The 144,179-nt window shown below is 41.4% G+C and overlaps 3 protein-coding genes across 8 annotated transcripts in view; 1 reads left to right on the plus strand and 2 right to left on the minus strand.

The window, feature by feature from the left end:
- Positions 1-39,375: 39,375 nt before the first annotated feature.
- On the plus strand, positions 39,376-61,295 carry LHCGR (luteinizing hormone/choriogonadotropin receptor). The gene is made up of 11 exons (XM_057432401.1): positions 39,376-39,550; positions 45,561-45,632; positions 47,673-47,747; positions 49,349-49,423; positions 49,974-50,048; positions 50,155-50,232; positions 52,515-52,583; positions 53,329-53,403; positions 54,533-54,718; positions 57,304-57,381; positions 59,939-61,295. Exons 1-11 carry the CDS (start codon positions 39,402-39,404, stop codon positions 61,179-61,181), a joined length of 2,175 nt encoding a protein of 724 aa, XP_057288384.1. The 5' UTR covers positions 39,376-39,401; the 3' UTR covers positions 61,182-61,295.
- A 6,723-nt stretch (positions 61,296-68,018) lies between these two features.
- On the minus strand, positions 68,019-100,793 carry STON1 (stonin 1). The gene is given in 11 exon segments (XM_057432398.1): positions 68,019-68,213; positions 69,738-69,827; positions 70,567-70,851; positions 72,384-72,770; positions 72,772-72,998; positions 73,831-73,924; positions 75,132-75,187; positions 76,832-76,955; positions 77,258-77,359; positions 90,465-90,667; positions 98,806-100,793. Coding segments are annotated over 11 exon segments (3,615 nt in total). The 5' UTR covers positions 100,745-100,793; the 3' UTR covers positions 68,019-68,105.
- A 17,091-nt stretch (positions 100,794-117,884) lies between these two features.
- Positions 117,885-144,179, minus strand: part of PPP1R21 (protein phosphatase 1 regulatory subunit 21) — a 31,841-nt gene continuing 5,546 nt past the window's right edge. For 2 of the 6 annotated variants that reach the window (XM_057432393.1, XM_057432394.1), the window contains exons 4-22: positions 144,147-144,179; positions 143,296-143,460; positions 143,136-143,194; positions 140,387-140,481; positions 138,011-138,063; positions 135,810-135,959; positions 132,709-132,810; positions 132,543-132,631; positions 131,535-131,671; positions 130,496-130,588; positions 129,246-129,373; positions 128,725-128,877; positions 127,896-127,988; positions 126,528-126,761; positions 125,000-125,035; positions 123,690-123,806; positions 122,700-122,798; positions 120,573-120,701; positions 117,885-119,113 (exon numbers count right to left, since the gene is read on the minus strand). The exon at positions 144,147-144,179 is cut by the window's right edge and continues 69 nt beyond it. In XM_057432393.1, coding sequence (XP_057288376.1) covers positions 119,084-119,113; positions 120,573-120,701; positions 122,700-122,798; positions 123,690-123,806; positions 125,000-125,035; positions 126,528-126,761; positions 127,896-127,988; positions 128,725-128,877; positions 129,246-129,373; positions 130,496-130,588; positions 131,535-131,671; positions 132,543-132,631; positions 132,709-132,810; positions 135,810-135,959; positions 138,011-138,063; positions 140,387-140,481; positions 143,136-143,194; positions 143,296-143,460; positions 144,147-144,179 — 1,995 coding nt within the window. In that variant the 3' untranslated portion in view covers positions 117,885-119,083. Of the gene's footprint in view, positions 119,114-119,138; positions 120,702-122,699; positions 122,799-123,689; positions 123,807-124,999; positions 125,036-126,161; positions 126,226-126,527; positions 126,762-127,895; positions 127,989-128,724; positions 128,878-129,245; positions 129,374-130,495; positions 130,589-131,534; positions 131,672-132,542; positions 132,632-132,708; positions 132,811-135,809; positions 135,960-138,010; positions 138,064-140,386; positions 140,482-143,135; positions 143,195-143,295; positions 143,461-144,146 lie in introns of those variants that run through there. The other 4 variants (XM_057432396.1, XM_057432392.1, XM_057432397.1 and 1 more) reach the window with 4 other exon arrangements.

Below are 144,179 nucleotides of genomic sequence, written 5' to 3' on the forward strand. Positions count from 1 at the left end.
CCAGACAAATCCATGGTAGAAAGTTTATCCCAAACTATTAAACCTGAGGATTGCGAGGCAGCTTGTATCTCCAGCTTGCTGGCTGCTGACATTTGGGTAGGTGTACACTTCATTTCTTTCCAAAAATGCTTTCTTAAGTATCTGCAATAGTCACTACCTAGAAAAGGCACTGGACTGAACATGCCCCAAAAGGGATGTATAGGGTGAGAGGCAGCAATAGAATCAGGGTGCACCACCCAGCACAGCAAGGGCTATGTTAACAGAGATGCTATATCTCTGCTAATGCCAAGGGCATACCACAAAGGTTGTGAGCTACAGCATGGTTACAGACTGTCTGAGAGCCCTTTGGCTCCATAAGAAGGCAGCCTGCTTTCACATGCTTATGTCTCCAGCCCACCATACACGTCCCCAGAGCCTGGTAGAGTTCCAGCCTCGAGGAACTCTTATTCCTACAGCAAAGCTCACTCATTTTCCTTGTCACAACAAAGGCAGACCACTTGATTTGCATCCAGGTGTAACAAGCAATATGCCTGTCAGAAAAGCCAGGAAAAGCAGCACCTTAATTCTTCCTGGCACAGGCTGAAAACCCTGGCACCAAGGATGAAAGTTGCAGGAACCACAAAGCATTCTCAGAACTTCATCTGATTAAACAGAGACATACAAGCACGCTGCTCACTGGGACAAGCAACAAAAAATGCTTTGCCTACCAGTTAATAGGAGTGCACAGCTCAGCCATAAGGGAGGCAACAGCAGTTGCTTTGTTTGAACAGATTCCTTACAATCACGGCTGGGCAATTAGACTCCTGTGTTCAGTTGATGGCTAAGTTAGGAAGCTGGGGAAGGAGACAAAAGGATTATTTTGGGGCAGGAGACACATTTATTACAGGGTATTTGGGTTAAGTCAGTGTTTGCTATATTATTTTTAAATCGCATCAAGCCACATTCCTAAACTGCATGCTTAAATAAGTGTTAAAAATTATTTTTAACTCCTTTAACAAATGCTTCCCTGCTATTTCCTTTGCCCAGCAAACTTCACCATAGATGCATTAACAGTTTCAGTCACTCTTAGAACAGTGGGTTTGGATTAACAGATTATCGTTCCTATATTTTTCACCTGAATTTTCTCTAAACCTCTTCATTCTCACTATTCCAGCATAGCTGGGCTGGGAAGAACATGTCCATGCTCTGACTCTTTGGATTAATAAATAAAATTGAAGATAAATTCTTTTTAACCTACTAAAAAAATCATGTCTTTGCACAATGGCTTTGATCCAAAGCTGAGTGAAACAACAGGAATCTTTCCCTGGTCTTTAATGGGTTGAGGACTCGGTCCTTATGCTTTTGCTGAAGGATGAGCAGTGCAAAATAATTGTTTCTTTTCTTCTGGTGCCCCAGCACACCAAACCAAAAAAGCCAAGCACACATCTTGCTCAGCAAAGCTCAAGAGGCATCTTAGGCCATTGCCAGGGCTTTCTCCAATCAAAGCAACACAAATGAGACAAGTGACGTTACTATATTGAGCAATACTGAACTCCAGGTTATCAATATGTATTCATGCCTGAAAAAAATCTGGGGGAGGGTTGCAAGATAGTGCTGGTTTGAACATAGAATGCAGCACAAATCATGAAGCTATCATCAGCCACACAATAGAGGCAGAAACGGGTTTTGGGGCTACTGGGGAGAGAGTAGTGTAAGGGAGCACAGCAGGTTCAGCATGGCTGGGTACTGGGAGGATGATGCCAGAGGAGCATCATGAGTGATGAATGAATCTCTTGGAGACATTCAGGGCCAGGCTGGATGTGGTTCTGAGCAACCTGATCTAGTTGAAGATGTCCCTGCTCATTGCAGGGGGGCTGGACTAGATGAGCTTTGAAGGTCCCTTCCAACCCAAATTATTCCATGATTCTAATCTGTGATCCCAAGCCAAAAGTTCACAACTTGCAGGAACACAAAAACCTGCGTTGGAGCAGACAGCAGATGCTGATACAGCAACTGGCACTCACAAGCCAGACATGGAGTCCATTTTACAACTTTGGTTTGGTTTACTTGCTTACACAGCTCATGGGTTTAAAGAGGCTGAGCAAGGCAGGGAGACTTTGGTCTGTATTGGCAGCAAAGTATTCCCATAGGCAGGATAAGGAAAATAACATGTCAGTGAAACAGTCACTTCCTGGGAGGGGAGGGAAAGAACTAAATCCTCACTTTAGAAAAAAGTAACTACAACAAATGTTTTCTGCAACAAACCCCTCATTATGAATATGAATGTTGTGTATGAGGCAATGTACTGCTGTGCGATTGTGTGTTTCTGCTGCCTGCTGCTCACGTACGGATCTAGGGAAGTTTAATTTCTTCTATTGGAAAACAGGGGTTGTAAATCTGGGGTAAAATGTCAGTGAATCCTAACTCTCCATAAGCGTCCCACTAGCCTGGGGCATAATATTATTTGCCAACAGACATGCTCTAAATCAGTATAAATGTTACCTTTAGAGAAATGAGTTTAAATGAAGCTCATAAATGGGATGGTGGAAAGTAAATATGAAAGGTCTGATCTGGCTCCAGTGATGATTTCACTTCTCCCCAGGAAATTACCAGGAATTGTTACTGTGCGTCAGAGGAAAGGTAGGGGAACTGCACGTCTAGGATGTGGTCTTTAATGAAGAGATCAAACAGAAATGAAATAATGTTTAAGCTTTTCAGCTTTTTACAAGTTCTTTGACTCAAAAATTCTCCACAGGTACGTTTCTTAGTGTTGGTCATAGTACAGCAGGTCAGCTAGGAAACTGAAGAAAGCAGCTCTAAGAAACCAGTGCTTTGGTATGTTAGAGGCCCTTCCTCATAATATTTTATGACAGAAGAGATAAAAATCTGCATTTATGTATACAAAAAGTACATGTAAGCAGATTTTCTTCATTAATAGACATGTCCATGTACTTGATAAGACCTTAAATACTCCGAGATTTGCCATCAGATCGTGTGATATAGAGGATTTGGTGAGATCACAAGCATTGCCTTTCCAGAAGACTTCCACATCTCCTGGGTCCAAGGTAAGCAGGGTATTTTCCAGTTTCAGAAGTTTCTGTGCCCCTTCCCACTTCCTCCTTCAGACAGAGCCTTCCTTAAGGTAAAATAATTGCAACAGCTTGTAGTCATACATTAGGAAGACTATCTAAGGGTGCACTGGTAGATAACTGATAAAAATACAGCTCAATGTTTGTTTGGGGTAGATAAATAACTCTGAATATATAAAGCATTAAGGAAGAATAGAATCAAAACCAGAATTATGCCATTTTAGAAATATTTGGTCACCTTATAGCTTGAATACTATGTGCATTTCCAGGCCACCTGTCAGGAAAAGCCTATGGAAACCCTCAGAGAACAGCACCAAGGCTGACCACAGCCTTGGCTCCCTGGCACAAACCAAAGGCACTACAGTAGTGCCATTAGTCTGGAAAAGAGGAGAGTGAGAAGGGATATGGGAGGAGTTCATTAAATCGTAGATGGCATAGGAGATTGCAGAGGGGAAATGAGGTCCAAACAGACATCAGTCTGACTGATATGGCCTTATGTGCCTTCCTATATGAAAGGGGAAAATGTGGCATTACTGACTCTTGCTCAGCTTAAGAAGAAAGGAGCTGGAGGGAAGAAGGACAGCAAAAAAAGGAAGACTTCTGGCGAGGCTCCTGAAAATGAATACCATGTTAACACCAGGATAACATATTCCAAGCCACATCTCAACCTGCTCAGCCTGAGGTACTTCCATGACAGGTATTGTAGTCACAGCTTCACAGAGGGAAGAACTGATACACAGAGATTTAGTAATTGGCCCAAGGTTACTCAGGAGGTCCGAGGCAGAAACAGGTCTGCACTCAGATCTTAAACTTCTATCTACAAAAGCCAACACAAAATGCTGATGCAAGGAAAACGTTCCTCAAGTGGTACAAATTAGGGGATGGCACGTACAGTGTGCCTCATTGTAAGCCTGTAAATTAATGTTAAACATGGATTTTGAATGCAGTTATTCTGTCCTAGTCACAGAATGTATCTGAAAAGGCTAACTGGCCTATGTCAGCTCTCAGCACTGAGGACCTCTGTCATCAGCTCACAAATTCAGGGCTCCATTTAGGTGCTTAAAATTGACTTGGGGGAGATAAAAAAAGGCAAAAAAAGAAAGAAAGACTTAAAAATTCTACTCTTGGTCTCACATAGGGCTCACAAATAAACAGAGCACTCACACAATTTGAGGAACATGGGCCAGGAAGAATAAGCAGGAAAAGACTGCAGATTGCAGGACAGATCCTGCTCTGTCACACACAAGAGGGCCTGCATTGAAATTGATGGGATGGTACTGGTGAAACCACAGGGAAAAAAACCCAACCTGACAGCTCTACAGGATACTCTCTCTTGCAAAATACTGAGATACCCATGTAGCTTAGGGATGAGGAAGAAACACACAAACATAATATTGCAACCATGGTTTTTTACTGTTAAACTGGAAGCGCTTTATCTATCCCTAGTATTCAATGTTTCCTCATGTAGCAGTTTAAAAGTGTGCACTCAAGTTGGGGAGCCGGGGGGTTGGGGGAGGGGAACGGAGGTATCATCATTGTTCATTTCAATTAGGCTGAAAGATCAACTGTAATGTCTGCAAAAAGGCTGCTGTGGAATACCCTGATCCTTAACTCCACCCAGCAATAGCCCTGCAGAGATTGCTCTGAAGTGCTTCCTATGGAGATCAGGAGGTTTTACAGACGATAAACACAGTTTGGCAAATAGATCTGAAATGACTGATTTACTCAGATTTCCATGTTTACTGGTTTGCCACTGCTATAATTTGTACTTGTTGTCATATCTCATCTGGCCACATTCTGCGCGTTTTGCTGGGAGGATTCATCTTTTGTAACTCTAGCACCACCACATGGTTTGCTGGGTTTAAAACTCCTGCTAAGAAACTGATCTTTTTACCCTCTTTGCTCTCCCCCCCCCACCCCCCCAATCTTTTTTTGTCTTCTCAGTATTTTTCACAGGCCTTAAGTAAACACCCGAAACCATTTCCTACTTGGAGCAGGTGCAAGATGCAAGAGCACAATTCCTCAGCAATCAAAATCTGAATTCTCTCGTAAGTTTCTAGGGTTCCCATTATTCCCTTCAAAGCCCCTAGAAGCAAACGCCGTTCCGTGCTTAAATGTACTGGCCAAAACCATTTGTAATCTGACAGCAAGAATGCTCAGTTCCCTACTGCTCTGCATATTTCTCACAGAGCATTTTCCAAAACACCAGGCTAATATTGTAATAAATAACTCTCCACTTCTAAAGAAGAGGGGAAAGAAGGCGTCCACGCTTTTGGCAGCAGGGGATGCCAAAGGGAAAAGATACAGAGCTCATATCTCTAAACACGTTGAAGAATTACTTTCCCTCCCAGGTACGTGTGTGCCTGATGAGACACTAAGCACCCAGATTTTCCTAACATGGACATACATAATGGAGGGGTTTGGGGTTTTTGCAATGTTCATGTTGATGAGGCTATTTAAGTGCTACATTATTTTTCTAGATACATGCCTGCAGCAGTGGAAAGCATCTATGTTCGTCTCCTTGTTTGTTACATGAATAGACTGATCAATCTGCTCCGAGTTAGCTGATAAGAAAACATCTCAATGTAGCTGAATTCTGTTGCATCTCAAACATCAAAAAAAGATTTCAAAGGGAATAAAAAAAAGAAAAATAAAAAGGTGGAAATCAGAGCAGCTGTTCCAGGGAAATATTAGTATAGTGGTCACAGGAAAATTTACACAGCAGATCTGCTTTAGGGCAAGAAACAAAGATAGATGCGACTTACATTCTGCCTCTTCTGAATAATTAAAAGTCATCTCAAACGGCAGAGTAAATGCAGATGGCAAAGTCAATGTGCCATTTATCCCCAGAGTTTATTTTTTACTGGAGTTATCATTCCCAAGGATCTTTTTATCAGTCTTTAAAGGCAGAATGGGCAGTTGTGCTACAGAACCAACCCTACGCTGTAAGGGATATTTACAGGTGCTAAGTGTCAATGTGACTCTCCAAGCGTGCCAAGTTGCCATGCTGTAGAGACATGAAGTGAGGTGCTCTTGTGGGTTAAGTGAAGCTACACCCTCAAAAGAAAAGAGGGCATTTGGAGTCTCCAGTCTGAAATTACCTGTGAAGTTTAATTTACCACCTTGTTTCATTTGTTTCTGTGACATGATCCAAAAATAACACATCAATGTCTGCAATCACCTGAGAAAGAAAAGAAAAACTGGGACCAAAAACTACACAAGAGCGAAATATGAAGAAAAAGGTCAAACCAAATATATCATTTGAGGTGGAGGGGTGGGGAAGAAGGCTATCAAGATACACGAAAAGCTGCTAGGTCAGTGTTTAGCAGGAATATAAACCCCCAGCTGGACTGGTGCCTCCAGAACCACAAAGTGCTATTGAAATCAAAGGTGTTCCAGACTGACAGAAAGGTCTGCCTAGAGGGATTTGAATTAAAGATCAAGACCTTGTATTTTAAGCTGACATCTCTCAGGAGAAAACTCCTTTTACTGAGGACCATAATGACGAACAGTGGTGCATAGGCCACGTTTTAGCGTATCAGGTTAGCACGGGAGGTCATGTCCGCTGTTTCACAACCTGTACTACTTTTATTGGAGTATTTTTCCCTCTATTCCTGCCAAAGCAGACATGAGAGGCAATTTATGTTATATTCCACACTGTAATATGACAAGACTTCACCAAAATCCTGTTGTCTTTACTCTTTCTGCCAGCACAATTTGGACAAGTAAGGCAGCTTTGATTGACACACCCCTTCTTGACATCAACACTCCTTCAGGTTTCATTTTCTTTCTCCTGTGTCTTTAATTTAGCATAGATTCATCCAGCTCCACGAGGGCAGCTGGAAAGAGGCACTGTGGTCCAGCAGACACAGGACCAGCTCCCACAAGAAGCTGTGCCCTCAGCTGAGACAGGAGGTCTGAAGAAGCAGCAGGTCCCACAACACAACAAATTTCCACTAGCTTGGAGCCTGTTTCTAGTCCTTCTGATTTCAGACTGTACGAAACAGCCTGGAGAAGGCTCAGAGGAGACCTTACAACAGTCTTACAATACCTAACAGCTGCCTAAAAGAAATCTGGAGAGGAGCTTTTGGCAAGGGCAGGTGAGGACAGGACAAGGGGGAATGGCTTTAACCTGACAGGGGAGATTGAGATGAGACATTAGGAAGAAATTCTTCCCTGGGAGGGTGCTGAGGCCCTGGCACAGGGTGCCCAGAGAAGCTGTGGCTGCTCCATCCCTGACAGTGTTCAAGGTTAGGTTGGACAGGGCTTAGAGCAACCTGGTCCAGTGAAAGGAGTCCCTGCCCATGGCAGGGGGCTGGAACTGGATGAGCTTTAAGGTCCCTTCCAACCCAAACCAGTCTGGGATTCTATGAAACACTGTAAACCCAGGTTTTTTACCCAGGGTAAGCCACTTTAGTGTTTCCACATCCAGTTCTTGACATGATGTTGCATTAATTTATGAAAAAAAACCAAAGACATCATCCCAAGCATTTATTGTGCTGAAGAATGGGGCATACCCGATATCAGACTTCTAGCAAATACTGAATCAGTGCAGTGCTGGAGTAAACACACCTTTACTTCTCATTTTTTGACTTAATATGCTGAATTTTTATTATTTATGTCTTCAAATGTGCCATAATTTTCTGCTAAAAGCAGAAATTAGGGCTGGAAATTAGAGCACCTGATAACTACATCCAATATTTATTCCAAAGATTTCCCTAATATCTAATGAAGAGTGCAGGACTGAGTGCATGTTTCAAGGAGGAAGGTGTTATCACTATAAAAACGAGCATGCCTACAAGTCTGGCATTTGTTTGGCTTGAATGTTCAGAAGTAAAGAAGAACCTTTCACATCTGATTTCTTGAATGCTCAGATGGAAACAGGTTAAAGAGCTTTGCTCCTTAGAGAGTGGGTGATAAAACACATGTCAAACACATTGCACCTTTTACACATCTCTTCATCTGCGCTCCAAAAATCAGCTCCTGCCCCTTCAAAAGCTTGGGCGCTGTGTCTCAATCACCACAATTCCCAATTATTGCATCTCTGCCTTTAGATCTGAACTGCGGTGTTGATGATAACGCCTACACTGGCTGCTTTAGTGCTCTCAGTAAGGGAGCCCTGCAGTTCCCTGCCTTTCCAGCACACAAAGAGGAGCTGCCATCCCAGCCTGCAGCTATCTAATCCATCCTGGAGGCTGAGAAATATTCTTACTTCCCTGTGATTTTCCACAAAGCCTCCCAAGAAGCTGTTGTTTACTGTATAAACCCGCTATAACAGGAGATCTCTAGCTATATGTAGCAGGTTGAAGCACATAAATACCACCCCTACAACACACATAGTAAATGAGTCCATCAGGAAACAGGCTGTGGAAAGCTGGCAGCTGTCACCCATAGGAATACCAGAGACAACAGCAACAAAGTAATGTCCCAAAGTAATGGGTCTTTCCTCCCTATAAAAAGGAAGGAAAGAATAAATTCCCAGTACTTCAACATGTGCTTTGGTTCACTTCAAGGAGAGAAGAAAATAAAGGAAAACCAACACCCCAAAAAAGCCCTAACTGGTTTACCCTTTCCACTAGACAGCAGTGATTTAAATAAAACTCTGTAACCCATTACTGAAACTATTATATCACTGCAAAGCTGCATCGTGCAATGGGCCTAAGAGCCATCTGCTTGATTTCCCTTTCAGATCATTATCAAAAGACATTTTTAATGTTCTAGTCTAACTAGTAAAGACTTTTGAGTTTCAGCCAGTAATAAGGTGTCAGTGCCATGCATAATCCTTCCTCATGCAAAAACAACCCCGCTTTTAAAGTTAATAGTGGCTGAAAATAGAGTGAGGAAATGAAAGTCTGGAAATTAAACCCTCAGGGCATGCCAGAAGTAGCACAGCTGATCCAGACATACCTCTCTACCTGTATGGTACAAGGTATGGGTTGGATAATGCTCATCTTATTGCCATCAACATCTGTACACTGAGGCCCATCCTCAGCAGGCTATGCAGATGAGGCAAAACTGCTTCTTTCCATTTAAGACTTCCATGGAAGTACACAAGCACACATTACATGCCTTCTGTTCAAATCAGAGAAGAAATAATTAAATTCAAGTAGCATACAGAATATCTTGCAGATATTTTCTTGTTAAGCATTACTTCAGAAAAGCTAATGGAGGGAAAGCTTTGGGGAGCTGAAATACTGCATTTTGCAGCGCACAGACACCAAAGTTGCTGGACATTAGTGTGTGCTGTTTGACCGTTTAACAAGCACCTGCATGGTCTTCCAATTAAATGGAACAGAGTTTGAGTCCTCAGATGATTAATCTAATCATACCAGGCCATGATATTGTGAATCGGCAGGATTAACATGCAGCTCTTCTGAACCACTTTCCATAAGAGCCTTTCAAACCATACACATAAACATTTCATTATATGCCCACACAAAGTAAACAGGTATAATTAAACCAATGCCAAGCTTCATACTTGAACCCAGATGCAAAGGGCACGGCTCAGTGTTTTCTCCTGCAGATCCCACTCGCCCACCAAAGAGCATCTTGCCGTGGCCAAAGCATCCAGCTGGCATTGTGAGCAGGATTGACACCTCTCACTATTCACGCTATATGGAGATCAAGCCTCACCACATCTATGTTGAGTATAAAACACCAACCCCATAGCCAGTAAACAGTGGAAAGAGACTACATTTTATATGGGCAAACTTCCCAGTGGCTGTGTTTCTCTGATCACATGTGAAATGTCCATGACCAGGTTAACACTGCACATCCATCAGTTGATTCCATTTAGTTAAATGGAAAGAAAGGTGCACCAGCCAGATCAGCTTTATTCACTGTAACTAATCTCATTTTACACTCAAATAGGGCCTTAAATCCCAAGCAGTTCCAAAGAATTTAGCAAACTTCACAAATTGTGCAGCAGGCCAAAGTGCCAGCTTCCATAACCTGGCAAATCCAGAGTGACACTGGCAGACCCAGAACAGCTTATGCCAAATATATGTACACTTTATACATCTATAGGTGTATGCGTATGTATGGGCTTCATTCAGCTGCTGCTTAGCAAGACACTGGAACACGCAGTCACAGTTTAAAACAAGAAGAACTGAAAAACCCCCATCCCCACCCAGTGATTTCAGGACACAACTCAAGAAGGGATCTGGCTGCCACGCCTGGATTTCTTCTGCTCCTCAGAGCAGACACACTCAAAACCTCGGCTTTATCTATCACCAGCACTTTTGAAGGACTCATCAAGTGCAACTGTTCAGTTCCCACCTTGAAAATAAAGCTTTTGAGATTAAATATTTTCTTTAAAAATGACACATCTTCCTCAGTGCCAGGGAATGACAAGTGCCAAAACACCCTGTGATGTTTTTTGTTTAGCATGTGATTACCAAGGCTTCTCACTGAGCAGAAGCTCGCTAAATTCTCAAACCTCTGGGACAGTTCAGCCATCCAAGGAGTTTGGCACTGTGATTTCATTTTATTTTGCAGTCTGGTTGATTACCACTTAAAATAAATGCTGGAGACTGCATCATGTTTAGTCAAAAACAACCAACCATATAGGTGGTCGTTTGAAGCTGTGATTTCAGCCTTCAAAGATGCCCTGGTGTACCCTTGCAGTATTGCAGGGACCCTACTGTCCAAGGAAGATAACTCTGCTTTCTCTGACCTGACAATTACCTTTGAAGAAAGCTACCCCCCTTCACAAACTAAGGAAGGGCCAAAAGATGATGAGAGGGAACCTTTGAACCCAAGGGCCTCCTGGTGAGTGAGGAAATGCATATTATTCCTAGATGATGGATATAAGGCGGCACAGTTTTTCTATGCTGCTTGAGTCAAGGTAATGCATTTTGTGATTGGACAAAATGCAAACCATTTCTCTCATTCATCATTTACCTTTAGAGAGGGGAACACTTGTGCCTGCTCAATTAAAAAGAAATAAAAAACCATAGTTTGATTAGAGTATATGCAGCCCTGCCACAGCGAGTCTTGCAGTCATTTTGTACATCGAATAACATATCAGCCTTTTATTAAGTCCATTACATTTCTTAATTTGGTTTAGGCTGTGTTTTCTTCATTGTTATTGTTTTAAATTCACAAGGGATAATTTCAAACCAATCTTCTCATCTTTTTCAGCAAACCCTCATCAATAAGCACTGAAAGGATGATTAAAATATCACTCCATGTAGAACAAACTAAGTCAAAATTACTGTGGGGAGTAAATTACCCTAACAGATGTAAAGTCAATGCCTTAATTTTATGAAAGATTTATTATTAAAAGAAAGTACTCCTAGCCCTGTAAGCAGGTCTTTGCCCAAACAGCTTTTTAAACAGACAAATGACATGCTTTGGTCTAATATTTCTTCATCCACAGTGAAGGAATAACTCAGTAGAGAAAAATGGTAATAGCCTTATATATGTATAGTAGGTATATAGGTCCAAGGGTCCTTAACACTTGTATTTGTCTCTTCTGGCCAGCCATGCCCTCCTGGCATCCACAGGGGATAGATAACCTTCTGCTTGCTGCTCACCTTTGACTACCACCTTAAGACATGAAGCTGCCTGTCTCTGAAGGACACAGCTCTGGTGACAGAGATATGGGTGGGTTTCCTCTACCACCAGAGCTGCAGTGGGGTGCAGACATGTACAAGGCACCCTGAGCACTCACTGAGGCTGAAATCTCAGTGCAATGAACCAGAGGAGCACTACCAGGACTAGTTGCAGCTGGTTTTCATGGCCCTGCAGCCAGACCTGCTGCCCATTTGGCTGCAGAAGTGAACTGCAGGTGCAAAGCTTCACATGGAGCTTGGCTCCACTTGACTTTGGAAGGCAGATTTCAAGCATAGAAATGGACAGAGCTTATCACCTGACTGAACTGGAGCCCCAGGTCACAAACTCTCCCCTAAACCAACAAGCACTTTAGTTACTACATAGAGTTTTGCTTTGAGCAACCTGCTCAAGAAAGGTGTCCCTGCCCATGGCAGGGGGGTGGGACTAGATGAGCTTTAGGGCCCCTTCCAACTCTAAACATTCTATTCACTAGCTCATGTTTTCTGGGGGGTTGGATGAATTATAAGAACTGGGATGTCAGCAGCTGAACTAAATACAAAGCAACTAATAAACTGCAAGAGGAGACTGCTTTTTTTCTTGGGTTCATTCCTACCCAAAGTTGGGCTACAGTGCCTTTAGACACTATACAAGTTAAAACTGCAAAAATTAGTCTAAAATCAGCACTAGCATTTAGTATTGCCTCTCTGAGAAAAGCGCAAAGCTTTTAACATGGCAGTAAAAGGTGATCACACCAGGCTTCTGGTTAGGTACTCAAATCCAGCCTGCAGTGATGTGGCTGTACTGGCTCCCTTCATCCTTTCATGTGTCATCAAGTGCTTTGCCACCTGCGGAGTTGATGTCTCTGCCTGGGAGCATCCCCAGAGTTAGCCAAGCTCCCAGGCTGGCTTGCAAGTCAAACTGCTCACGTTATTTTAACACAGGTTAAAGAAAAGAAAGGGTAATGTGGTCCTAAAATATTCTGGCAACAAGGTTTTAAAGCTAAAAGGTTCCTGGGCTCATCTCCCATTGACATTCTTGCAGTGTGTTTTCCCTCCAGTTACAAGCAGGAGCCTGCAAGACTTGGATGTTTTCTTTTCTGTTTGCTGGTTTGGAGGGTTTTTTCCTCTTTTTTTGTCTTCTTCATTCCCTCCCAACATTTATTCTCTTGAAACACTTCCAGAATTGCCTGCCTAGTTATTTACATTTGATTTATATGGAATCAGAGATACTCAATTTGTAAGCTTGTCAAATTAATTGTTTGGAATTTGCTGTGTTAACCTATGAGCTTTAGGGATATTTTTAGTTCTTTAATTTAGATACGAGTACTTGGATTCTGCAGCTATTCCAGCATAATGCCCTTAGCTGAAGTCTTTAAAGATGCCTCATGTTTTCACATTTCTTCCTGGTTCTAAATAGGTGGTAAAAAAGGATCAGTTTTAGCAGTCCTTGTCTGACACAAAATGACACACCTTGAAGTTTAGTATTACAGCCTCTTGGCACTACATTGCTTTACTCATTTAGCTCTAATGCACCCTTCTTTATTCTGCCACACTTAGCATGTATTCATAACAAGAGAAATCCAAATAACCAATATAGTACCAAATCCTGCCAGCCACTGTGTTCATAAACTGACCAGGTGCTAATTTAGCCCATTAAAGCAATTCCCAGCAGACCTTTCTTTTGCTATTATACATTCAAACAGGTCCCAGAACTGTGATGGACAGCTGACAGACACCTACGGATGGACCGACTCAAACACTGTCAAATACCTATTGTGACAAATCGTTCTACAGGATAAAGGCAAAAAGTATGGCTACCAAAACCCAATTTGTTGTTAAATTCCTTGCCCTTTCAGGTAATCTAGCAGTTTCTTGGTGGTGATTAGGGACTTTAATCCTGCAGAAGCAGAACAGTTCCTCAGGCTGCCTCCTACCAAACCACTGGACAAAAAGGACAAACCTTGTCCCAGGAGACCACTACCACCCTGGCTAAAGTACAGAAGAGAAGCAGACCAGTTACATATTGCAGAGCATATCCCCAGGAGAACCAGAAAGAGAGCCACAGTGTCCAGCGCTTGTGCCACAGTGGTGGGTTTACTCCTGTTTTCCCCTTTTTGCTTCACACGTGTCCCTTCCTCTGCCCTGAGAACACTGTCTCCAATATATTGAATTTCTCCCACTCTCCTCTGTGGAAACAGTCGCAATTCATTTATTTATTCAACAAAGTCTGCTGCTTCTGTTATAAAATTACCCTTTCCATCTTGCAGACTCCCCATTGCCTCATTCGCGTCTTATTCTTTATCCACTTGAAGTCTCTTATTTTTACCTCTTGTCCAATTTTCATTTTACCCTCTATCACTGCCACTCTTACGCCTCCTTTAATATATTTGTTTATTCCGTAATCTTTTCAGATCCCCTTTGAGTTTGATCTTTCATAACTCACATATCCTTTGCTGCCCCTCTTCCCACTTGAAAGTCCCTGTTAGTTATTTTTACAGTAAAGCCCTGCTCTCATCCCAGTACAATGGCAAAACTCCTATTGATTTCAGTGCAAATGGGGCTCTTGAAGTATTTATGGCTTTGCACAATACATAAGCCCTGGGTGGGGGGAGACAACGTAATTAAGCAATACAGCACGACAGACTGTGTCACACTGCTGATTAATGGGTGCACAGTGTGTGTAATAAACGTGAGCCTCCAGCACACCCGAGGTGCACATTAATCAACCCTACTGTACAACCTGAAAACTCTGATGATTATGAAACAGGTATTTAAAACATTAAAAAGCCTTTCTTTTAAGAGGTAGAAATCATTAATCAGAGTGGAGATCTAGTCTCATGTCCACAACTATCAGGCTGCAGTGACTTTCCATCACTCCATGTTGCAGAAATAAACTAAATGCAGTATCCTGTCTTTAAGTGGACAATCTATTTACCTTATGCCTTTGTCATCATGTGGGAGGCCAATATGGTGCGGATATGGTCATAGTAGGGATTGGGTAACATCTCTAGATGATTCTATGATCCTATGTACACCAATGGGGCACATCCTTGTGCCACCATTTTCTTTGGTGGCAAATACCACAAGTGAGGGAGTAGATGCACCATCCCTGGAGACATCCAAGGCCAAGCTGGATGTGGTTCTGAGTAACCTGATCTGGTTGAAGATGTCCCTGCTCACTGCAGGTGGTTGGACTAGATGAGCTTTGCAGGTCCCTTCCAACCCAAACTATTCTGTGATTCAAAGGAGCCTCCACAGCCAGCATGCTGTAAGTTCTGGGAAACACCACAGAGCAATAGATCCCACAACACCTGCCTGTAGGCCACCCTCCATCTACCTGGAAATAGAACAGGACCTTGCTCTTATGGCAGTGCAGTCAAGGGGGTCTCTATGTGTGACATCCTGGGTGGCTCCTATCAGAAGACAGCAACCTTCCCACTGGTTGCAATACCAAGCAGATAAGGCCCATCTGCTCTCCTATTTTGCTTCTCCTGATAACCTTAGTCATAGCTCCTCCACAAAAAACAGATAATGGACGAACTGCTCACCCACCTCACCTGAGAAGAGACCTGTCTGAAGCCACGGTGGACTTATTCATTCAAGTAGCACCCACTGAGAGCTACAATAGCTCCTGCCCTCATGCCACCAGTCTAAACAAACATGTCACATCATACTTATAAAATGCTCTGGTCATGGTGGGGTGCACTCAGGAAGGTACACTGAGTATGACCACACTCCAAAAGCAGGCAGTGCCTGCACTGGTTTTTTGCACAGGACAGAATTGATAGCTACTTTCAGAGGCAATCACCGTGGGTCTTAAATTTATTAAGCTGGAAATGACAACCCTGCTGAAACAGTATCAAGCATATTTTGCACTAAGGATTATGTGGGGAACCTCATCCCATTTGCAAACCCCAGCATTGTGTGCTCCTGCTGACTCCCTGCTCTTTACACACACAGCCTTTGGTGCATTTCTGAGCAGATGTCTTCGGATTCCCAATTTAATACCATTTTCCTGTAGCCTTAGCCTCCCAGATGCCTGCGGATGGCCAGACCTCCTACCACCTGCATGCTCCCCTGCAGCGACCTGCGGAGGAGGGAATCCAATAACAGGTAACGGTGAGACTGCAGGCACAGCATCTGCCATAGCAGCTCCCCAGTCCTGGCTGCACTCCAGGATATTTCACAATAAACCCCTTTCTCCCACCTTCCTCCCACCAGACAGGCTGCGCTCAGATGGGAAGAGAAGCTGAGACCCACACCCCATCCCCGAGGGCTGCATTGCACTCACTGATGTCCCAGATTGTTCTGCACCAAGTTGTCAGACCTCCTGCTGCGAATCAGCTTTTTGAGTACTGAACAAGATAAATAAGAAACAAGTGATAACTGTAACATCAGAAACAAGTCAAGGAGCAGATCCCACTCAACAGACACTGAACTTATCTGTCGTCCAGTACTTTTTCCCCAACACAGAGCGAAGCAGAAGACCCAGTCCTCCAAATTCCCCACTTTACGGAACAGCTTCTTTCTCTCCATTTGCATTGAGAGGGGCAGCTCAGTGCTATGTTTGTTTTCAATTTAGGTCCCACGCCAACATGTTCCAAAAGTGTTGGCATTTTCATTTTGTTCCACTTAATGGAGGGTGACTCAAACCTTAAGCTGTTTGATTTTGGAAAGCATATCAGATCTGCGGTGCAGCAGAGGGTGAGGCATGCTGCAGCTCTCTACCAGATATCTATTTAAAAGCAAATTTCTGTTTCCTTTCCAGAACAATCCAGTCTCTGTTCAACTGTGTTTTATCTGCCCGTTTCCTTTCTGAAGAGACCTACCACAAACTCCAGACATGCAATAGCTTCATACGCCTGCCCCTCTTTTTTTAATCACAACTAGGTTCTTCAAACTCCTGCAAAGCCAAACTGGCCCAAGCCTCTAAATACTTTCTAGGACTGCCACATAAGCATAGTCAGAACAGCAAGAGGTCCAAGGCTCTCATCCGGAGGAGCACGAAACCTCACTTGGGCCCCAAGACCTTTTGCATACACAGTGGGTTGTGTGCAAGTTAGGTGCTGGTGGACCCCACTCCATCAGTCCCTTCACTGTCACATTATTGGGCTGCAGGTGGTGGCAATGTGTCATTTTGGTATTAATTGGCTGTGGAAATCTATAGCACATTTCACTATGCTGGATCCCAAAGATTTTTGGCTTTATCTCCCCCCACCATGTGCAAACTGCAATATTCTGCAGAAGCAGTGGAACATCAGAGACAGGTACCAGACATTTTGTATCTAAACCAAAGCTCAGCCCTTTCATCAGGAGTAGGAATACTCTAGAAGAAGAGTCTGTACTGCAAGCAGAAGCAATAATCTAAGTATTTGGTTGTTAGAGCTGAATTTAGCAATATAGGAGAAAACAAAATAGAATATTTCATACAAAACACAAACTGAAACAGAGGGTTTCTAGGACCCAGTAGAACTGTACAAATCCTAAATCATGTAACCAGCTGGTAGCTCTGCAGTTGTTCAATACCAGGAGTAGTAAAATTTGCCTATGGGCAGCACAATATTGAAACCTTTGGAGACCCTGCTCTCAGCAGAAAGGGAGCTGCACACCCTGGGCACAACCATGGGTGCTGGGAAAATCAGTGATAACATCAGAGATAACTAACAAAGCCACTGTGACAGAATGAATGTAAATCATCAGAGGTCTGTAATTTAAGTGGCAGCACAGGCTGAGGCAAGCGACTTCAGCTAGAATTAGAACTGGGGGGATTAAATGAGAAGCTCCACTGCGTAAGACAAATTCTGAGTGGTCCCTTTGTTCAGCTTTTACCTATCTAATCTGAAATTCTCAAACCTTTTCAAAGCATTCAATTTTGATTTGGGGTTTTGAGGGTTTTTTAAACGTGAGTGAATCATTCTTTTGGCTGTGGCTCTCTGATCTCCAGCTAGTAAGAAAACTTCTGAAGTTTCTGTAGTAAATAGCTTCCAGCAGAGAATGATTAGCATGAAAATTGATTGTGTGATTTGCTATAGTATATGGTAAATGTTTTCCAAAACTAAGTAAGAAGAGCATGATCCTGCTCTGTGGGAGGGTTGGTTAATGGCTCAGAGCACATCAGGGAGGGGAAAAAAATACCCTGATGCTGTTAAGAAATTGTAAAGTACTAAATAGCTTTTTCTCTTTGCACTGCAGAAGGTCAGAATGACCTAACACTGCTGCGGTACGTCTTTAACCTGGAGAGTGATAATTACAGGTACAATAGGGAGAAGTTCTTCCCTGTGAAGATGATGAGACACTGGCACAGGGTGCCCAGAGAAGCTGTGGCTGCCCCATCCCTGGCAGTGTTCAAGGCCAGGTTGGATGGGTCTTGGAGCAACCTGCTCTACTGGAAGGTGTTCCTGCCTGTGACATGGGGTTGGAACTAAATCCCCAAGGTCCCTTCCAACCTAAACTCTTCTATGAGGCTATGAATACATTTCCACCTTTAATAGTGACAGAGAATACCACACTTGATATTAATTACACCTTCGGTACCTCACAGTCACTCATAGCCATTGGTGACCTTCAGCCATCCATGGGACCAGCGGATGGGGCACAGTGTCTCCATCTGACCTGCTTCAGCTCTTTTTCCGAGCTCTCACCCCCTTACAGTGGGGTTGTGTTTCCATGTTCACAGAGGCTTATCTTGCAAAAATGTAGATATCCTCAAACGCACAATAAACTGTTAATTACCTCCCAGACCATATTCCTCACTCCCACATCCTTTCACCAAACTGATAACAAGCCTGCCTTCTGCTTACCAAATACACAATTAGAAACCCACATCGTACATCTGCTCAGCCTGTTTGCTTTAATAAAGACGACATTTTAGAGGAACGGCTCCCATATTGTCATTCAGAACAAATATGCAAAATTAACAGCATATTCCGAGATCTTTGCAGACATGATTCCATTTTCTGTGATGGAAAGAGCCAGTTTCAGAGGAAAGCAAGCAGGGCACTTGCCTGGGACCCCAGGGAAATGTGCAAACTCTCCAGAGTGCCTCTGATAGAAGAAAACCCATCTGTCACAGGTCTCCAGTTCTCACAGTGCACAAATAACATGATTTCAGGGGAGGGGAGAGGGGTTACCCTTATTTCCTTACACATGATGCAGGCACTGAGGAGAGGGAGAGAAGGGTCAGAGTACAGACTAACTCAACACATTTTCTTTTCAGGGTGGGATGGATGATCTCAACAGTACATCTTTTGGGTTGGCCAATCTCAACACCACATCTTTTGGGTTGGCCATGCAGAACTTCAATATTCTGTAACATGTGCAGTAGGGGCAAGATTTCTGGCAAGCAGATGAGAAGAAATAGTGCTTGCTGACAAAACTTCAGCACACACAAATCATTGCATACAGCTATATATACCCTTAAACACATGACTAAACTGCACTTACAGAGGGATAACTTTAAGTTTTAACTAGTAAGCTGTAGCAATGCAATGCAAAGCTTACTGTGATGCAGTAAGCTTTAAATATTTTGCTGTAGAGGTGTGTTTGCTCAGAATGGGGTTATCTGAGCAAAAGTCCTCATCTCAGGGTCCATACGCAAAAAAAGAGAGTACCATTTACTTACTGCATAGGCAGTCATTTACCTGGAAAGGTCACAAAAGCTCCAATTTAATCAGCAAAAGCCAAACTGGAAGGATTAGACACCAGAGCACTTTGATCATGACTTTGGTCCCACTGATTTTCAGACAGATTTTCCACACATGCTCAAAAAAAAACCCAGTGAAAAAGAAAAAACATAACCAGTGCTTCAGAGACCCAATGGGAAATCCTGGGTATGATTTCCCTACCTGTTTTTTCATTTCATTTACCCTTCTATAGCTGGTGGTATCTGTTCACTAACATTATTCTCCTTTCTGCTTTAATTTGGGCTTAGAGCCTTCTTAAACTGATTTTATGCTTACTTCAGAAACTCTGTTCCTTCCAGCAACAGGTAGCTTTTAGTGGGAGCATTTCCCCCAATGACTTTTTAATCTTCCTACCCTTGACCTTTCAGTTCAAAATATTAAACAAATCACAAGCTATAACTCATATTTATTAGACTATTAAAAGCCAAATGCACCTTGTCCCAGAAGTTAGGTAGGAAAAGGAGAGCCCAAAGCAAGAAGGACTAGGTAATTACAATGCAAAACACCAAACCCAAGTGAATCATTCTTGTGACATTTTCCATTCTTGTTACAATCTTTGTAATTAAAATGAGGTGTGGGAAACTTCATTCCTCATACCCAAACTTTGTGACTTCAGTTACATGCTACATTACTTCAAGGTTTTTCAATATTTGGAAGTTAAGGCAGCCAGCCATTTGCCTAAATTTCTGATTGCAGACTCAACAACCCATGGGAAAAAAACAGAAAGCCCAACTAATGGATACATATTTCTTAAGAAGAGCTGATGTGATACCTGGCTGCTGAGGAAAGCATTTTAAGACCGAAGTCTGAGCCCCCAGCCTTTATAAATGCAAAGATATGGAAAAACTGACACCATAGCCCTTCTGTGCACCATGCCCATTAAAAGGCAGCACACAGAAACCCAACAGGTCAAATGTCTAGGAAAAAACCCACACCTCTTGCTCTTGGAAGTTTGTAAGAACTGCACCACAACTGCAAGACTTGGCAGTGTTGATGGTATTTTACATGAAGAAGCTATCAGAAGAACAGGACAGTTTTTGGTGATAGATATCACAGTGGTTTCCTTCCATTTCTTCCAGTGACTATGTTTCAGACAAGAAAACCCACACATTAATTTACCTTTCCATCATCTATTTTTAAGTTCAAGTGGGCAGTGGAGAGTTTGAAAGGGCCTCATGTATCAGTGTGCCAGAGATATTTCCATGTTCAACACCGCTGAAGAGCACCATTCATTCACATGCTTCTGCTCAACCTCATTCCTATATGAGGGGCAGCAGCACATTGACAGGAAAAGCTAAATTTTGAGCTGTTGTCCAAAAGGCAAAGAGCATGTATTGGTGAGGAAGTAAATGACAACGTTCAAGTACAAGCCAAATATATTTAAGTGTGACTTATGAGCACAGAATCAGAAGGTGAGAATAAAAAGTGTATTTAAGGAAGGTCTTTACTAGTTATTTTTCTTTGCAGTGGAAGAACCATGAACTTCCTCAGAACTCGTGCAACAGCCCAAGGTGATGAAGAGCAGATGCACAGGCAGTGGCTGGGTATTTCACCCTTGTCTGGCAGGGAAAGGTCAGCTAACATCCTGGTACAGCGTACATTACAGCAGGAAAGTGAAAACTCTTCTTTTGGCATGTTTCTCAGCTGAAGAAAGTTTTACGAGATTTACTGTTATTGCTTGTGTTTTTACTATTGGTACCTTGACAAAGGCATTAAAAGACAATTAAAGGGCTCATAGGCAGGGAGCTTCCATGCAACACTTTCACTTGACCCTTGGCTACATGAAAACCTGGTCTTCTTAGGAGACCTTCTGGCATTTCAAGGTTATCGAGTTTTACAGCCAACCCCCTGTAATAAGGTTAAGACAACAAACATTTTGCTTCTAAAACAGCAAACTCGATATTACTTTCATATCACACCGTTAAACACACATTGTAGCACTGTCTTGGTCTCTGCTAACAATCATAAAGAGATCTCAGACATTTCCTAAGAATCAGGTTACAAAAATGTAGTTGAGGCACATGCAAGGACATAAAAATTCCAGCGAGATAAAAGCATCCCTGTTTACATAGCAATTCTGCTTCATTAGACTCAATGTCGTTTCATTATATTCAATGCCATTTAGTTTTGATGTTCATTTCAAGGCTGCTTATTTAGACCAAATAAACAAGCAAGCTGGGGGAAACAACAAAAACTGTGTTGAATACAATGTTGAAATGGGGTTTAATATGGAATGAAATATATATATATATATATATATATAGTTCTAGTTAAGAGAGTATCACTGTTTGCTTACCTATCTACCATACAAACTCTATCCTAAAAACAAATCTGGCTTCAGATATCTGACACTAAATCCAGCATGCAGAGAGACCCTTGGCTGACACTGTTCAGAGGCTATTCAGAATAGAGTCATTTTTTTCCCTATTTACACACCCTTTCTGCTAGGTGAGATTCACTCTTGTTTGCAGCTTTAAAGAAATTGGGTTGGTTTCCCTCCTCCCCTCCCCAAGATGAATTTCACTTGTTAGAATTAATGAATACAACCATTTGATGGCAAAAAAAGCCAAGGGACATGGGCTGGTACCTTTGAGGCAGAGCAGACTACACACTACACTGTAAAACAGCCTACTTTCTTGAAATGCCTTTTATCAAACTTCTTACACACAGCAGCACAAACCCACTAAGGGTTTAATTTTTCATTTTATTGTAAGCTATTTTGCACATCTTGCTATAGGGTTTCCCTGAAAGTGCATAAACTTATTTTAATTGTTCCCAGTGCTGACACCCATTTAATTAAATGATAGTACTATTGCAAGATTTATTATACAGAACCGGAGACTTTTCCAAAGCAGCAATGGAACATATAATAGATGTGTCACATTTTAAAAGCCTAATTAAATCTATTGTTTCTCTATGTCCTCAGCATGTCTCTCTCAAGTGTAAGATACAATTTTAAATGGCTGAGATGTTTATTTCAATGATCTTATGAGCCACATCCACATTTAGGATGGTTGCTCCTGGCTAAGTGGAAGGAGTATTCAGTGTGTATGTGGTGGTGCACCGAACATAACTCAAATAAAAAGACTGAAAATAAGAAGTTGTGTTTTGTTCTTTGTGGTTCTCATCTGATGTCCTTGGATGGGAAAGGGAGCTGAGCCAGGCTTAGGAAGGCAGGTGGAAATCTAGTCCCTTTCCCTCACAGTGAATACAGCTTTTCATGATTTTTCTCTCCAAAACCTGAGCTTGATCACTGTAAATATGAACAGGAGAAGCTGGAGAACCAGAGAGCCTTCCAAGGCAGCAAATCAGTGAGGCGGACAGCAGTGGGCACAACATCACCGGCATTAGCAAGGGAGCAAGAACAGGCACACTAATGCTTTCCTTCAGGGATGCCTCCTGGGGCAAGATATTCTGCAGTGCCCCTTCCTCCAGGATGTACCTCATAAATAAAAGCCCTTTGTCTGGAGCTGGCTGGGACAACTGGGGGGGTTGGTGGTTTGGATTCGATATTTTTTAACCACCATGTGTCTCAGCTTTCAGATGCTGAGAAGAAAAGTATTTCAGTGATTATTAGGACAGAGCCAGGTAGGATTTTCCAAAGTCCCCAGCATTAAGCAGACTCTGCTCTCAAAGACAGAAGCTCCCAGCACTTGCAGGGGTAATTAGGCTACAATTTGCCATGCCTAGAGAAATTCCCCTTCGTCCTTAATCTCAAAACAGAAGATATGTGAAACATACCAAAAGACAAGCTGAACTCCAACTGAGGGGAAGTATTTCAACCCATGAGACCAAACTCCTTTGCCCCATTTCAGCAGCAGAGCAGACTGCTAGGCTTAGCTCAGAGTTGTTACTACCATGATCAGAGTCGCTGCGTTTCATCCCTTCTGCACATTTACCACAATCACAGCTGATTTTTAAGGGCAATCAAATACTGCAAGTCCCTAAAAATAATAATAAGAGGCACCAAGAGAGGCAAATTCCCTTAGAGATCATTGGAGATTATCTTACAGAAGTAAATTCAGTATAAGCTAGATATCAAATGTAATAACACACAAAATACCCTCTGAGGGAGAATTAGAAGCATAGTGGTTCTTTAGTCTTTGGCATCTATAACCTTTTACAGTAAAGAATATATTGTAATTATTTAGTCTTAAATAAGTAATCACTTATTTCCTGCTTTAATATTCTGAAAATAATTATATTACTTCAGGTTCATTAACTGTTTCCAGCAGAATAACCAGCTTTATTTAATTAGCTAGATGAAGCTTTTTAGTTACTTTCTTTCTTTCCATCACTGATTAAACATTAGTTTCAGAAGATTAGCAGCTATTTTCTTCCAGTCAATATGCTCCCTAGCTTGTAATCTTCTTTTGAGGAAGAAAAAGACCATGGTAAATCAAACTGAAATGCTACAATTACTTAGAGAAAACATCAATGAGGAATGGGGTTTGCTGAACTTTCATTCACTATCCTGCCCTTAGCAGTAGAAATAATGAAATGCTCAAAAGCAAAGTGAATAATACTTGTAATTGAACTGGTTCTTTCGCTATACCCTTTGTTATTGAGCAAGAACTGTGCTCTGGATAGCCTCAGAGGGACACTAGCATGAAATAAGTATAAACCTATTGTAATATATCAACTGTATATTCCACTCACCCAGCTTTGCTGGCAAAGCACATCCATTCACAGGCTGAAATATGAGCTCTCCCCATCAAATTCCAGCATGGGGAAATGATCATCGTATTATGGGTATTGAATATTCAGGATTTATTTCTTTCCTTGAAACTGACTTCAGGCAACTCCTGCAGCAGTGAATGCTACGTTTTCTGTACAGGTGGCAAGGAAACCTTGCCCCTGTATGCTTCAGGCGCTCAAAAAGGACAGAATATTGAAGTCCTGCACATATGAGAAAAACGTTTTGAAAAGCACAGTTCCATCTCAAGCTCTCTTTCAAATTTAAACAGGGGAGATTTAGGTTGGGTATAAGGAAGAAATTCTTTACTGTGAAGGTAATGAGGCCCTGGCCCAGAGAAGCTGTGGCTGCCCCATCCCTGGCAGTGTTCAAGGCCATGTTGGACAGGGCATGGAGCAATCGGGTCTGGTGGAAGGTGTCTCTGCCTGTGGCAGTGGGCTGGAACTAGATGATTTTCAAGATCCCTTCCAACTCAAACCATTCTGTGATCCTATTCTATGTATGCTTCGCTGTAAGGAAAGGGTGGTGAATAGGAAGGAAATGGCAAAAGTAAGAAAGTAAGCACCTTGGAAATTGATGCTCTCTGCATCTTTACCAAAACCACCATCTAGGAATATCAACAGTTTACTGTCCTATTGACCAGTCACTGCAGTTATTTGCCACTTTCCCCTTGCTGAAAACCATCTAACCTCCACAGTGCCAAAGATCTGGACTATGAAAAACCAAACAACCCTGGGATGACAACAAAACTTCTAGTGCATTACGAAAATCAACAGCTTCATAGAAACAAGGTCTGCCCACACCAGCTCTCAACTACTGTCTTATCTTGGATTTTAGCAAGAAAAAAAAAGACCTCCATGTTTACAAAGCATAAAAACACAAGCATGAATTTTTACATGACTTCTTTCCCTACCAAAAGGAGCAGTGACTCAGCTTCCTTTGCCTGTTAAGTTTTGTGCCCTTCACAAACTGCATTTGCCTGCAGCAGCAAACCCAGAACTTTCATCTGTCCTTGCAGCACATTCCCTTGGAAGCAAGCAGAGCCAAGAGAATGCACACACCTACTGCAGACTTCAGAATGCTGCACTATTTTGATGTGCAACAACTTTCAAGTATTGGGTTAACAGGGGATTCACGACTGGTACACAGGTTTCTGGTGAAGGCATAAATCTATTTCATTGTGAGTAATAAACATCTGAAAACCCAATCGATTTTAACTGAAAATTGCACATTCCTATAGATTGCAATTTTTAACTATTATTCATTGTTACCTATTCTGTGCTCAAGGCTTTTTTTTTCTGCTTCTATTGTAGAAACACAGCTCTAAACTCTCAATTACATCAAAGATCTCTTTAGATTTGACAACATGAAACGACTTTACTGCAAGCTACATCTACACTTCTTATGAGGTCTTTTATGACTTGGGTATAAAGAAACAAGTTTTAAGGCAGACCCTCTGCCTGTCCCCATTCTGATAATACACTTGACTTGCAAAAAAGCTGCAGATATGCCAAACAGCCAAAACCAAATCAGAGAGTAAAATTCTAACCACTATTATTATTGCTTACCGGTTGTTACCACGCTATTTTTTGCTTGCTTCCTGAGCTATCAGCTAACGTGAAGGCCACCTCTGACCTGCTCTGGTGCACAGATGAATGAGGGCAAGCCCTGCTCATAGCATCCAAGTCAAACTAACACAGAATCAGTTCTATATGAAGATATCTATAAATAAGGAAGATGAATGTAATATGAATGTCTAGTTCAAATTCCTACATGGCACATGCAATGAGTGTTCACATAATGATCCCTACAGCAGAGGGAACTGTGCACTGTAGGCAGGTTTTGGAAAGAGCCTTGTTTATTTCCACAGTCAATACCCAACCAGCTGACAGCTAGGATTCAGACACCATTTAACACAGCTGTCAGTATAGTTGTTTACATGATCTTTCTGAGCATTATATACATTTTGACAGTGGGTAATACCTGCCTAGAACTCAACAAAACAGGCCCACCTATTGTCTGGGTATTGTAAGAAGGATGAAAGAGACATCATTTTGCTTTTATAGGCAAGTGATGGCGTCACGAAGCAAGAAAAGATTTCGGCCTCTCATTTCCTCCCTGCATAAGCAGTTACAAAGTTAGAGACAAGCCTTTACAAAGGAAGGACTCAATATGGGCCTGTATAAAGAATGAGGGAAAACTGTTAGCAGGTGGCACTTCAGTTCCTGTATTCCAAAAGCAAAATCAAAGCTGGAAGGCAACTTAAATTCTGCCTTTGAAGCAAAGTTTCTCCTTTAACATTACACATCTAGGCAGGCTATTCCAATTCCCTCCAAGAACAATGCTATTGGGGTGGCTTCAGTTTTAATAAGTAGTAGAGCCACAAATCCTTCAAGATAAAAGCAAAGATGTTGGTTGTTTTCTCTTTTCTTTTAACCTGACTGATGGTGTTAAGCAGGTTGTTTCACTTCCCTGTCCCTCAAAACCTGCTTGGCAACAAAACTGGAGGATGAAGCCAACAGCTCCAAGTCAGATACAGCACTGACATCAGACACCAACTTTATTGACTCTGGGGAGTTAGTCCTGCCTGTCACAAGAAACTTGCACCAAGAGCAAGTTCACTGCTGTTTAGCCAGTCTGTATGAAGAGCTCCTCACTAAGCAAAGGAGCCCCTAACTAAGGGGTACAACTAAGACACTGAGTCAGCATTAACTGGCAAATAACAGATTGTTACTGACTCTAACCCTCTCCAGACTTCCAAAAATCTCTTTCAAAACTTGTGGGTTTGACAGCCATTTCACAGATGCTACTTCCTTCCAGCTCCAAGCCTCTCTGCTGGCTCTGTCCGGCTTCTCTGTACTTTGTTGGCATATCAGAGCTCTGAAAATTATCACTTGCTCTAGATTTCCTAATCCATGCTCATTGCCAGTGACATTTTTCGTTCCCTTTTAGTGCCGTCTTCCTGATCAACTAAACAGCAGATCTTTCCACAGCTGATGTGTTTTTCAACTTGCCATTTACAAAATAAGCCTCTAGTCCTCACGGTCACAGAGGGGAGCTGGGAGAGCAGGGACAAAGCAAACCCTGAAAGCTAAAGAGTAGAAAACAAATTAAAGAAATCCTGACATGAAGTGATTTGCATGAAAGCTTCATGTGATTTTTAACTGCTTGGGACTCTCATTCTCCTCAGTCTGCAGACCTGTGTCAGGTTTTGGCAATGCAAATCACCATTACAGTCATCCCCCACCCACCCCATTCACTTTCCAGCCAAGCACAATCACACTGGCTTTCTAAGATGACCCACTGGAGATAGGCAGCCTGGAAGGCTGTCTTAAAATAGCTCATAACCAAGTCCAGTTTTCATCTACTCTTTTAATTAATCAATTAAAATTGCTTTCCAAGTCATTTGTATAGCACCCTCTGACAGGCTTTCATTGCATCCTGATGATTTAGGACTTTCTTTCCCTGATATCTGTAGTTCTGGACTTTTTTTTCTAATCTGTTCCATCTGTAAAGTGCAGTGAATTTCTGTTAGGCTTTATAGTGACTGTCCTCCCAGTTTAAATCTTCCCAGAGAATCCGTTTACCTGTGCTTACTATCCAGGTTGTGGTGTAATAAGTCACTTAAATGGACTTATAATTTGGTTGTAAAACATCAAGAAATGCTGACCAAGATGACTATTATAAGCAGGAAGCGCTCATGTTATAAACATCATTCTCTTGTATTAAACGCATTATAAGGTTGGATGTCTTATGCAGTCAGAAGCAATAAAGGAGGCTCTTCCTAATATTATCAGTATACAGAGTTAACCTGAATATAACAACATTTTGAACCTGGCAGTGGGCCTGATTCTGTCCTGAATTAAAGACTTCATTTTGGTTTCTCTCATTTTTTACTGAAACAAGTAAAAGCTGAATATGCCTTGGGAGCTAAACACATGTGCGTACATGTGGGTTATATATTGCAAAAGCACTAGATAATATTATGAATGATATCTTTCCATGGAGTGGAGTTACCACGTGTGGCACCCCTCTTCCCCCAGCACCTAGAATATCCAAGCAGAGGCCAGGGCATCATCATAGTAGCTACTTCCAAAAACATAACATAAAACTCTTGAAACTGATGGCACAAAGGAAGTAGCATTACCTCTAGTTCATCTACAGGCTGACTGAACCTCCAGACAACAGGATAAGAATAGGTACTTTATTAGGTGCCTCTCTATCCTTTCCATGCCATTTGCTTCCTATGCCAAGGTTATTTATCTGCTCTTTAAGGTTACTGACCAGCAAGCTCTACATCCTTACAGGTCAGCAATACCACTTCTTAGCAGCACAACCACTTCATTTTTAAGCATAAACTTCCATGCTTTCTGCAATAGAGACCTTATCTCAAAGAGGGACTCTCCAAAAGTCACTACATGATTCTCCCTGCAACTCCATCCCAAAACTTTGCTACAAGGCTTGCAGAACTAAGCAAAAGAAGTCCCAGCTACAGTTAGGCTGCTGGAGAACCAAGGTCTCTGTTGTCTGTGCACACAGGCACTGACCCACAAACCATCTCTTCTGCCTGATGCCTCTACCCATTAGGTCCTGTTCACACTCCCATAAGCTCACAGAGATCTGTTTGTACAGCACTTGAGTACGACAGGTTTGTAGCCCATACTGACTGTTCCCAGGCACAAGTGTAACACAGATCATAAAGAAGTCATTAGCAAATCAAAGGGAAATGGAAAAAAGATCCCAGCTTTTCACCCGAAGACAAGAGCTTTCCCCACACTTCTTAACTTCTACTTGTACAATTACCACCCCTTGATTTCACTTTATCATCATGGGGTATTTTCTTATTTGAAATTGTTTATTAACCTGAACCAATTTTTTACCATGTATTTACATTTAATCACCTAGCAAGCCTGATTATCTTGAGTACTAATAATAATCAACACACTACTAACATCACTTTGCTTTTAAGCCGTGTGACTAAACATTGCAAATTAATTCCAAGTTAATCAGTTTCATTAGCTATGCAAATATTTCTTTGGCTTAAAGCATTCAATCAGATTTAATTTGCTAAGAAAATATTCATTGGGTGTTTATGCAACCCATTCTTGCTTTCCATTAATTGAGGCATGTTACTCTGTGGGGTCTTCATGCAAAAAAACCAAAAACCTGAAAAGAAACTGTTAAACTTGTGCCTTCATTTGCAACTTTCATATTATGAGAAGATTTGAAGGCAAAAAAGAATTCCAGTCAAGAAATCACAACTTCCCCCTTAACAGAATTCAGAATGGATTTAGATGTATTTAAATATAGATATATCATAAAAGTTGTCTCACAAGATCACTGTGGGATTTTTTACTGCAAGAGTAGTAACACCACATCATAGCGTGGTGTATAAGCATGATCTCATTCATGCCTTAACTCCAAAGTATTTCAGTTTAAAGTGAAGCAAATTTACTTAAGACAGCTGAGGATGCTAAGGTGCAGAGCTATTCCTTACAGAATATACAGATGTGCAGTCAGAAGAGTTTGCAAGAAATTAGTACCGTAGACTAGTTGACCACTCCTTTAAGTTTATTTGGGCACACATTTCCTTTGTACCAGTGGATGCTTTGCCTATGCAAAAACACAAGTATTAGTGTCATTGAGTAGGGGTTTCAGAATCTGGCCTACTGGGCAAATGGCCTGGGTTATAAAAGTTGGATTTGACTGCTTCATCTGGGGAGATGGAAGATGAGAAATACACCCACCTCATGCGGCAGCTTCAGCAAGTATTTACTTCTTTAGATAGTAGATCCTTGCAAGACAGGAGCTATTACTCCATGGATCCACAAACACACAAGTAGCTGTATTTACACCATTCATCTCCTTAAACTCAGTGGGATGAATACACACAACTAACTTCAGTCCTATGAGCATACTCAACTTGTTTTTCATGAGATTGCTCACATCCATGCAATTCCAATAACTGAAAGATATTTCGGACATCAGGGATGAATTAAAAAGAATAGGCAATCACTTCTTATCACAGTATTCCCCTGAGCAAATACTCAATTTAAATAGTTTAGAAATCAAATAATTCCACTCCTTTAGTTTTTAGCCATCACAAATTGAAGTATTCACATTTCTTTTTATACTGAGCCCTTTACTTCAGCAGAATACAAATCCATACAAAGGGCTCACGGGTCCATAAAGAGTATCAGATTCTTTCTCCTTCTTTTAGGATTTGATCAAACAGATATTTATTTAATAAAGATCAAAGCAACAAAGCTTCTTTTTTTCCTTTTAAGAGACCAGTCACTATTTTTTCCCCGTTTCTCAGTTACTCATCTAAAAACCATGCAACTCAAAAATAATGAGGAAGGGTCTGAAAAGGAAAAGGGACTATCTTGACCTCTGCATTTTTCACAAACAAGAGATGCATTGAATGAATTTCATCTGTGGGGCTGCAGCAATTACATAAGAACTCACAAGCAGTGCACCCTGTTCCTGTTTATTTTAACCCAAAACTGCCAAAGCATAGGCTTAAAGCAACCAGCATCCCACACCTGTCATTATATTCAGCAGCCACACCAAGAAATGACCTCATGAGAGCAAAGAAAGATTAGGATCCTGCAGCCAGCGTGCCTTGGGAAAGGACATAACACACCTGAGAAAGCAAGGAGAAAAAGGAAAGTATGGGAAGCTCATGAAATGTCTGATATTCCTCTCATTGATATTCTTCTGCTTTATTTTTGATCTTGAAAACACTCTCCTCTCTAGCAGCCACATGTACAGTCAAAAACTTACTCTGAGCCAAAGAGAATGAAATGAGGTGGAGACAGGAGAATTGAGCCAAAGGGTGCTTGCTGAGTGATCTGAGCACACAGCAACTGCTGGCTGGCAAAGCCAGAGCTCTTCCCAGTTCCTCTTCATACATGCCTCATCTGTGCAAGGGTGAGCCAGCAAGAGGCACAGCAGGACTGAATCAGACCTACAGCTGAGGCTGCTTTTGGCCTCCTGAGCTTGCATGTGAATGTAGAAGAAGGTAGGGTGAACACAGGCAGAGGAAACTGAAAGGAGTAAGAAAGGAGACTCTGCAGGGGCTGGAAATACTGAGAAAAAAACCTATAGATGCCAGAGATGTGGGGTAGCTGTGTGGGCCAGGCAGCAAGTGCACTGAGAGAGCTCCACTAGCCTTAAAGACCTTCTCTTCTGAGCATCTTAGGCTGGCAGAGCCGGGGAAAGAGCAACAGAACTGGATCAAGCTGAAGCATGCCAAGGCAAGCTTCCCTGACACAAATGCAAGGGTTGCTTTTTTTTTTTTTGGGGGGGAGGGGGGAGGGAGAGGGAAAAGGGTTGAGGGAACAGTAACCTCTTACAACTGAGAGGAGACCAAGGGGCACACCGGAGAGGCTGTACACAGGAAGGGCAACTGGATATCCCAAATTAATGTATAGATGTGGACAGTGAGTCCCAATCCAAGCAAATAAATAATCAGAAATGCTGCACCAAGATGCCATCTGCAACCCTTCCCCACATCAGTGGTCTTTGGTGAGGTGAGCCATTACCCAAGGACTCACTTTAATCCTCTTCTGGCTGGTATTCAAAGACAACTCTGGCCCTGATAAGGCTGAAAAATACCAAACCTTCTTTTCATCCACAATAATCTAAACTTAGTAAAAGAACAAATGAGAGCATAGCCTGATAAGAAAATGAGTAGTCAAGCTCCTTATGATCATGTTGCACCTGCTGGGCCTGGGAGTGGGGTAGTGCCTCCCATGGCCCCTCTGCCAGCACCCACCACCCTCCCAGCCCAGCACTCGCCAACACTCCCTTCAAACACCAACATCAAGCAATTTGCCCAAACTTTCTAAAAGATAAACACAAATGCTTTGTGTACCAATGCCTGTGAAGAGCAAATTAATGGGCTGTTACCCTGTTACTCTACGGCCATAGCAAGCTTGTGCCAGGAAAGTTTTGCCATTGCCTTCCACAAGACAGAGAATCCCTTTGGATGCTCACACAGCACTTACCTCCAACTCTCTGCTAATTATGGGAGACAATTATGCAAGAGTCATTCACAGAACAGCCCTACAGCAAGTGATCAAGCCCTCATTTGGCACTAACCCAAAAGAAGAAAAAATTCCATACAAGAAGTCCTGACTTCCAAGTGTGCAAACTGAGAAACTAAAGGAAACAGTGAAGTAAGCTGGGGAAGAAAGTGCAGGGATTAAAATGGGAACTTCTTTTATCCTTAAATCAACAAATACCTAGAATTCCCCTTTCAACTGAACAGGAAAATTTGCAAAGAAGCGTTCCAGACGTAACTGGCAGAATACACAACTTAGAAGGATATTAGCAACAATAAACAAAGGGAATGGCAGCAACACCACATCAGCAAAAATGCCTCAGCTAATCTGAGCCAGAGATCATAGAGAAAAAGAAAAGCAGGTGAAAGTTACAGCAACCTAAAGCACATAGGAAATATACCTCTTACCTTCCTTCTTGCAAAACAGCAACTTCCAGGAGCTCAAGCCCCAACCAAGAGCTGCACTACTCACCCAGAAGGTGAGAAACACAAATCCAAAACCCTCTTAGAACAGGATAGAGGCCCAACCCCGCCTTCCTTCTCCTTACAGGCAGCAGTAATTATTCCCCATGTGAAAACACTTTACAATCAAGAACAAGTCTGCCAGCGTTTCTTCCTCACAGGTGATAGCTATAAGAATTAGCAACTGTGGATCCTGAGTGGATGAAGCTGTTTGCTCCCAGGAACCCCACTCTAGCATGAGCTGGGCTTTATCTTCATGCCTCTGCCCAGAGATCTCTGGATGGCTCTTCATACAGTCTGCATCATTTGGGATTGTTTTTTTGGAGGTGTTTAATTTCTTCCATGAGCTGTGCAAGAAGCATACAGACCAAACTTTAGAGACAGGTGCTGCTATGCAGAGCAGTTTGGTATTGGCTCCAGCTCTTCAAGCTCAGGTGATACCACTAGCTTTTGCAAAAACACATCACAGCTGAGTGCAGGTAAGACATGGAAGAACTGGGGTCAGTCACCTCCTGGGCCTGTTCCCAAGCATTACGCTAACTCCTTATCCACACCAGTGAAGCACTACTCAAAGAAGAAAAGAGGAGTAAGAGGTTAATCACAAATAAACTGGAAATGCCTGTCATTCAGAACTCGATTCTGATCTCAGTTTTGGTGTAAATCAAAGTGCCTTTCATTTTTCTTGTATTTCTGCCAGCAATCATTAGAAGGTTTTACAGAACAATCTTTCTTTAAAGCTGCTAGGCACTGAATATGCAGGGAGAGAGTCTGGTTGTAAAGATAATTGAAAACATTCATCTTTCTGGATTTTGGCCTCACAATGTAACGTACACACACATCTCCTCTATAAACATAACGTCTGTTCTAGCTCATTGCCTAAACAGCTGACAAACTCCATTAATCTGATGTTGAGTTGGGGTGGGATGGGAGAAAAGAAACTGTGTACTTTGTAAGTTGTATAAGGACAAGCAGAAAAAGTTCCTACATGCTTTATCAGGATTCATGCATTTTTCTGACCGATGGCCAATTACACAACGTACTGCACCCTTGAAGAGAATCACCCTTGGAAATACTGACCTTGAAATAATGTAACCTTAGTGGATGTCAGTGGAAGAGGTAGGAAAGTGAACAAGCTGAGGATGGATAACACTATTTCTTTTTGGAACGAGCACTAAGATTTGGAATTATTTTCCCTTATAAGTCTACACTCTGATTCAAGAGCTTCAACTTTCATGGGCTCCCAAAAAAAAGATATAAACAATCCACTTCATAACGTTTAAGTAGTTCTTAATCAATACAGTATGGGCAGTTCTGATTTTACAACAAGAGATTGTGAGCTATTGTTCTTACATAATGAACTTGTATTAACTATTAAACCAATATTTGATTATTGAAATTACTGCAGTCTTCTTAGACTCTCTCCTATTCATCCCTGCACTGTCAGAACCACACAAGCTGGCCTGCATTATGTAGCAAGTGAAACACGATGTAATTGCAGCCCTTTTGAACCTGAAAGTCCATGAAATACCTGAACCACAATCTCGGGATCTAGGCAGCATGCCATTATTTTTTCATGCAGTATTCAAATATCATGGGAATGGCAAAGTGTACAAATCCCAGTGGAATCTTACCAATCTGGCTATATCTAGCATTAAAATAAAAAATATCCAACCTGACTAGGACCATTAAAAAGAGATCAAACATGCCATAGGTATCTTTTTTCCAGGATGATGTGCCAAAGCAGAGTCAGCAAGAGCATACATACAGATAAAAGGAACAAGGTCGGGTGCAAAACTGCTTCTTACCTTATGAACTTCTGAAGTCACATTTTTATCTCATTTGCAGTGATGTTAATCCAGAGTTCAATCAAATTCAAATTTATGCTGTTATAAATGAGAGCAGAAGTTGGCTCTTAAATTATAGCAGCTAAGCACAACAGATTTTGTTTCCCTTGGAGTGTTTTTAAGCTCCTGATAAAGAGACAGCTTTTATGTCTGTAATAATCCCCTCTTCCTGAATTCAATGAGGTAAGTATCAAACACACACTCGAAAGTGCAGGGCTTCCTTCGTTTCTCAGGGTGGCTTTAATGTATTTTAAAATGGTTTCTAAATCAGTGCATAATACATGCTAAAAGTGACAGAGGAATCTGGCTCAGACCTGATTGTGAACGGCTGTACCACCTCTTTTGACATTTCAAGACAACAGACAAAAGATAAATAAGAATGTGAAAGAAAGTCTTTGGGAGAGGGGCTGAAACCTAAACTGTACTTAATTATTGGATTTGTGATCCAACTGACATAGGGATTACTGGATCAAAGACCATGGGTTTTGCCATTTAGTGAAAAAAGCTTGCAACTCATCCTACTTCAAACGTTATCCAGTCTTAAGGCTTTTGTTGTGCATCGTGTACATATATAAACTCACAGCCTGCCTTTTCAGCTCAGTGACTCTTTCAGGCACTCGGACTTTCTTGCAGACAAGGAGCCTCCCACCACTCTTGTTTAACACCTGCAAGTGTATAATTATGTATGGTTATAAATAAGTAAGACTCAACTGGTGCATCAGAGAACTAAGACTATGGCCCAAGTGAGAAAAATCCTACCTCCTCTAATCCACTTTTACCCTCCACAGTAGCTCTGGTCCCACCACTGGGACCCCGGCGTTAAATCCCCATTGCATTCATGGCCTCCACATAAAAACACATAGCACTCACAAGATGGTCATAGTTCTCTAATTCATAAAGACATATGCACTAACTGTATGGCATCATTATTAATGAAGAACAAACAACCAGCTCCAGCAGTACATTGAAGGCATGCCCAGTAAAGCAGAGTTACACTCACACCCAACCAGAGCCAGACTCTTTTCCAGCTGCTGGTGGAGGAGCCACAGGCCTTTTTCTCTCTCAGCATCCTTCCTCTAGGCTTTACTAGAGGTAAATCACAGGTTTATACTCCCTGGCCAAGGTCCTTCCAAATAATTTAACAATTCTTTTTATTTTGTCAGGAGCTGCCACAAGGCTGACAACAAACTGGGAAGAGAGAATTAATTATTAAGTAACAGGCTAAATAACAGAAACCCGCTTTCTATAGCAAGCTCTCCTATTAATCAGTACTTAGGAGTATGGATGTGGTCCAAAGCTAGTTACTACTTACTGTTTTGTGACTATAGTGACATATTTTTTACTAATGTCTTTACAAACACATTTCTTTTTGGAGTTCTGGGCCTGGTTAAGGCAAAAGACAGCAAAACATCAAATATGTGATAAAAAATAAAGCAATCAAAAGGAACAGAAGGTTTGTGTTCAATCTGAAGCAGTATTTAACTAAGTTGGCTCAATTTTTGTCAGCTCTAATTCAGCTGTAAGTACCATAGTTCAGCATGTTGAGCAGTATATTAGCAGGCCTACAACTATTCTGGGATGTTTTAGGCAAGGCAAAGTTAATCTACAGAATAGAGAATAATAAGGCATTTTGGGTTTAGTTCACTAAGCAGTGCACAGAAGAGCACTGCAGCTTTCCAATACCACAGGGAAAAAAAAAAAACCAAACCAGGCAGAAAGCAGCAGCTCCTCTGTTTTATATGGTAATTCAGTGAACAGTGTGAAGCACCTCAGAGCTGGGCACAAACTCATGTGATGCCATACTGCCTATTACACCGTTCTCGGTACAACACCTACCCTTAGGATGAAGTATGCATTCAGGAACGATGGGACATGAATTACCGTTGCATAGTTATAAGTCTGCCTGCATGAAGGATCTGAAGCCAAGAAAGCATAATTCATCATGACAGATGTGTGCAGCATCAGACGTTTCTAACAGAGTTTGGGTGGAAGAAATAGCGGAGCATCTGCGTGCTGCTCTGCTCTCCTGGCAGAAAGCACAATCCACGGCAGCATATACGCCTGCTGTTATCTTCTGGAAACTAGGAAAGCATATGCTATAGCAGATGCTGCACTGTGATTCCCACCACCTTGGACTCTGTTAAGGGCATTCAGCTAATTGTAACACTGTAATTAGTTGTGTTCTGTATCTCAAAAGCCATTTTTTCTACACGAGCATTCCATTGGCATCGTTTCTCTGAGGAACTGTAAAAGGCCTGTAACAAACGGAGAAGGAGAGGAAAAGGTGGTAAATTAGAATAACTGGCCTAAACTGAGTCTACAATGACTGCAAGCTCTGGGTTGCTCCCCAAGAAAGTGGACTGACAGGTTGCAGCCCTGCTGTCAGATGTCAGGGTGAGAGACCTTGTACCAGCTCCTGCAAGCCATATCTCTCAGTCCTTGCTCCATCAACCCCTGTTTCAGATCAATAGGAGATCTGATGGAGGAAGGACCCGCGGGGTTTTCCTGTTTATATTTTTCGCCTGTGAAGAGCAAACCTACAACCTGCAGCTGCAGCCCTGGCAGCTGTTACCACTCCTGTGATTCCTGAGTGTGGAAGGGCTCACGTACACTTCTGCACAGCAGCCTTGAGGCAAGGATTCAGGAAAGCATTCCAGTATGTGTAAAGCAATTCCTCTGTCTGACAGTGCTCGAGCTGCACTGAGATGCATGTTGTAGTTGGAGCTGGCTAGCTTGTGTATGATCTGCAGTTTCATCTTCAGCAGTAATGCAAACACACTATAGGCTGTTCAGGCATTTCTCTTTCCTTACCTGCCTGCCTTTTGCCTTCAGTATTCTGACCTCTAAGTCAAGCGCCAGTGGCCATGAGGCATTTTGTGACTTAAGGTTCACAGAGGGTTGGTAACAAGAAAGTTGCTGGTAACAAGAAAGATCAGAGAATCACAGAATGGTTTGGGTTGGAAGGGACCTTAAAGCTCATCCAGTTCCAACCCTCTGCCATGGGCAGAGACTCCTTCCACTAGACCACGGTGCTCCAATCCCCGTCCAACTTGGCCTTGAACGCTGCCAGGGATGGGGCAGCCACAGCTTCTCTGAGCAACCTATGCCAGTGCTTCACCACCCTAACAAGGAAGAATTTCTTCCTAATGTCCTATCTAAATCTCCCCTCTGCCAGTTTAAAGCCATTCCACCTTGTCCTGTCCCTACTTGCCCTTGTAAAAAGTCCCTCTCAGATCACCTGTAGGCCCCCCATTAGGTATTGGAAAACTGCTTTGAAGAGTCCCATCACTTAAAGCAGAGTGGATAATGCTGAAAGAAGAAGGTTGAGTCAATGATAGCACTCTTGAGGACAGTGAAGCAGGGCTTTGCCACCATACCTTCCTTGGCAAGATTTGGTTCTACTTCCCGATCTGGGTTGACACAGGTCATGGTGTTGAGGCCACCCCAGGTGAGCTGCTTAGCAACTGCTCACAATCTCCATTCTCCCAGCTGCTGCTGAGAACACAGGGATGGCCCTGAACCCTGCACGTCTCACACTTTAGTCCTAAACACCAAATCCTGTAAAAGGCTTTATTATTTGATTCCATGATTTTAAAGCAACAAGTGGAAAAATCATTTCAGGCAAACCCCACATTGTGCTGTGTCATTTCCTCCTTCACACTTCGGATTTTTTCCTAGATACACTTGAAGGCAGAGGTAGCTTTTGATGACATGTCCATACCCTTCTGCTTAGCTTGCAAAATCTACTTTGGGAAGCAATCATCTTTTTCAGTGGTTTGCTCCATCACTCGTCATAAATAGGGTAACTGATTTCAAACCGCACCTTCTAAAAGCTATTGTTGTAGTAATAAATAATAATAACAGCAGCAGCAATAATGACAGTTAGGTGCAAAACAGTCTCTTAAAAAATGAATGGACCTTTGGGAACATAAGTAGTCCTGAAAACATGATTAGTACTTCCACGCAAAGGGTATAATTGATCATAAAGTAACGAGACCCTGAAATGCCTCTCTTTGATGACTCTGCAGGCAAATTTTAATCCTTCATTAGCGATACAGAAGCTGTGCATAGAGCCATAAGAGAGTGTTTGACAGGGTCATTTGTATCCCAACCATTCCCATGCACTAACGAGGCTGCCATATCTGCGCAATGAGCATTTACTCCATTAAGGCAAAACCAACTTATTTTCCCCAAGGTACAACCACCCAATAACACCAGAGAAATGGGAGTTTCCATGGCCCACACCTCCACCAGCTCAGCTTTCACACAGCACAATCTGATGCTGAGCTGAGCACGGTCTTTTCACCAAAAATACTGGCCATAGAACCCCTCTGGGAACAGAGAGCATCACTCGGAATCATAAAATGAATCAAAGAATCACAGAATTATAGAATGCCTAATCTAAATCTCCCCCCTGTCAGGTTAAAGCCCTGTCACTACAGGCCATTGTAAAAGTCCCTCTCCAGCTTTCTGTTCGGCCCCTCTAGGTATTGGAAGACTGTTTTAAGGTCTCCCCGAGCCTTCTTCAGGCTGACCAAGCCCAGCTTTCTCAGCCTGTGTCAATAGCAGAGGTGCTCCAGCCCTCGCAGCATCTCCTGGCCTCCTCTGGACTTGCTCAAACTGCTCGATGTCCCTCCTGTGTTATTGCCCTCAGAGCTGGACACAGGACTGCGGGGAGGGGGGTTCACCAAAGCAGAATAGAGGGTGAGAATCCCGTCTCTCAACCTGTCTTCATGTATGTGTTCCCAATCCTCCTACCAAGGCACTCCAGCGATGGAGGTGGTTAGGGGACTCATGAAAGAGTCATACAGAGAGAGGGCTTCTGCTTGCCACCTGTAGGCTTCGCACCCAACTTCACCACGAGCAGCACGCTGAGGAAGGACTCTCCTCGGGTAGCCCCGGGGGAGGGTGGGGACCGGGGTGCGGCGGAGGGCTGCGAGCCCGCCCCGGGGCGGGGGCAGGAGGAGCCGGGGGCGACGGCCGTGTCCCGCGGGCGGGCAGAGCCGAGGGTGGATGCGCCCCGGCCATGGTCCCCGCGCTGCTGCCGCTCCTGCTGCTGCAGCCGCTGCTGCCCGCCGGGGCTGGCGGCCGCTGCCCGCCCCGCTGCGCCTGCACCCAGCGCGCCCTGCGCTGCCCACCGCCGAGGCAGGGGGCGCCCCCCGTGCCGGCCCGCGCGTAAGTACCGCGGGGAACGGGGACTGGGACGGACGGGCAGCGGGAGGGGTTTGAGCATCACTGACCCCGGGGAGGCGAGGAGAAGTGGTGGGGCGCTTGGGACTGGGGTTTTCTTGGGCTCGGAATGCTGCCCGGGAGGTAAAAGCCCAGGCGCGGAGTGTTCTACCCGGCAAGAAGATGCGCGTCTTTCGGGACGTTTTCTCGATGGCCAAAATGTGGTGCTCTCAGAACCGCGTGGCACCAGTCCCGGTGGCAGAGGGAAGTTGTCAGAACTTTCAGTCTTCTCCCGCGGAGGCAGGAGGCAGAAGCTTTCCTATTCTAAAACCAGCACCTTGTAGTGGCACGGTCAACTTTAAGCAAACCGGACTGAAAGGTTGATGTCTGGTCTTAAAGCTTCTGCCATTTCTGGGGGTTCTTTGCTTTTTCTTTCACAAATCCATCAGACTTCTTGCAAGTTCTTCTCCAAAAGCTTGTGCCATTTAATGCCCTCGATATTGAAGCATCAGAATCCTCTGAGCAGTGCTTGTTGCCTCTTTTTGAGTTTCAACTCATTGACAAGTGAGTGGCTAATCATTTTCCCCTCTCTAGTAGTAAAATAGCTGCTGTAAGTTTTGACAGGCTGTCTGGATTTCTGTAGGGTGATCCATCATATCTTTCTGCCTAATGCACCTCTGGGAATTAGGGTTAAATTATAACAACAGGGAATCACAGGCATTCCCTTATCCCATTCCAAGCTCAGGGTCTAGTAGACCACACCAAATACTTGATATAGGTAGGTATTCAAGTGTTGTTAGGTTGTTCATGGGTTCAGTTACAGGACTGATCTAAACAATCATGGCATCAAAATACAAGATTTGGCGACCTACAAATACCATACTTACTGTGTCTAGGATCCCTCAGTTACCTGTGCATGACTTGAGAATGACAGGAACATGACTTATGCTCTTGGTAACAAAGCTTGTGTTTTCCAATTTTCATCTGATTTGTTTTAAATTTAACATGCTTTTGAAATTCCCTAGAGATGATACTAACCCTGATCTCCTCTTCGCTTTTTCCTTGGCTTGAGGATTGATAGGACAAAGAAACACTAATTTGTATTGCTCTAGAGCCAATGTGAATCATTCCTCCAAAGTCAGTTCTTAGAAAACTTTCTATCCTGAATTGGTTTCTTCCTCATTTCATAGACTCACAGAATGGTTTGGTTGGAAGGTACCTTAAAATTCATCTAGATCCAACCCCCTGCTATGGGCAGGGACACCTTCCACTAGACTAGATTGCTCCAAGCCCTGTCCAACCCCGCCTTGAACACCGCCAGGGATGGGGCATTCCACAGTTTCCTGCGTTACCTTAGTGCCAGAGAAAGCAGAGTCCATGGATGCTGGAGAGGCTCTCCACAGTTATTACAAGAAGCACGTTTCTTCCCTGGTGTTTGTATCACAGGCAGAGCAGGCAGTGCATCAGTCACATCAAGGATCCCTGCAGCAGCAGAAACAAATGGGGGCTTAGTTTTTGCAGTGATTTAGCATGTTTATTAGGATGATGCACATCACAGCCCAGAGAGGCTGTCAAAAGCTCTAAACTGACTTTTTTCTCTCCTTTTTTGGTTTACTCTTTTATTTTTCCTTTTCTATCACCACAAGAATAAGTGACATCCCATCCTCAGTGGTCAGGTTAAGGCAAGAGAAGACTTTTTCCCTTCAAGCTTTAAGATAATATTTAATCTTTATGATTGTGCACAAAGTCTAGACATTAGGCTGGCTGTAGAAACCAACTTTACAATCAGAAAAGAGTTCAACCAAGATTCTGCTCAATACTCCTACAGAGACAATATTTACACTTAGATGTCAAAAAAATCCCTCTTTCAGTCTGACTTTGCAGACATGTCCAGCTCCTTCATCTTCCCTCTCTCTTACTTCTATGGCTTTTCCAGCTTTGTTAGTACTGATTCCCTCTCCTTCCATACTTTACCAGTATTTTTAGCTCTCTTCTCCCGCTGCCCAGCTCTGTGTATGAGAGGCAAAGCAAGAGAAAGTAACTTTTGTTCCTGCATAGCCATATCTGTACCTGTGGGCACCAGGGGAACTGCAGAATAGTGCTTGCTAAAGTCCTTACTACTATGGTCATTCAAGAGAACAAACACCAATATGTAACTCCAGCTATACCTGAGTAATTCAAGCCCTGATGCTGTAATAAGCCATGCTTCCAGATGTACTTCTGATATATACCCTGTAGGGAAATTTCAGCCATTTTTCTTCACCCAAGTTATTCTTGCCATGTCACATTATTGCTGGAAGACTTTTCAAAATCATTTGAGTTCCGACAGGTTGCAGAATGATGTGTTTTATACAGTCCTGAATGGACCATATTTTTTCACAGGCTCCTGTTTTTAATTTGGACATTACACAAACCCTATAGAAACTCCATTATCCAGACACCTTTTATGCCATTTTGGCTGGAGGGGCTATGCATCTTCTCGTTTCATCAGAAAAATAATCTTTCACACACCATTATATTTTGAAACAAAACACGATTTTCCTTCTTTTGAAGTCTTGTATGTACTTTGGGGGGGTTAGTAAAGTCTAAATGGATAGGCATCCAACTCCAGCTGTACAGTAATGGGCATTGGATACCTAATACCCTTCTGCCCCTTACAAAACCTCGTTTCACAGGGAGGTTCACTTTGCTGTGCCTGAGTGTGACCATGTATGCAGGGCTTCTGTGGTAGGGTGAGTGGCACATCATTAGGCACCAAATTACCAGGTACCAAATTCAAAACTTTGTGGCAAGAGCCTGAAGAAGTAGACAGTTCTACCATATCTTCACTGGGAGCACATTTGGCTCTTTGGAGTTGAGAGAGGAATTCCGTTTCATGGCCAAATTGTCTTTCATAGGAGATAATGAATCACCCATCATCATCTAGGGGAAAGTACTCTCTAGCTGCTTGTGTAATATATCCAGCATCATATTTCACATTTCAGGTAGATAATGCCCGATACACAGGGCTTTAAAAATCAATGTAAAGTGCCAACACTTTGCATTGCCCCCAGAAGCTGATAAAAATCCTAGGCAGATGACAGGGTTTCAGTGTTAATTTTTACCAACATTCCCAATCCTGAGTTAAGTCCAAGGGCACCACAGAATAAAAGTTTGCCACTCCCAGCAGAAGCCTACCTTATGGATTCACTTTTTGGGCATTAGAAAGATGAGTAATCATATAAAATAAAGAAACTAAAATATAAAAGCCTTCTACAGCAGGATGACAGCATTGGTGGATAAGGCTTTAAACTGAAAGAGGGGAGATTTAGATCAGACATTAGGAAGAAGTTCTTCCCTGTGATGGTGCTGAGGCCCTGGCACAGGTTGCCCAGAGAAGCTGTGGCTGCCCCATCCCTGGCAGTGTTCAAGGCCAGGCTGGACAGGGCTTGGAGCAACCTGGTCTAGTGGAAGGAGTCCCTGCCCATGGCAGGGGTTGGAACTGGATGAGGTTAAAGGTCCCTTCCAACCCAAAGCAGCCTATGACTCCTATAATTCCTGATAGCACCTGCTTCATTTTCATTGTGAACTATCAAAGTCATGTTCAATAGCAAAGATATCACATCAGATAAGGCCTCACTTTACTTGGCACTCTGGAAAGAATTAAGCCTGCAACAGGCACTTCTAAACTCTATCAACCTAAATGCCTATACATATACACAAACTGAATTGTGCTTAACAAGCTAGAGGATCTTCTTCAAAATGTGTAAGTATAGAGACATCCAAAATTAAAACATTTCCCTTTAACACAGGCAGGTTTCAAAACCTGCCTCAAGGTAAGTTTTCGCCTCAAGGTAAATTTTCACCTCAAGGTAAAAACTATGAAGGTAAAGCGGACAAGTGTAGGGATGGAAACATTCACATTTTTGGTGAATTTAAGATGTCTTTATCAATGTGAAAGTGTCTGGTTTGCAACACCAGTATTTTGAGGATTAAGAGAAGGCCGATTATGAATTGCCTTTTTCCTTTGTTGTTGCTGTTTTGTGAGATGCTTCATGGGACAATGTAATGTCAATGCAGATGAGTTCACAGTTCCAGCTATCAAGGTGAACTCACAAGAATGAAAACCCAAAACCCAATGAAGTTGAAATACAGAATGGATTGAGTGCCATGATGCAGCTTAGCTACAGTATGTGTTAAATGTTCCAGGTCATCCCACTTAAATTTAATCACATAGCTAAGATGCCTAAGCTCAGAGGACCATTGCCAAAGTCTTTCTGCAAGCAGGGAGTGGGTCACTCCAAGCCACACACTATGGGGATTTTACAGCTGCCACACTGCTCACAGGCACATCACAGGGAGGTAGGAAGCTCTGGGATTAATATTTTGATGTAATCAAAAAGCAAGACCTGGTTTTAATTTTTTCACTTTCAGTTACATTTCTATTTCTTGTGTAAATGATAATACTTTTCTGGCAGACAATTTCACAACAGGCATGTTTTATCTTCCAAGGAGCCCCAGCTGATGGTGCAGATGTGGGAAGTTCCTGCTGCCAGGGTTATGGAGCATTATTTGTGAGGTTATTTCAGGTTCTACTTTTTACCTCTCTTTGAAGTTCTTTTCCTTTTGGCTCAGAACATTGAGTGCTATTGCAGGTTAACTCTACCTGTCTGTCCTCTCAGGGACATATACATTTTTCCAGGCTTTTAGTTTCATTTCTGATTTAACCAAACCTCACACACAACAAAACATGCCACTGTCCATCTAGACACAGTGGCATGAAAAACACACATATCCTTACAGCATTCCTATTGGGTAGGGAAGGGTTGTTATTCCCAGTTTGCTGACATAAAATCAAGGTGCAAGGAAACTAAATGATTTGCTCTAAATCATACAGACTGTTTGGAACATAGCTAGGAATTGGCTGCCAGGTTCCTTAGCACATCTAGATTTGTAACTCCAAGACATACATGTGTTTCGCAGCCTGCCACTATATTGTGTGGGCATGACACATGTATATAAAATACATATATATTAAAAAGTTGATAAACATTTTTAATTGCCTTCATATAAAAGATTATGACAACAAAGGGGAGAAAAAAACATGTTATATGAATAGCATGGAAACATTTCAGTCAAAAACCTTGAGGGGTGGTTTTTAAAGATGGAAATCAAATGTCTCTGACTAATTATAAAGCAAAATGGAGCAATTATCTGTCTGCACAGAGATAATGTCTTGAAATATGTTAAATATTTTCCTCTGGCCATTATCAGGGAGAGTATGGCCATGGGTAGATATATTGGCTGGTAAAAGTACTGTGATTCAGACATGGAGTAGAACAGTAAAATGCAGATCTGTCTCCCACATCATTATTAACTTCTCAGTCTGAGTAACTAAAAGATTAAGAAGGACAATATATGCTTGCTTTTAATCAGCTGCTTAAAAGCACCAGACTGATGCAACTAATTTTAAAACAGAATGATAAAAACCCAACCCAGGCCTGATTTCGGTTTCTTCTACACTTGTACGCAGCCAGACCACTCACAGCGAATGCAGGGTGCCATGGTGCAGCATTACAGGGATGCTGCTGGGATGAAAGCATGGTCCAGCAAATGCAAAGATACTGTTTTATAAAGAAACCTTTACATGGCAGCCACTTTCTCTGAGGAACTAACTTTAAACAAGCCTATAGCTTCCTTTGTGAATGTAGCTGCTCACTTCCATCAGGCTATTAATTTACTTACTGCATTATGATTATTATTGATTTGATGGTGATTAGTCTCAAATTTATGCTGTTGAGGAACTGCCCCAATATCCTTTGAATTCCATTTAGCTGAGATCAATGGTAAATGGATCAGGCCCCAGAAGCACAGAGAACTGCAGGCAAACTGAAGTGGCATTATCATAGAATGGTTTGGGTTGGAAGGGACCTTAAAGAATTGTGCTTTATTCGTTTTCCCCCTGCCATAATGGTAAAATGGCTAAACAAGGAAACCCAATGCCTTACAATCCTTTCCTCCCTCTCTTCTTTTTCAGATCATTTACTCATCTCCCTGTAAAAGTAATCCCATCGCATGCATTTGAAGGACTTAGAGATGCCTTCATCATGTAAGTTGACAACATTTTCCACATGCTATTCCTTAATTTCTCACTAGAAATTCTAGAAATTCCATCATAAATGTCCACCCCAAACAACATCTTTTTCCAGTAATGTGAAAATGTGTTGCTAAAACATACTACAGGTGAACAAAAAACAAAACAAACCACTGGGAAAGGACAAATATAGCATTTCTTTTCTTACAAGAAGTATATAAAAGATCCTTTGAAAAGGTGTGATTTTTATCAGATGTTTAACAGATCACATAATGAAACATTAATCATATCAGAGAGAACTGGGTACAGATTAACAGCTGATGATAGGTGCTTTTGATTGGCAGAGGAGATAGATTTTTATCATCCATCATTACCACTGCAATGATAGCTATGGCATTCTGTGATCATACATTTACATAATACCCAAATGAGGTATTTCTTTGGTGTTTTGCACCAAGAGATAAGCTTGGCAGGGGAATCGGCAGGACTGAACCCGTTTCTCGGATCTTTTGGTTTACATATGTTGTAATTTCGCACACTGGGTCTGTGATGCTTCCCCTCCCTTGGCTTTGTACCTATTTTATATCAAGGACTCAGACCATAAAGCTCACCTGACCACTCTTGCCACTGAAACAGAACACTGTTCGTTGTTATTCCAGCTGAAAGATGGCAGGCTGGAGTCTCCAGTATGTATTATTATTTTATCTGAGTGGTGTCTAAAGGACAAAGCTGGTGACCACCACCACATCAGTGCAGTCCAGAACCTAAGGAGGAGCACCAATGATGCCACTTTCTTTTCAAGGAGCACTTTTTATAACTTCTCTTCACCTGTGAAAAGCACATAATGCATCAGATATTAAAACATGTATTAGATGTTACATAATTTACTTTCAAGTAAACAAAAAAAGAAAGTAGAAAACATTTTTGGGGTGCCTTCTTGAAGGCAAAGACTTGAAGGATGAGGGTAATGCAAATGCCTGAATAGACTTAGGTGGACTAGTTCAGCTTTTAGTGCTCATTGGTTAAACAGTTTCGGTCAAATTAAAAATGTATATGTTACTGTAGCTCTAGAAAGTAGAAAACAAGCTGAACTCTTCTGCATGTATTCCACTGCAATAAAGTATGATTGTAAACCCCAAGCCTACTGTATTCTTGCATTCACTTGCATCTGAATGGTCAATGGGAACATAACCATTTTCAGATAGGAGACCAACTTAAACCCATGAAGTTTTTCCTACCTGAATGACTTGAGGCTAAACTTGCCTAAGCTGTACATGTATCCTGTTCTTCAGAGAATATTTTGTTCACTGACATTTTCCCTTTGATAAAGAGAATTTAATTGATTACTTTGTGTCCTTTTAATGGATCTCTCCAGATTAACAGTATAGAAATCAATGTATTTGTCTGAAGCAAATCTATAGAACACTTCATAATTATATTGAGATTTAGTGTTACTTTGAAGAATGCACATTTTAAAATCTTTTTTAGTTTAATCTCTAAATCATCTATTTGGCAACTGATCACCCTCTGCAAATCAAATGATAAATTATTCTCACTACCATCAGTCATTCCAACATACGTAAATGGTAAACCAGTGGCGGACAGGAGGGATCCCACGGAAGGAGCATGTTTCAGACTCCAGACCTGAAAGACTTCAAGTTTTGCCAGCAGGCACTGACCTCACCAGCCGCTGAGTCTCTAAGGATCAGGTGCCCAGCAGGCCACCTGCCCTACATCTATCTTTCATTTGAGTAACTAGTGCAATACCAAAAATAACAGAGTTTACTGAGAAGATGGAAATTTGCTGTTACAGAGCAACTTACTCCAAAGTGTTGGCATTCCATTTTACCAAGACAGCAACAGGCCTGTCTCCCTCAATCCCAGCTGGCACAGGCTCTCAAGTAGTCTGGGGTGAGGCCTGGACACTTGCTGCCAAACAGAATTGGTGGGGAGGTTGAACAACTCTGCATAAAAGGAGGAAATACAAAGTGGAAGGCTGATTTCTGGTATCTTTTCTGCTAATACATTGCTTTGTGTCTGCCTTTTTCGTTACAGTGAAATCTCTCAGAGTGACTCCCTGGAGAGAATAGAAGCGAGCGCATTTGACAGCCTTCCCACTTTGTCTGAAATGTAAGCACCAGTTAAAAAAAAAAAAAAGGCATCCAGGTCATGATTTAGGATCATCAAGGAATAAGCAGTCTGCAGAGAACTATTCTTGGACCAAATCTTTCTCCATTACTTCGCTTGGCTTTGGATTAGATCTATGATGAGAAACATTTCTCTCCAAAGTACCATATGAAATAGTGAGCACTGTGAAAGGTCTAGCCTTGGAGAGCTAAATCATGCAAAGACATCCATGCGTAGAGAGTACTACTGCTTACAGTGAGCTCAACGGCAGAAGCAGAGCTCTGTCTAATTCTACTGGCACTGTCAAGCTTTCTAAGCAGGGAAATAATTCCAGATGACAATTGATGAGAAAAATCTTCCTTTATGAAGATGCAGTTCTCAAAGCCCTACAGTATTTAAGTACAGCTGCTTAGTATGCGTAGCTCTTCTTTCGAGTGCTAACATATTACTTAAACAGAACATGTACTGATCCTAAACTTGACCCACATAGCATAGGCATCTGAGTGAGTTAAATGCAATGACTAGGAGAATGTTCTGAAATATTTAGTGAAATTGGAAACTGTAAATCTGATTCAGTAACTCATTACTGCCTTTTGCACATAGCATGATCAGTGAGTGCCTTAAAAATGGTGTAACTGAGTGAGAAAAATTCCATCTCTTTTTTTTTTTTCCCTTATATGTGAAATCCATTAAAGTCAGTTACTCACATAAGCAATAGATACAGATTTATCCAACTCTGACTGGGTCCAACTTCCACTAGAATCAATGGTGGGTTTAGGGAAGGAATAAAAGATTTGACCCCATGCATTCACCTACATTTTGTGGATAGCTTGTCATTTACCTTTCCTCCAAAACCAAAAAGGTAAGCAAGACCATTAAAGAGCTACAGGCTAGAAAGTAAACCTTTTTGGACTCTGAATGCTCCACACCTGCCTCACGTTGCAAGGGCCTGATGTTCCAAGCTGCATTCTAGGCCCCTTCTAATGGATGATCAAGGTAAGTGGGTTCAATGGCATTCCTGGATTTCAACTCTTATTGCAATTTCACATGCTAAAACCTCTGAATTTTGTAAATTATGCATAGGGAGGGAGCTGGGCTACAGCTACTGTGCATTTATGCAAACATAGTTTTACCAGACAGTACAGCTGCAAAAAGTGTTACCTGATTAAGAGGTGCTGCCCATTTTTTGCGTGACCAGTAGGAAACACTACTTCTCACACACTTATCTTCATCTCTCAGTTTCTGCAGATCTAAGTAGGCATCTAGTGTTATTAGCCACTGCTCTAAGGGAGTCCATGGTACTCTAGGAGGTTAAACCCTCTCAGGAACTGCCTTTCCTGGCTAGACACGGCATCAGTTATATAATGGAAACAAGGGATGATGCAGCTGTTAGATCTTTTGCCAGCTATCTAACAACTGCAGGCCATTTTTATCACCAATAGTGCTTCAAAATGCACTCATGATGTATTTGTAGAAGGTTGGTTCACAGCAAGAGAACCTTCTGCCATATTCTGCAGTTGGCCGTTTTCTGACAAAGGAAAAAATTCAGGACCCTCCCAAATGTATAACAATTATAATCCTGACACATTTTCCCTTCATTACAGATTAATCCTGAACATGAAAAATCTGTTGCACATTGAGGACGGAGCATTCAGAAACCTTCCAAGACTAAAATACTTGTAAGGAAGAAAGAAAGAGTTCCGTTTCTTTTCTGGTTTTCGTCCCTCTATAGGAATAGACAAATAAAGGGGTATAAGGCAAAAAAGGTTTTCATGCATTACAGTATACCAGGAATACATACATAATTTACTGTGCAGGTAACCAATAGCGAGGTCTGTCAATAGGCAACTAAATAACGTAACCCAGGACAGTAATGGACAGAAAAGTAGTAAAGCCTGAACATTAGTTCTGCTAAGTGCTTATTTCTAGAATAAAGCTTTCAGATTGATAAGGTACTATGCAAAAGGGGTAACTAAAATCTCCTCGTTGTGCTTAATGTAGAGAGAACAGACACTGCTTCCCCAGAACACTGCTTGAAGATGCTACAAAACTTAATATTTACAGGCCTTACAAACACAATCGGAGCATACTTAAAAGTTATTATATTTGTCATTCACTTTTTAATGCCTTGTTTAATGCATGGTAAACTCGTAACTACTGAGTGGGCTTTTTGTTGCATCCACTGTGGTAATCTTTCCTCCTGTAAATAGGAATTATGCCTTTCTCTAGGAGCATCTGTAACACTGGAATAAGACAATTTCCAGACCTGACACAGATCTTCTCATTAGAAGCTTACTTTATTTTGTAAGTAGAGACCCAACCTAACACAGCTGTGAGTCTTTGCTATCTTCTTCCTCCTGGCTCACTGACAAAAATACCTTTGTTTTTTGATTTATTTTTCTTCCCAAAGGGAGCTCTGTGATAACTTGCGTATGACAACTATCCCGCAGAATGCTTTCCGGGGGATGAACAATGAATCACTGACACTGTGAGTAAAATAATCCTAGCTCCAGTTCCTTCTGTAATGATAACACTTCTGCTTGAGGAAAGCTTTATAAAGCTTGAAGTTTGGCTACATAAAAATCTGGAAATTAAGCCCCATGCAATATGTGTCTGCATTGTGAGTTAAACTTGAAATTCTTAGGAAATGGAGGGGTGTTCTTCAAGCTGAAGAGGTGAGTTTTATCCAGAAGCTAACTTCACTTAGGAAAGGAAACAGGAGGAGGAATCCAAATCCTCATCTTCCATGCACTGTTGTTTTTTAAATCTACCATCAACAGGTCATGAAGACCACAAGCCTGATGTCAAAATCTCTCTTCTCCCCACAGGGATATGGTTTCTTGAAATAGTGCTTTCAGGGCCCAACTAAGCTGAAAGTGTTGACCAAACAGTGCTAAGCTTCAGCTGCACAGGGTCCCTCCAAAGGAGAGGAAAGGAAAGAAGAAATTGGTGCAAAGTACTAATGTTTGTTACCCTGATTTCTTTTGACATTGATTCCCATAAGTTTCCACACCCAAGACTTTGCTTTTAGCAAACTGGATTCATTGGTACAGCCACCTGTGAGATGATTTAATGCTAGGTGAGATGCCCTACCTGAGGAGTACAAAAAGCAGCAGAAAGCCAAAGTGTCATCAGCCAGAACAGCAAGAACCATGTGGATTTCACAGCACCCTTGTTCTCACAAAAACTTCCACAAAGAAATACTGAAATAGGGAGAAAAAAAAAAACAAACATCACAGACTAAGCCTCTCTACAGGATGTGCCCAAAATTCAGGTCTCCCGAGGCAACAGAAGCAGAAAAACATATAAAGGAAAAAGGAACTGCAGTTGACAAAATTAGGCCCTTCATCAGGCTGATGTGTGGGCATGACAGCAATTTTGACACAGAATTTATGTATTGGTCAATACCTTGTGAAACCATTAAAGGGACTGAACATAAATGTGACTGAACACTACTACTATGCAATGTTAAAGAGGAGCAATTGCTTAGATTAGGGCATCATTTCCTCTTATAAACCTCTTTTCCTACCAACAAGTTCTACGAAAGAAATTCAGCAAAATTACGATTCTGTTAATGGTGCAAGAAAATGAACATAAAAGAGATGGAGAAAGGTGCTTAACTTTTTTACTGTAACCCTAAAGTGTATTAAGTGGGAGGGAGTCTAAGTCACGAAACAGCCAATGATCAATTTTTTTTCCCATCCTTTTGTGATAGGGAGCTCATCATTAGAAGAAAGGGATTATTTTACCAACAGATTCCTAACTGTACAACTACATCTTAACTCCACCCCATGTGCTTAACTGTAATTGCTGAAGCAATTCTTGTTACAGCATAGTCTGGTGAAACACAAGTAATCTATGAAGATATAGAGTAATAGCTGTTTCTACAAATAGCTAATTTATTTTTTCCTACAGTTAGTGTTTCATGTATTTCTCCTCTCCAGGCTGAACAAGCCTAGCTTGCTCAACCTGTCTCCACAGCAGAGGTGCTCCAGCACTCTGAGCATCTTCACGGCCTCCTCTGAACACACTTGAGCAGGTCCATATCACAAATGGATTTTTCTCAGTGAAATCAGACCCATAGGCTAGATACCCTAATAAAGGAAAAGAGCTGGACTTAGGTGCAGCAGAGCCCAGCCTTTAGGTATCTGGCCCCAGATACCTAGGGCAGCACAAGAGACAGCAGGTTTTCCACAGCAAAACTCAAGCCTGGCAGCAGTACTCTGGAGGAGCTGACAGCTCACTGGCCACTTGATGATGCACAACTCACTCCTGCCTCTCTGCAAAGCTGTCTCTTGGGCTGCTGGAAGATTTCTCTACATGGGATCTACAACGCAGCAGCATCCTCTAGGCTTTAGAGACGCTTTCCATCTGACACTTCTCTAGTCCTTGCAGTCTTTCATTTACACTTGCTGACACCACAACATCCAGGTCTTCTGTCTCCAGGCTGGCGTCTGTGTACCAGGCACTTTCCTGGACTAATTTCTTGTTTCAGGATCTCAGCCCAAGATAGGCACAGGTGAGCCCTCCAGAGAGGGAGGATCTGCTCATGAGCAGTTCTCTTCTACACCTAACAGAAAGGTGCTTAAGGTATTTAAGCTCTGCCTTCTTAATTTTAGAGTTAAGTCATGCAATAGTTACCCTTGTTCTTTATAAGCAGACCCTCTAATCATTAAAATGAATGCAGCATTAAGATTTTAAACCTGTAATACATAACATAACCTCATCTTTTCCCAATCTTTTTCCCTTGTATGTTTTTTTAATCCCCAGCAAATTGTATAAAAATGGATTTGAAGATATCCACAGCCACGCCTTCAATGGGACAAAGCTGAATCAATTGTGAGTATGTTTCCCCTCCTCAGTATTTCTTTTTAAACAGTAAATAATAGTTCTAATACAGTAAAGACTCTTTCTTCAGCCTAAGCGACTGCATTTCCTGATCTCCATTAGAAAACCAATGTTTCAGTGTCACTCAGCTGTTAATCCTGCAGTACTTAGTGCTTTTCCTGAAACACCATTCCTTACAGAACACTGCAGGTTTTGCGAGAAAAGCTCATTATTTTTAATAAAATTTCATAAATTTCTAAACTTAGCAGCAATGGTAGAAAGCTTGAAACTGCAGCCCAAACTGAGGAACCTGCATTTCATATCTGGAAACATCAATCATTTCTAAATCACTCTCACATGCTCTGGGACTAGCCTCTTGGTTTGGGCAAAACTTCTGCTGCATTTTTGGACAGGGCTACTGCCACAAAGGAACCAGACTGGTTGTTCTTGGTCTTAGTCAGAAGAAATCAGAAACGATCAGAATTAAGTGTAGATGATAATGGTCTGATGGCATCAGCACAGGGAAAGGTCACATGAGAGATACAAGCACTCCCAGGCTAGATATTGCAACAACTGCTGTGGCGAGAGAAAAGACAGAGAGAGAGGATGAATCATAGAATGGTTTGGGTTGGAAGGGACTTTGGACATCATCCAGTTCCAACCCCCTGCCACAGGCAGGAACACCTTCCACTAGACCCGGTTGCTCAAAGTCCCATCAAAATACAGATATAAAGAGAGTTCATGTTTGATTCCACAGAATCCTGAGGGACAATAAGAATCTCAGGCGGATACACAACAATGCCCTGAGAGGAGCCACAGGGCCAGATGTCCTGTAAGTACCATTGCTCCACTGTCTGTGCTTTTAAGTGTCCCATGGGAAGGGTGCTGTGCCACGTGGACTTTGTCATCTCAGCAAATACAGGCTTTGAGTCTGGAAGGCGACTTGATCTCTTACCCTCTAGTTGTAAAATGGAAGCATGTCAATGAGATGCATGAAATTACAGGGTGGAAGGCTGCTTGCACCATAAGAAGTGCAGACCAGCCAGTTCTAGTGCTGGCATTGACCTCCATCTCTTAGATATTTCAGCCTTTGCTTTATTTTTGTCAGATTTTCCTGATCTTGTTCCTATGCCTTATATCCTGACACTGAAACTAACTTGTCTTTTGGTAAGATAAGTATGTTTTTACAATATATTATTTCAGAATTTGGTTATAAAAGTGAATGCTGAATGTATGCTATAAGCCTGTGCTGAATTAAACACATTATCCTCCTCATGATTTATCGATCAATTACTGGAGGGGTGCACTGACTGTAACACCATGCGATAAAACACAACGGGTGGTTATGTAAGTAGCTCTCTGTGCCACATGTGCCGTTTTGTTCCTTTTATTGGTGCTTTAAGGTACATGGCACTACTAACTACTCACTTTCAGAGTTGCAGCCTTTTTTCCCCCGACACTGAAAATCCTTAGTCGTGTTGATAGCCTTTCCTCACACAAACAGCCCTCTGAAGATATCCTAAGCCAAGCTGCTTAAGTTGGTCTTGGAAAGAATGACAGATTCTTTTATGTGTTTTAATTAATAACTATTTAATTAAAACATCTAGAACAACCCTTTGGAGCTAAGCAGAGAGCCAAGAGGGCGTTTTACCTGTTAGCTGGCTGGAGAGTCACATTCACCTCTTCCCTCTTCCTTTCTTTGGCCTAAAACTGCCATCCCTCACTCTGCATGGTGGTACAGCCCTTGGAGCAGCAGCGTTTGATTTCCCCAGGAAAAAAATGAGCACCTTGCCTCACTGGGGCTCCTGTAGTTTCACAGGCCACATTTCTGAGCAGGTATCAGGTGCTGAAGTAGCTTTGCAGACTTAGACCTTTGTGAAAAAACAAGCTGCTGCTACCTACTGTCATGCTTTGGTGGTTTCTTTTATATATACGAAAAGAGAATACTTTCTATTTCACAGGGATATTTCTTCAACAGCCCTGGAGTCCCTGCCTAGCTACGGGCTTGAGGCCATTCAAGTCCTAAATGCAACGTCATCATACTCATTAAAGAGACTGCCACCTCTGGATAAATTCAGCAGCCTTGTGGAAGCTGTTCTAACGTATCCCAGCCACTGCTGTGCTTTTCGAAATCTAAGGACAGAAAAGTAAGTTCAAGTAGCTCATTATTGTATTGCAGTACTTCAGTAGCTCAAAAATGGCAATTTTTCTTTATTCAGCTCACAAGGTTTGATTATCCTTATTCCAGTGCCAAGGAAGCTTGTACGTGGTACATATCAAGGCCTCATGAAACAACAGATCTTTCCTAAAGCCAGGAAAATGATCCCCATTTATTTTAGAACTGAAATGGATCCCATCCTGTGGCCAGGATCTGCCAGCAGGAATATTATTTTAAGTTTGCTTAAAGCTTCTATTCCAATTAAAAAGTCCACTGGCACATGGAAGATAGACCTCCATCAACACAGCATGTTGCCCTAAAAAAAAAATCCCACTGTAGACCTTCAGCTATGTAGCTTATTTAATGCAGGCAATATGATGACCTAGTAGAAAAAGGCAGCTTTCAGCTACCCCTTGAAATTAGGACCTGACATATGCCTACAGAAAGAGGTTACTCAGTGTAGTTCCAGTCATTTCAGATAATAGACAGTATTGTTCTTCCCACAGTTGGAAACTGTGGCGCAGAGAGCTTTGCATCTGCCAATTCAGGCAGTCAGTGAGACAACTGGAGCTAATTTTCCAGCATTTTTGTTTCAAAAAAATCAACCCTCAGTAGGCTTTAGGCAGCCAAAGCAGCTCCAGATTAGTTTAAGCTATGAGGATGTCTCAATTCTCATCTGTTTCAAATGAAGGCTACAGAAAAAGCATACTGAGCAGTCATTTGTGAGGAGCCTGGTCTGTGTGACTTGCATGTCATTGCATCGGGACTATGTTGCAAAGGCAAGAGTAGAATCCAATTCTTTCAGGTAAAATTAGGGGTGATGGCATGCTTTCTCTGCCTACCTGATTTTACTAAATGGTTCCTGTTTCTGCAAGAACAGAGCAAAGATTCTACAGTCAAGGTTTTTCCATTGCTCCCAAACTCTGATTCAGTCCCAGATGAAGTCTCTGAGTATATTAAATGCAGAGGCAACTGTGAGGAGGGAAAAGATTAATTATTCAGATGAAGATAACCAGGTTTCTGATATTATATTAATTTTCAAGTGCTTCACTCTGCAATGTGATCATAATCTATGAAAACAGGGGTGCTTTAGTAAGTCACTATATTTATATTTATACTTATATTTAATAACTATTTCCTTAGGAAACTGGTGAAAAAAAAACCCTGCAAATCAAGAAACTGGACTGTACTCCTAGTGGGGCATCAGCAGGGCTCAGAGCAGTGCTGATGCATCAGCTATCTGCACAGCCTTAGCTACTGGAAAAACCTGTATAAGCAATGGGCTGCTATGTTCTATATGGCCAGCTACTACAAAAGAATGAGAAGCAGATCTCTGGCTGCTTTTCTTGTCACCTACTGATGACAGCAGAAGACCACAGAGGCAGGCCTCCCAAGACCTTCCCAGCTTACACAGGGAAGAGACTTTTTGTGGTTATGCATTCTCATGTTCACATGCCTGCTGCCTATTCCTGTCTCCTTCTACCCCCTTCTCTACTGTACTCTACATAGTCATCTCACCCAGTTGTTACCGTTCCTGCCCCATGTCCTACTCCTTAACACCTACAGACTTCACTCTCTGCTTAGTGAGATGTGGTGACATAGTCTTACATACATCTGACTGGGCAAGCAGGTTCACTTAAGACAGCACCACAGACATTAGGGAAATAAAATCCTCGTACCAAATATTCTTGAGATTTCTGAGGTACAGTTGTGGTGTGCTCATTCCCTGAGGCATGTCAGTAGAAGGCAGCATTCAGTCCCTTTCTTTCCCTGGCCTGAATATGGGGAAAAAAGAAAAAGGCAGGTATATATACCACAACTTAAAAAAAAATTACAGCTTCTGTTGCCATCTTATTATTGATAAGCGTCACATAGGGGTTGGTATCTTATTTCTCTCATTTTATGTAAAACTTTCTATAAGCTTCCAGGTGTCCAATTTTCTTACAAGTACACAAAAACAACTTAGTGGTTTTGCTGGCTCTTTCTACTATTGTAGCAATGAGGTGAGGCAAAGCCATTTCCATTCACATTGGTAGAGTACCTGGCCCATGCTTCCAACACCTCAAAACCAGAGGTTTTACCAAATAGATCATCTTTCAACTTGTACTTTTCAAATTGATTTACTTCCACCATGTAAAGTCTACCTCCGGATCTCAAACAGTTGTTAAAAATAGAGAATCAGGCCAGCTTCCCAGCATTTGTTAATATGCACTTCTCTAAAAGCTGGCATAACTGCTATCATTTGTGGTGGAGAATCTGGCCCACTTCAATGCAGTATTTCATAAGGCAAACCATAGCTTTTAATTTCAATTCAAGTTATTTTTCTATTAAAAAATGGATCATAAACAATAACCAAGCTGAAAGACCATCCTTAAGTTCCCCGTGAGGTACTGCTTACCGTCACAGTATTTGAAGCCTTCTTCTCCCCGCTTTCAGAGGTCTAAATGAACATTCACACTGCTGTAAAGCTAACTCCAGCTCACCTTACGTACCTGCGAAGATCACTTGCAGAGAAGGTGAGAATTTGGCCAAAATCCAGGCTGCAGCTCAACTTTCTTTCCATTCTTCTTTCAGACAAAATTCCTTGCTTTCCATTTTTGACAAGTTCTCCAAAGAGTGTGAAAGCACGAGGAAACCAACTAATGAAATGTTGTAAGTACCTCTCTGCATGCAGATGCTGGAAGTAGCAAATACAGACTTTCCCCTCCTTTTGTTTGTGTGTTTCTCCTAGACCAGCAGGTCTTTTGCTGCCAGTTCAGTCACCCTTGTAAGTTGCACAGTGGTAATTTTACCATCATTAAACCAAGACTTGTGATTTTGATGTTCAAAAGGAATGGGGAAAAAAAAAAGTAATTTCATGAGCTTTACTTATTCTAGCTTCTCTTCTGAATTGTTGAAAGACTTTCAAAACAGTGATTAAATATTTAAGGAAGTTAACAGCCTACAAGGAGGCTTTTCATGCCCTGAGATAATTGCAGTTGTTTGCATGATTGAAAGAAGAGCTGTTACTGTTAATATTTTTTTCCTATAAAAGAATAATTACAATTCTGTATATCAGTAGTTTCCCTTGGCAGAAATAGAGTCCCTGAGTTAGAAGTGTGATAACCCCATGCAGTCGTTTTACTCCTCCTAAACGCATCTTTCCATATCATCACAGTTCTGTTTGACAGTGTTCAGTGGGACACTGAGAAAGGCTAACATCAAAACTGTTGCGTTGGCCATGCTGGTTGACACAAGCTCTAAATCAGTATGTAATGGAGAAATTTAAGGATTTGCTACTATTTATCCCTCTGCAGCTAAATGGGAGACCTTGGGATTTGTCAGCAGCCCTGAAATGGGGTTGGAGCATTGTAAAGTCTAGAAAAAACAAGGTTACAGTCACAAAATTCCAACAGCTAAATACAGCTGAAGTGTGACTGATTCACTGGGGTACTGACTTCCTTGGACATTATCTTGTTTGCTGGTCTCCTGCAAATGAGAACTCCTACACTTGCCATTTGGTTTTATTTGACCTGTTGGAAAGCAACAGCTGCCTTGAATCTCCTGTCACTGCTTCTCATCTGCTGCATGCCTGCATCTCCTCTGCATGCCTCTCTCAATCAGTCCTGTCCACTCTACTCCTAACCACAAAACCAAAGCACTTTAGGACTACAAAAAGGCAAAGTCTACGCAGTCAATAGGACCAAGAATATATTGTCTCTATCACGGGTGGCTTTGGGGAGAAACAAGGTGAGGCAAGAAGGTAAACACAGAGCATTAGACCATGTTATAAAGGTGAGTGAAGTGACATCCCAGTGAGGAATGTGATCACACAAATCAGCACTGCCTATGCCGGAGAAATCCCTCTGCTTCAGATTAGCATCTGTTGCATTCCCACTGTGCAGTAAATAGTCTGCCCAGTCTATTGGCTCCTGAAGATTTTGCTTTGCTAAATCCCAACCCCAGCAATTCACTGAGCAGACATTAGATTAAGCAGATGAAAGTAAAGTCATGCAGAACTGGCTGCAAGTTGCAAAGTTTGGAAAACCCCAGCAGAAATCAGCTGAAAGTCCCAAACTCTCATTAGAAAAACACAAGCCAACCAGCTTGCACATGGCAGCATGTTTACATGGCCTCTCAGAAATCAAAATAATTTTATATTCATAAATAGAAACAAATACATTCCCTGCTCTTCCAGTTTAAGCTAGGCAAGTAAAAGACAGACATTGAGCAGTTTTTCATGTAAGGAGAGAAGAGATAGGATAACCAGATTGGGAAGTTATTTGCCCAACAGGAATAGCTGAAAAGCAGCTCAGCTTCATTTGCCAGTTAAGACCCTGCTCCAGAAAAATAGTTTAAAGTACATGCTTCAGTGGATGTGGAAGTTCAAGTATGCATTTAAGTTATCCCAAAGCTACCAGTTTTCTGGAGAGCTGCCCTCAGTAGAGATACGTTCCATGTTTCACACTGCAGATTGTCTGCCCACAACCCTGTCAGGATAATTGGGTAGTTGTGAAACAGGTACATGTGCTGGCAGGGAATCAGAAAAGACAGTGTTTGCTTTTAAAATGTTTCATCTTTAGTAAGCTTATCCCCACACTATTGGTGACCTAGAGATTAGAGAGGTCTATTTTAAATACCTAAAACATTTATAGTTAGGCATAAGGTCCAGTCTAAACTTAATATATTCCTAGCCATCTGGTTAACTGTGCATTTCTACTCCTCGCTTTATAATACTGCGAACATAGAATACCTCAACACTTCCCAAGTCATACGTATTCTCAGGACTTTGTTTAGTAAGTGCATTTCCTAAGGGAGGGTAATGATGTGCTGTTAAAATCCTTAGGTTACTTTAGTTTGGCTTCTATAACTGTCTGATAAACCTATAATCCATCAATGCAAGTGTTACTGTAGTTTGAACTGCAGTCTACTGGCAGCATGAGAACAATGGCTCACTTACAAAGCAATCAAGGTAAAGTACTTACAAATAAGTAAGTTGTATGAGAAAGCATTCCTGTGGATGTGACTGTGACCTTTGCTGCTCTCCAAGGCTGCTACCCATAAATAGGCCTCCTTACAAGGCTTCATTACATGTAAATACCCTGTAGAAACACAAGTAGTAACTGATTTAAAACAACAGTTATCTGTTGTATTTTACAAAAGAATGCAAGCAGCATGTAACAAACAGCTCACTTCCATTTGTGGGGGTTTGTTTTTTTGATAGTTATAGATATGGCTCTTACAACACATCGCTGTGGTCAGCAGAAAAAAGCATGTACCCATTCGCAACAGATGAAGAAACCTCTCCTTACAGTTACTCAGCCATTTTCAATGACGGCGAAATGACCGGCTTCGACTTTGAGTACGACTTTTGCCAGCCTAAAATACTCACGTGCACTCCAGAACCAGACGCATTTAATCCCTGTGAAGACATCCTGGGATACAGCTTTCTCCGAGTCCTGATCTGGTTCATAAACATCCTTGCCATTGCTGGCAATTTCACTGTGCTCCTCGTTCTCATCACCAGCCATTACAAGCTCACTGTTCCTCGCTTCCTCATGTGCAACCTCTCCTTTGCAGATTTTTGCATGGGGCTATATCTGCTGCTCATTGCCTCTGTTGATGCCCAGACCAGAGGTCAGTACTACAACCACGCCATAGACTGGCAAACGGGCAGTGGCTGCAGCGCTGCCGGCTTTTTCACCGTGTTCGCGAGCGAGCTCTCGGTGTACACGCTGACCGTAATCACTGTAGAGAGGTGGCACACCATCACCTACGCCATGCAGCTGGACAGAAAGCTACGGCTGAGGCATGCTGTGCCCATCATGCTCGGAGGCTGGATATTCTCTATTTTAATAGCAGTGCTGCCCCTCTTAGGGATCAGCAGTTACATGAAGGTCAGCATTTGTTTACCCATGGACATTGAAACGGGTCTTTCCCAAGCTTATATACTGCTGATCTTAGTGCTAAATGTTGTTGCCTTCATTGTCATTTGTGCTTGCTACATTAAGATTTACATAGCTGTTCAGAATCCAGAGCTGGTAGCTGCCAATAAAGATACCAAGGTCGCTAAGAGAATGGCAATACTGATTTTCACAGATTTTACCTGCATGGCCCCCATCTCCTTTTTTGCCATATCTGCTGCCTTTAAGGTACCTCTCATCACAGTGACAAACTCCAAGATCTTGCTGGTTCTATTTTACCCCGTCAACTCCTGTGCAAACCCATTTCTCTACGCAATTTTCACCAAAGCATTTCGAAGGGATTTCTTTCTACTGATGAGCAAGCTTGGCTGCTGCAAGAGCAGAGCAGAGCTTTACAGGATGAATTATTTCTCTGCTTACACCTCCAACTGCAAGAATGGCAGCTCAGCCACAGCCCCCAGCAAAGTCTCACAAGCACTGCTGCTCTTGTCAGCGTTAGAGAAGCCGTATGCTGCAGCAGGGGAGAAGATGTCTTACAACAAAAATTAAACCAGAGCCAGTAGATGCAGCACTTTGCAAGGCCAGTTGTAATTATTCTAGTGACTAGAGATTATTTTGTAATAGCTTGAACACTTCACAATAAATAAAAATGCTGATCAAGAATTCTTATGCAATGCAACTGTTCTGATGTTCACAGTGATGTTTTCCCTTTCCTTCTTTTGTAAGGATAGGCATGGAAGGTAACTATCAGGCAAAACTCTTCTTTGGGGGAACCAGTGGAGCCCACGAGGAGTCAAGGTGCTCTTGAAGTTAACAGGTACTGCAGTGATTGCAGTCTAGCTCTTTTCTCAGCTCTGCTTCTCTGGAGTATTTAAAGCCTGTCTGCTACCTTTCAAACCTTCTTTTTCCATTGCCTGTCAGCTGTGCCAGCATTGTTGGGTGAAAGAAAGAGCACTAAACTAGATGCCTCCTTTCATTTCATCAGCAGAAACTTCCAATTACACAGCCATCTACATGCAGCTACAGAAAAATGTTCAAAGACAGGCTGGATGGGTTTTGAGCAACCTGGTCTAGTGGAAGGTGTCCCTGCTAGAAGATGTTTAAGATCCCTTCCAATGCAAACCATTCTGTGATTCTTATGATTCTACGAAGCAGTAGCTGCAAAGATGTCAGAAAGCAGAAAAGTTGATCGCTGAACCTTTGTTACTGGCAATTTTGCAGTTTACATTAGATTTCAGTCTGAGCTGGTCGGTAATTTACTTCAAAAAATTAACCTATACACAGTCATGTATGATCTGGAAATCACAAAAGATGCAAATAGAGCTGTATTTCATGTGCCATACATGCACACACACAAACCATGTAGGCTGTCAAAGGTTCCTCTCAGCAGCAGGATAGCTGCTTCCTGCACAGGCAAGTACATGCTGCCTTGTTTGCTCTCCAGGGACAGTCTCATGAATTATTTCCATCTGACTATTCTCCAGCATCACCAGTGCCAGTGGCATGTGGAATGCACCAGGGACTCCTCAGCACTCACAGTCTAACTCAATTCCCAGCTGATGAAACAGAATTGTTACCTTCCAGTGACTTGGTTTTCCCTTTAAAATCTATCTTTTCCTTCACCATGCATTTCCTGATGCTAAGGAGATCCAGATTTGTGCTTGCATTCCTAACTTGAGGATTTTGAGCATTCCTTTGTTACTGCAGCACATTTACTCTGTCTGCAGCAAATAAGCTGTCAGCTTCATGGAGTTCACTTGCTGTGAGTCAACACCATGCTGTATTGAAGTTGGAGATTCAGATGTGTAAACTCTCACCTGCGTTGTATGGACCAAACAATATGTACTGGGTGACCAGCTGCAGACTGCATTGAATGCCAGGCAGGATCCCTGTGGGCATCTGCTTCGGGTACATCCTAAGGAGGCTCCATTCTGCAATGGTTTAGTTGCTGGAAAGATCAGAGTCCTGTGAGTAAAAACAGATGCAACAGCAGATGAAGCCTCCTCTTAGGTTGCTTATCCTTGACAGGTTGGTTATGCTGCCTCTGATGGAAGGTACACAAGTGCTTATATTTCATTAAACCAGTATAGCAACGCGAGACCTACAAGTGACAGCTTATGGTTCACAGAAAGTAAAGCAAATACATTTTATTTGGGCTTGTAGACGAAATTTCAGCATCTTAGATCACATTCTGTAGATGATACTCATGGTTATCTGAAGACAGACCCTCAGCTGGTATAATACATACCTCCCTTGCACACAGCTCTAAGATCTTTGCTCACTCCAGAACAGTCACAGCCAAACAGTTCCGAACCAAAAGCACAGACTCCGATACGTAAGAAAATGGTATTTTTGCAATGACTTTAAACATTTTCCATTCTCCTTCTGAACTGAGTCCTTTCAAGTCTGTGACAGCAATAGCATAAAAGTTTGTGTTCCAAAGCACACCTCTTGATGCCAAAACACTGCACTGCAAATTATATTTGCTTCCAATCAGTATACAAGCTCTGTGTGTAAGCACAGCTGTACTCACCAGCAGTTCACACATGTGGGGAACAAAGCAAGATCAAGATCAGAGGAGACTTAAAACTACTGTTTAGCAATCAATAAAAATTCCATAGGATGCACCCCTTGTGTGCACCAGTTCCCAGCTTAGCAGATAAGCAAATGGGACTAGTATAGGATATTTAACTATAACAGAAACTAAAGACACTGGTGAAAAAAAGTGTACCTGGCCTAAGGCTTCTTTTAGGCTGAGAAAGTTGGGGCTGTTCAGCCTGGAGAAGAGAAGGCTGCGTGGAGACCTCATAGCAGCCTTCCAGTATCTGAAGGGGGCCTACAAGGATGCTGGAGAGGGACACTTCACTAGGGACTGTAGTGATAGGACAAGGGGTAATGGGTTAAAACTTAAACAGGGGAAGTTTATATTGGATATAAGGAGGAAGTTCTTTACTGTAAGGGTGGTGGTGAGGCACTGGAATGGGTTGCCCAGGGAAGTTGTGAATGCTCCATCCCTGGCGATGCTCAAGGCCAAGTTGGACAGAGCCTTGGGTGACATGGCTTAGTGTGAGATGTCCCTGCCCGTGGCAGGGGGGTTGGAACTAGATGATCTTAAGATCCTTTCCAACCCTAACTATTCTATGATTCTCTGATTCTCTGTCACCTACCTCAAAACCGATTTTCAAGACTAGTTTATTCAGACAGCACCTGGAAGAATCCTGCACACAATTTAGGACATATCTTGATAATGGGCAATAACTGGTTTGCTTACCTTATTTTTCAATAGGACAAGAGGTCGCCAGCCCACCCTTCCTGTCCACTTGTTACATAACATTAGCAGGCAACTACATGCAAGAGAAATGAGTTTGAAATAGCAACAACTGAGAGTACCTGTTTCACAATGCTGCTTAGGTAACAGCAAAGAAGTATGAGATTTTCTTTCATATTTTTCTTTTTTCTTTGAATTTTTCTTTTTGTACTTTCTGCAAGTTGAATGAAATTTACCACTTAGAAAATAATTGCTAGTTAATAAACAAAAACAAAACAAAAAAAACAGAAAACAAACAAAAACCACCAAAAAAACATACACAACAAATTTATATACTTCAAATTTTTCTACACACAAAAATGAGCAAGTTAAAGCAAACCTTGGCAATGACTCAGGTTCAGTCTAAAGCCTCTCATAAAAGTTACACTTGTTATTCTGACTTCCTTTTGTAAACTTAGCTTCTTTCTAGTGTAAAGTTTCACACAGCCATTTACTGAGGGATCCTGGATGCCCACAACTTGTATTATACACCTCTTCCCATCACATCTACAGCAATTTGTTTGCTAAACTGTTAGTGGCTATCAAAAACATTAATACGTAAACTATTCAGATCAAAAGCACTCTGACCTGATTACTCAATTCATAGGCTACAGTAGTTAGTTAACTGAGCTTACATTTTAATAAGAAACATCTTTTTCCAGTATAAAATTCCTGACTTTCAGTATATTTTGTTGTGTCTATTCAAAGCTCTAAGTCTTTGCCAATGTCCATTCAAGATCACTGGAAGCAAAATATAGGGCAATTTTTATATGCCTAGATGGAAGACAAAAGTCAGTCCTACTGCAGGAGGCCAAAAGGAAAGTCCATAGCTCTCCACTGAGGAAACCACTCTAAGCACTCCCAAGGAATATTATGCAACACAGTTTGGATGGAGCCAGAAGATGTGCAGTGCTATGAATTCAGGAGCCATTTCCTCAAATAGGCGAAGGGTTGAGATAGCAAGAGCAAAACCCCAATCTAATCCCTAAAGCTTCTACCTTTGATAGCTCGGGAATACACTGGATAGAGCCCACATTAAGGGTCCTTCCTATCAAGAAGGTGCTGCATTAGAAAACACAACTAAATGAAAACCCATGAGATGCTTGCTGGTGTAGCTAAGCTATCTTCAGCAACATCTTTTGATGCAGGTCAGCTTTAGCCAGGAGCAACAGCCAGCTATGCATACTGTTAGCAAAGCTCCAGAAGGAAAGATGGCAAACCATCCCTTTGGATTTTGATTGCTGATATTACACGAGTTGTGAAAAAGCAAGAGGATGAAAAATATAATGCCCAATCTGTAGAACTTACAAGAAGTTTTGTAATTAAGAGATCAGTGTTAAAAATGCTTCCAATCCTAGATGTGCAGTCTACACAGTCAATATCATACTCAAATCGCACAGGGGCTGCAGCAAGTTGTTGTAAAAATTAACTTGCAAAACTCTCAAGTATACAAAGTGTTTCAAGAATGGAATAAAAAGGCAGAAGAGGCTAACAGGTAGAAGGTATGTAAATAAGTATGAATTGGTAAAGCCCAAGAGATGGGGGGGAATTTCTACTCTATTTAACTCCAATATATCTCTGCATTCATTCACAGAGAAACAAGGTCTGAAAAGGGACAGGGACAGAGAGCACGAGCAGTTATAAGGATGCTCAGAACATCCTTACTGTCACATGGAGGCAGTCTTAACACCATAAAGTAGAAAGATGTCGCAAAGAGGAAAAAGCTATCTTCAAAACTAGCCCAAAATTAGGTACACTTCAGCCACTATCAATTTATAGTGACTAACAAGACCAAGTTCTGTTTCCAGAAGCAACATTCAGAGACTGTGTGGTACTCAGTGAAAGGTGCATATCCATTCATGCCCCATGGATTCCTATGCTGCACTACCTCTGCTTCCAGTCTTTTCTGAAGCATCACTAGCTGCCCAAGTTGAAGGTGGTCTCACAGTTCATAATGTACACATTTATGGAGCATGAACACCTTGGAGCCTGTGGGAGTGCTGAAATCTAAAAGCATCTATCATATAGTAACAGCTACATTTCCTGTGCATTTATGAGTCTGAAGTACAGCACCAGTGTGGCTGCAAGTCAGCTGAATGGGGAAAAAAGAAATCACACACAGTAATATTTTAACTGTTTCCAAATACATAATGCTTCACATGCCATCAGCAGTATATGTAAAAGACAAAAGAAATGCCACACTCGGGTCAGGCCCTGTAGTTCAGTGTCTTGTCTTTGGTACTGGAAAGAAGCAGATATGTATAAAAACCAAAGAAAAAAAAAAAGCATGCAAGAAACTCAATAGCTGTTGAAAACATATCCCACAAGGAAAGCATCTCAATTGCTTATGCCATCAGCACAAGTGTTTTTTTTTCCTTCCCCCATTTCTTCTATATATTCCTTCTCTCCACCTGTTCTTTTCTTTCTCTTCAAGGCCTCCACATCCTCTAAGGGAGCAGAGAAAAAACAACTTGTCTCATGATGTCTTCTTCCAGCAGATGTAAAAGAAGCAGACAGGACGGAGGGGTGCCATGTGCTTGTTTGTACTGCTGTCCAACGCAAGAGGGACAGGGACCTGCCCAAGCGAGTCCAGGGGAGGCCACAAAGATGCTCTGAGGGCTGAAGCACCTCTGCGATGGATACAGGCTGAGAGAGCTAGGCTTGTTCAGCCTGAGGAAAACAAAGCTCATTGGAGACCTTGTAACAGTCTTCCAATACTTAAAGGAGGCCTACAAGAAAGCTTAACAGACTTTTACAAGGCCATGTAGTGACAAGAGAAAAGGAATGGCTTTAAACTGACAGAAGGAAGATTTAGATTAGACATTAGGAAGAAATTCTTCCCTGTGAGGGTGCTGAGGCCCTGGCACAGGTTGCCCAGAGAAGCTGTGGCTGCCCCATCCCCAGCAGTGTTCAAGGCCAGGTTGGATGGGGCTTGGAGCAACCTGGTCTAGTGGAAAGCACCCCTGCCCATGGCAAGGGTTTGGAACTGGATGAGCGTTAAGGTCCTTTACAACTCAAACCATTCTATGATTCTAGGAGGATTATTCCACTCTAAGTCAACCTTGCTGAGGATTTACCATTTAGTTTCCAGTATTGCCCTAGAAGGAACCAGAGCTAGCCAGAAGAAAGCTGTAGCTCTGAAAGGCTATGGCCCAGATGGGCACAGAACTTTTTTGACCTCTACTTCTAGAGGAACAAACAAAATTATTAAGGACTGCTAGGAATGCAGGATGAGCTACTGTCACATGTATGGCTTCGACACACTTCTCTAAGCAAAGTTTATATTTAGGGAACACAAACACAACTCTCTGCTTGAAACATGTATGAGATGACATTTTATTATCATGCGCAATTTGTATCATTCACAGCTTACTGGTCTGTAGTCCCAGAATGTGGTGGATATGTACAGAAGCAAACTTAAACGATTTTGCATTGAAGTGAAAATAAATCACATTTTAATGTTAAATCTCACTGTTCATTGCATCTCAGTAGACTGAAGGTATAGAATAAACAATACTAATTCTCATATATTGAGAGCTCAAAGGTCTTCCCATCCACATTTCCTGACTTAAATCTTAAGCACCTGTATTTAAGATGAAGTCAAATAACCACAAAGCAACAACAAAATAAGCAAGGGAGGAAGGAAAGGGGAGAGAAAAGTACACAGCTGAAACAACCACAGGTTTCAAACCTGCAGATATGCTGCTCTTATTCCAACCCAGCAGCCTCTGAAAAGAAATGCACAGTATAACCAATAACAGTGTAGTTTTATATTTCTTTATATTTCAACTCATACTTTAGCTCTTTTTTTAAATATGTGGAAAGAAAACTAACAGAACCAATATTTACTTACATTTAGCCAGTTACTATTGCACTAGCTTCTTGAATTACAAACAGGTTCAGCATTCTAGTCGTTAACGATACTTATTCCAATGATGTTTCTTGTGTAGAAAAGTAATGAAATAATCAGAAAAGAACAGTGAAGATAACTGAGTAGCTAAGAATAATGTGGTTTAGTTTGCACATATTAACAACACTTTTTGCATATTTTTATCACAGCTTTGTTGTTTTGCTGGTTTTTTTATGGCAAAAAAAGACAAGTTGTTTCACAGAAGGTTTGTAAGGGAATAGTGCCACAGCCTTAAAGTACGTACTTCAGGGAGGTTTCACCACTCTGCATCTCCAATGGCTTTTGAAAAAATGTGGTCTTTACCCCCAAAGGACATCACTCCATCTTTTAAGTAGAACTTCCATTTGTTCTTACTTCGATGTATCTGAAGGAAAAAAAAATAAATCAATAACCCCACCCCGCTCCAAAATACTATCTTAGACCATCCATTAAAGAGAGTGTTTTAAGCACAACCTGGTTTACAAACCTTGATTTTCTTCTAAAATCCTGATAGCCCAAAACATGCGAACCACTGTCACTGAACACACAAGGGAACAACCTCCTGAATCTTAGCATCTCCCCAGCTCCTGAAGCAAAGGGAGCTGTGTGACAGGAAACAAAGACAATAATGGAGCAATTTCACGAGTTCATCAATCCCAAAATATACTGCATCCTGCAAACAAGTATGGCTGAACTAAACTGCAGTGGTTTTCTTCTCCAGTACACACTGCAAAGCAATACTGTGTGCATACAGACGTTAGGATGAGGCCAAAGGAGGAAAACATCACTTAAAAGCAAATACTGCCACGCAAACCCATAAGAAAGTGTTTGCATATTCCACTTCTTTTTAAAGGCCTGCAAAACAATCTATACTGAAGAAAATATTTAATGCTAAAAGGAGGAATTTTAAACACCCCTAGAAATTTTCTTGGATTCTAATCAGTCTATTTTCAAGTCCAGAAGGAAAAAGGAGGGATTAAAATAAGACAATTTTGCCAAATGCATTCTTTATATACTGAATTAAGCAGATTCAAAAACCTTGCATACTTTTTCAATGCAACACAAGCATTGAGGCTTCATTTCAGGTGCATCTTCTAAACACACCTCTCTAACCATGTTTTCCCAAATTACTCGTTTCAGTAACACTCTAATAATTTTCGTCGCACCTCACTACTTCCTAAAACACAGACACTGCTAAGGGAGGCCTAGGTGAACACACATAAAAAAATATCACTAGTCAGTTTTGAAAGAATAAAAGCCAAAAGTTCTCAAGCAAACTATAGACGTATCTGTCCATATTTGGTTCTAAATCAAACATGGACTTCGTTTTGTCAGCTTTTAAACTACTGACAAAGAAGTGTCCAAAACCAAATTAAATACTCCTAACTTCAATATGATCTTCAAGAGTTCAAAATAAGATTGAATTTTAAACATTAAAATGAAGGAGAACAAAATGGCCCTTAACTTCTTTGTTTTTCAAAGAACAGAATTCTGGTAGGAAAAACTCAGTGAGCACTTCAAAGACAAAGAAGTGTAAAAGAAAGTACATGCACTCCTCTGTTACCCATTTTGAAAGTCTTAATCCATGGCTGAAAACGCACTCATCCGTCGATGGTACTGTTGATACTACTTAAAAGTTAAGGAAATACGTAAGCTTCTGCTGCTTCCCAAATCTTTGTTTTGCAGGGTTTGGTCCCCTTTCCTGTAATAGGCCATTATAAACCCATTGATTATCCTCATTTCAGAAAACAGCAGGTAAGTCTTCAGCTTACTGTCAGCTGAGCACGTAATTTAAACACTCAGTTATTACAGCATCAGGTTTCCTTTAAATGGCACCAACAGTAGACCATGGACTTGCTGAAGATATTACTTAGAATAATTAAGGATCAAAAATAAAACTATACTTTACCTTGTCATACTGACAAACTATCAGATTGTCGGTGTCAAACAAGTCTGGAATGTCCTGTTCACTGATATCATCACCAGAATTTAAGGGGTCCTAGAGATTAAAATTGTATTTTATACATTCTTTCAGAATAGCACTGAATATACTTGACATTAAACACACCTAGAACAATAAAGGTTACCACTGGAAAAAATAAAGACCTAGAGGCTATGAAGACCATGTTGTACAGAGCTCATTCATAAGCACCTTTACATTCTCAGAAACACTCTAAACAAAAAACAGGTCAAAAAGCAAGACTACTAACAAAACTGACCCCAGTAACTGGAACACTACTAATCAACCAGCATTCATTTTAAGTCCAGATGCTAGGAGTTGGTTCTCTTGTGAATCTCCAGAATACAAAATTGCATATCTTCAAGGAAACCCTTTTCCTAGGAAATGTTATGTACTTGTATCACATTGTTCTCTATCTAATCCCATGGGTCCTTCAGAAGGGAAAGAAACCTAGATTTGTATCCAGGTCTTACTTAATTAAAAAGCAGAACTCCATCCCATTGAGGCCAGCATTTTACTATTGAACTTTAATTCTGGTGATTAAGTATTTTAATTCATCCAATAAACAACTGACTTCTCAAAGTCTCTTTCATTTGTCCACAGTCCTCAGAATGAGCTCAAATAATTTCTCATCAGTACCTTCTATCTCAAGAGGTATCTAAATTAACTATGCATTCTCTGCATTACACATACCAGGAATGAGGCTGGGTCAAACAATTCAACAGTCAAGATGGATATCCTATCACACTGTGCATCACAAGGCTTAAAAGTAAATTACCTCCTCAACTATATCTATTTGGGGATCTTCATTATCACCGCCACTGCTGCTAGACTCTGTGTCCGAAGTACTGCCACATTCTTCATCATCCTCATCATCCAGAACTTTTAGATCCTCTGATTCAACACCACCAATGAATGCGTTCTCCTCCCTATCTTTTGTAAGCACTATTTCTTTCTTGGGAGAAGAATCACCAGTACCATCTAGCTGAATTATGCCTTCAATGTCACTGCAGATATCCTTCTCTGATCGTAAATTAGATTCCATCTGCACAGTGGATTCCACCTGACAGGAAGAAAACAAACCAGAGACAGCTTGTGAATTAACACCACATAGCTATCATTGTTTAAATGCCTCAAAGCCTGAGATTTTTGTTTAATAAAGTGACAAAATTGGGGCAATGAGAGTTTCAACTCCTGGCCTTCTCGTAAACCCTGAGTACATTTGCAAATCTTGTTCTTACACTTAAGCTTAAATGGAATCCATGCCATATATTCCTCAGCAATATAGAAAGACATTTTCCTAGACTTTTCTTTAAGCAGTATTCTACTCAAACAACTTAAGAAGTTGATAGAGCAGGCCTTTAGAATTTCTATTGCAAAGAAAACTCCAAAATCAACCCCCCAAAATGAAATAAACTACTTCCCCACCCCAAAAAATAGCATTTTTCATTTTTGAAATAGAAGTCAATATGAACTCATCCCTCTTCCTCAACTCAATCAAAATGCTTTGTTTAAATAAGAGATAAGCTGAGAGAGACAGTATTTCAGTACTACAAGTTACTGTTCATAAAAGTGCTAGAATTCCTAAACAGAGCATTCACAGGAGCATAAAAGGGCCTTCAGCTTTCAGCCATCTTCAGTTTCTCATTAAATTTTTATTGTAGCACTTAATTCTCCTCCACATACACTTTCTAGTTCAAGAAAGAAAAAAATAAAAAAAAAATCATACTTTGTTTTGACCTTCCATTCTTACTACAGACAGTCTTCATCATCCTGCCATCAAAGTTCAGATGAGAAACAGAACACGCTTTCAATTTACAGCCATTTGTCATTACCATTATTAAATTTGCATTTAATAAATTTGCTTCAATCACATCTAAGCACTACAACTCAAAGTCAGCAAACCAGCCTGAACTTCAAACATCTGCAAATAATTTCTGGAACAAAAATTAGATGAGGTCAAGAAAGTGGCTTATTAATTAAAATCATTCAAGTTTTTCTCACAGCTTGAGCCAAATTCTAGTTTGTTTGGGATTCAAACCCCCCCCAACCCCACCAAGGAAATGCATTTCCTTCCAGCAAACTTTCACTTACCAAATCTGACTTTTCATACTTAATATGCATTCTCAATGCTCTTCACACAAGTTAAAACTAACTCCAGGTGAAATCACAAAGCAATTTGCCCACAACTGGGCAGTATCCATATGCAGATTGAGTGTCAGAATGACACAGGAGTTCTCAAAGGGTCATCCAGGTCTGCTCAGTCACACCAAAAAAAAACCCAACTCTAATCCCCCAAAATAGTCAGTAAGTCTAAGAATATATCAATCCACTCCACTTTTAGCATTTAGATTGACATTCTCATCCATCCCAGTATTTCAGCAACATTTGTGAACAATTCTTAATGTAAAACTGAACAGTCAGCTACTGCTATTCAAAACAAGCTCAAGATCACATGGAATGATAGAATGGTTAGGGTTGCAAGGGACCTTAAAGATCATTTGATTCCAACCCCTCTGTCACATTTCTCACAATACTTCAACCAACTATCTCCAATGGATGTATTTTCACCAGCTGAGAAATACAAGGTCTTACCTTGTCAGAGGAAGCAATTCTGTCCTGATTTTTCAGGACACTGCCATCATCCAAACTGTTGCCCATGATAATCAGGTCAATGATATCATCAGACACCTGCTGGTGCACTGACTCCTGAAGCTGAATTTCTAACTGCTCCTCCACATCCAACAGCACACTGCTCGAGTTGTTTGCCAGGGATTCAGAAGGAGAAAACCCGTTGGAGGATTCTGGAGTAAACACAGCTGTGTGATGACTCCCATGCTGGGATTTTTCTGTCGAGTCTGCACACCGATTTAATGCTGCATCAGTTGGAAGCTGCTGCTGACTCACAGAGGGCTGCTGGACCAAAGACGTATTGGCAGAGTTCTCCAGGTTGGTTTTTTCCATGACATTTGGCTGAAAAAAACATGGTGTGCTGGACAGCAGCGTCCTGGGGCTGCAGTATTTCAGCAGAAGATGCTGTGCATTTTTCACAAGTGACATCACTCACCTGTGCAACACTAGCAACATTGGCTTGCAGAACTGAAGGCTGCCCAAGGGGCTGATACATTTGCTGAACAGGATGATGGAGAATATTCACATCTCCTGTGGTCTGCGTGACCACAACAGGCACATTTACCTTATAAAGGTGCCCTACAAAGAGAAGAGTTACAAACTGCTTCAACAGGTTAAACTACAGGTTCATCCAGGTCACTGTCCTCTTACCACTAATTACCAATAGCAAACATGAAGGCAAATCATGAGAAACAGGATGCCTACAAAGCAGTACTTTCCCCAGATTTAATCCTTAGTTATTCTTATCAGTGTTAGAATTGAGATGCCAGAGCTAACTTCCCAATTTCATTTAATTATTCTTTTCCCCACACACATGCTTACACACAGTCACTCATATCAGCCTATAGGTCTCCAAACCTTAGTGATTATACCTAAAATAGGTATCCAGAGACATAAGATCTCATCAAAGAACAGCTGTTGGAAAGAAGAGTCAATCTATGACAGAAATAAGCGTGCCACTCATCACACCCTAAGCAGTTCAAGCACATTTTTGTACAAGCACTATAGGCAGTTTTATCAACAAAAGAGCGTAAGCAAAAAGGTTAATGAACGACTGGATTTTATTTGAATTAAAAAAATCAATTTGATTCCAAAGCACCAGAAGGGAAGATTGTCTCTCATATACGAAGACATACGTGTGCCCAGACTGACAAAGGAGCACATTTGCGAGCAACTGTAAACAAAATAAGGTGGCAGCCCATGTTAACTAACCTGCAAGTGTGCACAACTGAGACACTAATTAACCAACATTATTACTTCCCTATGCAGCAGTCACAAATGACAAAAAAAGTGAAGGATAAATGGCTCCACCCACCTATACTTTAACTTCCTATTTACTGTTCTCAGCACCATCTTTCACTACCCACACATAGTCCACATGCTGTAACATTTTACATCTCCTTAATCTTACCAGATGCTGTCTGTAGCATCACTCCAGCTGGCACATGTACAGGATAAGCAATACCCGAAGGGTGAGTAAGAGTTGCACCTGCTTGTGAAGCACCCTAGATACACAAGAGCTTCATTAAGAAACAGTGAATACTTTATCTCCTAGGGCCCTAGATGTCACACATAACATAACCAGCTGAAACATCAACAAGGGCCTTTTTGTGATCATCTTTACTGAAGAGTTGCTTCAGACTTTTGAAACTCAGACATGTAAAGAGTATTCTATATTGATAGGATAATAACTTGTCCCAAGTATTTCCTATTTTCCAATTATCACATTTCCTTCTTGTTAAGAGAACACTTTCCTCTACTTCTTCGATGTACACACCATCCAGAAAAGTATTTTTCCAGTCAGAGCCACTTTATCCTAAGCTTATGCATTACTCCAAACAGCACAGGCTCCTTGCCTAGGCCTGTGAAGTCACTTCACATTCATTTTTAATCCTGGAAAGTGGAGTTGGATATACGTCTCCCTTTCAAACTAGCTGTTCCAGGGAATTCCAGTTTTTAAATCAGGAATCTTGCACATTACACAAACATCTTCTCTGTATTATATTTCAGCCTGGCCAGCTAGTTAGCTTGAGGCTCAGGAGGCCTCAGTAAATACATCAAGCTCTGACAGTTAACAGCCTCTCCCTAAAGAAATTTTGCCATGTCCAGAGTTTAGAACCTGTCAACTCTAAAAACACCCATCGTCTTCTGGGTGATTTCTATATCTCATGGATAATGCTGCTCGCAGCTTCACTAGTACTAGCATATCCCAACCATGAATTATTGTAACACCCAGTGATTAAAAAAAGGATCTGTAGATGTGTATTTCCACTACTACACTTCCATCCTATGGGCTAAACACACACAGCCACATCTTCCAACACACTTCTGGCTGCACTGCTTGCAAAACCAACTGGTAGATATCCCATCCCTTTTTACTGCTCAAACAGAAGCAGCAAAGTTACAGCTCTCTCTATGCAGACTCCTAATTTTTGCATGGTTTTCAGAAAAAATAAGTAACTAAAAGGACCAGAAGCAACAACGAGTTTCCTTAGCTGTTTATTCTCTCTCAGCAGGACTCCTGCTCTCTTGCCATATTGGACACGTGAAATAATGAGAAATGCTACTTTTTCAGTCCCTAAACGCTGTTCTGAAGATCTATACATGGAAAATACTTAATATTTGCCTCCCCTTAAGCCTATTAACAACTTGGCAATCATTTAGAATTCAGATTAATCAAAATTGAAAGAAAACATCACTACAGCTACATACCGGGTCTACTGCTGTAAAATGCTGAAAACCTCTGGCAGTTGGGATGACAAAAGAAGCTGTAAAACCAAAAAATATAAAAATGTTAAGTTTTCAGACACAGTTGATTTTTCAGTAATTTACAGCAAGGACTGCTGAAACTAAAGCAATTTGATTTCAGTTCACACTCATTAGATCAACAAACAAGCACATCGAGGTAAGGCTCTTAAATATACTTCCCTTAATGATGCTTCAAGCTTACGCTGTGCTTGAGGGAGGAAAAGATTATACCCTGAACTTACAAAACTTGTATTTTACTAAAAGCTGGTCTTGGAGATTTGTTTGTTTGACAAATATTTATTATAACTATTTGATCTGTTTAAGCTGCACTGTAAAAATTAAGCATGTCATTTCTACATGCTATCAATTACACGGATAGATGTGCAATACCACCATGTTAACATGACCAAGAACGCATATGTAAAATGTACTGCCTTGTAAATAAGTGGAAAGTATACGAGTATTTTTCTGCACTATATCAAATCCAATAGTGCTAATAGTAGGAACACTAGGGTGGGATTTTCTAAAGCACTCAATACTGACTTCAGTGAAGATAAACCAAAGGAAAAACTTTCCCAGGCTTCAAGAAGCAAACAACTGAGTAATCCTAACTACACTGAAAATCCCTAGCCATGGCACATTAAAAAAAAACAAACAAAACCAAAAACAAAACAGCAAATAAGAAGTTCACTGGCTTCAACAGATTGTTTTGCCTTAGTATTGCTCTTCCAAAAACTAGGAGTAACAAAGTAAAGCTCATTAAATGTAAAGCCTCCAATAGCAAACAAACTCAAAAGTATACTCCCTTTAACCAGATGGAATAAGTAGAACATCTGTCTCCAAAACCAGCCCATTCAACTATAAAGACTGCAAAAGAAAAAAACAAAAAAAACAACAAAAAACCCCACAAAACAAACAGATGAAGAGTCCCTGCGTAACCCTGAAGTGCACTACAACACAGGTTTTAATTAAATCATCTCATGAGTCTGTGTTTATTTGTCCTTACAGGGAGAAGAGCTAATGGCTCCTCACTGGGAGAAATCTCAGCTAAGCATTACAGTCTATCACAACATTACCACAGTGGTCAGCTGGACTTAATTGAGACTGATAGGCCCTGATGTGAGAGGCTGTGTGAAAGTCAAGTACTTCTCTGCAAAGGGAATACTGCTTTAGGAGAACTAACTGAGAGGCAAACAAAAAACACACTTTTCCGTTTGAGCAAGGGATTACATTTAAACAATGCAGAATATGATTAAACCCCAACACAACATCAGAGCTGCATGGCACAACTGTGCCATACAACCTCTGCATACATCATGCCATACATCAAAAGGGGAAGTGAAAGCTTAACCCTACTGGTACATTTGCAATTGAAGGGTTACACTTCTGGACTGCAGAAGTGGCTAAAACACTCTTCAAATTTTGCTACTGGAAATAAACAGGCGATTACAAGCATGTAGACAGGACATTAGTTTATCAAAGTTTAACTTGTCCTTTATTGGTAAAATTCTGCTTTCAAATAATTACCATTCCCCATCATCCTAAACAAGGATACATAAGCATCATAAATCAAGATTATTCCAGAACTTTCGAGTCTTCCAAAAAGATTTCTGAATCACTAAGTGATTCTTAAATTGCATCTGCTGTAATCAACAACATCTAACCTGCTGAAGCCTGCAAAACACGGTGAAGATTCTGTGGCAACTGCAGGGTAAACCGTTGAGAATGGTGGCTATTTTTGAAGAAACCTTCTGTTGCTTTAGACTGCACCACCTTGGTTTCCCAGCGCTGCAGAAAGATTTTTATGAAGGTCAACAGACATCAGCTTTAAAAACAAAGCACAGCTAAAATTATCATCACATACTCCTGTTTTTTCCAAGAGTAAATTGACTGATTCCATCCAACAAACACAGTGACAATCACCACTGAATTCCGCCTTCCAGTAGCCCAACACATCATTCACGGGATATTTGTAACTTTAAGTTAGGACAAAATATGCAAACAGAGGGCAAACAAAAGGTCAGATGCACCATACCAAAAGAAAAAAATAAAATACACATCTTCTATTAATGCAGGGGAACCTGACAAACCTGCTTCAAGTCTTGGAGAACCCGTTCCTCTAAACCCTCCTCTGCAAAGAGTTCCTGCACACCTTCAATCACATCTTCAATAACAGACTTGTATAGTTTGGCCTGTGTTTAAGAAAATAAATTTTCAAGTTAAGATGAACATTAAGTCATTTGAAATGACAGCACCAATCTAATCTTGCTGTAAAAACTACTGTTACAAACTGAAGAACACAAACAGAGCAGTGTAATAAACTGAATATTCCCAAGTGCAAAGGCCTGCAAGACCATTTATTCTTTTAAATCCAACATCCCTGGAAAAATACTGGATTCAAGCCTCAAATTATTGGCTTCTGTGCTACAGTAATGCTTAAGAAAATCCTAGAAATATTACAAAAACAGTTGCTGTGCCATATTGTTTTGAAATAAAAAAGCACATCTCAAATGCCAGTTTAAAACTGTATCATTCTAGTGTCATCACACCTAACTTAAAGACCAACCAACACAAACTACTAACACTGAGATGTGCCAATTCTACCAAAAGCACAATGTAAGCAACCTACAAGCAATTAGAGTCAGTTTACTTTTTTCTTTGTGGCAATAGTCTGATGCTGTATAGTAATTTAGCTATGGAAATTTTAATGCTCATTTTCAATACGTATCATTCATCTTATAATACAACAGGAGCCCAACTCATGTCAGTGATTAAATCCTGATCCTCTAGTCAGACCTGGACAACAGGTCTAGACATGAGCTAGAAGACTGACTCACTCAGATGCAAATGTAAAATAAGCTTTTAGCAGTTTAAACTGCTAAAGTTTAAACTGACTATCACTAACACCAGAACAGCCTACATAAGGTGAAAGATAAAGCTGAGATTTTCAGGACACCTCAGAAGTTAAGATTCCAGGATATTAATTTATATTTTCCTAACAATATCAAATTTACTGCTCTAAAGCTGTGCTAAACTGAAGATGATAAAAGCTTGTTTAAAAAAAAAACAAAAACAAAACCAAAAAACCTGTAAGTTATTAAGAAGTAAAAGTTACACTGTTTACAAAAAGCTTCCAGCATAACATAGCACTACTTTAAAATAACCACATTCATGTACGTTTTCTTATGGGAGCTTAGAGATCTCCAATTCTCCCACATTTCAGGACACTAGGAAGATAAGGAGAAAACAAGTAATTACTCTTGCACCACTACACTAAGTAGTGCTCACTAGTCTGAATGGCAAATGCGTTGCCTTCGTTACTAACCCAGAAGAGAAACCGAACTGAAATCTTTCAACAGGCCCATTCCTCTCTCCAGGACGGCCAAGTTATAGTTAGAACATCCATTGCGCTATATGAAACCTATACATAGCGATTGTACAATTCAAACACTACATGTTTCCACATTAAGAGAGGAACGGTCACAGGGCAGATGTTACTGTACTCCAGCTTTCACACACACAGCTTTTATTGCCAGAACCAGGCCATCCACATTGGAACTGCCAGCACCCACAAACTCCAGTGGGATGGCAGGGAAAACAAAAAGCCAAAAGCAAGTCTTAAAGTGAACCCTCCAAGGCTTCCCTGGGATTACTGTCATCTGAAACATCCTCTCAAGTCCCCACTAAGGAAAGGCAGCAGAAGATGAACCCCGGAGGGGGCAAAAAGCCACCACCTTTCTCCTTGTCACCTCTAGGCTTGCACAGCATCCCTCCACGCCTGGAGCTACCCAGCACCTCTCACCAACACCTGCCACGATGCTTCTGCCTCCTACAAAACGCTTTTTTCAAAGCATCACCGCCTAAAAAATAACGCCTTGCAAAGGGAAAAACTGGAGGCTCCTCCTGGGCACCAGGGAGCAGGAGGCCACGGCCAGGATCCTAGCCCCAACCCCAGGACCCTGGCGCCAACCTCTCTCTCCCGCACGGAGAGGCAGCCAGACCCCACCGAGCCGTTCACAGCCCCTGAGCCCCGGGTACCCGCCGGCGCTGTCGGTACGGGACGGAGCTCAGCCTCACGGCAGCTCACCACAAGGTTAGCATGCGCCATGTTGCCGGCCACACGACTGACCGCCCTCTACCCGCCCTCCCGCCTTATGGCGCCGTTGCCACGGGAACGCGGCCTACCCACCGCCGGCTCCGCCCAGGCCCTCGTCGGCCTTTCTTCCTTCCTTCCTTCCCTTTGCTGTGCTGGCTGTTGTCCCCTCTGCCCTGAAACACCCCATGGTATCCGGGTGATGGTTACGAAACGCTGGTTTCTTCTTTCAGAGACTGAAGAGAGGGATCTGCCCCTGCACAGAGCTTAAGGCCGCCAAGGGGCCCGGTTTGTAGTTCAGGCCCTGAGCAATAGCCTGAAGCTTCAGCTTATGAGCATAGGGGAAAGGAGGCTTTGTTTGGAGAGCCAGTTACCCGTGGTGCCACAATACACCTAGGAAGGCTGGCTACAAAAGCATATTCTTTTGCTTTAATAAACTCTGAAGTCATTATTACCCCATAAACAGGAAGATAGCTGAAGCTACCAGTTAAGCAGCAGCAATCTGGTGCAACTACACAAATTACTGCTTACATTTGCAGCAATCTGTTCACGTTAATACAGAGATCTACCAATTTCGCAGTTGCTCATCTGGAAAAATGTTCATTAATCTCATGTGTAGGAGAATATACACTTTGGTCTTTATACACCTTCTGTACGTGGACTGGTGTTGCCATTATGATTCCGAGAACCTAGAAACACCATCTTTTCTTTTCCCTTCTTTTCCCTTTCAATTTTTAGATAGCTGTGTTGGTACAGTGCTATTTGGCATGTGGCAACTCACCCATTAAGCTTTAATTTTTAAGGCTGACTTATCCTAAAAAATGGAAAGACTGTAACGAAAATACTGACAGACCCTTAATTATATAGCTAGACTAACACCTACAACAACAACAACAACAAAGAAGCAACATCCATAATAATATTCACGAATGAGACAAATGCAATTTGCTATTGAACTAATTTTGCTCTGCAACAAAATTTGTTTAATGACACTGTCTGGGTCTTGAATTAAACGGCAGTTGCATATTCAGCTGTTCTGTATGCCCTGCATCATCGTGAGGAAAAGGCTTGCCCCTTGCGGGGCATACAGAACAGCTGAATATGAGCTGTAAGGCAAGCCTTTTCCTCATGTTACTTTGCTTACAGAATAATTTAAGTGATAAAACATTTATTTTTTAAAGCATGGTGCTTATTTGAAACTGCCTAGGATGGTGATCTGCCATGAGCATCGTTATTCTTCTCCTGTCTGGTGAGTCCTGTCATGTTAGCAGGGATGACTGCAGCCTTGAGGATCCCACTGGGCCCTGGAGGTTGCAGATGGTGATCCTGCAACTGGCTGCGACTTACTCATCAGGCAGATAAACCTGATGCTGAGCCATCTATCTGCCAGCACACTGCACAGCAGCTTCAGAAAGGTGGAAGTGCAGAAAGAAGATTTTATAAATCAGTTCCCTGCCTTCTACCACCCTTTGTTTATCTAGGGATTACAAAGTGCCTTAAATCAGTGCAATTTCTATGCCTAACTTCAAAAAGAAACAGAGGTCGGGGAGCTTGATAGCAGAGGACGTCTCAGCTGTCTCAGATAATGGTGGGGTTACTTTGGTTATGTCCACATTAAAACTTGCAGAGCAAAGCAAATGGTATTCACCTGCATTTCAGGTTGACTGCATGTCTCTGTATTTGCATATACCTAACACATCCCACCAGCACAAGGCACTGTGGATATATCCCATCTGTTATAAATGATATCTTTTGTATTGCCAGTGAATACCAAAACTCCTGTCACCAAGGTCAGCCTGTCAGCTCCCTTCATGCAAAGGACAACAGGCTAAGCCTCCTGATTGTACACAGCTATCTCTGCAGAGAAAGCAAACGCTGGGAGTGGGAATACAACTTTCCAAACTGCACAGGGAGGTTGCAGAGTGCAGTTCATGCTACACCAAGGCACATCTGCTTTCACCTGAGGTCTAGCAACATACTTTATATAATTTCTTTTACAAATTCCCAGAGAAGGTGTCTTTTCATCCAAGCATTGTGAGCAGTGTCAGCTGAGCAGCATGAGGAAGACTGGTGTACACTGAAAAAAATCAATCTTCTCTGAACAAGAAAAAAATATTCAAATATAGAACCATAGAATGGTAGGGACCTTAAAGCTCATCCAGTTCCAACCCACTGCCAGGGACAGGGATATCTTCCACTAGAGCAGGTTGCTCCAAGCCCTGTCCAACCTGACCTTGAACGCTGCCAGGGAGGGAGCAGCCACAGTTGTCTGTGAATAGCATTAATCATACTGACTGGCCAGCTTTGATACTGGTGATAACCTAGTATCAGTGTCCTGCAGTACAAAGTGCAGCCCTGTCGTGATTTTCATGCATATGGTTTCTGTTAAATATAACCCCGCTTTTAAGAGAAGAAACTGAGGCACAGACACACCAAATCTTTTGCCCAAGCTCATAAATGCCAGTTGGGAGCAGCATCCAGGTTTCATTAGACTTGGTTCTAATGAAAGTCCAGTCCAGCTCTCCCCATTGCAGTCTTTAACAGCTCACAAGAGTTTTCGAAGTCAACCTATGGAAAAGATTAGCATGCTGTTCAAACCCTCCTGATTTTTAGGGGTTTTGTCAGCATTTGGGATAGTGTTGTTTAAGGGCACCTCGAACATTCGTTTACTAGACAGGTTTTAATCTGTAATTATTTTTACTCCTCTTGGTACATGATGTCTAGAGAAGATTTATTTTTGGATGATGAACCTTTATTAATCATTAAAAATATATATATATAATAATTTACCGGTTTAGAAATGCCTTCCCTCTAGAAACGGAGCCCTCAGCAAACTCAGATGCTTGGTAACGAATGCCCTCTTCTGCTTAAATGCAGCATTGCTGCTGTAGAGAAGCTCGGCTGCTCAACCGCAGGACTGCAGAATTCTGTGTCAGGCATGCTTTACACATACCATCTTGCCCTTCTTTCCAAGTAAACGCGATCATTCTTAGGAGGAACCGGTTGCAGAATCCTGGCAGTCCTCATGGAAATGCCTTGACACGGGCGGAACTGTAATTTTATTTTAAAGGTATTCTCTAACATGCTCCCTTTGTTTTCAGCTGTTGACTCATACAGCACTCTAGTCTCATAACCAATTTTATTAACAGCATGATTTTATTATAAGCTCCTTCGTTTCTGTGGGGTTCAGAGACGGATAACACTGGGACCAGTGATTTGTTCCTCTTTCATTGTTCATGTGTAACTCCTGTGTCTTCAAGGGCCTCTCCTTTCTTAAACCATTTAAACCACTTTATCAGAGGGACTGTAGAAAGACCTGTCCCCTAATTCAATTTAATTACAGATTTTCAGGACACTGGGTGAAATAAGAAAAGCTTTGACCTCTACAAACTGCTATATAAAAATGGCAGTCCTGATGGATTGAATATACTGAATAGTACTGTATATCTCATATCCTTCATAAGCCCAAGGACTTGCGTAGTATGAGTAAGCCTAATTAAGGAAGAAATAAGGCTTGCCTTTCCTAAATATTCACCCTGATACAAATACCATATGTGGAGAGAAAGCCTCATAGGGAAACAGCAGCCACCAGCCACTTCACTGTCCCTGCTTTCTGCCATACTCATGCTAGTGTCCAGCTCAGCGCTCATCTCCTGCTCCCTCACCTCCTTTGCTGCCTGCAGTGTTTACCTGTGGCATACAAATGCTTATAGTACCCTCTTTCCCAGAGGGAACCCAATCTCCTGCCCTGTGTCCCCAAGAAAAGCCCCAGTCCGGCTTCCTCCTGTTTTGTCAACTGCTTCTGCTTTCATTGCCTTTTTATTCTTTTCCCTGACATCTTGCCCCCTCCATCAGTGGTTGAAATCCCCTTCCCTTCTCGCTGTTGGAAGTTCATAGTCAAGCAGATGATTGCAGAAGTCCAGCAGTTTTAGTGCAAAGTTAAATAAGAGCAGAGCAGCATGTTTTGGTCAAGGCCAATTTGCTCTGACTGACTTGATTCCTCTCCAAATTACCAAATGCAAAGCTGAGCCCCTTTCACCAGCAGTGGGTTTTGCAGCACCAACCATACCACTGAAATAATCCAGCAGGTGACTTTGAGTCAGTTTGAAGCACAGTTTAGCAATCAGGTTCTTCTTTTTACTGCCTAATTGACATCAGTTTAACACCACTAGAGAATAACTCAGGTGTATGGAGACTAACCTGCATCAGGTCTTGGAAGCATTTGTGTGAGGACTCCAATATTTGCTCAAGGTCATCTTTCTAAGCAAACATGGTTGGACTCCCCCTGTCCTAATACTTGACCTTTTCATGCTTCTCTTTTTTCCTTTCTTTTTTTCCTCCAACTCTCCTTTTGTGTAGATCTACCTGAAGCAGATGTTCTGCACACCCTTTTTGACATTATAATCACATAATTAGTAGCAAAGATACTCAGTAATGGCTTTGCATGAAGGGGCTGAAACAGCCTGTCACTTTTCTCTCCAGGCAGTGGATGGCTTCCTCCATTTCAGATGAACTGTCATTTAAATCCTGGTATCAGTACTTACATTTAGGCAGTAAAATCTACTCAACGTTACAAATTACTTGATGGATGAAGGTCCCTTCCTAAAGAGCCGTCCAACAAGGTTACAGCGGTAGCTTACCTCTGGGTATCATCAGGATAATGTCCAAGTTCTTGCTTTAAATCCTCCTTGTTCCACTGCTGGGTTTTGGTATTTTCATTGCATCTCCTCTGGCATGACTGTGTCATTGGTCCCTTGCATGAACAGGATCTTCCTGTCCAGGGACATGAGGTTTTCCATTACTGACAGCTATACAGATGTGATGTAGGGATGCTCAAGACTGAGCAAGTTCTGCTTGGCATGTAATGGCAGCACATACTAAACGAAGGCAGAACCAGCTGCCCTGGGCTGTGCCACACCACAAGCAGACACCAGCTCATCTTGTTCGGGTAAGGCACCTCTCCCTGTGCCCTGTCAGTCCCACAGCCACCTTGCTGTGTCTCTGGTTGCTCTGCCCATATTCCCCCCTTCTTCAGCATCTGCCAACTCCGACTCATTCCAACCCCAGGAGAGCATTCAGTTCAGTTTCCATCTGCAGATACTCACAACTTTGTTTTCAATACCTTCCCTTGAAGATGCTTCTCTGATAAGTTCCTCACTGCCTTTTTATTTCAGTCCCATTTATAGGTAGACTTTTCACCTTCACTTAGAGAGGCAGCAGTTCTCTTTACCGCTTCCAAGCAAGCTTTGCCTGCTGCCCTTCTCCCAGCTCCCTGCTCCCTCCTTGCCTCCTCCCTCTTACCTCCACTGCTTCCACTCATCATGGGTCTCTTCTGCTCTCAGCACATCCATCCCACTTCTGATTTTCTCTCCTCAGACTTTTATTGTTGAATATGGAAATGGAGGTTAAAGTTATTTTATATTAAACCAAAAAGGCCCTCACAACACAATGTAGTGCTAGACTATACCTATCCACATGCAGAAATACCTAAGCACATGGGTTTTGTGGGATGGCAAAACAGAATTTGAGCCAGTGCTTTATCTTTTATTTCTATCAGTAAGGCTTCAGCAGGGAACTTGAACATCAGTTAAAATGTGTTATGAGTGTTATTGTACAAAATTACAGGTTGTTTTTACTAAGGAAAGAACAGGGCTATAAAATAGCACATCTTATGCATAGCACATCCAAAGAAACTGTCCAAAAATAAATGTTTTCATGTTTTTACTTGTATTATAGCAATTTACCATCTCACTTTTTTCATGTACCTAAATCATATTGTTCACTGATACCTCTAAACACTGCAAACTGTTTAAGCTGTGGAAGGGGACTATACTTCTGCTAGATGCCTTCTGCTAGAGCTTTCCATTTGCTCACTGAAGGATAAAACACCAATAAAGTGAAAACTATTATTAACTGTATTTCCCAGTCTTTCCTAGAATAGCTGACTGGTTTGCTACAGAGACAGCAGCATAGGACACGTGGTATGGTTATTTTATACTTTAAGCTCATTCTTTGAATGTTGCTACACAAATCTCTCTGCCTTATTCCACTATTTCCCTAGTAACAGCTTATTTCAAGAACAGACTTAGAAAATTGTGGAAGTCTTAAACCAGTTGTTGCTACATTGTATTCAAATATCCCAGAAAGATCAGAGGATGTATACAACAGGAAAAAAACAGAGTATTCTTTGGGCTACTACTGTTATACAAGTAAGGCAGGAAAAGGGCCTGCCATAAATGATCATTAATGGAATATAGTGCAGAAAGATGCCCAGCTTTCTGCACCTAGCTTTACCTAAGACGAGGAGTGATGTCCCCCACTCAAACGCAGATGAGAACCACTCTTTATAATAAATCGCAATACTCGATGACACGAGACAACCCATTAATTGCAGTAAATGTAAAACAAGCTTGATAAATTTCTAGTGAGGGGCAAGAAACTGCTAGTTTGAAACACAACTTTATTTTTTAATCAATATGCAATCTACAAAATGTTATTACAAGATTATCAACATGATCTGTTCATACTTACACTGACAGAAGACCCCAATAAAATTATATTTTCCATTAAGAATAACAGCACTGCTTCAGAGTTATCAAAATTATACCTAAGAACTACTAACTGCAGCAGTTAGTTACTCTGTTTAGTAAAAAAAAAAAGAGAAATGAATGTAAAATAGAGGTGTGGGCACCAATAAGAAATCTGTCAAGTAAAATAAATGCAACTAAAAGCAACACATGAAAACACACTTTCAGGTGTAAAGTACTTTCAGACAACTTACATGGAATCTGGAGGGGGAAAAAAAAGCAAGGAGCATAAGGATGAGAGCAGCTTGGCATCATGTTCAATGGAGTGCACCATCATCCTCCCTACTTGAGAGCTGCTATGTAGGGGCAGCCACACCATCATTTCCAGTCACTGCAAAGCTTCAGCTTTGACACCCGGTAACATCTCTCTTTTGCTCTCTTCTGGTTGGAATAAACAAGCATTGCAGGTTGCTTACTTACTAGCATCAAGAATCTTCTGTGGGTTTTTTGCACATTACCACTATTCCTTTCTTCCTCTTTTTTTTTTTTTGCCTCTCCTTTATTCTTAGGGACTTCGATGCAGATTCCATTTTGTCAGTTAAAAGACTTCCATTGACTTCAATGGGTGTTTGAGTCCAAAATTAAATCAAGTACCATTTACCTACAGTAGTAATACAATCATATGAGAAAGATGAACATACAGATAAAGTTTGTCGGATTCAGCAAATAGGACACTTGTAAAATAAGGCAAACATACTATAAAAATAGGTGTTCTCATTGATTTCTGTTTAAAATAGAAAATATTCCAAACCCTGCTGGTCCTTTGTGAAGGAAACACAGATAATATCTACATACTGCCCTGTAGTAAACGTGAGAGAAGTGTCAGCATCTTAAGCGACCCAAGCAGTCGGAAGCATTTCAGTGACTGCAGGCAGTAGCTGTGGGAAGCAGAGATCAGATACATATGAAACCTCGTTCCTCGCATGATGCCAATGTACCTCATGGGTTATTTAAAGCTCTGATCCTTCTGCTAGCTGGACACTGAGCATCACAACAGCTTGTAGCAACTGTTCCTCATCTCCATTCCCCTCCCAAAACCAGACTACTTATATCCCTGATTTCTAAAGAATCAAAGCATTTACTCACTGTCACCTGCTATAGTGTTCATAAAAGATGTTAGCAAATGAGTCTTAAACATTGAGAAGTTTTGAATGCTCCATCTCTGGTGGTGTTCAAGGCCAGGTTGGACAGAGCCTTGGGTGGCATGGTTTAGTGTGAGGTGACCCTGTCCATGGCAGGGGGGTTGGAACTAGATGATCTTAAGGTCCTTTCCAACCCTAACTATTCTATGATTCTATGAATATCTGTCCAGTAGGTTATACTCTAGGACATCAGACAATGCAGAAGGCAGAGGAAGCCAGCGTATTTCTGCTTTGGCATGTTGCAATAGCATAGAAAGTCAGAATCTGAGGGGGGATGGAGGGAGATGTCAGACAACCCTAACTTTCATGAAACTGCAGCCTATTTCTAAATATTCTGACAACAAGGCATACAAACATCAGTTTGAGACTGAGCAGAGTAATTACTCAAACTCAGGCTGCACTAATTGTCGGGTTTAAACTGAAAGACATATATTAAACAGAGTAACTTTCCTTCAGTGTGGCAATATTTCTGTGGAATTACTTCTCTGTGATCCTGATCCTATTCCAATTAAAGTAAATGGTGAGTCTTGCAGACCTCAAATAGAAATCCAAAAGTCTGCAACACAGATAAAGCTGTAGCTTGACCTTTTTATGTCAAAAAGGCTGAATGATCATTTGCACCATACCAGATATAATGTACATTCACTGGCAGGAAAGATGACTCTTAATGTGGCTGTTCATCACTTAGCCCATTCAAAACAACAGCTCATATCTTGAGGGGTCAATGCTGTGTGGGCTTCCAAACACTAAATGGTCTAGTGGAGGGTGTCCCTGCCCGTGGCAGAGGGTTGGAACTGGATGAGTTTTAAGGTCCCTTCCAGCCCAAACCATTCAATGATTCTATGATACAGCAGACACCTGACAGAAGAAAAGCAGCTGTTGCTTCTACAAAACCCGTAACACCACCAGGTACTGAATACCCAGGGAAAGAATGCTGCAAATGATGATCCTAAGGTAAAAAAGCCCCAGATCAGCCTGCATGTCCCTCCATTTGAAAAGCAGAAAATAGGGGCCAGCTGGGCAAGACAGGCTTTAGACAACAATGACTACTAGCGGATTTACTCAATTAGCTGTATTAATGGAAATCAAAACAAGTCAGCCTCATACTAAGGTTAGTGCAGGTGTCAGCAACATGTATTTTGCATCCTCTACCTTACCAAGCAGAAGAGGTTAACAGATATTGTAGCTCCAGGATAACCATGGACTCCAATGATCTGCAGAGCTCTGCTGTGATGCTATGAACAAACACTTTGCCCTGGCACGCCCTGTGCCTCTCAGTTCAGCTGAGAAGTATATAAACTAAAAATTAATATGAATAAAAGAAAGCAAACATGACTTGACGGTGCTAATGGCTTCTCCAGTCAAAACACGATGGAGGATGTGACAGCTGAGACATACCTGGATCACTATTGCACTCAAATGCTTGCTTAGATTTATAATAATATAATCTGCTAATAAAAAGGGATATATAGAGAAGTCAAAATACCATAATAGTCTATTTGGGGCTTTGCCAATGCAATACCCATAAAAAAAAACCTGCCCTCAGGACGTACTATAGAATTTATTAGCCATTTTATTCCCAGCTTCCAAATAGGGGGGAAAAGTTTATTGTGATGAACTAGGTTCACATTATGGCCTTCTGTTTCCTCAGACTGGTAATTTTCCTCAGTGCATATCCTACATATTTCTACTTTTGGGGAATCACACTGATCTGTATTTTTACACAGTGTTCATATGAACAGTTACAAGCTGTATAAAATATAAAGTGAGATTCAGTGCATTACTGTGTTTTTCGTCTCCATTAATTTCAGTTCGAAGGAAGGATAATTTTAGGAAAAATACAGGGGAAAAAAAAAAAGGTATTGAGGGCAGTTTTTAAATTTATCAGATTTTTTCCAACCTGGAATTACAGCCTGCAGAGAATGACACAGGGCAGAATGGCTGAGGGGAAGCATTAAACCTCTCCCTCAATGCCTGTTGTTTGTTGAAAACACAGTTAACACATTGATATGGGATTAGTAGCTCAAACTGCCTGCTGAAGTGTCACAGCAGGGAAAGGCTGTCTTAAAAGCTACTCAAAGAAACAGCTCCAGCAATTTCTAAACCAGCCTCTGGAACTTGCATCCTAAAGGAGACCCAGAGCAAACAGCAGCCATGGCTTCAGTTTGTGGGAATACGCTCCTCTGGAGTAAATTCTCACAGCTTCATCAAATGAATTCTCAAAGCTCCATCATATGAAATGGGCCTGGACTGATGCACGCTTGCTGGGGATCCACCCCTTGCCTCACTTACTGCAGCAGTGAGAAAGATTTGTCTAATGCCTGAACACAAATTTCAATCACATTTGCCATACAGTTTTTTGCCCGAGAGATTACTTTGACTGAAGCCATAAAATGCTGTGAAGGAAACACTTGCAGCCACAGAAAAATGAATAATATTATTGCAGAGGAACTTTTCCCATTTTACCAATGAAATCACCCCGTTTCCAAGTCATTATTCGAGGCTCTTGTCAAGGGTAGTATTATAACTTGCTCTGTTCACATATATTGAGGGGAGCAGAAACATGGGGACTTCAGTTTTCAGACTCCACTAAAAAATGTAATTGGTCCTGCTGGACCTTACACAGATGCTGGACTGAACATAAGCACTCTGTCAGGCTTATTGCTGAATATTATATGTCCAAGTGACATGTACTCTTTAAGTAGAGCCATTCGGTTTCAATATAGAGTATGAGATCATTCCCAAGTCATAGATACCAAACAGGAAAATAATATATTAGAATCAGTCAGTTAAGTGCTCACATCCTGCAACTCTTAAAGAGACATTACTCATACCAGTATTCCCATGACAGGAAGTCTACTTGAACACAGACCAGTCAAAAGAGTACTGATTTGCAGAATCAAACGCAAAAGCAGAAATGAAATAAAATGACCATGTTTACCCTAAACTAGGTCACTGCGCTTCCTCTAACAATAGGATTTCCTATGTAACTGGATGCCTCCTAACATCCTATGACGGTGCCTCCTGTCCTTTTCTACTGCATGAGGCAGTTGCCAGCCTTATCTGGGTCTTCTCCATCAAGCCTGATCCACTTCTTTTCAATTTCAACCTGTAGTCAGAAAACAAAAACAACACCCACGTAGAATTAGCAAAAAATTGGGCACTGGAAGTGTGAACTGCAGCAACAGCATGAAGAAAAGCTGTGACACAGGATCAAAACATTTCCAGACCAAACAGATTTCAAAACCACTATTGCTAAAAACAGCTCAGCTGAGGAAAAACCACACCACGTTTGCAGTTCTGTTTTTCAGCATCATCTCTGATCTGACAAGGAATTAGTTTTTAATGATCCTTTTGCTCAAAGTCATTATCACGAGTACATGTAAGGTCTGTTTAAAATGCAAAGCACATTTGCTTTGCAGATACTGTATGGGGGAGTGGGGAGGAAGAAGAGGAGGGAAGCACTGGAAAATACCTGGCAGTTGTAGAAAGCTTTCTGAACCACGTGTTTCTGGGGCTGCACATCGCTCTCTACGCCCAGTGACTTGACTTCCGTTCCTGAGGCACAGGTATCGTGAACAATGAACTGGACAGTAGCAAATGGATACCAGTCAGACGGTATTTCCTGGTCTGATCCCAGCTCCAATTTGTAAGACAGGCTGTGTGGATGATCTGAACCTTGGGAAAGAAAAAAACAACAACCCCAAACCATCAGTTAATTATCTTTTCTTTGCTTAGAGTGCAAGGTTAATCTCCTAGCAAGAGAGCACAGCTCTGTCTTTTATTAATGCAGAGCTGTTGTTACAAGATTATTCCATCTGTAATCTTGTGCTACTTGGGCATAAGGTGGTCCCTTCCTCATTGTTTGTCTGCTTCAGCACACTTTTCACAGTCATTGCAGCTCTACAAATTAAATTATACAAGATTTACCAGACCCTTCCAGCTTCAGACTGAAAGAAGAGAATTACAGGCTTAGGGACTGGTTGCTAGATTAGGGAAGAATCTCAGTTTTCCCTTAAAAATACATGTCTTGCTCTCACAGAAAAATAAAACCTGGAAGGCCCCAGCTTAGCCAAGGCTGAGATGCTGCCCTGTGTCCAACAGCCACACTTTCCAAAGCTCTCTGCTATAGGAATTGTACTGCAGTGTTTATTTAAAGAACTACAGCTATCTTGTGTAACATCACTTGTTACAGTATATCTATAGCAGCAGATAAAGGTGAAGCTCAAAAGTGCTGCTCAAACAAGCCAGGTCCCAGCTGCCAGGACAAAGGCTACCTGGACTCCTTTTCATGCCTGGGAAAGAACATACCCCATTTCTTCCAAAGCAAAGTATTACTGAAGGAACATCTTATAATGCACAGTTGTGGAGGATTGCCCATGCATATTCTAAGTTCAATCCAGCCTAAGATCCTAGGGATCACTTGCTTTAGCGTTTCTTCTATGTGGCAGTGGTTAAGGGACAGCATTTCTCCTGGCACACAGGAACACAAGGGGGAAAAACCTGCTTTCCAAAGAAGCTGAGGTCAGTGGGCTCGCTGTGTGCATGAAAGCAGTACAGTACAATATAATGAAAGAATCCTTTATATCGCAGCTGCCTCTCCAAATTCTTCAGGGCAAAATGTAGTAATTCTGCATTACTCTTGCTCTCCAGGATTTTAAGCATCAGCACAGACAACTGACTACCATTTGGCTGCAGGCAGAAAAATACAAGCAGAGAAAGCATTGGCTGTATTTTGTCAAAGGCAAGCCTGACAGTGTAGATTTGGTTTTCATCCATTACACTGAGCGGCATCTCAAAGTTCCATTCTTTATGCACTGGCCTTCTCCAGTGACAGGAATCAATTTCATACCAGAACGAAGGAAATACTGAAGATGGAGTTATCATACACTGAGCTATATCCATCTCAGGGGAAAAATCACAGTGACACTCCACATCCACAGGCTCAAGTGACATTTTGTAAGGCAAAACTAAATTTAGAAAGCTACCTCTCCATTGCTCCTGGGAGCCTTGGGCTGGGTCTGTGAATGTTTTCCCTGCAGCCTGCCTCACAGCCTGCCCGAACCACTTCTGGTATTAGGAGACCATTGCCACTTGAGTGGTTTGGTGGGCAGTTCTGTCATGTGTCTCCGACTTTACCAGGACAAAGTCTAACTCAATGAACCATCCTCCAGATTTCAGTCCAAGTCAGTGTGTCCCCAAAAATCAAGGCTTAAAGAGCACAGAATTTGTTTTAATCTGTCTTAATCATAATCACTGAAACATTTAACATTTTGGTTTCCTTTTGACTAAGTACATAATTAGTATAATTAATAATTCCTTCCTTCTTCCTTGTTGCTACACTCAACAGCACAGTTAACACCTCGCTGACTGGAAGAAAAGGTGAGAGATGGAAAGAAAGGAACAGGATGTGACCTTTGGATTATCAGCCCTTAAGACTCCAGATGGGGAGGTCTCCAGTTCTTTTTCTCCCCCTTTTTTCATCCATGTTTAATAACAACAACAATAATCAGTAGCTGGAAAAGTTGTCTGCTGACTGCAAGCGTTCCTGTCTGTGCTCAGCTGACCCCAAAGGCATGCACACAGAAACACAGAAGCATTTACAGCCACTGCTTGAGACAAGGAGCATGTCACTGGGCAAGTGCAGTCCTTCACCAGCTGGACTCTGTACAAAGCTGATTTACAAGCATCCCCTGCAGGCTTGCTTCCAGCAATACATCACATTAAATCCTTATCCTAAATGCTGTTTCTTTACATAACTACTTGTAATATTCAGAGACAACCTGGACTGGAGTTCAGAAAATAACTACACCCACCAGCTAGAATCCTGCACTGTGAACACTGGCCATGAAGTCTCCTAAAGACACATGTATCACAATGAGGCCCAGCAATCACTCCCCAGATGGGACTAGCTGCTTCTCTCTACCAAAGCATGGCTCTAATACATGTTCATAAGGAATTTATTACAGAAATTGAAGGAAGAGGTACTGAAACTTGCATTCATAACTGCAAGGGCAGATCTATAAAAGGAGTAGGTTCTGAGTTTTGAGAATGAGTTCTTCCCTGTGAGGGTGCTGAGGCCCTGGCACAGGTTGCCCAGGGAAGCTGTGGCTGCCCCATCCCTGGCAGTGTTCAAGGCCAGGTTGGACGGGGCTTGAAGCAACCTGGTCTAGTGGAAGGTGTCCCTGCCCATGGCAGGAGTTGGAACTGGATGAGCTTTAAGGTCACATCCAACCCAAACCAGTCTGGGATTCTGTGATTCTATGACTAAATAGGTCCAGTACAACTTTAAGGTGAGTGGGGAGAAGTAGCTGCCCAGCAATGGCCATCACCAAACCCAGACAGACAGGCTGGAGAGATGGGATGGAAGAACCTCACACCTCCTTGCTGACTTTGCATCCCACCAGCCGCACCAGTCAAGGCATAATGTTTTACACTCCGCACACACTTGGCAAATGACAACCACCACCCAAAACATAGCCCACAACCAAAAGCAGCAGCATGGTCACCTTATTTTTATGTAATAGCCTACTGCTTATTTCAGTTGTGCATTAGGCTCTGAGTTCCCCATGCAGCTAGAGAGCAAGGCTGGTATGGAGGTGGAGCAGGAGGTACCGACTGTGATTTGTGCTAAATCAGTGCTCCCAGCATGTGTGAGACGTTACTCACATCTCTGAGCACTCTACAGGGTCCTTCAACACACTAACACACAAGTTTGCAAGCCTACAAAGGTCTTAGGCAAAGGAGTGCAATGCCAGGGGCACACAGCATGTGGCTGAAGTCTCAGGACAATAAGACGATACACAGAGACAGGTAAAACTGTAACATTAGGGACTTCATTATTTAAAGAGAGGAGGGAACAAAATCAGAAACAAATGTTACAATCACTTGCCAACCCCTTAAGAATGAAGCTGGAGCACTGAAGTGTGAGGAGGAGATGGCACTTTGTCACTCATGAACAGAGTGACAGGCAGCTCTGTATACTGCTGACGTGATCCTTGTCCACAGTCTGCTGCTGGTCGTCTCTTCCTGTGTCCAAGCCCATTTTTCCTGCACTAACACTCTCTTAGTTCACAATCCCTCTTCCAGACTGCCTGGACATGGTGGAAAGAGCCTCTGTTGAGGCACACCTCTCCATTCTTGAATATGCCATCAACCCAGCAGCAGCTGTGGTGAAGCTGTCAAGGAGGCCATAAAAAGCACCGGAGCCAACCTGTGAGATCTCATCTCATCTCATCTGTGGCACCACAACCTGCCTGAGCTGTGCTCCTCTTGGCTCCCAGGACCTGCTCCACTCACACGTGGTGGTGCCAGGATGCAGCATGGTAATACACATACTTGACCTGGTCTGTTCTGTTTGCTAGGTTGGGATGGGTGGACCGCACAACAGCCACAAGTAAAACGTCCTGCAGGAAACAGCAGGGGCTACAATTACAACCCTTAGGTGGCACATTATTCCTTGGCCAGGAAAAGCTGAACTCTCTGGAGCAATGGCTGAACAAGGATCTGAGGAGAAAGGGTTTGTCAAAGAGCAGCAACATCTTGTTTGGAGTCCATTCATGGTAGAAGGAAAATGGTGTGTATCTAAGGGCTTTTGGAGATCAAATTCAGCATCTTCCTGTTGTGAGAGGGAGGCCTATGAAGAAACTAGCAGCAATGGGAATAGTCTGAAAATTGCCTTCTGAGAAATGGAATCCAGAAGTAAGCACTGCTTGGAATTTTCCTGGGAAACGTTGGATGACAGATGTCCACTTGAGCACAGGCATGTGCTGTTCCTCTTGGTCTGCTGCTAAAGGCTCCTCTGTGAGACCTGGCACAGTTGTGCCTCAGTACCATATAGGCCTTAAAAAATATGTGGGCTTATATTCCAGGTAACTGACACCCATGAGGTGGTCTCAGTGGTGGGATCTGATGAATTCTGAGTTCCTTCCTTTCCCCTAGGTGGTAACCTGCAAAGGCAGAGACGATAGTTTTGGGGTCTGGGTAAGCCTACTCCCCTAGGCCCTCTGGAGTGGCCTCCACCGGACCTTTTTGCCTACTCCCAAACCACAGGGTTTCCTCCAACCCATCCATGTCCTGTACCAACATCAGTGTCAGAAAGAGATACTCACCACTTCACTGAAGAGAAGTTTTGCCCACCACTGGGCCATGCTAGGAGCATGGAGCAACTTCTTCCCATCCACTGTCAGCCAACAAAGTGAGTGACCAACACATTGGAAGACAGTGAGCGTTGCCTTAGTTTTCACCTAAAGCTGACCAGTCTTTGTCATATTTGCTCCATGGAACTATTGTTTCCAAGGCCTATTACACTGGAGTTAGAAGAAGAAAGAGAGCCTGCGTGTACAAGATCCGTTTGCAAAAGAAACTGTAATGCTGAAAAAGCAAGATGTTGGCCAGAAACAGAGACAGAAGGTAACGGTGTGGGAAGACAAGTGGGTTGAAGCAGGCACAGTGTACATCCATTCACTGAGCTAAGACAACACATTCAGATGCAAGCCCCCCCTGTCCGTTAGGCATTATGGAGACATGACCACCTGGACTGATGAAATCAAAATCACTCCTGAAAGGCAACGAGATACTTTGGGGAGAGCTGAGCTTTTACTAGCTAACTTAGGAGACAGAAACTCTGTGGGTTAGGTGTCTAGGTAACAAGACTTTTGTGAATTGACAGGCCCAAGTCTTTTCTGGTTTACATCTGAAAATCTGGCTCTTTTTTACTAAAAATGCTCCCAATTCTTGCTCTCATCCTCTGAAGAATGCCAACAAGAAAGCCAAAACAAGCAAAAGATCAGTAAAACTATGACATTTGATTCAAACTGTCATTTAGCATTCATATAGCACTTCACAGACAATTAATAATCTAACTTCCCTGCATCTACTCACACTATTTATGACTACTTCCCCTTTTTTGAGTAGCATTGAGTAACCCGGATCTGAGAACGCTTCATAAAGCCAAGCAGTTTAGACCAAAAGCACATGTGCTGGATATTTTAGTTAAGTAGTAATTCTATTTTTGGCAAAATAGGTCCAGTTCTGAAAGTCTTACTTTGAACATGAGAACATCAACAATGACTCAGAACAGATTTACATGAGGATTGTTAGGAGTTAACGGCTCCTGCCGCTGTTTCTAAGTGGGTGCATTTATCCAACCTGCTGGGAGAAATGCATAGGAAATAGGGGAGGAGGAAGGTACCACCACCAAGGAGCAGTTTGCAATGGTGGTAGTAGCAGATAGAGGTGGCTGGGCAGGGATGGAGCCCACTTGACAAAGTCATGGCTTGGTGTTTCCACCTAGGCAGTTTAGAAGTAAGGAAAGCAGCAGCTGAAGGTTGACAGCACCCACATCACCCTGCACACTAAAAGGCAGTAGCAAGGCTGCCATCACCCACAAGCTGCCCTGGCTTCATATCTTTTGTTGCTTAATCACTGCTTCCGCAGTGTGGCTTCACAATGCAGAAAATCATCAGCTGAGGAACTACTGCCTTACACAGCGGCCCAAGGATGGAGGTGTCGTAGCAGGAAACACCACTGGGCACAAATTTACATAACAAGAGATTAAAACAGGGCATTCCCAAGTCCAGCTTCTCCCCAGCTCCATAGGTAACCCACGTGCGTACAGCTTCTCCAGTGCAAAGACTGTGCTGAAATCATGACACGTTCTACATCCGATTCCAGAAGCACAAACTCGATTTGCAAATATTCCATTGGCTCAACCTTTCAAAGGCTATGGCTTTTTAATTCTTTATTTACTAATGCTAACACTCTGTCTCCAAACTCTCCTTTTAAATACCTGAATAAGCACAGGCAGCCTTTAAAAACCTGGGGTCTCACAGCTCGCATCAACTTTGCTTGCACAGCACCCTTCCAAGGAAGCACTTGAGTAGAACCCAGTGGATACTAACATATTTCAATGTCTATAAATGGAGTCACAATATAACTGTAGGCTTTTCCCTTCCTGCTGTTTTTTAAGCAGCCTTGGACAAAGGCTTTTTGAAAGCAAAAACCTTGGCATATTTTTCTCCCTGCAGTAAACTCATGATGAAAGTTTACATATTCCTATTAGCTTGAGTGCCTCCAGATTTTTGGCATGCCTTGGGCCAAGTCTATTTTTAAACTCTTTGCTGCATACAGAAAACTTAATAGAGAGGTTTAAAATGTGACTGGGCAGTATTACTAACAAAATGTTTTTTCAAAGGCATGAACATTTCAAGGATACAAATGATTTTGCAGAGCTCAGCCAGAGGAATTCTTCAAATGTCAAAAGCTTGAGCTACTGCTAGAAAATAAAGCTATAGAATGTCACAAAAGCAGTTCTTACCTTCAAATAATATATAAATCTGAAGTTAATTGTGCACATCAAATCTTAAGGTGAACGAACTGCAGGGAATTAAAGTCTTTGGCAGAATTATCATCTTCTTTAAAACTGCCTGACTAAATTGCTGACTTGATTTTGCAGAAGCAAACCTACATTAAATAGCAAAGAATATTAAAAGCTACCCAAGCAATCAGTCCCATAAGCCTTGGGAAAAGACATGGATCACAGCAGCATGCTGCAAATCCTTGAAGCCTTGAGTGAAAGACACCAATACCTAGAGATTTTGAAGACCTGAAGAATCTTCTCCCCCCCATCATTAGTTGTGTCTGAGCTCCCTGCTTTATGTTAGCCTGTCTGCCAATGCTGCATCTCCCCTGCTCTCCTGCTGCCCATTGCTTGGCAGCCACCAGCATCCTCTCAGAGCAGAGCATGAAATACCCAGGGACGAAGCTGCATGTAGAAGGGAGCACTCAGCCAATCTGGGACGAACTATATGGCCTTACATATAGTTACATACACCTGTATGACATCTAGCTGTCAGAGTGGATATGTCAACTCAGTACTAGCATCCCTGAAACCAGGACTTAAGAAGGTAAAACCTTCTCTAGACATTTTAAAGAGGCAGTTAGTACAGGCCAATCCATTTATTAATACTACACACTTACCCTCTTCTTAAAAGTACAGATTTTACCAGTATTTTAGGCAAAATGCTTCAACAGATGCCCTTGCCTTACCCAAAGCCTCAAATACACGTAATGCACATCTAAGCACAGGATCAAATTCACTCTACAGCACTAGAAGCAGAATTCTGTATTCCTCAAGAACTTGTATGCTAGAACAGTCCTATATAAGGCTGTTAATCTGGTAACGTGATTAAAAACTGGTCTTTTAAAACCATGTAAATATTTTTGTTCTCCATAAAGTTTGTTAGTGAGCTACCACCACCAGAGAGAAAGAAGAGTGAAGCGAGAGGCGTTTTTTGTCAGTGCAGTTATTGCCATGAACAGTCTCAATATCCAAGCCCATAAAAGAGGTAATAGACACCTTTTTTGCCTTTGCAAAAGCACAGTCAACTTCCTACAGCAAGTTTGAACACCCTGCCTTCTAGTTATGCATCATACCTATCGTTTCTTAAGTGATGCTAGAAAGCCAAGACCCAACGGTTACAATACCACCTTCTCTATTAAGTGTGCAATACTTGGTGGGCAGATCATTTTGCTATTGCATGAATCTTTCCCTCTTTCTTACTGCAGATTTGAGGCTCGCTCAGAATGATCAGATCCACTTCCCTGATACTGCACGCTTATAATTACTGACAATAATACATCTGCTTCCATCAAATAATTTAGGAAAAAATACGTAAGGTTATATTCTCTTTGTCATAAAAGATGACTCTTCTAACAATACCACCACACAGATAACAACCAACCTACACCATGGAGGCTGATGGAAGGCGAAGAGGTGCACCCAAACCCATCATTTTATAGCCCAAATTATTTACTTGAGTTTTTATCTGGAAGCCTGTCTATCTTCCACACAACCGCCCTGTAGGCACTCTCGTATTTAGCTGTTCCAACCGAGACTTGTATGACAGGATCAGATTCCACCTCATGTAAAGCACCAAGGCACGCTCTCCTATTCATTTTTGCTTTTAGGGACTTCTGCCTTTGGAGGTTCATGGTCCAAAGTGCTTTGACCCACTGTGTGGGAACGGGAAAGCGTATCATAACGTTTTCACAGTATTTCACAGCGGGTAAACGTGTTGGGGCTGGAGCAGTTGAAGACATGTTTATAAAAGCCTGAAGTTCAACGTATGCCCCCTGAACCACTACTGCAGCCTTCACAGAAAAGGGAAGGTCTTGCCCATTATACCGTGTCCTGAAACGCATCAGTTCCAGCCTACAGGCATCTGGGGGGGCAAACTTAACAATTCGTGATTGCTCAAATTCCTGCACTTTAACACAGTTATGGAAATGGCAATCAAGAATATCAATCCATTTCTTCTCCTTCTCAAAGTAACGCTCATCCCTCTTCTGGAGCTCCAGGTCGTTCAGGGTTAGGAAGCAGTCAGCACTTCCATTCACAAAACACAAGCAGTAGATGTGCGTGATGACGGCACTTTCTGTGAGTTTTCCTTCTGCCTTCGTGACCTTCCCCCAGAAGTTATCCACTATTTCCAGAGTCATTTCTTGCTCTTCATAATTCCTCCTTTGCCTGGAAATGGTCGGAAGTTTCATCAGCTCTTCCTCCACCGTTACAATGAAATCGGTAAGGTCGTTATAATCCGTGGTGCCCAGCTTCAACATCTGCTCAACCTCTGGCTCATGGATCACCTCTACTTTGGGATGATACCTCCTCTTCTCTGTGTAAGAGACGCACTCAATCTTTACCGTGTGGATTTTTCCTGAGACATTATAGCTCTCTAATTTGGGTTCGGACAGCTTACAGTGCGGCTGCAGCTGGAATTCCTTGAAAGGTTTCTCCAGGCCCTTTTCATAATACATCTGTAATACACCTCCGGGTAGGACGCTAAGGTAGATAGGGCCCCATTGGCGAGATGACATCATATTCTTCTTTTCAGGAATCCTCAGCATGAATGGCCACCCATCTGCTTTCCGGCTCCTGAAGAGGTTGCGTAGGATGGAGGGGGAATGCTTGTGCCATGCCTGAGTGCTGGAGATAGGCAGGTTTCCTGCAGCATCACAGCTATCAGCTTGCAGGTGTTCAAGCCTCTCACAGATGTAGCTGAAGGAGCCCTGGTTAAGGCTTTTCTGGTCGTGGCAAGTTTCCTTGTCTTTAGGATGGCAGATGCTCCTCTCAAGTGCTTTGTCCTTCCTGTGTGTGCTAACGTTAGCTGGTGATGTGCTGAGCGAGCACCCTTCCTTCCAAAAAGGACTGGAAAAAGCGCAGTCACCCTGGAAGTACGGGAAGTGCCCCGGTGCTGAAGATGACTCCCCTAACTCCTCACAGCTTCCGGGCAGCTTCGGGCTTCCTTCATCTGTTGTACTGGAGACTGAAATCTTCACTGGATGGTCGCTAGGTGAGGTGTTCAAAGGAAGGCTGCTCGGTGTCTGTGAGGTTAGAGATGAGCAAATCCCGGGTGACGGAGGAAGGTTAACGTTTGATGGCCATTCAGGGATGGGATAAAGGATGTGAATCCCAGACTTTGGGATGCACGAACTTCCTGGGTATTCTCTGGTAGGTGTGGTAAGTGGAGAGTTGCTGGGGGGTCCAGGACTTAGGTAGAAATCAACTACAGGAGACGAGAGTGGAGTGCTGCTTGTAGAAGATGACCTACTTGAAGACTCATGCATGCTAGACAGATTGAGTTTAAGGCCGTTTGCTTTACAACTACTTTGATTATCCACCGATTTCTGAGGAGACTGGAAGAGCGGCTCGTCATCAAAGGTGACCCAATTTGCTGGATTTGTGGAACACATCTTGTAGGAGAAACTCGAGACGCTTGCACACGTATCACCCACAAACCATCTACAAAGAAAACAACAGATGTGAGCATAAAGAAGTGCATAGAATTCTCTTGAAAGACAAAACAAACCCAACCCTTATAAAATTCAAGCCTCACAAAGCTCAAAACTTGCACGCAGCTCACGAGTCCAATGTACTTTGTGTTTTATAAGCATAATCTGAGATAGCCCTATGGGAACAGAGAAACTGCCCATAAATCCTCACTGCTCTCCCAGGTTGGGGATCGAAGGGAGATCGAAGCTTTATGGGCTGTTCAGAGCATCTGATGTGTGCAGCCTCTAGGTCAGAGAGAGCAGAAGGTTCCACAGTGGAACAGGACTACTTTAGTAATACTTTCTGCTACACAGCTTATGTATAGTTTGGAATAAGGACAGAGATTTTCCATGCTGGGCGTCTGCTCCAGGTGAGGTTTCCCTTCTTTGCCCCCATTAAACATAACAGCATTTTAGTAAGATGCAGTTTCATTTATTTCTGTTGAAGGGTAGACTACAAGCATCCACTGGAGATAAAACACTGGTGAAACACAAGTCAAGGCTGAGTAACAACATACACACCTACTCAGCACTGCATTAGCTGGTAGCCTGGAAAAAGTACAGGTGTTTAAAGCAATTAATAAACTACACTTCATCAAATGAAGTATCTTTGGTAAAGGGCTTGGCTGGATGTCCTCAGAGCAGGACTGCAAACAGTAAATAATTAAACTTGCCTTCATGGTTTTAAAGCATGCTCACTCTGTCCTTATGCAGGGTATGTTGTCCCCAGAGATCTTCCTCCCTGCTGCTCCTGACTGATGAAGAAGCGAGCAATACTTTCTAATGCCTGAGAAGGAATCAAGTCCAACGAAGGACCACAGGGCACATAGAAACATCATTCATTTGATAAAAAGCTATTCTTGTTAAGTCAGAACAGAGTCATGTTTGCCTGAAAGCACAAGGAAGGCAGAGTTCAGAAAGACAAAACCACCTGCACGTATGTTACTCTGTTAATTAAGGCTAGGTAATGATGACTTAGAGCTATTCCCTTTAGTGACGAGCCATTATTAATTTCCCAGTGCTACAGCATATAATCATGTAACCACAAAAGCCATGACAAGGGTGGTAGGGACAAGGGGGAATGGCTTTAACCTGCCAGAGGGGAGACTGAGATGAGACATTAGGAAGAAATTCTTCCCTCTGAGAGTGGTGAGGCGCTGGCACAGGGTGCCCAGAGAAGCTGTGGCTGCCCCATCCCTGGAAGGGATCCCTGTTCAAGGCCAGTTTGGAGGGGGCTTGGAGTAACCTGGTCTAGTGGAAGGTGTCCCTGCCCATGGCAGGGGATTGGAACTGTGTGAGCTTTTAAGGTTCCTTCTAACCCAAACCAGCCTGTGATTCTATTTATCTGTAGCACTTAGAGAACAGTTTGTTTCTAGAGATGCCAAAGTTCACCCAAGTGAAATCTTGAGCTACAAGTCATTATTTTTACCTTTTTCCCATGTGTCTTGGCCAGTTTCTTGCTGTTAAGAAAGCACCATAAACTGTGACACAACCTGCTCACTCTGCAGCCAGGCAAACAAGACCTTGCAATGGAGAAGGACTCTGGCCCTTCATTATTTTTTGAACTCTTGCCCTTTTTGTTCAGTAAAACTATTTGCACTATGCTAGTTATTTTATAAGCACTCTCCCCTCCGCTTACACAGACAGAAAAGGAGCAAACAGGTTACAAATGACTGCCATAGCTCAGACACACAAAACTACCAGTGTACCCTTCACCCACACAGTCACTGCATCAAAATAATGTGTAGCAATGGAAAGAAAAATCACAGCTATTTGGCCTCTGACTTGGTCGTCATTTCTTCCTCCCGTTCCACACCCTTCTCCTCCTTTCCCTCTGGCTGCCAGCACTGCTCCTTCAGCAGTATATATTGGTTGTATCTACATCAAGAAGTATTCAAGTTTTCAGCCTTTGTTTCATCTTAACAAGCTTCGTTTGTTAACAACAGTTTATCACAGAATCCCAGACTGGTTTGGGTTGGAAGGGGCCTTAAAGCTCATTCAGTCCCAACCCCCTGCCACAGGCAGGGACACCTTCCACCAGACCAAGTTGCTCCAAGCCCCATCCAACCTGGCCTTGAACACTGCCAGGGATAGGGCAGCCACAGCTTCTCTGGGCACCCTGTGCCAGTGACTCACTACCCTCAGAGGGAAGAATTTCTCCCTAATGTCTCATCTCAGTCTCTCCTCTGTCAGGTTAAAGCCATTCCCCCTTGTCCTGTCCCTACAGGCCCTTGTCAAAAGCCCCTCTCCAGATTTCTTGTTGGCCCCTTTAGGCACTGGAAGCTGCTCTAAGGTCTCCCCTTAAGGAGCCTTCTGTTCTCCAGGCTGAACCAGCCCAGCTCTCTCTGCCTGTCTCCATAGCAGAGCTGCTCCAGCCCTCACAGCATCTCCATGGCCTCCCCTGGATTCCCTTTAGCAGGTCCATGCTCCTCCTGTGTTGTGATGTGATGCTAACTCGGCACATAACCCTTTTGTCTAACACCATGGGGCACGCAGGTAAATAGAGCATTGGGAAGCAGCCTGAATGTGGCCATTGAAAACTGCTCTGGCATTTGCAAGAGATAAGCAACTGCTTAGAGCAAAAGAGAGGAAAAAACACCGAGTGAGGGGAGGGAGAGCCAGCCTCTCTCCAGAGGGGCTCCAGGATGACCAGGGGTACTGCGGAAGGGGCAGTTACTCCTTGTGACCATAGCCACATGGAAGGGAAATCACCAAACACCAGGAGGCTCCAGCAAAAAGGAAAACATAAAATGGGAATGTAAATAAATACAAATGAAGTTTACAGCACAGAACACATCTTGCAGGCTCTTTCCCTGTCTTGTTAGAAATGAAGCTTTTCAGCATCCTTTATTCTTTCCAGATGCTGATTCCCACCCTCCCCAAGGTCTGTTACTATTCACTTGTTTGAATGTGATGTTACAGATTATTCGGTAGGTTTTTTTCCCCGTCACAAAACAAAGAGATGTTTGAAATTCACCTGCCAAACATTTCACTTCAGACCATAAAACTCTACGAAGAAACCCACTTTCACCGACTGCGCTCTCATCTGCAGCGACAACACCCTCAGCATCACGGGCTGCAGCTTTCACCTTTTATTACTGTTCTAGGTAAGTGTTTTTAAAAAGGAAAGTGAAAATACGGATGTTAACAAAATCACACGTGCAAGAAACGAGTGTGGAAGTAGGCAGTGGGTCCCCTACTATTGCTCACTGCTCCCCTAAGCTGACTACTAGGAATGGAGGAAAAAGAAAACCCAAGTGGATCTTTAAAAGCTTTTCCATCTGCACGCCACGATAAAGCAATCCTTTCTCTCAAGTTCTCCTTTGTTTTAAAAAGCGCTCCAAATTCCTTCTCAAGACTTAGGATGTTCTCCCTCAAAACCGCAATAAACTCAGGCTTCAGGAGAGAAGTGCTCTGCCTCCAACAGGCTCCCATGGGACCCGTGCTAACATAACCCAAACATTCTGGGTAAGAGGAAAACGATACAGGATGCCATTGATCTCCACTACCACATGTTACGCGGCCCATAGCATTTAAATTACAAGCACGTGTGGTATCTCATTCAGATATGCGACAGGAAACACTGTTTTTAGAATACTGAAACTGCAGACAAAAAGGCTGGCTGGAATAACAGTCCATCCTAAATGCATCCATTCCAGTGAACCCTAAAGCCGCAACTCATCTCAATTCATCCTCCTCTGCCTGAAAACAATCTCCCCATTTATCAGATTAACTCAGTCCCTCAGCATTTAATGAACAGTGGTTGAGGCTTAATTTTTTCCTTTTAATACCTCGAGGAGGCAAGGAAGAGAAATCCTACGCTATTGTTGAGAGGTTTTTATGGGCTGCAACTATTACCGAGTCCTTTGTTGCTTCAAAAATCCCAGATCAAATCTGCAGCGAAAACAGTGCTCAGCTTCTGTGTCTTGCTGGGGGATACAGTTATCTCTTCCCACAATGAAGCAGTAATAACAACTTCCTACCGGCTCCAAGGTGCAGTTCAAGGTATTGGGTTTGGTACTTCAAATCCCGATACGGCTGGGTCCTCAGCTAGCTGAGGGCGCTGACTTGTCATCCAGCAACGTCCCCTACCACCACCACCCTGATTCCACAGCATTCCATCGCTGCCTCCACAGCAGGGAAGCAGCAGCATCTGAAGCAGCACAGCACACAACTGAATTCCTTGAGCATTTCACTCCCAGGGTCTTCCCTAACATCTGGCACCAGTTAGAACCCTCCAGCAGCTCCCTCTGGATTTAAACACAAAGGTCCTTTTTTTAAGCATTGAAGGAGCATGGGACCAGCTAATGGGGAATGGCAGGGAAACAACCTCCCTTCTGCAAAGCATAAAGCAAGTAAGTACAACAGACACTACTCACATTCCAAAACACACAGAAGGGCATCATTTCATAAATACATTCCTTACTGCCTCTCTTGCTCCAGAGGCCGCTGTGGCTTCAAAATTGTTAAGCTATACATTATAAAATCCCAGACTGGTTTGGGTTGGAAGGGACCTTAAAGCTCATCCAGTTCCAACCCCCTGCCATGGGCAGGGACACCTTCCACTAGACCAGGTTGCTCCAAGCCCCATCCAACCTGGTCTTGAACACTGCCAGGGATGGGGCAGCCACAGCTTCTCCAGGCACCCTGGGCCAGGGCCTCAGCACCCTCACAGGGAAGAATTCCTTCCTTATATCTAACCTAAGTCTCCCCTGTTAAAGTATAAACCCGTTACCCCTTGTCCTATCGCTACAGTCCCTGATGAAGAGTCCCTCACCAGATACTGAAGGCTGCTACATCCTTACGCATGCCTCTTGCATAGTGGAGTCTTACCACGCAAATACCAACCTCACAAACTGCTTCAGATTTACCCCAACCCAGCCTAACTGAAGGGTTAAATAACCCCTTCAGAATAAGCTGTGCTCTTCACACAAGCTACTCTGTGGTCAACGCTTGGTCAGTATCTTCCCACCCTTACAGAACAACTATGGACCCTACACATCTACTACACGTCAGTTACATTGCCAGGAACAATGCTGCTGCATGCATATAGAGACATTTAACACAAGACTCTGCATGCTGTGCTGAAGCCATCCCATAACAACACCGTGTGAGCTGGTACCTTCTCTTGTACAAATATGTAGGCAATTCTCCAAGCATTTTGCCATAAAGTGCAGTAATCTCGCAGGAAAGTACAAGTTCTCTGCAGTTTAAGCAATAAAGCACATGCGGTATATAAAATACCCTAAACGTCTGTAAGCCCTTGTGATATCCAAGTAAAATATGGCAGATTTAGCTCTGTGTTTTACAGCCCTATTCTTTGCATCACTGTTTCATTTACTACTTAACCATGCAAAAAAAAAACCCTTGAAGCACACCTTCCACGTAAAACATAGCTTGATTTATGTCGATTTGCCTCCAGTTTTGCTTTGAGACTACAGATGGCTGCACTTTTACTTAACTCTCCTCTCCCTCTCCTAGTTCTCAAAGCCATACATCTGAAATAAACATAAGCAAAAGGCACAACCGAAAGGAAATAGGAATTTCTTGGCTTTCGCTTGTAGTTGGGATATACACATGGATTAGGTCTCCCACTGCATTACTCATGTCATTACTCCTAGAAAATAAGGAACTGGTGTAATAGTCCAAAATACGCTCTGACTTCAAAGTGTAATGTGAACTTACATTTACGTTGCTCCCTCGCTGGGGCATAGGTACGGCTGGGAGGGGTTCGGAGCTCACAGCTGATCTGTTTAATTTGGAATTCCTTACTCGTGGCCTCAAGAGCCGGAGGAATTCAAGCTATCAGCTTTTGACAGCACACACATCCCCAGAGCAAAGGCAGGCGGAACTCATGCACACACTCCTCGCTGTTACTTGTTTCTGCCTTCGGTCAAAGGGGAGTTCACAAGTGGTTGATATTTGTGCATGCAAGCAAGGGAAAATCAACAGTTTTAGGGCTGAAGCAGTCTAGTGGATGGTTTGGGACGTGGAGGACTCCCCACCAAAAGGGGGAACACTGACAGCAATGGCACTGATGCTCTCTGTACACAAGGGAGAGCATCCAGCACCCAGGAGGGATGCTACATAGAGGTACTAGATGAAGGAGATCTGAAGAAACATCTTCTCTTCTGTTCCTCAGAGTCACATCTCATGCTCTAAAGGCTGTAAGCAGGTATGAGATTCACACAGGAGGGAAAACCTATGGGAAGCTCTCAAATTTCTTCCAATACCTAAAGGTTGGATGGGGCTTGGAGCAACCTGGTCTAGTGGAAGGTGTCCCTGCCCATGGCAGGGGGTTGGAACTGGATGAGCTTTAAGGTCCCTTCCAACCCAAACCAGTCTGGGTTTCTATGAAAAATGAACGAAAAGCAGCACTGCTGCCAGATGCACAACCCTGCCAACTGTTGTAGCCTGTGGTTGAAACAGGTCTTCCCCAGAGAAGTAGCTCCTCTTCTTGCTCACAACAGGAGGAGGTTAGATGGGGAGGACCATCCAGTTTACATGGAAGTTTAGTGTAGCTATTCAAAACAATTTCCATCTTTGCCATGAGAGATGCCCAGACCTCAGCTGCTGGTCACTGTAACTAAACTCCTTTCATGTCTCCTTCCATTCTAGGAGGCCTTTCCCTAACACTCAAGACTTGAAGCCATTTCAAAGCTGCCTCAGAAACACAACAAAACATTACGCATGACCGGTCTTGTGTGGAACACCATCAGCTTCAACCCATCACCCACACACTGTAAGCCCTGATTCCCACATCCTCCCTCACCCCCCTCCATCACGGGTGAGTCAGACCAGCTTTGTCCTTCAGTGTTTTCTCAGCTAAGCATAGAAATCGAGGCAGGAAAGCCCAGAGACAACGCCTGACTGGAAGTGCCCATAGGATTTTATGGGGATGTGACAAAGATGCTTTCTACAGGAACTGAGAGACTTTCATACATCGCTACAAGGCAGACACCTGGGATCTGCACCAGGTGGTTTTGGGGGGTTTTTTGCAGAGTTTATTATCACAAACATAACTTTCAGCGTGGGATAAAATAAACTAAAGAGAATAAACTAAAAATAAATAAATAAACTAAAATAGAAATCTGATTTATGTGTCCTTGGGAAGGATGCCCGAACAGACACCTGAAGCAACTCTCAGAAGTCGCTCATGAGTTTCTCCATCAGCGAGCTAGGGCATTTTTACTGACGTGAATGAGGATAGGATTAAACTGTAAGAACCACAAAGTTGTTATCTTTGGTGTACGGAACACCTTGAACAGAAGAAAACTCTTTCTTCCTAGAAGAACTAATAAAAAGCCTGACCAAATCCATATTAACTGCTCTGTATTTAGCTCCTCCTCCTTCCTGGATATCACAGTGCCTTCTAAGACATCACTTGGGTGCAAGATGTGATTGCCAGCCGTCATGTGAGATGTAATCACATCTTCTCAAAACCAAATAGGTAAAAAAAAAGGTGGGTCAAAAAACGTGGGGGTTTGGTTGGGTTTTTAATGTTAGAGAGTGCTCACTGCAAGCCTGTGATCCTTAAATGTTTTGTGGCTGGAGACTGGGTTTTGATGAACTGCTCCGTGCTGTTGCACTGAATTTCTTCCTACACTCTGGTTAGACAAGATATGTAAATCACTTCTAATTCACTTCACTGGGCATATGCACGTCTCTCTTGTGTATACAACTCACCTCTCCCCAGGGCCTTTTCCCTTCCTGCAAACGAACCCCCCCATTAGAACGATCGGGAAGAGGCCGAGGCCACTGTGCTGCCAAGCTGCAGGGAGCAGCGCGGGTACCCCCCTGAAAGGTGCTCCTGTTCCTGCTCCCATTCAGTTCACTCAGCCAGTCCTGCTTTATCTTCTCTGAACACACTCCCCTTCAGCATCTCCATAGTGACTGCACAACTTAGACGCTGTAGGCAGAGTTTGGAAAGCCAATGGACAGCATCAGAAGAGTCTCATGTAAACTGTTTGTTGTCACTAGCTGATGTTTCACTGTACAGAAGGATTGGGGGGGGGGGGGGGGGGGGGGGGGGGGGTAATTTAAAGCCAAACCCAAGCAGACCAACACAACAAGCCCTCCCCCCAGTGCTCTGGCCTGGAAGAGACAGGAAAATCGATCTATTTTTATTCAGAGTACTTCTGCAGGTCACGAAGTTCATGGAATGTTTCTGCATCTACTGAGGCAATTTTTAACTGTGTTTAGGAAACACACTGTTATTATTAGAAACACACAAACATCCCACAAAAGTGCCCTGGTCACGGCAGCACTACACAGGGCTCTTGGCAAGTAGCTGCACATCCCAAACCCTTCCCTCTCCCCGCCCCCTGAGCAGAGGCAGAGATTTATTACATGCTACCAAGCAGCACAATTGCAGTTATGGGTGCCTGTCCCACTCTGTAAAATCCACAGCCTCGTTTCTTTAGGCCTTCTGGATGAAACAAGCAAAAACAATATAAAGGCCTGAACTCTCTGGCACACAGATCATGTATCAACATATTAAACTGGTCATACTCAGAAGTGAATTTCTACCCGGTCCTCTGTATCCAAGTATCCAAGAGAAGCAGTGGATGAAATGCCATGAAGGATACAAAACTACCTGATGCTTTAGTGCCCAATAAACAAGTGCTAGTACCTTTGCAGAGACTAACCCATGGTGTAAGATACACAGAGGTCTTCTAAACATGACAAGTCAGTAACGTCTTCTGACAGACGTTACTGCCATTCTCCCTGCCTTAAAGCCTTATAGTATAATACAGTGCCACAATACTAGCCCTGCCAAGGAGAAGTGTCACAGCTGAATCCTCCTTCGTTAATTTGAATAGAGGTATTTGTAATAGCAACTGATGACAGTCATGTCAGAAAGTGTAATTCGTAATGCAGCCATCCAAAAAAAAGCCTCACTGGGTTCCTTTTTAAGCAGCTTCTATTCATACCAATCAAAACTGTACGGAAATGAATGGTGGGCTAAAGGAATCTTGTTTACCAAAAGGTGAAGTAAAACGCGGTCCGTGATAGCGCATCTCTAGTCATGTAATGGGGTGTTTCATGTTGGAGTTAACAGCTGTACACAGATTAACTTAAAAGCTTACATTCTTTTCTATTTAGAGATCTGGATCTGGGCAGAAGCATCAACAAGCTGGGCCATTAAGCTTATAAAAGCCAATAATTTTAAAGTGATAGAAAGCAGCATTCATTGTACGAGCAAAGGGAGAAGGGAGGGAAATAATGAAACCCCAGCACGAAACAAGGGCACTGGACCTGCCTTCAGGCAGGTTTTCCCAGTGGTGTGATTTACAATTCCAACACAGTTAAGTCGTGTCTCTGGCCAGTACAAACTACTTCTGTGCTCAGCTACAACTAGTTCAGAGCGCAGTGCTAAGCTCTCTGCTCATACACTCAGTCAAGAGAGCAGCAAATCTTTCCTCGCAACACCTTCTCGCTGTAGGTGAGCTTTCATCACACTAAACCAGGCACCTCCACGGTTTGTCTCCAGCAACCCCTTTTCCTTCTTCTCTTACAGACATGGGAAGGGCTCAGCCTCCAGACAGGGAAAAGGGAGTTAACAGCAAAATGAGCGGTTCGCATTTAAAAGCCTCAGGCTCCAGAAGTTCAGCTCCCTCCTCCCCAGACAGTCATTACCGCTCTCCCAAAAATACCCAAGTCCTCTTTGCAGAGGAATCACTGAGGGTTTCTGTGCAGCCCCCTCAGACAGGGAAAAACACCGGGGAAGGCGAGCGGAGACTTCTGGGACCGGACTGTCCCTGGGTTACCCTAAAATGCCTTAGTGGGCATTTTTCCTAGCACGTTTCAGAAGGGCTTTTATTTGCCACAAGTATCAGAACACCCACATCTTTAACAAGAAACAAACTGAAACGTCCCCCTTCAGCAAGTACTTATTTAAAGCTGGAAAGTGAAAACCTCCCATATTCCTTCTCAGCTGCTCTATGCTCAAAATACCACCTGTGGAGTTTGCTCTAAGGGTGCCCACGGTAAGCGCAGTCAAACCGCTTCAGCCCCGCGCAGCCCATCCTTCTGCATCCGCTCCAGTTGCTCTCCCAAGCCCTGAGCCCTGTTGCACGCACAACAGAGATCCCTGCAGCAGTGATTTCAAGCACCATGAGCCTACATCCACAGCGTAACGTCATCAGCTGAGCCGCTACAAAACATGAGGAAGGCTCCAGGAATTCATTTCACTTCAAGTATTAAACTAAAAAACTTCTCCATCGCCCCCGTCTCCTCCCTAACAAAGCAAAAGTCATGGGAACTCGATCCTGCAGGATATCCATCACTCAAACCCCACCGACTTCTGCAGCGGTTCAAAGCTCTGGATACCTCAGGAGAAGCCATCCCCTTTTCAGCGCTTCTGCTTTAAGATATAACAGGAAAAGGGGGAAAAAAATTAAAAAAGGAAGAAAAATTAAAATAAAACCAAAGACAAATTAAGAGGGGGGAAAAAACAAGGAGAAATAAGGAAAAAAAAAAAAGGAAAGAAAGAAAAAGGGAAGAAAGGGGAAGAAAAAAGCAAAAAAGAAAAAGAGGGGAAAAAGAAGAGAAGCGGGAAGGGGGGGGGGGGAACAACCACCCCAGCCACCCACACAGACCCCGAGCCAAGTACATACGCTTTCAGTCCTGTTCTCAGACCAAAACAAAGCCGCCCCATGCCCCATCCACCGGCCCGTTCCCAGCCGGGACTGCGGAGCTGCGCCCCGACTACCGGGAACGTTCCAGTGCGGACGGAGCCGCCGGGCCGCTCCCGACCCCCGCCCGCTCCTTACCCGCGCCTGCACGGCCGCCCGCCGGGACGCGGGACCGCCCGCAGACCGCACCGGCCCGCAGCGGAGGGGGGGCAGCGGATAAACCCCGCCCCACCGCCCCGCCCCCGAGGGTAGCACCGGGTCAGCATCCCCCAGCGGGAGGGGAAGCCGTGCCCTTGTCCTGCCCCTACAGGCCCTTGTCCAAAAGCCCCTCTCCGGCTTTCTTGTAGCCCCTTTAGGCACTGGAAGCTGCTCTAAGGTCTCCCCTTCAGAAGCCTTCTCTTCTCCAGGCTGACCCAGCCCAGCTCTCTCAGCCTGGCTCCAGAGCAGAGCTGCTCCAGCCCTCAGAGCATCTCCATGGCCTCCTCTGGACTTGCTCCAACAGCTCCACATCCCTCCTGTGTTGTTGCCCCCAGAGCTGGACACAGGAATGGGGGTGGGGGGAGGGACTGAAGTGGAGCAAAGCGGAGAATCCCCTCATGTAGGGACAGGACAGGGGGAACGGCTTTAATTTAATGGCAGAGGGGAGATTTAGATGAGACATCAGGAAGAAATTCTTCCCTGTGAGGGTGCTGAGGCGCTGGCACAGGTTGCCCAGGGAAGCTGTGGCTGCTCCATCCCTGGCAGTGTTCAAGGCCAGGATGGACGGGGCTTGGAGCAACCTGGTCTAGTGGAAGGTGTCCCTGCCCGTGGCAGGGGCTTGGAACTCTAAGAACCCATCCAACCCAAACCAGCCTGGGATTCTATGATAAACAAGTCCTTTTTGGAATTACAGTTCTATTCTAACTCACCAGCATATAACCAGTTTCTTCAAAGGACAGGGGCCTCCCTTTTAAGAAGTGTTTAATCTAATGTACATCATTTATATTACTTTCAAGCAGAAAATTTCTTTCTAGGGCTGTTGCTGGAACACAGTAATATCCCTGCCCATTGTCCTTAGATGTCATAATTCTTGTAATACAATACAGCAGCTCCAGGGCTGGTTTTCACCAACTTCTGCTAGTGACATACACACAAATCCTGATACGTGCAGTAAACACCACGGAGTCCTTTCGGGCCGCTGCACAGTCTCACTTTACACCAGCACTGTTTTGAGGGCGTTAATTTAATTTTCATGTAAATAAGAGGTAAGGAAGTTATCCAAGCTATGGAATGCAGAAAACAATGTCTGATGACAACATTATTTAGGTGGCAGCAGCAGAGGAAGTTTTGCACTAGTAAGTATAGTTAGGGTGACTCTGGTTTTACGTTTGGTCATAACTATGTCCGCAGGGCATCACTGCCCTGGCCTGCCTTTGCAAAGTCATGGATGGGCAGAATTCATCTTTCAGCCAGCCAAGAGGAGAGGAAACAAAGATGGACCATGCAATAGTTCTTTGATGGCCCGAAGGACGGAGCTCAAAGGACAGCACTTCTTGGGAAGAGCTTCAATTTATTTCTTCCTAAGCTGAGTTTCTCCTCCAGGAGAGCTTCCATTGGAGGAGCCTTACACCTGTAACAAGGACAAAGACTCCAGTATTTGAGATGAAGACACAGTATTTAATAACTGCCTGTAGGGATATAGAACTCCTTCAACGTTTGATACTGCTAATGAAGTGAATTTATAGTGATGACTATAAGTTGATCTTCAAAAGGGTAAAAAAGAATCATGTTATCAGCTGTTTACTGTTTATGACTGTTTTGTCAAAAGCAAAACCTGTTAGTTCCTATCTGGCTAGAACCAAATATTCTTAACTGGAGACAGAGAAGCCCTTGTATCAAGACTTATTTTAACCCTCTGCTCTACCACTTTGCTTTTTATTTTACCAACAAAGTCCATCGTAACTGAGCATTCAAACCAAAACGCAAAAGAGTCAAAGTCTTCTCTCCCTCTCATTTAATACGTTCATTTTTCTTAGTGCTATTGCAATCAAAAAACCCTCCCAAGTTTGGGATATTCACCAGTTAAGTACTTTATGTTCCCGACGTATAAATCGTTGATAAAATTTAGCATACTCACATTATTTTTGTGTTTCAAGTGCTGGTTGGTTTCAAATGTCCCTGACCTCTGGGGCTAGATTGATGATCCAAGAGAAACTTGTTCTTGTCTACTTGTCTGGATGGAAAATAAACCAACCTTTCCAGATGTCAAAAGCAACTTCAGCTAAATTTGACTCCCTCCGTCCCAAGGCGAATATTTGCCATGTCCAAAGCTGCGTAGTCATAGAATCATGGAATAGTTAGGGTTGGAAAGGACCTTAAGATCATCTAGCTCTCTAAAAGCAATTTGAAAGTCACTAAGTAGAAGGCATGTAAGGGGTGCAGCACCAGTTCCAGTAGCGATAGTTCCAGCTGTAATGATCCCACCAGCAGTGGGGTTAGTAGTAATACTTCCTACTACTAGGTCACTAGTAATAGGTCCACCAGTAATAATTCCAGCTGTGCCTCATGCCAAAGGCTGTTGTTAATGAAACTGCACCCGAGTTCTCAGTTCAGACTTTAAGCTCATAACTTCATTAAAATAATCTTTCCCAAAGAAAGTGTTCTGCCTTTCCTATTTGAGCACAAACTGAAGCCTTCGAAGTCAGAGAGGAAGGAAACTTAAAGCTTTAGTTGAAGGGCAGACAAGGGTGAAGTCTTTGTAGTAGAAAGGGGGTGTGTGTGTGGAGATTTAATGTCCCCCCATACTAATTTCAGGAGCAATGAGCTTTATATGGAGAAAGTTTGCAAGAAGCTACATACTACCGCAGAGTAGCATCTTAGTCAACCCATGAAAGAACGCATAGTGCTTTAAATGACTGGAAATTCCCTGGACTCTTCAGTTTCATGGGTTTAACTCTTCTCAAGACCAGGCTGTGTTGTTTGTATACACAAGTTTGACCCCAGACCTCCATTTCAAAGGCTACATCACGAGCAAAGACCTCATCAGTTTATAAAGCTTTGGACTTAGAGGGTGAATTAGAATTAAAACTAGCACAAATAAAGCATGATCTCCCCTGTCATCGCTTGACTTTCACATATAAGAAGTGTAAACTCAAAAGGGCTGTTAGCATGGTAGCTTGCCATGCAAACGAAACCCAACCAGAATCAACCGCTTCTTGTTTTGCAGCTCAGCCGCCTAACCTCAGTATTACAGTATCTGCACTCAAAGCTTCTGTAAGAAGCTCAATGAGCATTGACATGTCTAAAGCTGCCTACACACACAGCAGAGGCAAACAACGAGATCTGCCCCAGGCAAGTTTCCATGTGGTGGATTCCATAGCCCCACTCAGGCCTTGGTTTATAAAGGTCCTCAAAAGCTCTTCTCTGTCCCCATCTGCGACTGAGCTAGCAGGTCTGCAGACACAAGCATAGCTAAAGTAAGGTTCTGACACTGATTAAAATAAATACTCAGGAATGAGGGCAAACATGGCCTCTTCTAAACAAACATGCTTTTAATTCACCGCTGAATAATACTGCAAGTAGTAACAGAGGCAGGAAAGGCAGAATAAGACAAAGCAAGCATTCTGAACCGAGCGGCGTCTAGCCTTTGTGGGAGGAAGTAATCAGACCTCTGGTACCAATTACAGCTTTTTACTGCACGAAGCTTTATTTTTATTATGACCCTGCTGTTGCTAAGATAGTGCTCTCAAATTACCTTCCATACATACTATATTAAAGAACAGGTTTGCCCAGCTTACAGAGCCAGATGGTTCTCCAAAGCTTAATATATCATTGGATTTATATTGTTAAAAAACCAAAAGAGAGTTCACGTTGCTCAACCAAACCAGTAAATAACCCCTTCATCCTCATGAAGGTGATACCTGGATAGGAAGCTTATTTCCTTTCCTGTTTGCAACTGATGCCTTGGATGTCTGAGCAAATCTGTTCTTTGGAGCGGTAGTGAGCACTGCTAAACGGTGATGGGCCCCTGCTGTGCACAAAGTCAGCATTAGACCAAACAGCTTTCCCCACCAGAACTTCAACTCATCTGTCAGCAAGGGAAGTTGGAGCAGAAAGAGCACCAGGATTACAAGCATAAATCAGAAACGGAGCTGGCTTGGTAATACCTTGTACAAGTGGCAAATGCATTTCAACAAAGATGGGAAAGCAAAGTGTTCCAGTCTTGATACTGATGCTGCATGGAGTGCCACTAGATCGTAGCTAGTGTGAAGCTCCTGACACCGCTCTTACTGAAATGTTGAGCTGGTTAAGAATGACTCTGAAGGAATTAGCAAGAGACATTACAAACAGCACCATTTTAAAAATCAACATTAAGATGATCAGCACTTAAATCACAGATGTATACTTACAGACATAACTTAAAATAATCCCATCATTATTTAAACAGCAATGAGATGACACTCTTGTGCAGCTTATGACCATGTCAGCCTAAGACTCCTGTTTTAGAAGCTAATCTTTGAGGCAGGGAAACCCCTGACCTGTAAGAGCTTAAGGCCCTTTAAAATAGCCAATGATTTGGTGCTTCTTGGGTACTTTGAAGCAGTAGCTCTTAAAAGGGCAATCTAAAAGTTAAATTCATTCTTGGTTATAGCAAATACCGCTTTTGAGCACAGAATAGTTACTAGGGGTGTACTTTCACAAATCTAGGACAGCTAAACAGTTTGCAAGCTTTGAAGGTGTTAGCACAGGTTTGAAACAAAGTTCTGACCGAGTTTTATGAAAACCCAGTTAAAACCATTAATAGGAAATAGTGCTGTTTTCCTGAACTGGTTATTTATTCACGAGTATAAAGGTTATTCGTGAGGTGCCCAACGTTACAGAGAAATGAATAAGCACTCTAATAATGCTTTCAAAACCTGCGTTGCAATCAGCTGTCCATTACAAAAATGACCTAGCACTGGGAGTTTTCTTTAACACTGTTCTTACACCCTATGGTTCTAGAAATTTCCCTGCCTTATAACAGTTTGTCATTAAGTTCCTGATTAATCAGGTAGGAAGCCAAAGTTTTGAACCCTAATTCCAGTGTTAGTACAAGTTCTTTGCCCAAATTTTGTGCATTCCATAACACGCACAGACCACTCCAATGCCTGTTTCTGGGTAACTGTGTCTCAGAGGTGAATTCTTCACTGCAATGCTGAATATAGCCTTCAGCTTTGCAGTAACACAGCATTGTTCTGTAACAATTCAGGTATTTAAGAGCATTTGAGATATTCAGAGACTGATTCAGAACCACGTGGTGAGCTGATGAGCGCAAGCTGGTTGGGCATTTCCCCTTGTTCCAGTTTCTAATGCCACCAAGTTACATGTAATATGCTGTGTCCCTCCATAGCATTACTACAACGGTATCCAAAATACCGGTTTACTTATTTTCCCCAAGATTCTATTTTTGTGTGTTGATAGTTTTTATGATAGCCTGGAACCTAACTTGAAAACAGTTCCCTGAGAAACTGAAGGCAGCTCAAGTGATCAAAATTGCCTCTTCCTGAGCATGTTTACTGCTGATTGGTGAAGGGGACACCCCAATACATTTCCAAATAGATACTGCAAGAAGAAGATGCTGATAAACGGATGTACGTTGCAACTGTACCTGAATGCCTACACATTCTATACTAATTCATATTTTGATATTGGGGGGTATACTCTTGTTGTAAACACGCTTTGAGGTAAGCTACATTTAACCTTTTTTATGCACGTTTTTTAACTCTCGGTCTTCAAAGCGTATTTTTACTTAAGCCTGACAAAAATGTCAGAAGCAAAACCCTTTTCTCAATGCAGCTGCCTATGAGAAGCAGCATCAGTAACAAGTTCAGCGATTTGACCCAGAGAATTAAATTAACAATCAAATTAATACCTCCATTGCATGATGGAAGCCCTCAGAAAAGGCAGTTTCAAAAGAACTGGAAGAAAGCAATTAGCTTCCAACCCTAAATGAAACAGTTGAAGCTCTATCTGCTTCAATAAAATGGCTAGGAAGTGAACACTCCCCAAACCTCACTAGCACCACTATGTAGTTTTCAATTCAACATGCTGCTAGTAAGAACCCCTGCAGGCCCTCCCTGCCTCCTCCCCAGTTTCACAACCACATCCATTCTATCATTAAAAGGAAAAACTGTATCAGAACAGCTCCACAGCTGAATCAATGTAAGCTGGATGCTTGTTTGCCTTTGAGCAGACAAGAAGGTGAAAATGCTAACTTGGACATGATGTATTTGCACACTGCAGCATTAGATACAGAAATGCAGCCTGGCTCAAAGAGAAGCGCTACCAGGAGTAACTAGACTGGTATAATTACTTAAGCTTACCTCACTGGGAATAGGTGTTAACATCTCACCACACTATCACAATGTGCAACCTGGGTATAACCAGAATTAAGAAAGCAGTGCAGCTGGTTTCACGTAGCTGATTTTATTATTACATCCTAATAATACATATTGACACAACTGATATCAGAGTAAACCCTTATGGGACAAGTAAGTGCTGTAATGCAAATTACAGAAGAGAAGATCAGTGTAAAGTGTGGAGCAGCACAGCACCTGATTAAAATAATAATAATAATAATTATATAAAAAAAAAAATCAGTGCTGTGAAAACTTGTGGTATTAGAATTCACTTAAAAAAAAGGAAATAATAATCTTAGGAGAGACTTAAAGTTCACAAACTTCTCAAAACACAGGAAAAGCCATGTGCATTCCCCCAGTGAATCCATGAGGACTTAATTCCATGAAGGCTTTTTGCAAATTCAGTGTTTAAATCTTCTACATAGTTCATATTCTTCTTTACTGTAAGAGCGAGCACAGTAAGCTGATCTATTCTACACACGCATTGTTCCACTCTTTTGGGGCAAATTACAATCACAATTTCCTCTAGTTTTAAACTGCTAGTTCAACCAATATATATATATACATACACATGTAAACAAAAAGCCTAAAATAAGGGCTTCAAGCAATTTCACAGAAGTATCCCAATTCAGTTATTTGTGCTCCTTACTTCAAAATCCAAAGTGCCAAATACAAGCAGCAAAAAGTTCCCACTGTTGGAGTCTAAAAGGAAACAGTGATCCCGTTTATTTGTGTGAGTTGACAGAAATCATTTAAAGCCACAATTCCAATTAATTCAAAAGGGCTGAGAACAGGAGTAATACATTTACGGTAACTGCACAGCTTGCATGGCCAAAAGTCTCCAAACTAAACTGTTATTTACAAGGAATGTACACGTTGACATGTTAACATTTAACTCAAAAATAGACAACTGCTGCACTGATCCAAATTTGTTAATGCATAATCATAGTTGAAAATATACAAAATCTGAAGTTATTACATGAAATTAAAACCTGGTTTTAAAAAGTGCACAGTAAAAACTGAAGGTAATTACTATATAAATTATCCAGAGTGTCTATTTCCTGGTTTAGAACCAACATTAAGTTCTGTTTGATTTGTTACAAGTTCTAAATATTTTAAAGCCATTTACAGTTTTTACTAGACCCAATATGACGCTCGGCTTCCTGGAACAAACAGGAATTGGACAATGAGCATTCACTATCTGCATCCCGTGCAGCAGCTTCCGAAGATAGTTGACTGGCTGCAAGCTATCGATTTTTGCTCTTTTTAGAATTTCCCTGCAACAAGAAACAAGTGAACAGAACATATAATTCAGATAAGAAAATCTAGACAGATAATATACACCCTTATGTCTGATAATTTGTGTCTACAGCAAAGAAGTATGGTCAAACTCAAACAGTCCATAGGCTTTTAATAATGGAAGCTTGTAACTGCTTGATCTGAAAATCCCTCTTATCTTTACAGGCGTGACAGGAAACTACCAGATACTTCAAATAAGCACAACAGTACTTTACTTTAAGTGAAATCTGTAGAAAAGAAGACATCTGAATTACATCCCAAGACAGTGAACTGTATCAACATCACTAATACTGCAAGGGCAGTGAAAGTAAGTTAAATCATAATTCATGTAAGTGCTATGTCAAATATAAACCTCATAGGATAACTGCCTCAAATTAAAATTAACCCCCCACCCTACCCTTTTGTTCCAAAACAAATTTAACTTGGCCTATACAAACTCTTCCTACTTTAGCAATGAATTTGTTCTACAACTAACCAACTCACATTTGACTTGCAACAATTCCACAAAGCAAACGTGTAGCTTAAAATAAACTTCTGTACAATAGTTACTTGCTGGCAATTCTCCGTCTTCCTATTTCCTGAAGATAACACTTGTTTTTAAACTAACCAACAACCCTCTCCAAGTGATAATGGCTTGAACTTCATCGCTTTGATTTCAACCCAGTCGCCTTCTGCATTTGAAAACCTGAATGTACTGTTGTGAGATTCTGAACTCCCTCCTTACAGAGAGAACCACTTCAAGTCTTAAAAGTATGACAAGTGAAAAATTCCAGAACACATCTTATAAAAACATCAAGTGCTATGGTCAGTATGCAGCCAAGAGCTTCTCTCTAAAAACACAAGAGCTTGGACAACAAAATGTAGTTTTAAAGATTACGATGCCAAGTCAAGCCACTCAGGTATCTGAAGGGAAAGTGTTTTGTAAGTGGGGGGAAGAGTTTACCCTAAAAAAATTAAAATCCCCATCACAGCATCTTTAATCAAAACATGGATTTTTAAATTATTTTTAACCCTTCAGTGAAACCTCCTTCCATACATTCCACAGTTAAGGAGAATAATGCTAGTTTATTGGTTTCACAGCCAGATGAGGGAAGGATAAAGGCCCTCACAACATCTGCCTAGACATCTCCCTAGAACTGTCAGAATAAAGATATAGCATGGATTAATCACTGACTGCTCAAAACGGCAGACTCCCGTGTTTTTCATCATTAACACTAAGATAAGTCAAAAACTTGCTTCTGATAAATGGGTAGACTCCCTGCTTGGAAAAGAACTTAAGTGTGCATTTATGTTCACAGGTTTGGAGTTTTCTTTCCAATTGGCCGAGAATAAGAACTACAACGTGGGAATTGGTTTGTTAAAGGTTAGTGCTGCAGGAATGCTGAATGCCACCCACAGAACTCCAAACTTTAGCCAAATGGCCACCTTGCAACTTACCTTACTAGTCATCTTTAGTGTATCAATCTCTTCCCTTTGTTTAGTTAAGGTTTCATTCATACTGCAGAGATGGTCACTCATCATACTTAACTGATCCTCATAGCTTCTCTTTGTTGTCATCAATTCATCCTAAGGGGAAAAAAAACAACCACAAGCCTTTGCTCAGTATTAATGAAAAGTGGCAAAGCAGCTCACTTCTATCTCCACTTAATAAGCTACATTTTAATGCTGAATGTGTGCAATTAAATCATTGAAAAAAATACTTTATGAAAGAAAATCAATAGCTATTTTTCTTTTAAGTCTCATGCATGGTCTGCACTCTTTATTTTTGCTCTGCTTCCTTTGTAATTTCCACACCCCTCCCTACATTTTATGGCTTACACAAAAGACTAACACAGCTAAGTTTTCCAACACTGCTTCCAGCCAACAAACAAGTGGAGTTTCTAGGGTTAGAGCACAGCCTGTACATGAACACAAATGGCATACAAAGCTGAAGGAATCAGCAACCCACATGCAGTTGTGGAGCTATGACCTCTCTGGGATTAGAGACACATGGTGGGATACTGCACATCTATGAGTGACTGCATGAGTGACTAGAATTCAGCAATGGAGGGATACAGATTCTTCAGGAAGGACAGCATAAAATGGAATAAATCATGCTTTACATGAAGGAGTGTTTTAAAGACAATTAAGATCTTATAGATAGGGATCAGAGGAGAAAACAAGGTTGATATGGCAGGTATCTGCTACCAGCAGATAAAAAACTCTCAACGCCAAGATCATGATCCTCATGATGAATTTTAACTATTCCGACATCTCCTGGAAGGGCAACAAGGTGTAACGCAAGCAATTCAGGGGTTCTCTTCAGTGTAGTAAAGAGCTTCCTGGCAGCAGTGATCAATTGGCCTAGGAGATCCTCTCCGGGGACCTGCTACTCACAAATAAGGAAAAGCTGGTCAGGGATGTGAAAGCCAATGGTAGCCTTGGCTGCAGCAGCCAGGAGTTAGTGGAATTTAAGATTCTGAGGGAAGCAAGATGAATAGTAGAATTACAGCAACCCTAGATTTAAGAAGAGCAGATTTTGGCTTTTCCAAGGTCTGTTTGGCAAGATCCCAGGTAAAACTGCTCTGGAAGTTAAAGGGGCCCAGCAAAGCTGAACGATCAAGAGCAAAGCAAAGAACAGTACAATGCTTAGGAAGTGGAGCAGTCGTGGCAGAAGGTCAGGATGGCTTGATCTGAACTCTCCCTGCTCTGACCATAGGAGGGGACCAGATTACCTTCAGAGGACCCTTCCAACCTATTCTATGATTCGGTATTATGCAGACTACTAAACATACAAATGGTAAACCTGCTATCTTTTCTTAGGATGTTAATATGTAATTGGAGATGAACATCTCATGCTGCCAAGTTGGATACTGACTGTGGAATTTGTTAAAGAAAAATCAAAAGAACGCTATGTTTATTAACAATTCTTTAGATCATTTTGTTAACTGCCTCTATGGAGCATTTTAGGTACAGATGAGCAATAAAGATATGAACTGAACATAAAGAAAACACAAAGGCATTTATGAACTTAATATTTATATACACTTTAGTACTGACCCCTTTCTCAGCTGTGTGGAGGGGCAGGGCAAAGGGGCAGGACATTTACAGGATGTCTGGCTTAATAGTTTATTATCTGTTGTTAAGAAAGGCTTCTTAAAGATTACCCTAAAGTTACATTTGCTTAATATTAAGCTATCCATGTCTAAAAAACACCCTGGTATTTTTAAGACTTTCAGTCCCAAATGCTAGAAAAGATAATGAGCTCACTGTGTCATCTGAAATCAGCCATACAACCACACCTTTTGACATTAAAAAAGCCATCTTCACAAAAAGCCTTGACTCAAGTGTGCTAAAACACAGGCTTGGCTACTGTAACTTTCTCCTTGCAAAGATGTTCAACTTTAAACCTGGGATTTGAAGTATCTTATTTAAGTCTCTTCTCTACCAACCATTAGAGTTTCTACATCATATAAGGACCTAATAAAGGCATGACCACGCTGGATGGCTCCAATTTTTCTCCTCCAACTTCCCCTTACACACACTTACAAATGCTTCCATTATACTATACAACTTTTTACTTACCTGTAACCTACTGATGTTTTGACTAGCTAGCTTCAGCTCTTCCGTGAGCGACTCCTTGGACTTCTCTGCTAAAGACAACCTTTTGGCAAGTGCTCGACACTGTCAATCAGAACAGGATAGGGAAGACAGAAGGGAGGAAAGTTTCAGAGTATTACTTTATGCCATCTTTAACTGATTGCCTTGGATGTTTCCATCTTTCTGTAATCCTTAGATTTCAAGAAATTTAGTCAGAGCTTGTGCGCATTTTTTAAATGCGAAGGTAATGCAATAGTTAACATTACACTTCTGTTTCATTTTACAGAATTACCATCTTGCCAATCCTCTAAATATATCTTATTTAGCATATAATTACTAGGAAACATGTCCTAAGTGAAAAGCAACACAAACAACTCACTTCATACATGGCAAGAGTATCAGAGAAACATGGTTCCTCCACACCATGTCATCTACCTTTAAAAGACATTTAGTATAATTTCCTCTGTTAACCTGGAGGCTATGGTATATTCCACATCAGTTAATTACAAACTGAAATGGCCACTACTCTCAAGAAAAAATACCTCATGGTTTGCAATGAAAACGGGAAACCATAGATACAACAAATCATTTCGCTAATGCCTGAAGTTAATTAGAACTTATGTCTAAGAACCAATTTCCCAGAGAACTGCTTCATCACTTCAAGATACACTCATTTTTGAATGACATCAGCATCACTAAGTCAAAACCAGCTTGGTAACTAAAGCCAGATGTATAGGCATGTTCATAAAAGCTGAAACATGACATACACTGTACTTATTAATACACCCAAGACAAGGCTACCAAAGGATTTATTTAAATATGTCTTTCTACAGCATCCATTTTTATGCATACTACACAAGAGGCAAAAAACATGCCAGGAACAGATTTTTATGAAAGATTATGTTCCATATATTTAAACTCATTATCATAACATTCAAAAGGGATTTATTGATTTCAGTATAGACATATGCTCACCTCAGCATGAAAGTGTACCGATTTGCTGTCAGCAAGCTGCAGATGAGATGTAAGCTCTGCTATCCTTGCCATATAGTGGTTTTTTATCAGATCTTCACGAGACTCAACATCTGGAGTCTGGCAAACCAAAATTTACACAGACAGACATTTATGGCTCTCAGACTGAATACTTACATCACAACATTGCCCTCTATGCTAACTTTTCTTCCCTCCTGAGGCCTGGCTGCTCTACCCAAAAACATTACATTCTCCAAACACAACAGAAGTTATAGCAGGTCACTCTGCAACTTGTCACATCAAGAGTCACCATCAGAGTGAACAGACAAAGGGCTGACAGAGAGGTAAGCAGTTAGCTTAATTCAACATACCAAGTCTCTGACAAAGATGAAAATCCAATGCAGAAGTGAACTGCTCTCACCCACATTAAAACTTCCCACAGAAGAATTCCTTCACAGAACTGAATTTCAGAAGCTCCCAATAGTCAGAACTATTTCTAATGTATGTTTCAGAAGTTTCTCTAGACATTTGAACTTTAAAAACAAATAAACATACCAAGACAACTTGCCTGTTCACTGTAAGTTACAGAGTAGCCCACTAAAAGCAGCTTTCACGTAACTTGTCATTACCTTCAAGTTCAGATAATAACTGACACAGGAGCTTTTTAGCATTTGTGTCAGTTATTATCCGCCCCCCCCCCCCCCCCCCCCCCCTTTTAATCACACCTTCAGAAAAAAAAGGAGGAGGAATAAACTAAGATACACATCACTTCTCTGAATTATGAGCAGAAAGTACTGAATCTTATGCTGCTAAGTTCCTACTGGGGCAAGCATTACACTACTGCGGTGCTAAATAAAGAGCTAACATTTAGTCTGACAGCTGATTCCATGTTTCTTTTGGTGTGACCTCTAGTCTGGGATAGCCTGTACTTAAGTGTTAAACACCAGGCGCTACAGCCAGTGACTTATTTGCGGCTTAAGCTCTTCCCCAAGGGTTAGGAATTGAGGTTTGGAATGCAGTTAGGGTTACTGAAGTACAAACACAGCAATGCCTTCCTCAAGTCACAGATAAGACCTGGATTATAGCTCCCACTGCTCCAAACTGCTTACATGAATAAGAGATAACAGTTCACTAAATGGAAGGAAGTGAATGCATGGATTTCAGAAACCTGAACATACAGTATAAAGACTACATGGGTGATTCATGCCATTATACATCATCATTCTTGGTAATCAGACCTTTGAAATAAATTTAACAGAACCAGAATTGAAGTATTTACCAGATGTACACTGATAATGTTTAAAACAGATTACCTTTTCATTATCAGTAGTTATAGTCAACATTCCAATCTAGAACAAGGAAGAAAATACACTTCAGTGAGAACTGCAAAAATAGATACCATAACTCCAAGTCACTTCAGCTTCAGTCATAGAAGGACTTTAAATTAAAAAAACTCTCACAATTAAAACCAAAACCAGATTTAAGTATTTCTACCTGTAACAAACATGGGTGACAATAACATGAAAGCCTTGAACAGAATTAAAGCTGACACCAACTCTGCAAATATATCCTTTTCCTTACGATGCACACAGGGAAAAAACAAAAACAACAGGATGCTGCTATTTTGTACAATTATGCAACTGCTTCATTAAACTAATTCAAAGGCATGGTAGTATATTGAAACATTACTCTGCATAACTTACAGCAAGGAAATACAACTTGGATTTCTTTAGTACCTCCTGAATTCCCTTCTTTTCACTTCGACTAGCGAATTACATGGCCAGTTTGCTACAAAGCACTGACAGAACTCTAGCAGGTGAGTGTATGCCAATAACTAGCTTAATGGAAGAATATCTTCATAGAGAAATGAGAGGGGTTTTTCTGATCTCAACAGGAATGGATACTTAGGTAAATGCAAAATATTTACCCCATATGTTGACCTGTTTTGCATTAAACATTGTAACTAGAAAAAGCCATTTTCTTCAAATTCCTGACAGATAAAACAGAGGATCAAAAACTTAAGATGCAAGTTTACTTCAAGATCAGGGATTTCAAAACAATCCATTGGTCATTTTTATCCTGGATCTGGAAAGGAAAGGGGGTGTGTGAAGGGAGAGGGAAATTCTATTGAGTGCTGAGTAGAGTGATTATTTCTTACAGATGACATCCCTCTTAATACCACTTCAGAACTGGTAATTCAGAGGAAAGGCCAACCCCTTTTAAATTCTAGTAATAAACAGGAAAAAGCCATTTACCAGCACAAAAGAGCAAGGACATGTTGCATGCCATATTCAAAGGCAGTTCTTGAACCCAAGTTGTATGCAGCTATGAAGGTTACATAAAAATTAATGCTCCAGAGAACACTGAAAGTTTGAGTAGCTTCAGGTTAAAATTAAGCTATAGTAAACTGACCTGTAATAAGTCTTAACCCATTTAAAAATACTAATTACCTACTTCTGTTTGCTTAAAACATACCTAGACATGAGTAAGTATTGGAAATTCAGAACAGAGCCAAGACACGTATTACTTGCAAGGCTTCCTGATTAAGAAATAAGAAAAATTTAGGAGTTAATTGCCTATTATTTCTCCCTAAGTCACAGAGGTATTGAACTACAAAAATATCACCATGATACTAAAAACAGTGAACAAAGTCTCAAAAATCCAGTAAGTTCCAAACTCTGCAGAAAGCATTAGCAAGTAGCTTTGCAAATACAGGGAGCCCAAGTGTGAATGCATTTCAACACAATCAAAAAAGCTTTCATTATTAGTGTTCCACTGATCAAACAGTACTACTACTAAAGAAAAAGGACTTTTCTCTATTGAAGAAAGAGGGGCACTTACCAGACTAGTACTCCTAATAGGTTCCCTCAGACTCTTTTCTGTGGTTTCCTTCTTTTGTTCAGCTACATTTGGCAAAACAGAATGGTCTTGTATAGTTTCAGTTAAATGTCCACTAAGAGAGTTCTTCAGTTTTTGGTTTTCTTTCTCTAGCTTTATTTTCGCTAGCTGGGCCTCTAACATCCAGTGTTCTTTTTCTTGTTCAAGTCTTGCAATTTTCTCCAAACTCTGCTGGACCTTTAGGAGGTAAAGTTTACAGGCCAGGTTATTGAACACCGGGGGGGGAAAAAGCCACACAGGAAATGTTCGAGACTGTATTATTTTTAACCATTACGTAAGTGAGCTAATGAATAATGCAGCAGGTAACTACCGATTTCAGCTGCACATTTAACTATGGTCATCTCTCATAAATGACCATGTTATTTAATTCATCTGAAACATGCATCACAAAGTTGCAGCTCATAGAACAGGCAACATGATTAGGTGAAAAAACAAAGCAGGGAAGAATCTGATGAAAGCTTGAAAGATGTGTGCCTGGCACCAGCACTGTCTTGTTCTGTGATAGAAAGAGAAACAACCTCTCCCCTCCCGTCAGTCTCACCTTACACTTGTCCTGATAAGAACCCACTTGTCCAGATTTAAAAAAAATCAATTATGGAACAGTACATATCACATCACTCCACACAACTCTGCTGGAATTCATCCCACCCCTACTAATACACTTTGAATACTGGCCACTACAAAAAAGGCCCACGCCAATAAAGTTCTTTTTCTTCATAGGAGTTCTATGATGGTGACTCAAGCATAGTCTGAGCATTCAAGCTAATAAAAGATGTTCTAGCGTTGATCAGTTAGTCGCATTCACATGAGATGATGGGCAAAAATTATGTTATCTATGCATATTGCAAGACTGATAAACTGTAATCTATTAGCAGACTAACTGAAAAGAAAAATCTTTGTTCTTTACCAGTGCTAATAAAACCTACGTAGTCCAAAAAAAGCACTCGCAGCAGTACATGACACTAGAAATTAATATGTCAGTATACCTTATTCTTTATTTTGCATTTATTTGAATTACTAAAGATTGCCTGACTTACTGTATTTATAAACAAAGACAACAAAGACATTATCCTGTCTTTTATAACTACATGTACATTCTGTAAGTACAGAACAAGTTTTGCATAACCCAGCCTGACAAGGATAAATTTTACTTTCAAAACTCTACAGGACATCTACGGTCTAACGTTAAGCTCAAGTATATGCATATATACGTACAAACAACCACATGCATAAATGTGGAGACTATTTGATACTACTTTACCTTTACAAAATACACTATCATGCATGTTAGTAAAATTTATACCAGAATACCTGTTGTGCAAGACCTTCTCTGCTTTCTGTAGAACTCAGAAGAACTCTGCGATTGGCTAAAGCCTCTTCATAAGGCACTGAAGCTGCACAAGGCTGCAGAATGATAAAGAAACCTCAAAACATGTTTCTGAGTAGATCAGATTATGTATTCTACACTTACCTTCTTATTGCCATTCTTACTTTAAAGGGGAAAAAAAAAAACAAAACCATTTTCTAAGTGTTTACCAGCCAGAAGAAAAAAAAGTATAGTCTGAGTTCACAAAAGACCACCACCCCAATATGCACACCTGATTAAAATGTGATCAAATGCATCCTAAGGCCTACTTTACAGACACTGCAGCAAAGTGATTTAACAACTGTTAACCACACCGTCACATAATTGTTGATTTTGATGGAGACAACAGGGAGACATGGGACTGTCCAGTCCTTTGGGTCAGCACATTTGCTCCAGCACACCTCCTTTTCAGCCATCTTTTTTTCCTGCTGCTCTCCACTGCCTTCCAGTGAATGCAAGTGTAAGAATATGATGTCATTCACTCTATATTCCTGGTGAATATGGGAGGAAATTTAACTAAGCAGTTACCCTCTTTCTCCTTGGAGTCTTGGCAAAGAAATAATTACTGGAAATGGGTAACGGCAGAATTGGCACATACCTCAGAGAACTATGTTCTCTAAAATTTTCAACAGCATTATTGCTCAGCCAAAGATTCTCATTCAAAGAATCTCATCCATTCCAAATGCCCAAAATCCTTAGTTTGTATTCTCTTTAGCAAAACCAATTATCAACAGAATTGTTTCCTCTCTGTGCAAGCATGACAGCTGAACAAACCTTCCTCAAAGACTTCATGTAAGCAACCGCCTTTTTCTTGTACTGCAGCATACACTCAGCTGAAAGAGGGCTGATGAACTCTGTTCCTCCTTTAGGGCCATAGCTCAGTGAAGCAGTGAAATGATCCAAGTTGTTGCTGAAGAACGAGGCAATCTAGACAGATCAGGAAAAGTCACTTTTTGAATTAAATTGGCCAGAATGATTCATCAGGGCAATTACTCTTTCAAGAGAAAAACAAGTATTGGGTGAAACAGGACTTCACAACAAGAATTTCAAGCAGGCTACAGGCTCTTCCACATAACTTAGACCTTTCTAATGTAAAGCATCCTCTCCACAGTTCCTACTTTTATCACCCATTCAGTTGTTTTTAACTTGTAGCCTGAAAATACCTCAGAACACACCTGATAAATTATTAGTATTAGAGGCATACATAGATTTTCCAAATCATTCACTTAAGTTGTGGGGATTTTTCTAAACCTGCACAAGGCAGGGCATTTTATTGAAACAAAAAAATCCATTACCTTGCCTGCTCCATTTGTTAAAGCAGCAACAGAGGATAAAATACAGTCATTTGTAGTTATTAGTTTCTGCGTGGCAGTTGGAACATCTTGTTCTAAAGCAGCTTTCTGACTGTAGTGCTTGGAAATATCTACAAAAAGAAAAGAGATCTTAAATACACTAATTAATTTCAACTTTATTTGACAATAAAATACTATTGCTACAGAATGGAAAAATCCCAGGTCACCACCACCAAAAAGTGCAATTTGAGGCAAGCTTAAGCAGCTGGAAATTAGTTTGGGTTGAGAAAGAAGGAGAGAAGGAACAAATCAAGCATTCTGGAGTATGGGAGTGTGAGATGTTAAGTACAACATTTCTGTTGCTAGCTAATGAATTCTAATGAGTTTTCCTCAGTGCTTTTACAAAGGAAATAAAGAAAAGCAAAGTAAAGTATAAGCTGGGTTGATTTTACATTATACTAACTGTGTTAAAAGGTACAAGGTATTTTTCAATCAGCTTATCTATGCTATAAAACTCTGGGTGTGTCTCATTTTGTTAGAGGGACAATCTCTAATCTTTTTTTAAAACAGGGACTCTTCAAAATGGAGCTATGCTATTGATGTTATAAACAAAACAATCTCTCAATTTTGCTTAAAATTATAAAAGCTTAATGTTTAAACAGTTGACTAGCAATAAAACAATTCACCTATTTTCTCTGTGGGAAGTGCTATATGGTACAGAAATTCTAGCACATAACACATTTTCTGTAAAACTCCTTAAAAAAAGGAAGATAAGCCATTTTCAAGGAGTAACTTAAGTTTCAAAAAGAACACAGCCTTCCTTGTAAGCTTTGGTTATATATTCATGTAAAAAATAGTAATAAACCTATACACAGTAAGCTAAAATTCCACTTTGAAGGCAGGTGCTATGTCAACAGTATGAAAGCAGGGGAAATACATACATATATGCTATTTCCCCTAGATCAATGAAGTTCAGAAAGTAAAGTGATACTGCTCAGGAAGATCTAGAGCACCAAAATTAAGCATTCTAGCAACTTAGGAGAGCAAATCTAACAGAACAGGAGTGAAAAACATGCATGCATGTCCAAAACAAGTAGTTAGTAGCTTTGGTTTCTTATCTTAGTTTGTAAAGGTGAAACAAACCAGTTTTATCACATATTATACATTCAACATTGTAACAGACAGAATACATGTGTGCTATGTTAAACACAAAGAAACAGAGCTGAAACATAACAGTACTCCTGTACTCTCACCTTTTAAAATGTCATGAAATCCATGAAGACTTGCAGCAATGTTTGTAAACACCAAGTTGTAATTTGTCCTAAGAAGTCCTTCTGGTTTTGTACCTAAGAATACAATGTAGGAAGGAAAAACACCACTAAGATTTGACCATGAATGGTTAGCTTTGAAAGTAATCCAATTTCCATCTACTAGAAACATTTGCATGGGGTGTGAGAATCGTAAGAGATTCAATCTCAAAAGTAGACATACCAGATTTTGAGAGAGTAGGCAGGTAAAAGACTTCAAAGTTCCCCCAAATTCATTCAGATTTTACAAATATCAGCTGGTTTGGTCTCAAAAAACAATTACACATGCAGAAAGATTTACATGTTCACTGCTGTAGGAAGGACCATCTGGGTCCTTCTAAAGAGTGAAGGCTGAAATAACCTGAAGCTACATACTAACTGTTTCCTTATTCTTTACAGTACACATTTGGAGGTAGTTTCCCCGCATACACACAAAGTTTTTACCCAATTTTAGTCATTGCCATGAGAGCTGTAGTTTAATAATCTTATGAATAGAAGGAACCGGAAGTGCAATTAGTAATAAAGTGTAGTTTACTAACTACATGATTAAAGGATGACAGAAGACACTGTCAATCATACTATAAAAATCCAGAGTCACTACTTCTCCTCTACAGCTAACTATGACTACTTAAAATGTGGTACATCTGACTGCTTGCTAATTTCCAGGCCTGCACCATGCTCATGTCTAGCCAGAAGGAAGGAGTGTGGAGCATTAAAGAAACACTCTGGAGCACACTCAGGCTCCAAGCCACAAAGTTCAGCTGTGAGGCTGAACTCACTTGCCCCATAGTTTAGACTGTACCTAAAAAGTAGCATTAATTATTTTTGCCTCTGCCACAGAAGTGGCTAAAAACAAAACACAGACACATACAAAAAAACAACCCAAAACCAAACAAACCCCCAAGAACCTCAATACTAATCAAAAAGGAAAAAGCTAGTACCTTCTAGCCTCAATGTAACCAATTGAGCCAAAACTAGCACTTACTTGGTAACACAAGAAGACTAACGTATGTATGCAGCTTCTCAAAGACTGCAGTCAACCTTTTCATGTCTCTGTGTAGCTCCATATTTCTGGCTCTTAAAGCAGCTGTGCAAAGAGAAGACTCACACTCTTCTTCCAAACTAGGAACATACGAATTTATTTTTTTTAAGAAGTGAGAAATTATCTTAAAAAAACAAAAAAATCAAGTTCATGACTTTTGAAGTAGATTACCAGTGTCATCTACATCCCTACCCCTAAGCAACAATGGACTAGGAGTTTATTTTAGAAAGGTTAACATATCGAAGTAACCTAGCAATACATGAAAATTACTCTGTGTGTGTGTACTACCCCCTGTCTTAGGGCCTTCAGGCCTAAGGAATGGTTTACACTCACAGCAAGGAATTGACTGCATCAGTTTAAAGGCTTTTTCCTCTACTACATGTAATTTACCTTTTGCTTCCTAAGGAGCAGGAGAACAGGTACAAAGGCGGCACAAAACAAGCTTTTTCTCCTTCCTTAATTCAAAACCTCTTTTCAAGTAGCCCTTTACATTGGTAATTCTCTTCCCTTTGACCCACTCCAGAACAAAGATCTTCACAGCAGAAGGGATGTGCATCTGGCCAAGTTTTACCACACTGCTATATTTACTGTATGATAAATAATCTTCAGACAGGCTGAAGAAATGAGCAGTTTCAGTGTATCATCCCTGAACAGTATCAATGCTATTGAACAATATTAAGAAACATTAAAATCTGTTCAGCTTTCATTAAAGTCTCATCTGTGAGAGGGGGGAAAAAGGCTTTAAAATACATATATTTAGCTGTAATACCCAGTGAACAAACATGCATAACCTAAAGCCTCAAAAACCAGCAGGAAATAAAAAATTAAAGGTTCTGCCTTTTAAGACAATGTGCTTTAAAGGTTGACTTGATATTTGTGTTGTAGATGTCAATAATGCTGCATACCTGACACTTAGTGCCCCTTTAGTTTAATCTATCAAATCAAAAGTACCTTTTCAATTGATAAGGAAGAATCTTTCTTAAAAAGCCTAGGTAGGAAGCTAAGTGTTCTGAGAAGCCCTTCAATTTCACAGCTGTTTCCTGAAAGGAAGAACAAACACATAAATATTTTTGCTCTGTAAAAATCTTTTTTCAATAGTAAACCCAAGAAATCTTACCAGGACCGTCACGGTATCTTCTGTAATGCTCTCAAACAAGTGGTGCATTCCTTCCTCCAGAGGGCGAACATAGGAAGCATTTTCATGAAGATACTGTGAGAACTGAGCACAGAGATTTTTAAATGGTGGCTGCTGAAGGCTCTTGCAAACTGTTCAGGTTAACAAGTGAGCGGTCCGCTTTAGCAAAGCTCCTGCATTTTAAGTGATCCCCGGGATGTCAATAATAAGACATAACAATCAAGTGACATACAGCAACCTTTTCTACAGGACCCACAAACACAAACCTTGAGGGACAGTGAGAAACAGCGAAGACTGCAATGGAAGTCCAGGCAAAACCCCACCTAGGGCTTTGCCACAGCACCCTCTCTCATTTTAACTGCCATGCAGAGCACACCAAACCCTTGCTTTATAAGTTTAAACATTCTTGGCATTCCTTCCTTAACTCCATGAAATTAAGACTAAATTCATGCACCATTAAGCCTCCAGAATAAACTATCCTACCTTTCTCCCAGCTGTTGTTTTGTCTTTCAGCCCTTGCCCTGTACATCAGCACAAGCATTTGATTTGCACAGCTATGCTGTGGAAAGTATTGAAGAACTAAAAGTTAAAACTGAGATCAAGAGATTAATTTTAATCTTTATCTGTACCCAGTCTTCAACATGGGTCCAAACATGGTTATGCCAATGCAAATGATGGAGCAGTAACTAATCAAAGGGAAAATTTTTACTTTCAAGAACTGGGACAGATTTGGGCTATTAGGAAATTTCAGCTTCACAGAACTGCCTGAGTTGGCTAAAAACTGCTTAAGTAAATTCTGTGGCTAATTTCACCTTCAAAAAAGTATACCTGAGAACAACAGCATTTACTCTTACATAAAAAACTTAACAGTGCCATCAGCTTTCAATTCTGATACCATAGCATTACAAAAAGCTTGTTCCACAGATCAGCATAGGTAGTCAAAAGTGATCTTGGTTTTTATTTCACCCCACAGAAAGATACCTTCACCTTTGGTTATTTAAACCACAATAATAGCTAAAGATCCCAGGCAAATAGGGTATGAGAAAATTTTAATTCCTTCTATTATTACAGTGTAGTAACACAGTGTTAACAAGAAAGAATGATGCCAAGCTCTCATTCAGGCATGCACAAATCTGGATGGAATTAGGGAAAATTCCTAAATCTAAGGAGGAAGAAGTAACACATGCAGAGTGCTCCTGACTTCTGTTGCAAGAGAGAGGACTGGAGTTATCTGGCACAATGCTGAAGACCCAGCAGAACCCAGCAATCCAATACTTAAAGAGAAAAGGAATACTTGAACCTGGAAGGCAATTGTCCACATCTACTTTGAATGTTTGGTGGGGAAAATAGCTTGAAAGCACCAGACAAGACCTGGAGTTGGGGAAAAATAAATCAGTGCAATTCTGCTAAGCCGCTACCTGACACTTGTCTCATTTTCTCTACCATATTAAGGGAGAGTTTTTGAACCACTCGGTGGAGGAGCCAAGATCACACTAAGATCACTTGCCACGCAAACAGATAAATTAATCAAAAATACTGGGGCAACAGCAGCTTCAGTGAGCAATAAAAGATATTTCACTGCTGGGAAGTCACAGCAAAAGGCCCGAGAGGTAGCATGCACTGAGGCAATTAGGGCATGAATACACCGTGGGGCAGACTAGAAGATACACAATTACAAATACAAACAAAGCCTGAACTACTGAATCAAGTCCATTATCAGAAAAGGAGAATCAAATTACAGTTCTGACAGAGTTGCATGTTTCAGCTGTGTGGAATCAGTTCTCTGCTGAAAAGCAACAAAGAAATGTTAACTAGGACATTAAGAAAAATTATGTAAGAAGCGATGTCTAAGAAACCTGATATTATTCTCCTAGTGTAAACTGCTGTAGTATCTGCAGAAGCCAGTCACCACATTGGGCTACATAAGCAAGACACAGATCCTGCCCCAAAGAATTTGGCAGATGACAAAGCTGCACAGTTTTCACAAGGAAGATTTGCCAGCTTGACTTTGTTTGGTGACGGAAGTAAGAAAACGATGCTCTTAAACTAAGATCTATGTTGAATCTCTGCGAAAGTGGACTCTTGATTCAAACAGTATAAGCAACTGAGAAGACAAATAGAGTGTGATTTCTCTAGCGGATAAACAGCTTTGCAAGTGTATTTTTCATCTGCAAAGAGATTAAAGGAGGGATTCCTAAGAACAGGAAAGTTTAATGATAGTTAACATTGTCAGCACACGTGGCCATTTGATGAATACAAGTCACATTCATCTTGGTCTCTTAAGTCTGAGCCCTACAAACAACTGCACTGAAATTATAGTCTGAATTAGAAAATACTGTCAGCCAGCAACTTACATGCACATAGGTCTACTTGCACTATGAAGTCAACAACTCTGATGTTAAAGCAATTTTGTACAAAAAGTTCTTTTCCATGCTTCATGGCATAGAAAGGCAATAGATTCAGCTTAACAGCTTTGAATGATATTCTCAGAAAAGTCTTCCCACAGAGTTGCATGGGAAGAGACAGGTCAAGTTTCTCCTAATAATTTCAACATACTTTAGAGAGTTGAAGCTTCAGAACACTTACAGGAAAAGTCTTACAAATAGCCCCAAATCAGATTTTAAAGTTGGTTTTGACAAGGGAAGAGAGTCCAGGTTCTTTCCTTCATAAGTCTATCATGCATCCAGTTTACTTCACTTTACACAAGACCTCCTATGTCAACATCTGCCATGCCCCAGACAAGCATCTATTTAGCAGTGCAATACTTGTGTATTTTTAAATAAATCACCTGAACTTTCAATAAATGCATTTAAATTTAGCACTTAAAAAGCAAAGCCTTGATTTGACTATCATATTGCTCTCGTAGCAGAGGCACAGGGGAAAAGGATTCTCTGCAGCTACACACTCACCTGCATTCAGAGAATTCACTCAATAGAAAAAGACTCCTCACGCAGGAGAGGCTGCCCCATAGGGACACACTCGCAGCACTCCAATAGAGGTGGTAGAAAGTTGCATGACTAAGATCATTCACACTGAAAGTGCACATAATTGATAAACTTGTAGCTGAAATCTGTAAGCTTTACCTTCTGATTTAACGGTGATATAGTGTCAGTTGCAGAATCAATGGGAAAGATCTGGACCTTCTGTTCAGTGTACGTATGGAAGTTCAGAAGAGCTGTTACAAGTTCTTGAACAAAAGCTAGTGCCTGGCCAGCAAGGTCTCGCAACTTAAGCTGTAAAGACAGTTATAAGATGATTATACTTGACATGTACCTAAAATACATAGTTACAATTATATTTAACTTCACTTTTAAAGCTTATGAATAAACTACAATGCCACACAGAAGGGTATGCTTTCCTTCTGCTGCATTTCTCAAACTACGAGACACAAGAACACTTAGAGGTTAGTACAACTACAGACACCATCCTTGAAATTAAGATTTCTAAAGTCCAGTAGACTAATTGCTGACAACAGTTCAGTTCTTTCAGTGTGGTGATAGTTAAGAAATTTGTAACGCTTGGTTGTTAGGAAACCTAACTTTTAATTAGTAAAAACCAATGAGGTTTGCAGTCAGAATAAAAGATGTCTGCTTCTAACTACTAACACTTAGCTCTTATTCTGTCCTGGATACAACTGAGCTGCTGCTCATGAATAACGCTGTTTTGTGGCTTTAGTGCTGTAGGAAAGTATTCAAGAAATGAATCCTAAATAGAACAGTCTGAAAAAGCAAAGTCAAAGAAGAAAAACACGCTCTTGTGATTTACAGAGGAGAGAATAAGGTTAAAGTGACATTTCATCCAAGAATGACTTATCCTTCAGAGATGTATTCCTAATACTTTAATGAAGTGTTAAATCAAGTGAATCTTGATTATGGATCAGGAATGTTGGTAAGTAATTAATGCAGCCATTATACTCAGTTTGTGTATGTTAATTAACTATGCAAGGAAGAAAAACAGACAACATTACTGATTTGCTATCCTTTACACTGCAGCCTGTGCTAATGCACTAGCATTTTGCCTCTGCTGGCAAAGTCGGTCATAAAAATCTGTCCTGGAGCATTTTCAAGACTATAGGTCCTGAAGCATGAGGCTGGCTGATACAGTGCTAGCAGAAAATAGTAAAATGAGAAACATCTCATGCAGTTATTCAGATTTTTCTTAGAACTCAGCAGCAGGCTAATTTAAGGCTACTTCCATCACAAAACTGCACATGAGGTCACCTGTTCCCACAGCAGACGTATTAGGAACAAGGTATCTTTGTAGGCAGTTCTAAAGAAAGGAGAAAGCAGCTACCTGAAGTCTTTCTACTGTGGCGTCTCAATGCACTAACTTGAAGGTTCGAGGCATATCGTACAAGAAAAGAGACAAAAAAAACAGTTCTGCAGAGCCCATCCTCAGTGGCAGCAAAACAGGAAAATTTTGATTGCATCAAGGCATCTGATTCACTACTGTAAAAAAGCTTTAATATATATAGCTACTCACAGAAAACTAATCCTCATTTTTGAATACTGAGCAAACCACATTCCCAAGGAAATCTAAGTTACAGAAACAAACAGAAACTGTCTTGGTTTAAAATAACATTTACATTAATAAGGGTGATTTGGCTGCAAGTAAGAGGTGCTCTGACAAGAAATACCCTATAAAATGTAGACAAACCATAAAGAGTTCTCAAAGATACATGATTTATTCCTTAAAGGATTATGACTAGTGGCAAGCAACACTAACTAACATGGTATTACAGCATACACACCAAGGTACAGTTTACAAATACATTCTCTGGGGCTCAAGTGATGTGACTAGAGAAGCTCAGTTTGTGGAAAATGTAATTTAAGATACCCAAACTCCCTTCTTTTCCACAAAAAGCTTTAAACTAACATAGTTTTAACCAACTTTAAAAATGAAATGTTTAAGTCCTAACTTACTGCAAGCTGACATAGTAAAAGAATTATTCATATAACTTTACCAAGAGACAAATACTAAACCCTTTTGCCATTCTTTTTAGGAAGGCATGCCCAAGTTAACACCTACAGTGATCATTAGCCAGAAGTCAATAGATTAGCTCTAGTGAAGCAAGGCAAGCAGACAACTTGACTCCAACACAAAAGCAGTACAGATTACATTCTGAAAAGCGCAGAGGCTCTGTGGACAGAAATTCCATTGGAATATCATGACAGTAGGAAGGTAGCCTATCTTTGCCAATTTCATGTCACTAAAATGACTAGTTTTGTTCAGCATCTGTGTAGAAAGCTGCGTCATCACATACAAAGCCACAGAAAGTGCTTACCTGGTATCTTCTGTTGTGTAATGGTACATTCAGAGCATTGTATCGGCTAGATCCTACAAGACAAAAATATGCACTTATTACAGCATGGTTTTTAAAAAAAAAAAATTATTGGTAAATAGTGGTTGGCTTTTTTTTTAAATGAAATTTCATTGCAGTAATATTAGAGTTCACGTAAGTAATATGAACTCAAAAGATACAAACAACTGGCTTCAATAAATTGGGCATAAACATCTTTAAGATCTGTTATTGTGACTAGGTGGAGAGACAGCACTTCCATACTTGTCTCCGATTACAAGCCTTATTTAACCATCTGAACACCCTGAATTTGAGAGCAGAATCCTCGTGCCCAAAAGAACAGTATTCATCTCTGACAAGAGTGAAAAGTTAGTTTCTAAAAACCTTTAAGGAATTCAAGATGATCTTCAAATTTCATTCACATCCCAGGTACCATAAGACAATCTGAATGTATGTTTTTCATGGTTTGTACATTCAAAAAACTAAGCTCCTGCATATAGTTGATTTGTTCATAATTAAGAATAAGATGTACTCTCCACATTTCAGCATTCTGTTCCAGTTAGAGCAACCAGAATTATTCAGTTACAGAGGGGCACAATTTTTAAAGACGTAGACGGATATTTGTACCTAGAGAACAGCTTAGAAAGTCTTACAGATTTAAAGCAATCACATCCATCCTCAATTAAATGGAATAATAATCACTTCAGTTTAAAGTCTGCATGCATTCCTTTTGTATCATTCACGTTTGGCAGTTATCACATCAGAAGTAGTTGTATTGAGAACAAGTAACTGTCCAAATTTACCAAATCCTTACTCCTAAGTAAAATGCTTTAGAACATCTTTTTTGTCATGTTTGTACTCTCAAGATTATGCTTAGCGTTCAGCAAGTCATTTGATTGTTACTAAACTGAAGCCAGCTGCCAGTTACACTTAAAACCAACTACAGAGCCTACAAGTAAGTTGAAATCCATAGCAGACAGACATTTCCTGACTTTCTTTCACTTTTCCATCACTAATCATCTCTCCACTATTTCCACTGTTTTCTACACAAGCAGAAACATTATGCTATTGAGCAGATAAATTATTTGCATCAAAGTTCTTACTACAATGATAACCACCTGTAAAAAAAAACAAACAAAAACAAACAGAAAAAGAAGCCAGAGAAGCAGAAATAGGCAGCAGATACCAGGCAAAGTGGTCTTTGTGAGAGGAAAGAAGTGAAAAGGGTTATCAACTGAAGACATCAACACCTAAGCATAACACACTATATGAGGGTCAACATTTCCTAAAGAGAAGATGATCTGGTGTTTCTAAGCCAAGACTCACTCAATTGCCAACCCAGTGGAGAACCTGGAAGCCTCACTCCTGCAGCACCTGCCAGATCAGCTTTTAGAGAACCTAAGGCTATTCAAAACATTGTCAGCAAGTTTTAAACTGAATGGAAAATGCAAAGGCTACCAATAAAACCTATTAGAAATTCAACAGCCTATTTTCACTTCTCTGCTTCTTCTCCACTACTTTGAGCTTTTTCAGTATTCCAGGTCTTCCTAGCATCACTGCTGCCTGCCCACCTAAAACCTCGTGTTCAAGCTATTTACAAAAGCATCCACTACACAGCACTGATCTAGCACATACTAATCAATTCTTGTACCAAAGAAGTGCAAAGGCTGAGCACTCTTAACTCCGTGGTATCTGCTGCGCTTCAGTCTACCTAGTAGCGGTTGTAAAGGAAGCAGAAAAGAATGTTGCTTCTGGTATAAGTCCCCAGATTCAAAGGGTGGTTTTTCTTCTGAAAAGATGGACAAGTCTCAGACAAACCATGGACAGGAACTAGCATGGGTGCTCTCTGATCAGAGATGAGACATGTTGACAGACTTCCTACTAGTACTAAGCATAGAGCATTATTGGTGCAATGTCCCATTAATTAATTAAAGTCAACGTCTCTGCAGCCATTAGTTTATCCCCATTTTAATTTACTCTAACTCTTAAATATACCTTGCCAAAAATAATACTCTTTGAGACAAGTAACTGAAGAAATCTTTGTGGAGAAACCAGTAAATTGACAGTGTTCCTTCATCTTCTACAACATTCTGTCAACACTAATCAAGACAAGTAGCAAATTACACAAAAGCCTTCAGAAGTCTTGATTTTCATTAGGTATATATATATATAAATATAAAACCTTGTTATTTTAAGATTATTAAACAAGATTAGGTATTATGAATACTTACTACAATTACCAAGCGTCTGTTCAGATATCCAACACTTCTTACAGCTAATATGTTTTAATTCATAAGGAGTACTTCCCTCCAGATGGACACCCAAAATTAAACAAGAAACACAGACCAAAGCAATACGTACTTGTGTCATTAAAAGGGACTTTCTCATTGATTATGCATAGAGATTCTTCCAGTCTACTGCCCAAAGCTGCTTGAAGATTCTTTAACTGTTGCTGGCTAAATAACAAAAAGACAAACAAAAAAACCACACACACACATTGTAATCCTTCAAAATTTAATCTGTATCACCAACACCACAGCTCATCATAAGGATCCCTTGAACATACAGGTATCTGTCTCTTTCTAGAAGTTAAGTAGAAATAAGACAGTAGGAATCGTTTTTCTTCCTTTATGTCATATTTAATGTATTTTAATCCCTAACATATGCTGTAAAAGATGCAATAAACTGCTGTAAATCACAAGGTCCATCCTTCAGAATCACAACTTACTTCAGAGTTAACCTTTACATTATACTCCAATTCTGCTATTATCGTATGAGCTATATGAGATATTCTTTTCTATGGGAATTTGAATGGGAATGCAAAAGGATCTTTAAATTAGTTACTATATAAGCAATGTGGTATTCTAACATGCAAGCTGTCGATAATTCATTTAACTATATCACATCACTATTAGAAGTACCTCACAAGCTTTTAAGGGCTCAGTATTTAAATACTATGATATGGCTCACTACCAGAGACCTGGCAAACATGTTTCTGATGCATTCTCGAGTGATTTTTCTCTAAATCTACTTCACTTGCATTTGATTGTGTATATAGATGCAAACCTAAGTTAAGATCACCAATATCATTTATATAGGTTTTTGAAATGAATAGTAACATATCCCAGCATTATATGCATATGTCAAAGATTACTGTATATTGATCTGTATCAAATTCCACACCTTACCCAACTTAGGCCCCCAAATTCTTCACTGTTTTGCTTCCCGTTTGACATCTAGAACTCCTGCACATACAGTGGAGGGTGGGGGGAAGGTGTCAAAGTGACAGTTTCTCCTTTTTTACAAACACATTTGATAGGTGAAAATTTATCAGTACTAACAAGTAAAAAGAATCAAAAATAAGCAAGATATGAAGAAACAGGCTAAAAAGTAGCTCGTGCACATTAGCAAACATTTTTCTTGATCAGCGGCTCCAAAACTGCATAGATACTGTACAGCATGAACCACAGTAGCATTGGGCATGATAGGAAAACTCAAACTGCAGAGGTATGGACGTTTCCTTTTGTACTATAAATGAACAACAAACAAGTAGTTTGGTAAGTATTGTTTTACATTCTGCCCTTTAATTTTCAAGGCATGCAGGCTGTCAAGTCTCATATCCCCTGCTTTCCTGAATAAAGCATGGGCGTCAGAGACAAATGGATCCCTTACCCTAAACAAGCAGGGAAAACAGAAGAGCAGTACTCTCAAAGACATCTTCTGTCCTGTGTTCATCAGATACTGATTTCAGTGTTTAAAATAAAGAAGTGTCAGGCTTTATAATTTTTTAAAAGCCTCCCTTCTTAAACGGTACAGACAATTTCTTACAATTACATTAATTACCCAGTCATCACGGAACATGACAGACAAGCTCTGAATGGAATAGTAGCAAATTAATACTACACTGTGTTTCAAACACCACAGAAAAGTAAACAGCAGCAAAACACAGCTTTCATCCTCTTTTGAAAGTCATTCTTAGTGAAACCCAGACCTGTACTAGAGCAGATTTATTGGAATTCAAGTACCTTCACATCTATCAAAATAATCAAAATACACACTTCAAGGTTACCATCTGAAAGAGGGAACTCTTCATCTGATCATTCACTACATATTTTTACCCATTACATTAAATATCTATACTGCACAGACATCTCTAAAAAACACACTTCAACAATGAACTTAATTTGATTTGCTCAGTCCTCAAATTTTTCCCGTTTTCTACAACTTGTCTTCCAGACAAAGAATGTATTGCAAAAGCAATACAATCCTTCAACAAAAGCTTTCAAGTATTAAATCACAGAACCAACTAGGTTGGAATACACCTTCAAGATCAACTCCAACCGTTCCCCCAGAACTACCAAGGCCACCACTAAGCCATGTCACTAAGGGCCTTGTCTATGCGGTTTGTGAACACTTCCAGGGACGGTGACTCCATCACTGCCCTGGGCAGCCTGTTCCAATCCCTGACTGCCTGTTTGGGGAAGACAGTTTTCCTAATATCCAGTATAAATCTCCCCTCGTGCAGCTTGAGGCCATTACCTCTTGTCCTAACACTTGTTACTTAGGAGAAAAGACCAGCAACCTCCTCACTCCATGCAGTTAAAGGAGTTCTTTCTGTTTCCCCTCCCGCCAAATATTCTAGCTGAGCATGTTATACTTGAAACAAAAGCAATTGTTCAAGAAGACTGAGGTGAAGGGGGACTTTTGAAACACTTTTCAGTCAGTTGACTCAGCATACTTTACCCAAGCTTTGTTTTTAGAAATAGCTGCACTTTGTTTCATACAAGTTCAGTAGTTTCTCTACGTTTTATAGCATTTCATTAGAAATAAAGTCTCCAAGCTTCCATCAACTTCACTGCTACTTAAAATAGCTTGGCAACAAAGCTGCTCTTACTGAAAGCTGAATTTGTGGAATCGATTGTCTAGCTACATACTCATCAGAAGGAAACTTGACCTGCACAGTCTTGGTGTTAATGTGCTGTTTCCCAGTATTTTGAGTTAAAGTCCTTATTATTTTTAAGGTAGTATTCTCTAAAAATAATACAGTTAATATTTTACAGCAGTTATTTCTTTAAATCAATTTTTCATTATATTAAATAAAAACACTTACCATTCTTCGGTTCGAAGCCTACAGTCCTTAGCTTCTCTTTCTAGTGTCTGAGACTTGATCTTTATGCAAGAAGATAATCTTACAATGTAAGTACTGAAACAGCAAGACATTTCATTTCAAAACTTTTAAAAACTTGCAAGTAAGAGGAAAGACTACTTACTTCTAATTTGGTTTTATCATTCTGCAGCTTTTCTATAGTATCTGTGTATTTCCTCGTTAAACTGTCCACCACAGTTTGATGCTGGGCAGCATCAGTTTCCAAAACTTCAAGTCTAGTTCTCAGCTCTGCTTCTAAACGTTTATGCTGCTCATCTGCTTCAAAGAACTAAAAGAAGAAAAGCACAGTCCTTAGAAAGTTCCATTTTACTACAGAATCTAGTCTTATGAGTTACACTAGTTTAATTAGCCAGTCCAGGTTAATAGCAAGTACTAGATCTCAGACAAATAGAAACTTTATTATAATATTTACAGACAAAAGATTCAGGAACAAAGCACTTTATGGTTACTAAGGTTTTGTAGTACCAAGCATTCCTTAAATATATTGCTGATTAATAATAGACACCTGAAAAATTAGACTTCAGCCATAAAGCTTCCCTCAAGGTTTCTAAAACCTTAATTTCAGTAAAAAAATTCTAACTCAATTATGGCAGCTTGCAGAAAATATTTTAAGCCTTAAGGCAATCCTGAAACAGTTACTGAACTAAAAGGTTTCCACCCAGTACCAACTATATGGCTATTTTCATTAGAGTAGCAAAGTGTCACCAAAAGTCACAAATCTATATGAAAAAACACGTATTACAAGAGTTATTACACATACTGTCTTAATAATCCAAAGTCAAAATACTTTCTCATTTGCACTGGGAACAACTTTATAAACAAGCTATCCACTCTAATCCACTGTTTTGTATACAACTAAGCTTCTGAACCCAATAGTTTTCAGATGGCATTTTATTTTTTTGTTTGTGACCAGTTTTCTGAACTAAAAAGAAAGACTAAAAGAAGTTCACTCACAAGTATATGCAGTCGTTCATTCTCTTCTATCTT

The sequence above is a fragment of the Pezoporus wallicus genome, unplaced genomic scaffold, assembly GCF_028554395.1.
Source record: "Pezoporus wallicus isolate ANWC-B61680 ecotype Strahan unplaced genomic scaffold, APGP_CSIRO_Pwel_v1 contig_3267, whole genome shotgun sequence".
Classification (NCBI taxonomy): Eukaryota; Metazoa; Chordata; class Aves; order Psittaciformes; family Psittacidae; genus Pezoporus; species Pezoporus wallicus.

Bases quoted from the DNA above. Each gene is read 5' to 3' on its own strand.
- LHCGR (XM_057432401.1), top strand. From the start codon at position 39,402: ATGGTCCCCGCGCTGCTGCCGCTCCTGCTGCTGCAGCCGCTGCTGCCC. The intron at 47,748-49,348 runs GTAAGCACCAGT...CCTTCATTACAG, and splicing joins CTTCCCACTTTGTCTGAAAT to ATTAATCCTGAACATGAAAA. The intron at 50,233-52,514 runs GTGAGTAAAATA...TTTAATCCCCAG, and splicing joins AACAATGAATCACTGACACT to CAAATTGTATAAAAATGGAT.